The following is a 137,970-nucleotide window of genomic DNA, read 5'->3' on the forward strand; positions in this document are numbered from 1 at the left end:
TCTTTGTGTATACACCTATGCCACGGCATATGTGTGGAGGCCAGAGAACCGCTTTGAGAATCAGTCCTCTCCTTCCACTTTGTGGGTCCCTGGAATTGAACTCAGGCTTGGTGACGTGGGCATTTATCCACTGAGCTGCCTCCCCAGGCCCTCAGTCCATCTGTGTCTTTCCTAATGGTGGCATCTTTTTTCAGTGGGACAGTTGCTCTGCTGGATTGTCTCCAGAATAGATGGAAGCACCTAGAATCAGGAATGACAGGTTCCTCTCTGTGTATTGCAGCAGGAGGCATGTGACATCAGCCTGGTGGTGGTGGTGTTAACTTTCATCTCTTGAGATAATTTCCATTGAGTTTTTTTGCTTGTAAAGTCTGTTTTCCCTCTGGCGGGAGACAGCTTTGAGTGCATGTGGATAGTAAGTCTAGTTTCCTAACAGACTGATAACCAAAGACTTCAGCCTCCTTGGATGGCTCCTGATGCTTATAGAACCAGCTGGATTTTGAAAGGAGCACTGGGGAGAGAGGGACCTTGGAAAAGTTGGAATGAAGCAGGGAGACCAATAAGGAGGCTGCTGTGGTGTTCTAGGCAAGAGATAATGACACCTGACTGGTCCTGATGGAGTGGCCGATGCAGAGATGGAGAAAAGCGAGCAGTTTTGTTTGTATTTTGAAGATTTGGGTGGATTAAACTGAGTAATGAGGAAAAGAGAATTGTCAAGGATAACCTTGAAGTTCCTGGCCTAAACAAGCAGCAGACTGATGCTGCCCTTTACTGACGACAAGAGGAGCAGGCTGGAGCAACAAAACAGAAACGTCTTTGTCCGTGCCCTCAGCCCTTAGGAATTGCAGAGCGTGTTGTTAGCCGTCTTCCGGTGGAATGTTCCCTGAGTTGAAGGTTCTCATGACTTACTAATGACACTCCCCTCTCCACGAGAATGCCACCTGAAGCCCTGAGTGAGAATTTGGGAGACAGCGAACTGAGTCTTATCTTTGGATAACTGGGGTCATAGGAGAGCTCTGTTCCCAGCAGGTTCCATTCCCCCTGTAGCGGTAGCTACAGACTCTTCCTGGTTCTAAAGACTTGGCGTTCCATGCGTCCTTCCTTTGGCCCTGGTCACCGACGCAGGGTTTCTGACTTGAGGCTAATGTGCACTAGGAGTCCTCCCTGTCAGAAGCCATGCTTGCTGGTACCAAAGACTGTTCCAGTTTTTCCCCAAAGAAGCCAGCAGTCACTGACTCCCTGTGCACTGGTGCACAGTGCTGGGGAGGGGGGGAGCTTTGAACCTCTGCCTTCAAATTTCTTATACCCTGTTGTCTTGGTCTGGGTTCTTTGGTTTTCTTTTACAGACTAGACCTAAAGGATCCACTCTGGTCAAATCACAAACTGAAAACTTTTGCTAGATTTCATCTTAAAACACAAACAGAGTTCTTTGCAGAAGAACTAAAGGCAAAATAACGCTTTTCTGAAATCACTAAAAATGTTCAGAATTTCCTAAGTTAAACCCAATGGTTTAAAAATGGGATACATTTTTTTTTCTAAAGATAATTGACTTCTACTTTTACAGTATCCCAACAACAGCCGTGATTAAAATCAACACACAGAGTTCTGTGTGTTTGCTGCTGGGTAGCATAAGCCTCGACATTAATTAAACAGAAACAGTTTTGAGAGCCAAGCATTTCCTGGGGATCAATAACTATCTAGAAGGACCTGGTAATACAAGACGCAGCCAGACACTAGTCCTCAGGATGGACCTTGTTGCTGCTGTCATTTTTATGGGGAGGGAAGATATGTTGACTAATTATACATTTTTAGCACACAGTAAAGCCGGAGTTGGTAGAGGCAGCGTGTTCCCAGCAATGTCATGGTCAGGCACATTTCAGCTTACCATTTGCTTATGACCTGTCACCAGAGTTAAGCCTTTTGATCTCCACTCTTTAGGCAAAGACTGACCTTGATGGATGAATTGTCTCTGTATTTTATATTCATTCTGACATTCTTGGAATTTTATATTTAAACTGTTAGGCTAGGGCAATTCTCAAAATGTGGTCTGGAGTCACTGGCACTTTTCAGGGGTACATAAACCAAAATTATTTACAAGGCAACACTTCAGGCCATTTCAGCCTTCTTCCTCAGGACTAGACAGGGAATTCCAGATACGGCATCCCATGTGCTGTCGTGGCCGTTTACCGCTCACTTGTGTTCTGGAGTTGTTCTGTTTCAGTGTGCTGTTGCTAGAACTTCTGAGAGTCTATAATTAACTCAGAATTCCTCAATGATTTGCAGTACATAAAAATCCCAATACTTGGGCTGGAGAGATGGCTGCTCTTCCAGAGGACCTGGGTTCATTTCCCAGCACCCACATGACAGCTCACAACTGTCTGTAATTCCAATTCCAGGGGATCTGACAACCTCACAAAGACATACATGCAGGCAAAACACCAGTGCACATTAGAATAAAAATAAATTATAAAAAAAAAGAAAGAAATTCTACCACTCAAACACTAGATACTGCTGCTGTAGTATATGTAAATATGAAATTTGAAAGATGGGGCTGGAAAGATCCTTGTGTAAGTGCACATGCACACACATACACAAAGGGAGTTTCCTGCAGAGGGAAGCTACAACTGGAAGATGCACTCCCTCAGTGGTGTGGTGGTGGAGGGACTGGGCCTCACTTCCTGTCTTGCTGCTTACTCTGCAGTTCTGTGGTGGGCTTTCTAGCAGAATACCGCAGGTGTCTTAAAGCAGTCTGCTGGCACTGACTCGTTATGTCCTCCAGCTTGTGCCCTGGCTTTCCCTTCCCTGTCATCCTCATCCATGTGTTGATTCGCATCCAGACAAGTTGCGCATTGACTTGCTGAAACACACCTCTTTAAAAGCTCTTGTTTTATTTTCCCTGTGTTCTTTCCTCTGGATTTTAAATAGATCTGTGTTGTTGTGTTTTGATGGTGTGTTCTGTTCTGAGGGCTCCAGAAGCACCTGAGCCCCGGAACTATCACAAAGGGGGTAGTAGAGTGGACTGGGGCTGCCTATCTTTTTCATCTAGTGAAATATTTTATGGGGAAGAATAAAGCCTCCTGCTGGATGATGGTCTGTTGAGCAGCAAATGCCAAATGCTAGTTCTACAGAGCATTATCGGCTGCTACTGTGGCTCCTCCAGTTCCACATGTTAGAAGCTTCGATAAGTTGTCCGCTCCTGGCTTGGGCTTTTCACTTTTGAACATTCACTATACTTTCCCGTTTCCAAATTCTTCTCAAATTCCCTCAAATAATAGATAATAAATGCTGCTCCTCTCATAGTGTGGATCTCTGGTTTGTGGATCTCTGGTCTGTGAGTTGGATTCTTGGCATTGGAAGTGCCAACCTGTTACCTAAGCCATTGATTTTGGCCCAAGCAACTGAAGATCTTTGCTGTAAACTCCAATTTATAAGGTTAAATTCTCAATCTAAATTTGTAAGTTTAAAGAAAGCCCTTCATGTTTAAATTTCAAGTTAAATTGCCACCCCAGAAACTGAGATTTGTGGAGCAGTTGGAAGTTTGTGCTATTGGCGACTCCTTGCCCAACACTAGCTTGTTGGAGGGCCGTCTCTGGGCCGTCCGCTCGCTGTTGAAAACACTGAGTGTAGTCACGGTGTACAAGGTACCGTGGCGGGCTCACCTTCTCCCTTGTCTTTCTTACCTTTCCTCCCCGTCTCCTAGGGTGACATCCACGAGGATTTTTGCAGTGTTTGCAGGAAGAGTGGCCAGTTGCTGATGTGTGACACGTGTTCGCGTGTGTATCATCTGGATTGCTTAGACCCTCCTCTGAAAACAATTCCCAAGGGCATGTGGATCTGCCCCAGATGTCAGGACCAGGTACTGGGGGTGGGCCACATGGATGAGGGACCTAGGAAGAGAAAGACAATGCCTTGGAAATTCCTTTCTCTCCCATCCTGGGGAATAAGCTTTTCTCAGTCATTGTTCTATAGGCCCCATCCTCCTGGTTCATGGCACAGCATGCAGACACAGCATGCATGTGTCACTTCTTTCTATGAGGAATGACTCATTTTCCCTTTTGAAGCGCAGACCCTCAGTCCCTCATACTGGCACATGCCTATAATCCCAGCACTTGAAGAGCTGAGCCAAGAGCTTGACAAGTTCAAGGCCAGCCTGAGCTACATAGTGAGACTACCACAAAAAAGAAAAAAAAAAAAAGTTAAGATGCATAAAAGCTCCTTCTGGGCCGGATCTGGTTGTGCACACCTTAAATCCCAGCAATCAGGAAGCTAAGACTGGTGGATCGCTGAGTTTGAGGCCAGTCTGGTGTACATAATGAGTTCCAGTCAAGCCAGGGCTACGAAGGGAAATACTGTATCAAAAACACTAAAATAACATAAATCAATAAAGCCTGATTTGAGATCATTTTTTAAATTTTCCCCTTTTTTTTTTTTTTGTTCTGTAACACCAGGACCCAAACCCAGGGCCTTGTGAATGCTACTTAAGCTCTCTACTGTTGAGAGCTGCATCTTAAGTCCATAGTGCATTGAGAGGATCTCTCTGTAGCCCAGGCTGGCATCAAACTTGGGGGTCTCCTGACTTGGCTTCCTAAGTGCTGGCCTACAGCTGTGACCTCATCCCATCACCTGCCTCTGGTGTCGTCTGGGTGCCCTTCACCTGCTTTCCTGTCATGTGCCCTTCCTGACAGTTGCCTACACAGGGGCTAGAGTATAGATTTAGAACTGTATTTAACTTCCTTGGAGTTTTTGAGGGAGATAACAAAACTAAATTTGAAACAGGCAGCCTGTGTCTAATCATAGGCAAGATTGCCTGAGGTGACTACCATCATGCTAGGTGATGGCTAGTTCTGCACTGCTGCTTCTAGCTGTAGAAAGTGGTTGGAGTTAGACGGCCATTGTTTGCTTGATTGAATGGATGCTTTTATTTTTGCCTTCATTTTGAGACAGGATCACACTGTGTAACCCTGGCTGACCTGGAACTCTCTGTAGACCAGGCTGGCCTCAAACTCACAAAGATCCACCTGCATCTGCCTCCCCAAGTGCTGAGATTTAAGTTGTGCTCCACCATGCCCAGCTCATGTGGCATTTTTTATATTTTTATGTATTTGTTTTATGTGCATCTGTGTTTTAACTGCTTGTATATCTATGTACCTTGTAATATGCCTAGTGTTCTATGCCCTCAAAGCCTAAAAGAGAATATCAGATATCCTGGGACTGGAGTTATAGACAGTTGTGAGCTGCCATGTGGGTGCTGGGATTTGAACCCTGTACATCTGGAAGAATAGCTAGTGCTCTTAACCACTTAACCATATCTCCAGCCCCTCATGTGGCTTTTCTGAAGACACAGGGATGCTTCCAAGTCTCTACCTCTATCTGTAGTCTGATTTTGGGTGATGCGGCCACAAGCCTCCCTAGATCTTCAGCCACAGACACTGGTGTTTGCTGTGACCTTGGTTCTCAAGATAGAATTCTAAATTCTTTTCAGATGCTGAAGAAGGAAGAAGCAATTCCATGGCCTGGAACTTTAGCCATTGTTCATTCCTATATTGCCTACAAAGCAGGTAAGGTCCGCCTTTTCAGAAGAAAATTCCACTAGAAGGTGAGGTTGATTTTGTTTTCAAAGGAAAATGAGAATGTGTTATTGAATGGAGTTGAAAGTGTGTGGACCACCTTTTGAGATGGGAGCTGTGAAGGGTGGCACCTTACCCATGTAAAGCCTGGCCCAAGCCCCCAAGGCCAGCACACCGGAAGAAGAAAAGTCCAGGTGGTCAGGTGCTGTGTCCTGGCCGTGTCCTGGCCGTGTGGCTGAGGGGCACTTTAGAGCGGCTGTCTTTGGTGAACGTCCTGACCCAGGTAAGCCTTGCAAAGAATCAATCACTTAAAACTTCCTTTCTCCCCAGCAAAAGAAGAGGAGAAACAGAAGCTCCTTAAGTGGAGTTCAGACTTGAAACAGGAGCGAGAGCAGCTGGAGCAGAAGGTGAAGGAGCTCAGCAGTTCCATCAGTGTAAGCACCTTCCTTTCTCAGCGCTGGGCGCGGGGTGGGCTCCAGGCCTGGCGTGGACGGCCTGGCTGTGGGTGTGAGCGACCGGGGTAGCCGGAGTCTGCCTTGGGAGTCAGTGTGCGGTGATCAGGAGCCATGGCCATGGGACACGTAGATACCTTACCAAGCTCGGAGCGTCCTTGTGGCTGCTCTCTGGGAGGGTGTTCAGTCTCCGGGGCAGAGATTGAGTAGCACCACCCAGTGCCTGTGCAGTTTTGCGTGCTTGGGAAGAGCCTAGAGCCTCTCCTGACCCTGGGCAGACCCAGGCCCGTGAGTGACTCTTACAGAGACCTAATTTACTGGACTAAGAGAAGGACTACCAGCTGGTAACCGACCAAGAGGGCCTGGTTCACTGACTGGAGTCCTTTGCCTTGACCTCAGATCTCCTAAACATTACTGGTCCACCCAGGCCCTTACCTCTAAATTATGAGTGAGTAAGCGGTCCTCCACAGACCCTCCAGTCAAATTCCCTGCATCTCTCACTGGCTTTTTAATCCCTGTCACCATGCCCTAGCTTCAGGGCGGCTTTTTTGGTGCTAGTATCCGACAGAGTTGGCTTTCACCCTGTCCACTGGCTCCAGCCTTTGTGTCTTCCTTCTTTGCTGGTGTCTGCCCATGCCAGGTGGGACAGCACAGTTGTGGGGCGCACAGCAGTGCCCAGGGCTTGGTTTATGGGGCATTTTCCTCCGGGGCTCACCCTTGTGACTTGCTGCAGAAATGTATGGAGATGAAGAATACCATCTTGGCACGGCAGAAGGAGATGCGCAGCTCCCTGGACAAGGTGAAACAACTCATCCGCCTCATCCATGGCATCGACCTCTCTAAACCTGTAGACTCTGAGGCCACTGTGGGGGCCCTCTCCAACGGCCCAGACTGCACCCCCCCTACCAACGCCGCCTCCACACCCGCCCCCTCCCCGTCCTCTCAGAGCTGCACAGCGAACTGTAACCAGGCGGAAGAGACTAAATAACAGAGCCCTCGAGGAGACGCCACAGTCCCAGTGGCGAGGAGACTCTAGAGAAGCAAAGCCGGATTTCTTCTGGAAAGGACAGAATTCTTTTGGTTCTTTGGTTCCAGAGAGAGAGAAGATGCTTGTGCCAGTGGCACCCGAGTTTGCCAATTGATTCTTCTTATTCTGTGTGTACATGCAAAGATTGGACCATGTTACATGAAATAGTGCCAGCTGGAGGTTCTTTGCCAGCACCATGCCAAGTGAAATAATATATTTACTCTCTCTATTATACACCAGTGTGTGCCTGCAGCAGCCTCCACAGCCACGGTGGGTTTGTTTTGTTCTGTTGGGTGGGGAGCAGGGGCGGGCGGAGGGAGGAGAGCAGGTTTCAGATCCTTACTGGGAGCCGTTTGTTTAGGTAGAAAAGACAAGTCCAAAGAGTGTGTGGGCTTTCCTGTTCCTAAACTTTCACTACCATAAAACCAAAAAAAAAAAAAGAAAAAAAAGAAAAAAAGGAAATAGAGGTTTAACTAACCCAGTGCCCAGAGGAGGGCCGGGAAGGCTGGGGGGGAGCCAGGGTGGGAAAGTATATGACATAAGCAGTATTTAATGTTCCTGGAGGGGGCTAGTGCCGGGAGAGCCCAAGTCCCCTCCCCAGCTCCGCCCTCCAGGCCTCCAGCAGCCCTGCCTTCCCTCCGCTTGGGCAGTGCACAGCCCCAGGGGTCCCCAGGCTGGGAAGCAGGGAAGGGAAGGTGTGTGGTCCAGGAGGGAGAAAGGCGGATCAGAGGTTTTACTTGAAAACAGGCTCCATCCTTTTTCTATATTTATAAGAAGAGAAGGTTCTGAGCAGAGCAGCATGACCCAGGTGGGGCACGATCAGGCGTGTGTGAATGGAGACGACCCTTTTCTCTTCTTCAAGTTTATTTTTTGTTTCTGTTCTTGTTTAAACAACGTTTTATTTCATTCTTTACTTTACCTTTTTTGTTTTTGTTTTTTGTTTTGTTTTTTGTAACAAGAACTAAACTAAGGAATAGAAAAGCTGTTTTCAGGCTGACGGTCCTGTTAAGGGTAGTGAGACCTTGCATGGTAGACTAGGCGTTATAGTGTCAGTGAGGTCAGTGAGTCTTTGTGCGTCCTGTGTCATCGTTTGGGCACTATTTGTTTTTGTTTTGTTTTTGTTTTGTTTTTTGGTGTTTTTTTGTTTTGTTTTGTTTTTTTAATGCAAGGGCAAAAAAAATCTTTGTACCTGGGGAAAACAACAGCAACTTTCTTTTTTTAATTAAAAAGGAAAATAAAATAAAAGATATTGAGGTCTTCCTAGTGTTACTTAAATTAAGATCAAGGTAAGAAACATTGTAAAAAAAAAATTACAAAAGTGCTATTTGTTTCCTAAAAACGGTGATTTATATTAAAAAGGTGTCAGAACTGGAGAAAATGCCGTGTAGTTATACTTTTTTAGCACAGAACCTGCTGATCACGATGACATTTTGCTGTGTTTGTGCCTCTAGACTGGTGGGCCAATGTTCAGAATGGCAGGTCCTCCCACCTCCTCCCTCCTCAGACTGTGCTGTCTTTTTGGTACAGGGATCGCATCTCCTGTTTTAAGCCAAAATGGAGTGTGCGTGGTGGGGTCTCCCCACGGTCTCAGGCCTTGCTGGAGTGCAGGCTGGTGCCCACCTAAGACCTTCCTTTGGTGCTGCTCTCAGTCTCTCAGCCACCAGCGTTATGTACGCCTCAGGGGCACCTTGGGGGGAGTGACCAGTGAGGCGCCTCTGGGGGTGGGGTGGGGTGCAGGCTGGCTGCATCAGAACTAAGGAAGGAGATCCCTTGAGGGTCCCTATGTCTCTGAGAGCCCAGGTGACCTTCAAGTCCATCTTGCACTGAAGAGAGAGGTCTGACGCTCCAGCTGTCCTCTGCCTCCTGGCACCGGGGTCAGAATTCACTCCCATTCCACCCACCCACATGCTTCCTGGGTGTCCCTGGGCTAGAATCCACTATGCTTGCCTTGCTTGGCCTGTTGTGGCCTTTTCTTCTTGGAAAACTGGGCTTCTAAAAGGCTCTCTAGCCATCTCCCCTACAATACCATGGGGAAAGTCAACTATGAGATGCATGCTCCCACTGGAAACCTTTGGCCATTGCATGGCCTTGAGTGGAGGGACAGAGACCTAGGCTCTGCCGTCAGCTCCACAGCAGCATCTCTCTGGAGCCAACCAGGCCCCCAGGGCTAGGAATAGCAGGAAAGGCCCTTTTGCTTCTTCCTTGCCCAGTTAGGTCCAGGGAGAAAGAGCTGGAACCTGACAGTACCTCCAGCAGAGAAGGGTGCTTCTGAGAGTGAGCAAGGCCCGTCCACACCAGCCGTCCATTCCTCTCCCAAGCATTTGAGAAGAGGGCATGTAGTTTGGCCATACAGGCCTCTGACTTCGGGTTGACTGAGGGAGCAGAAAAGAGCCCTCTTTTCTTCTTCAGAGACCAAGGTGCTAAGTCTAGTTCGTGAGCTTTGGAGAAGCCCGGACTAGTCGGAGGAATCTTTGGCAGAGGATCAGAGAGACCCGCAGCAGGCCGATGCCCCGTCTTGGCTCCCTCAGCCTCCCAGCCCCCATTGGACTTGTCTGGGCCCATAGGCTGGGGCTTGGCACACCGTGCCTCCCTGTGATGGAAAGCGGTTGAGAAACCAATCACTACAGGCCTTTGCCCCAGAAGAGCTGCTTGCTGGTGACCATGCAGGAGCCGGGCCGCGTAGAGTCCCTTCTTCTGATGTTTGGAAACGAGCTGTTTGAGTCGACTGGAGCGGAGTAAAAAAATGTAGCCCTGCTCCAGGCCTTCAGCACAGAGCTCCTGGTCCCCTTAGCCCTGCGAGTACCTGTGCCCGCGTGGGGCACACAGGCCGCTCCTCCTGAGCTGCCCCCACCGCTCCGTCTTCCCTCCCCCGCTGCAGTCTGTTGCTCTTGCAGCCCCATGTGTGAGGCCCCCTGGCTCGGCAGTTGCTTTGGAGGGCCTTGGACTGGGAGTCCCCTGGGCCCCCAGATCAGGCTGGCAGATGCAGGCTGTAAAGGCAGGGAGGCCAGCACCATCCTCTCGTCTTTCTCACTTGAAGGGGCCTTTCTCTCTCTGAACCCACAGTCTTGCCTGCCTCTGCTGACTCCACCAGTTCTCATCTCCTCCTTCCTTATCTGCCTGCTGACGGCACCCTTCAGGGAGGACTCAGCTAGGGACAGTCCCTGGATGGCGCTACCTGTGTGGGGCCTGTCTCTGGAGCCAGTGACAGCCACCAGGCAGCCTCCAGAGGGCCCCTGTCTTGGTGATTGGTATGCTCTAGGGCCCCCTCTCCTGCTGCTGCTGCTGCTTCCTGTCTGAAGCCCAACAGGCAGTGCTAAGGGTCCATGTGTACCCAGCACTGACCCAGGGTTCCCAGCTGTCTGTCTGCATGTACAGCTGCCTCTCCACCACCTCATGATGCTTCCTCTTGGGGCTTCTGGAGCCTTCTTGACCCACCACCACCACCACCACCCCGGCTCACACTTCAAGTGGTCTCTTCCCATGAGGTCCTTCTTGGTTATGGACCTTACCTAACTAAAGGGCTGAACTCTTGAGGACACTCCTCCCAGGGGCAGGAGTAGGAGGGACCGGTGGCCCTTTTCTGGACACCGGCTTCTCCAGAGCCCATGGCTTCTGTTGAAGGCAGGCTACTTTGCTGTGTAAATGACTGTGGACCTTGTCCCGCCCCTCATCTGAGCACCCTTGGCAGAAAACGGGAGTCTCCTTTCTCATCCTGCCTTCCGTCTATGCTCCTGTCAGCTCCTCCCCAAGGAGATGGGTGACCCCCGGGAAGATTCCGCTGGCCCTCCCCAAGGAATGAAGAGTCCTGAGAGCCAGGGTGGCACTCTTTAGCAGTTCCACATGGCAGCCTTGGCCCCTGCACCCCTCTCCAGTGTCCTCGCTCTTAGCCCAGGGTGAGTGGCAGTCAGGTGGGTGGGCTGAGCAGACCAGAAGTCAGCGAGCTCCTAGGTAAGAGCCAGACCTGTGCTGTCTGTGTCCATGCCCTTTGTGATTTCAGTCTTGGTAGAATTTGTATTTGGAGTTTTGTGCTTCAAACTTTCTGTTTTGTTTGTTTGGTTTTTGTTTGGAGGGGGTGGGGGGGTTACAGAGCAGCCGATCAATTTGTATTTATTTATTTTAACATTTTACTAAATAAAGCCAAATAAAGCCTCTCAGCCTCTTGGTGTTGCGTTTGGGGCCAGGGTGGGAAAGTGTGGGTTAGATACTGCATCTCTGGTTTGTGGCCCTTGAGGGTTCAGACTGTCCTGGGACTCTAGCTGGAATCCACTCCCACTGCCCACTGATGCCCTCGGACCCTAAGAGTCCTGGGTTCCCCAGCCAGAGGACAAAAAGTGGTCTTTAAATCTTTGCTGTGGGGCGAGAGAAATGGCTGAGGACTTAAGACCTGGCTTTGGTTCCCAGCACTCACATGGTGACTCACAACTACCTGTAACTCCAGTTCCAGGGACCTAGAGCCCTCTTGCACATACGTACATATATACAGGCAAAACACTCACACATAAAATGAAAAATTTTTAATTTTTTTATTATGAAAAGGGATTGGGGGAACTAGCCCCAAACCAGCTGGGGCAAAGAAGGGCTGGACCCCAACAGGGAAACCAGCCAGGAACCCCGCAGATGCCCCACCCCAGCCCCTCTGACAAAAACCTTAAATAATTTAAATAGCAGTAAGGGTGGGCACCCACCAGGGTTCTCCAGTGTCTTCCGGGAGTGTGTGTGTGAGAGAGAGAGCCTTGGCCAGGGGCAGCTTGGCAAGCTCAGGCCCGGCTTTGGGACTGCTGCAGGGCAGTGAGGTATTTCAGGGCTGCAGCCCCATAGCGCCGTGATAAGTCCTGGTGGAACTCCTCCTTGAGGGTCTGGAGACAGTCCCGATAGGCGGGGCTGGAGCGGAAGCGGGAGATGTCCAGACTTGGAGCATGGGGCAAGTGGATGGAGAAGGCCTCGGGCAGCACCAGGAGTTCATATTCCTGTAAGAACGGGAACAGACGCCGGGCCAGGGCTGAACTAGGGAGGAGCAAGTGAGGGCTGAAGTGCAAGCTTGTGCCATGGCCCCCCAGGAAGGGGGCAGAGCACAGCCAGGGCAATAAGGTACCCTCCTCACCTGAGCATCCAGCTCTATGATGTGGGCCACCTTGTTCCAGCCAAAGCCCACAAAGCGAGGGTCGTATCGGGGACAGTCACGAGGCACCACCACGTAGGGCTCATAGTCAGCTGCCCACTGCACCTGGTATGGTGCCTGGGCCTCCCGCCAGTGGGCATAGGCTGTGGGCGCATGACCCTGTGGCCATTCATGGTACCTGCATAACAGATGGGGTGGGAACAGGGCTGAGGCTAGGAGTCTGTGAGCTCATGGGGGGGGGCGGGGAGGGGCAGCATGGGATCAGTGGGGCAGAACACGGTCTCTCTGACCTAAAGATGTGGAGAGAGCCTGCATCCAGCAAGGTCAACAGCTCTGCCTTGGAGTTGGGGAAGCTGAAGCGGTAGTGCAGGGTCTCAAAGGCAGGCACCACCAAAGCAGCCTTCCGCGGCCGACTGCCCAGCTCCAGCTGCTCAATAGAGGCCCTGGGGAGGGGCATGTGAGAAGGAGTACTCAGCCCATGGGGCACCCCCCTGCTGAGCCACAGCCGCCTCGGCCTTCCAGGTAGCCAGTGCGGCTATTTCAGATAGCCTTGCCACACAGAACTGCTGTTTGAAGTAAGGCATTGCTTCCCTGACTCAGTGGTGGCCCAAAGAAATCGCCTAAGACAAGCCCCGTTTTGCAGAAGCCATTGAGCCCCAGAAAGAAACGGACACAGCAACCTGGGGTTCCCAAGATACCCTGACCCCGACGGTGTATACCCCAAATGCTGCCCCTCTCCTGCCCTCCAGGCCCACCTGAGGTAGTCATAGAGGGAGTAGGCAGGTAAGAAGTCGATGTCACTGAGGAAGACGTAGGGCGTGAGAGCCTGGGCCAAGGCCACGTTGCGGAGCTGGTTGACTGGATAGAGGGGACCGTCCCGGTACACTATATGGTAGGCTACATCCTTCCTCGCAGAGAGCACTGGCGAAGTTTCCACGAAATGCAGGAACTGCTGAGCATCTGCATCTGTCAGGTACAAGGCCAGGCTCATGGGGCCTGACCAGTGCCTGCACAGGGCTTCCAGCATCTGCAGCCTGGGGTGAGGTGGGTGGTCAGCCCTGCTCGGGCCCCTTGAGCACAGAAGCCCAGGATGGCTAGAAATCCTCCCCAAAGTTAGCCGCTGCAGAGCCCCATCCCGTGACTAAGCACCTTACAATCACACAGCTGGTCTCTTTTCATCCTTACAACTACCCCCCAGGGTTGCATCCACATTTGATGGACCAGCAAACTAAAAGCCTGAAATGTTGAGGCTTATTCATGGCCCCCCAGCACCCCAGGGGCAGTTCTAGGCATCAAAAAGACTTCCAAAGCCCAAGCTTTTCCCATCATATCCAATGTCTCCAACTCCTGGGACTCTTCCAGGGACCAGCAGCTCCCTACCACACCATCAGGCTACCAGATAAAATAGTTCTCTCAAATCCCATCTCAGCCTATGCCATGCTACCGGGGGCTGCCCTCCACACCCTCACCGGTCCATAGAGAGCTGGGCCACCAAGGTGACATCGTGAGGCCGGGGAGGTGGCGGCTGGTGGGGCAGGAAGGTGATATGCACACGATGTACAGTGAGCTGCTGTTGCCGGAATTCAAAGCAGGGCTCTTCCTCATCCAGCTGTGCCAGGGCCTGTTGCAACTGAGCAGGGTCCAGGGAAAGAAAGAATGGGGCTGGCCCAGGACAACGGGCCCTCCAGCCAAGGCCCACCTGAGTCCAGAGCGGCAAAACCTCCCAAAGGCAAGGTAGTGTGGCCCCTCTTACCTGCTCAGCCCCAGGAGGGAGCTGGTTGGGGCAGCCAAAGAGCTCTCTCCGCAGCAGTTTCCCATCATACCCCAGGAAGGTCAAGTGCAGGTTTCGGAAGAATTCTGCATGCTTGTTCTTCACTCGGAGCTTCTTTGGGGAATTCCAGTGGATCACCTGGGCTCCGGGAGGTATCGGCAGGGATTTAGACCGGGGAGTGAGCAACAGTCCCCTGTCCTGCAGGCTCCACTCACCTTGAGGTCGGCTGCCTCCAAGTAGCAGCGCTCAGCCAGTGTGTGGTCCGACAGCTGCACATTCCAGACACAGGGCAGGGGATGCACCAGCTCGGGATGCTCCTTGATGACAGCATTGAAGACATCCTAGGCAGTGACAGACATCACATCTCAGCCCCCAGCCTGCCCCTCGGTTCTGCTCCCACAAAGAGTCCTCCAGACCTGGTCAGCCAGGGACGTGGCCGTCAGAGTAAGGAGCTCCCGTTTGGCCATCAAGGTCCACATCTGCTCCCAGCCAGTTTGCCGAAGTCTGTCCAGCCACAGCAGGATCACACCTGTCAACAGGGAGAGAGGTTGCCATGCCCACCAGGGACATCCAGATCCCGGATCTTTTGAAATGTTTGTTTTGTGGTACATTCAAGACAATCGCTCTACCACTGAATTGCACCTACAGCTCCTTTTCAAATTTGAGTTTGAGGGACTGTAGAGATGGACTCATATTTAAGAATACGTGAGGCCCTTGCAGAGGACCCAGCTTCACTGACCAGAACCCACGTGGTGACTCACAACCCTCGGAACTCCAACTTCAGAGGATCCAACACCTTCTCCTAGCCTCCGCTGGTACCAGACTGCATGCAGTGCACACACACACATGCAGAAAAAACTTTCATAGACATAAAACAAATTTCCAAAAACAACTATTATGTTGAAATAGGGTCTCACTAAGCTTCTCAGGCTGGCCTCACACTTGCAATCTTCCTGCCTCAGCCTCCCAAGAAACCGGGGTTACCAGCAGCAACAGGCAACGTCACACCAGGATGCAAGGTGTTAATTGGAGGTCAGTCAGGTGTCACCTAATGGTGTGTTGGTCAACAATATAAAGCACACACTATGGTGACACATAATTATATGAAATGAAAACAACAGACACCACCACACCAGGCTGCCAGGTGTTAACTGGTACAGGTGCTTTGGTCGACAATATAAAGCATACACCACGGATAGTACGTGATTATATGAGGTAAAAAGTCACCACCTGAGGCTGGGTATATGGCTCAATTGTAGTGCTTGTCTATCACGCATAAAGCCGTGGCTTATGCCTCAATATGGCATAAACCAAGTAGCACATATCTGTAATCCCAGCACCAGGGAACTAGAGGCAGGAGGATCAGAAGTTCAAGGTCATCCTCAGAGTGCAAAGCCAGACTGAGTCCTTGTCAAACCAACCAACCAACCTACAACCTAGTATTTTTCCCATGCCTCTTCCATTTTCAGCTACACAAATACTTGCCATTGTATTACAGTTGCCTGCCTGTCAGTGAACACTCAATTCAGTAACATGCCTGTTGCTCCCAGACCACACCACAGCCTAGAGAAGAGTGGGCTACTCCATCTGGGTGTGTGTAAACACAGCCTCTGCTGTTTGTACGGCAGTCAAACTGCCTAATGGCAAATCTCTCTGAACGTGCCCCAGTTGTTAATACGGAACTATATTTTCTGAGGTTCAGACATAATCACCCATAATTCCCTTGGGTAGAGGGGAAGAGAAGGGCCCTCCCCAGCTGTCCTCTCACAGTTGGTAATGGCAGGACTCTTCCCATGAAGTAGATGTGAAAACGGGGTCTTAAAGGAAATGATGAGATGGCCACAGCCATTTGGTCCAAACATGCAAAGTGGGAGAGTTCTCTCCATCCCCAGCCCCTTCCACAACGCTGCCAGAGTTTCTTGGGGGCTTCCTAGCATTCTGTGCCCATCCCACCACTGAGGCCCGGCTGCCCACCCCATCCTGCCTCCCTCACCACTGTGCCCACCTGTGTTAAATCCCCTGCCCAAGGCAGGCCAGGGCCTATGGTTCTTCCAGAGGTTGCCCAGGTACCAGTCGCTCTGGTTCTCCACGAGACCGACCACCTGCTTGTCTGGGAGGGGAGGGCAGGAGGGAGCTGCCTGGAGATGTGGGCTCCGGGCTAGCCCACAGCAGGAACCTGGGTAAGCCGGGGAAGGGGCAGGCCAGGGCAGAGTTGCAGGTGTCTCACCAGAAAAGTGAGCAAAGAGTGCCCATAGCTCCGCAATGTCAGAGGAGAAGGTGACATCGGTGTCCAGGACAATGACTCGAGCCAGGCTGAGAGGCAGGATGCTGGGAAGTACTAGCTTCATTAGCCCATAGAGGCCAGAGTAGTGCGTGTTGGGGATCCAGGAGATCAGGGGCTGGGGGGAGGGGAGAGGATGCCAAGTGGCACAGTGGAAAGCAGCCACGACCCCCCAAAAAGGTGAAAGATTTGGGCTCCAGGAGGTTTGGCAGGACACAGTCTCTCCCCTCCCACCACCCACTGCTGGGGGTAAGTAAGGAGAGGATGGGCCTAGCTAGGCAGGAGCGCATGGGGAGGTGGGGGGGAGGGGGAGACACCACACGGGACTCCTGCCTTGAGCTCTTCAGCGTCATAGAATCTGATCACCAGAGCCGGCACCATCCATGTCCGGAAGAGCGTCTCCAGGATGTTTCTGGCTACAGCATCCGTTACCAGGTGGAGGTGCAGCGGATTTTTCCTTTTGGGTGGAAAGAGCCTGGCATGGCTGTGCAGGAATAGAGAGGCCCTATCTCCTACAAGGAGCTCTTGCGGATGTTCCGATGTCCCCACCCCCCGCCCCCGCCCCCCTTCCTAAGAAGAGGACTTCAGTTTCCTCGGTACAGTTGAGGAAAGGAACCCAGACCAGTGGTGCGTGGCGGGCGGGTTCCTGATCCTCATCCAGGAGACCTGTCTGTACCTGTAGAATAGCACGGACTTCACGAGGGTGATGACCTCTCGGCTCGAGTTGTGTCCCGCACACACGATGGCCACATGCAACAGCTGGGGAGGGAAGAGCTAGTCAAGCAGCAGGTCCCCAACTTCTACTGGCCGGCCCAGCCAGCCTGACCGAGAACAGTGCAGCCCCCACCTCGCATCAGAGCTGGGGAAAGGGTTGCCTAGAGGCAACGCCTGAATTTCACAAGTGGAGAAACTGGGGAGTGAAGGGGGCGTGCGTTCTAAGCGTCCTCAGATGTCCCAGCCGGGTGGCCAGATGTCACGTACTGTGATTCTCCTAGATGCCTAGATGACTGAGCTGGGGTCAGGAACCCTGGGGGGTGGCAGCCGCCAGGGGCCACGCTCACCTACCTCGCACTTGGGTGGCAGTGGAGGATGCAGGCCGGAGGCAGAGCGGTTGCGGCTCCCGTACGGGTCTCCATCGAAGGTGGCAGCTGCCCGTAGTCCGTCTGAAAGGACACGTGGCATAAGCAGGCAGAGGGCACACTGGGTCCCCACCTCGCCTGCCCAGCTCACAGTGCTCACACTCAGGGTCTCGGCCGAACAGGAAGAAGCCAACCACCACCAGCAGCAGCAGCAGCAGCGTGGCGGCCCCCAGTGCCCGGGGACGCCCTCGGGGCAGCATGGCTGTCTGAGGGACTCAGGGCGGGGAGCGACCCCGGGCAGCGGACTCCATCACCGACCCTGCGGACCAAAGACCAGAGGAGGAGGAGCTCTGGGCCGCGGGGCCCGTCGGCTGCTCTACCTGCCGGGGCACAGCCGTCGGCCTCACCTGCTCCAGAGGCTTGGGGAAGGCCCTGTTCCTCCTGCGACTGCGGGGTAGCGGGGACTAGGGCAGAGCCACGAGCCAGCCCCGCCCCCAACCTGGGCTCAGGTTTCACCTTTTGCTTGTCTGGGCTGGAAGGGGCGGGGAGACCCCTGGCAGGGCCCCACCCTCACCCTGCACTGGACAGCTCCGAAACTCGCCCCGAACCTACAAGCCCCTTTAAGGGAGGGCTTAAGGCCGCGGGGACAGCTATCCAGGATGGCCTTGTGCCCGCTACCTGCACCCTCCTGGCTCTGGGACCCCATTCCTCCCCCTAAGGGGAGGGACCCGTGACCCGGAGCTCAGGATCAAAGGATTGGCCCTGGCACCGCGGGAGTCCAGGGGCGGGGGATGGGAAAGGAATGTCCGGTCCAAGGATTGGAGACACCTGCTCAGGTCGGGGGACAGGACGCTGGGCCTGCTAGGGACACCTGTAGCCTGCGCGTCCTCCCTGGCCCTTAGTCCAGGTAGCCCAGCCCGGCCCAGCAGCGACACGAGCACTGTGCCCTTTTGAAGGCCACCTCCTCTCCTGCACAAGAGCTGGCAGAGAGCCTCATTGCCGCCTGGGCAGGGCCGTGGATTCCCCCGCCCTTGTCTAGAGTGTATTGATTGTGCCGGGCTCCAAGGCCTGGATCCCTTCCTCCCTCTTCTCCCCTCCAGCCCTCAGCAGGCCTCAGGCACGTCTCGGATCCTGTAGGGGTGCGGGGAGCTCCCTGGGTTGTGCAGGAGACTGGCCATGGTCGGTTGAGCACGTACTGAGCGCCAGGCCCTGAGCGAAGTGTTCGCCAAGCCCCTGCTTAATTAATCCTCTCATCACCCCCGAGGACACAAGATGGGATTGTTCCCTGAAGAGTGAAAGGAACCTACGCCCTTCGGCCATTTGTTACTGCTCCCGCACAGACTCCCAGCTGTGACTAGGCCTTCCCTAAGGTCTTCCACCTCAGGACCTGGCCCTGCCCTTCCTTCCCCCGGAATGTAGGAATGTAGAACTCTCCACATCTCTTGCTATCTTCCCAGCTCAAGGGTAGCTGAGCTTGTTTGTTCTGTGGGTCGCCCCCAACACCCAATTCCAGGTGTTCAGTGTGTGTGGAAACTGGACCTGCCCTCCAAGGACTCCACTAGGCCTCACCAGGAGCTCAGGCTGGATCTTTAGCCCAAGGTCCAGCTGTATAAAATGAGGCAGACCCATAAACAACAGCCTGGGGCTGGCTCCTCCCCCTGGGTGATCAGAATGCCTTTCTCTAGGAGATGGGGATCAGCCTGTGAGCCTTTGGAGGTTGCTATGGAAACCAAAAGCTGCCCCTTGTGCATTTAGGAATTAAGTGAATCTAGTCCTCTAAGCTGAGACCCCATTTGAGCCAGCCCTGCCCAGGACTTTACTTTGTGATCTTGGACCTGTCCAGCACCCTCTCTGGGTCTCTGGTGTCCTCATCTGTGCCTGTCCAACTGGTCTTTCTTCCTCTGTGACTTGGGACAGACTGAAGGAGAGAGGATCCAGCCCAATTTATCCAGAGGCCTTTGCAGCCCGGCCCTGAGGCCAGGTCCAGGCAGGAATCCAGCAGGGAGGAGCCTCCTTCCCGTCTGCCCAGCCTGCACACACCTCTGCTCTTTGTCTCGGAGCCTAATCAGGCTCCTGATCTAGAGAGGAAGTTCAGGCAGCCCTGCTGCAGACAGCCTGGCTGGGTCCAGTGCCCTGTACTGGAGAGAAAAACCCTTCACTGTCTGGATGTGGAGGGGAGGTGGGATTCCACTCTGTCCTCCAGGCCTCTCCTTCCTCCCCAGAACAAAAGGCCATCTGGTGAAATCTTGCACACATGTACTTGTCCACATGTACACACAAGTACAAACACACACACCCTCACTCCAGCTGCAGAGAGAGGAACGGCCCAAAAGGCAGTCAAGTCATTGAGTTCCTGAGCCTAGATCTTAGCCAAGCCTGCCTCATCATGTCATGGCTCATGCTGGCTTAGAGAATACTCCCCAGGGCCCTTTGGTCAGGGCCTTGCTGTGCTATCTGGGATAAGCAGTTGGGCCTCATCTGTGGACAAGAGTTCCCACCAATCTGACGAGGTTGATGTATTAGTTACTTTGCTCGTGGCTGTGACAAAATGAATACCTCGGCGAAGCAAGCGTAAGGGGAAATTTATTTTGGTTCACAGTTTGAGGGTGTCATCCACCATGGTGGGGCAGCTGTGGTTTCGGAAGCCAGCAGTAGCCGGCCATGTTGTATCCTCAATCAGGAGACAGGGAAAGATGCTCGTTAATGCCCAGCTTGCTTTCTCTTTTATTCAGCTCAGGACTCTAACCCACGGAACAAGGAGACAAACATCTAGGCAGAGTCCTCTGGGCTGGAGGCACACCCATGGACCCACTCAGAGGTATGTTTCTACAGTGATTCCAAACCCACCAAGTGGACAATGGAGACTGAACCATCACAAATGCCAATAGGAGGAGGAGTGCATTGTGGCACTTGGGAAGGGTGAGGAATGACTTCCACGGTGCCCATACCATAGACTCTTCTGAGGTTCGAGCACCTCTCCCTGAATCTTTGTTTGCAGGAATGGCATGAGTGTGGCTGGCAACAATAGGATCATGGCTCCACATAGACAAGAAAGGGAAGGGAGTGAGAGTGTATTGTGGCTTCCTGGTGAGTGTGGTGTCGAAAATGCCCTGGCTCTGGCTCAGACTAAAGCAGAATTCCAATCATGCCTAGACACAGCAGGCATGACTTTAAAATAATAAAATAATTTAAATTTAATTTTTAAAACAAAGTCTTGCTCTAGCTGAGGCTAACCTGGAACTCACTATACGGGCAAGGCTGGCTTTGTACTTGCATCGATCCTCTTGACTCTGCCTGAATGCTGGAATTACTTACAGGGATGAGCCACCATGCCCAGCCTTTTATTTTAGGATTTATATATATATATATATATATATATATATATATATATATATATATATATGTTTGGCCTGCGTGTCTTTCTGCATACCCACATGTGGGCCGGCCTGGTGCCTGCAAGAGATCATAAGAAGGCATCTAATCCTCTTAAAACTGGAATTACAGATGGTTGTGAGCCACCATGCAGGTACTGGGAACCAAACCTCGCAAGAGCAACAAGTGCTTTTTCTATCCAGTACCATACCCAGCTTTTAAAAAGATTCTTTTTTTTTTTTTAAGATTTATTTATTTATTATGTATACAGAAGAGGGTGCCAGATCTCATTACAGATGGTTGTGAGCCACCACGTGGGTGCTGGGAATTGAACTCAGGACCTCTGGAGGAGCAGTCGGTGCTCTTAACCTCTGAGCCATATCTCCAGCCCTTAAAAAGATTCTTAAGTGAACATTTCTTAATCCCTGAGCCATCTCTCCAGCTCCTTTATGAACATTTTTATTAGTGTTTATGAATTGTACAAAACAATGCGCTTCGCCTGTCTTGATGGTAGTCGCATTTAATCCCAGCACTTAAGAAGCACAAGTAGGCAGCTCTGTGAATTTCAGGCCAGTCAAGGGTACATAGAGAGACCATCTCAAAACAAACAAACCAAAATAATGGGCTTCATGATGGCATTTTCGTACATGCATGTGATATACTGGATGGGCGTTATTGGGCATATCCTGTCCTTGTCTAAAGATAATATTTGGTAGGGTATAAAGCAAACGAGTTACAATTCAACGGATACCATAAATTCGCGGGCGGAGTCAGCAATGGCGCAGTTGCCACGCCCCCTCTTCCCACGGCCAATCAGCTGATTCCCCGGAACGGGTTTCCCCGCCCCCCCGCCCCCCACTTCTACAGCGCCTTGACTTTAGCAGTTTTGTTGCTCGGTTCAGAAGTGGATCTCTAGGAGTTACCCCAACTCTTGGGGCTCAGCTGAGAGCCAGGAGGTACATCCAAGGGCCAGAAAACGCTGACATTCGTTCCAAGTTCAAGGTCCAAGTCGGCCCCCCCAAATTTTGTAGATAGGGAAATCTGAGGTGCAGATAAGCGAAGTTTATGCGCAGGTTCATCCCCAAGTAGAGAGCAGAAGGCTAGGCCAGGGTATTCTCCGCCGAAGTAGTCATCAGGGTACGGGTTTTGGGGGTCCACATGCCCTGACGGAGCTGGAGCCGCAGCCACGGCACTAAGTCTGCTGGCTAGGTTTGCCTCAGTTTCCTCGGCACGGGCTTTTGTGGGGAACTGGAAACTGGCGGTTTGTGAGACCCATTTACGACAGTTTCCAGGTCCCGGCGCCTTAAACCCCAAGCCCTTTGCTGTCCCGCCCTCTCGCTCGAGCCTCTCGGCGATCTGCTGGGAAAGCCTGAGACTTCGTGTTCCCTTCTCTAGAATGAACTGCTCAGCCTGCTGCCGAGCTGCAACCGCGCAGGCGCCAAGACAGCCAACCAGGAAGGCTGCAGACCGCATGCCTGAGGCTCTGGGAGCTTCAGGGCGGAGAGTGAGGGAGCCAATGGCTGGGAGGAGGGAGGGTGGGAGCTCACGGTTGCTGGGAGGAGGTGCTAGAGATGGGGTGAAGGGACGATCTGGGCCTTCGCGCGGCTCGCTAGTCCGGGGCTGCGGAAGTTGAGCAACTGGGAGGCGGGCTTAGGGCCGGAAGCAGGAAGGAGGGCGCAGGACGCAGGGCGCCGCGCCAGCTGTGCTGTCGGCTGGTGGGACTGTCGGTGGCCGGAGCAGGATGGAGAAGCTGCGAGTCCTGGGCCTCCGCTACCAGGAGTACGTGACTCGTCACCCGGCCGCCACGGCCCAGCTGGAGACGGCAGTGCGGGGCCTCAGTTACCTGCTGGCAGGTGCCACGCTGACCTTTGACCCATTTCTTGGGGACCCTGACCCATGACTCCTGTGGCCCTTTCCTTGCGGACCCAGGGGAGTGGTCACTGTGTCTGAGTTCTGTCTAGGTTCCTGTGCCGTATAGAGAGTTAGGGGGCCCAAAGCCGCAGGGTGGAACAAACGCTCACCAACGCCTCCTGTACCTTCTTTCCCAGGTCGCTTCTCCGATTCCCACGAGCTGTCTGAGTTGGGTGAGCTGGGCTCTGGACTGGGGAGGGAGAAGGCTTCCAGAGGACCACCCTGGCTCCGGGGCCTGGGCTGCCCTTTAGATCGATGTGCCATAACTCAGTCAGACAAGTTCAGCTGCCCACTGTCCAGGACCCTCGGTGTTCCCAGGGTTGGGAGACCTGTGAGGGAAGACCTCGACTGGCCGTCCACTCCTGGTTTGGCTCAGGATTAAGCAACTTTTCTGCCCTTTCTAGTTGATCAGTCCTATGCGTATGAGGAGGACACTGTTGTAATGTCTAGCTGGGGGAATAAAAGGTCAGTGAGGCTGGGGAATGGTCCGTGGTGTTCGGACCAAATGCCGCAACCCCCATACTATGAGTGCCTCAGCTGTGTTTGCTTGTTAGCAGGGCAGTGATGGTCGTGAGAGGGTGAGGTAGATTTTGAAAAGGAGGGGACGGTCTGCAGAGAGAGCAAAGGTGACGTGGTGCAGCCACACATCTGGCTGTTTGGAGGACGACAGGCAGTTCCGAGTAGCTCAGTAACCAGTGCGGTCCAGCAGAGCAAGGGCTTAGCTTGTCACTGTCATCGGCTCAGTTATTGTTGGTTCAGATGCCATCCTCAGGAGAACAGGGCTCTCGGGAAGTGGGAGAAGAGGCATGTCGGTTTCCACACAGTCTGTGGGCAGCTGAGTAGGACTTGTGACAGGTGATCTGTAGAGCTCTGGGGTAAAGGTGAGCGGCGTGGAGGCCACCTCAGAGCCAGCCTCTGAAGACCACGCTCTGCTTCTCAGTGTACTCTGCCTCTAACCTGCTGGTGCTGCTCAACGATGGGATCCTCCGGAAGGAGCTTCGCAAAAAGCTGCCTGTGGTGAGAATTCTGCCGGGAGCCGAGGGTGGGGAGCTCAGGGACTTGGGAAGAAAGCAGTCATCACCAGCACACGCGTGGTGCATGCTGCGGTCTCCGAGTGTGAGACAGGCCCGTGTCCGTATGAGGCTCAGCCCACTGTTCATTGTCCTAGTCTCACTCACACGCAGTGAAGTGTCAGGGCGATGGGAAAGCCTGTCCCGAGCCAGCCAGCCTGTGAGCAGTGGAGGTGGTGTCTGCACTCAGGTGTGGGGCCTGGAAAGGGGGAAGTCCCCACCTGCAGAGAGCCTCTGTCTCTAGGACGGCACTTGGGGCTAGAGAGGCTCCCTGACCTCTGGGCTTCTTGCAGTCGCTGTCCCAGCAGAAGTTGCTGACGTGGCTGAGCGTGCTGGAGTGTGTGGAGGTGTTCATGGAGATGGGGGCTGCCAAGGTGTGGGGCGAAGCAGGCCGTTGGCTCGTCATCGCTCTCATCCAGCTGGCCAAGTAGGTTGGGTTGTGGAGGGCAGGACTCAGGTGGGGCGGCCCCGGCCAGCTTCGAGGGTGCTCAGCAGGGCAGCCTTACAACCTGCTCCCTCGCCACTCCCCCCTAACTGTGCCATACCCCCAACCCAGGGCCGTCCTGCGCATGTTCCTGCTGATCTGGTTCAAGGCTGGCATTCAGACCTCACCCCCCATTGTTCCGCTGGACAGGGAGGCCCAGGCACAGCCCTTGGGTAAGCTGCTTCTCTGCCTTGAAGTGGGATGGGACATGGGACTGCTCTGTGGATCTGGAGCACATTTCCCACCTGCTCAGCACCCATTATTCTCTAAGAAGGAAAAAGACAAGGTTTGGAGAAAATCAGAACTTCAACTTGGGGGGGGGGGCGTTATTTATTTTTTGTGATCCTAGCGATCAAACTCAGTGCCCTGTCACTGAGATACACTCCCACCCCTGAACTTGAACTTGTGGTGTCAGAGTCCTCCTTCTGTCCTGTGGGCTTCAGGAACAGTGTCTCTGGGCCTGGTTCTGTGTCATGAACCACAGCCTCAGGAGGCAGCTCAAGACTGCTTTGGCCCTCCGTCAGCCTTGTCTCCTCCCTTCCTTGAGTGGAGACAGTGATGTGCCTCCCACATCCGCATGTTGACAGCAAAGGATGGAGAGAACATGGCCTCATGGCCCCATAGCCCCAATAGTTGTGGTTGGGCTGGGCCTTCCCTTTCTTCCTCCAGTGTCTTGGAAGCCTAGGTTCTCCTTTAGCTGTGGCTATGGGTAATGATGGCCTTCTTCCTGGGCCAGGAGGGTTCCAGAATGCTTCCCTCTGTGGAAAGATTTCTTAGTGAACCACAGTCCCTGGGTGTGATTACCTTTGCTCAGCCGCTGCCTCGGGACAGGCTCTTGTGTTCTCCCAGGAGCTCCTCAAGCATTCCCTCACGCATGTTCTCTGCAGGCTCTGCTAGGAATGTGTCCCTCTTAAATTATGTCCTGTCTCTACCTGCTAGATGGTGAGCACAGCCCAGGCAGCCATGAGCCATCCTATGTGGGGAAACGGTCAAACAGAGTGGTTCGGACACTCCAGAACAGTAAGTGGAAGATGTAGCTGGACTGGGCACCTAGGTGCTGAGGTCAGTGTGAGCCTGAGGGACTGGCTTCTGTCCGCACCCACTTCGGCTTCCGGCTGACTTACCTATCCTTATGTTCTAGGCCCATCCCTGCACTCACGACACTGGGGAGCCCCCCAGGAGTGGGAAATTCGGCAGAAGCAGCAGCAGGAGGAACTGAGCACACCCCCAACCCCTCTGGGGCTGCAGGAGACCATCGCAGAGTCTTTGTATATCGCCCGGCCCCTGCTGCACCGTATCCTTAGCTGTGCTGGAGGCGGGTTGGGGAGGGGCGGAGCTGGACCCTGCACTGGAGACATCCTTGACACCTTGACCGTCAGTGCTCAGCCTGGGCTTCTGGGGTCAGCGGTCATGGACACCCTGGCTACTGTCTGGTGTGGTAGATATGACTAGGTGAGGGTCCGCAAGGGATTCCATTCCTTCCATGGGGCTTTCTGCTTGCTGTTTGGTTATCCCAGTCTATGGCTTTTCCCCTCTCAGTGACGTAGATCATCCTTGTTCCTATGTCCCTTCCCAACAGCCTGAGTCTCCTGAGTGACAGAAAGAGCCTGACCCGAAGGGAGCGGCTAGAGCTGAGGCGCCGTACAATCCTGCTGCTGTACTACCTGCTGCGCTCGCCATTCTATGACCGCTTCTCTGAGTAAGCACCACCCTCACATCGGTGGGGCCATCCATGGTGCATGGAGAGAGCTGGGGTCGGCTGAGTACTTGCTGGTTCTGGAGCTGTTCAGGAAGCAGCCACTAGAACCACCGACCCCCATCAGGCCAGTGTGAGTTTATAAGGGTAGATTAAGAGTTCTGCAAGGCCACAGTTGAGGCAGACCACCTGTCTCCAGCTCTTTTCACCACAGGGTATCCACTTTTCAGAGCAGATGCTGCACTTCAAAGGCCTGGCCCATCCCACACTGATCACCTATGAGGGATCAGAGCCTCTGCCTTAGCCAGAGGAATCTCTCAGAACAGCCTGCCAGGGTGCCTGTGACCTGTGGTGGAATATCTAACTGAGCAGGAGCTGGACTGGGAGATCTCTGGGCTCAATTCCTCTCCTATAAAGTGGGGATAGTGACGGCACCATCTGAGAGGGTGGTGTCGGGTCAGATAACTGAATGTGTCTGGCTGTGCTTCGTACATGCAGTGAGCATGTGATAAATGTTAGGTCTTTTTCTAACCTTGGTGCTGCTGGGGCAAAACCCAAGGCCTCAAACACGAACTACACCTCCATCCCATACGTGTTCTTTGCTTGTTCCCAACATCATGTGTCCCACCCCAAGTTCCCCTGTGGAAAGTCCCATGTCTTAGACAACAAGCGTCTCTTTGAGCCAGCAGGGACTCTTCTTAGCACCGTGACCCCTTCCTACTCTGAGCATTGGCTTCTGAGGTTTCTAAGTAGCTCAGCTCTCCTACCAGTGTACCTCCCTCCAGAAACCTCCAGGGCACAGGCCTTGCCACAAAGGGACCTTTAGGAAGCACTGTTGTTGAATGCCAATGGTGGGAAGGTCGAAAAGAGGGGAGTGTGTTGTGATGTGTACCAGCTGCCAAGTGGGCAGAGCTGTGAGCATTAGGTGCAGCTGTAGATAGGTACAGTGCCAGTGGTCGTCCTAGCCTGGTTTTCTGAAATGCCTGGTGCTCAGTCAGGCCTTTAGCTCCCTGTGTGCAGGGACCCGCCCCACCATGCTGTTCTCTTCCCGTTCAGAGCCAAGATCCTCTTCCTACTACAGCTCCTTGCAGACCATGTCCCTGGCGTTGGCCTAGTGGCAAGTAAGTGTGGGCGGACAGTGCGGCTGCGCAATGTCCCCGAGGCACAAATGGCCCGTCTCACTGTTTGTTCTGTCTCTTTTTGGTTTGATTATTGGGCAGTCAAGTGTGAACCCTAAATTGGTGTTGGGAGGTGACACTCCAGGGCCTAAGTTGACCCATGGAGGTGTGGAGGTGGCTGGAAGAGTACCTGGGTGTAGGATTATTAGGCCACATCAGGTGGCAAGCCCTCTCCTGACTGTGACCTGAATCACAGGAGGCAGTCTGATCTGGTAAGGCAAGGAGGGGCCTTGGGGCCTGTCTGGGTACCCCACCATAAAGGAAGACATGCTGCTCATGCTACTTGGCTCCCCTGAAGCCAGGGCTCCTTGTCTGTAAATCACATCTCCAGCATGGCGGCAGAGAGGCAGGAGACCCAGCAGATGGCGCAGGTCTGAGCTGCTGTGCTGGTGGCCGTGCCCGGGGGGGCCTGCGGCGGTGCCCCGGGGCCTGGGGCGGTGCCTGGGGCCGGTTTAGCCCTTAACTCCTCCTCCCTCTCATTGCAGGGCCGCTCATGGACTACCTGCCCTCCTGGCAGAAAATCTATTTCTACAGTTGGGGCTGACCGACGCGCAGGAGTGGGTGCAGAGCGGTCGTGTGATGTGCTCTATTGCTCTGGGTGGGCCTTGCCTCCGCCCTCCAGTCCCCCGGGGCCTCTTCTCTAATAAAAGTGACTCTGGTCGTGTCCCAGCATGTGGCTCTGTGTCCACCAGCCAGCGCCTGCCCTGGCAGTTCTGCCTCCTCAGTCCTGGTCACCACAGCTGCTCCTTCTCACACCTTCCTGGGATGCAGCCACAGCAGCTGCCTTGTCACTGGGCAGGAAGTCCCCATCAGGTCCGGGGGGCAGCTTCATCTTGGCACAGCAGACTGACTCAACTTTCTCCAGCATGGGCCACCATTGAATGAACTGCATGACTAGATCCTTCCTTCTCACTGGTCCCTGGTGAAGACGAGTGGATCTAGGCCATGGAGGACCGTGGTCCACTATGCCTGCTAGCCAGGGTCTGTCTCCCCTTCACCACAGGCTAAACAGCAAGCCCTGAACCCTAGAAGCTCTTCTCTATGGCAGAAGTCAGATCTGCCAGGGCTGGGACGGGATCGAGTGCGAACCTGGATCTGTGTGTGTGCACGCGCATGAGATTGCTGGAGCCATGCAGGCTATTGTGGGGAAGTGAGAAGAGGGCCTGAACTTCACTGTCTTTGTGTCCATCCTCCCGTCTCTCCCTCTGTCCTTCTCTTTCTGTCTTTTAGACAGACTCACTGGCCTCAAACCCATGGCAGTCCCAGTGTGGGACTCTAGGGTTAAGCTGTCACCCCTACCTTGTTCCTGTCCTTTTGCTGCATGGACTGTTCCCAGCAGTGGTGCCCCTCGACTTTGGAGGACACTGTTTGCACCTGTCTTCCAGGCCTCCCCCCCTCCAGTGTGCTCTCACAGCCCCAACTCAACCCGACATGCTTGCCGTGTGATTGTGAGCAGCACAACCCTGGGCTCTGAGCAGCAGTGGCGAGGGCAGCCTCAGTCTGTGGGCTCGGAACCCGTGACCCTCTGCTCAGACTCAGGCATCCTGTGTGCTTGTAGGATGTAGCAGTACATCTGTACTGTACACTGTAGCAGGCTTCAGCGCCATGCCACCTGTGGTCCCCGCCTTGCAGTCCCCGACTACCAGGTCATCTGTGTATGTACTGCAGTGGGGTCTTGAAGATGGAGGTGGTGTGGCAGAGGGGAGCGAGGCCTTCCAGCAGGCGGTTGTTAGTCTGGAGATGGGAGAGACTAACCGCCAAGCCGCACCCCTCACTGGGAGGTCAGGTTCCTGACAGGGAGGGCTGTGTGTCGAATGCAGCTGTGCAGGGGCTTGCTGGAGACAACACTGAAGTGCTGTGCTGTGTGGGCATAAGGAGTGGGTGGCACGAGGCCCAGGGGAAGGTCTGGTAGGGCACCATACACCTGGTGTTCTGCGCAGAGACGAGAGTGGGTGACACTCAGGCAACGGGGCAAGGGATGAATAACCGCAGCAGACCATGGGGGCTGTGGGCAGAGGGACAGGGTGGTATCCAGGAGTCCAGGGATGGGTGAGGCTTTGGAGTTGGCCAGCATATGGCACTCCAGGTCCCTAGAACTGAGGAAGGGAGGTTTCCCGGCAGGGACATAACACTAAAGCAGTGGTATGGGACAAGGGTCTTCTCCAGGCTGGCAGCAGTGGTGCACAGCTTGGATCCCAGCACTTGGGAGGCAGAGTTCAAGGCCAGCCTGGTCTACAGCGTGAGTCCCAGGACAGCCAAGGCTACACAGAGAAACCCTGTCTCCAAAGCCTTCAAGATGCGAAGGAAGGTAGTGCTGGAGCTGATGCTGAGCTCTGGAACTAATGTCCTTTGTGAGGTGGCCCTGAGAACGCCCGGGCACCAGGTTCTGTCCCGCTGGGGGAGGGGCAGGCAGAAGCCACAGCAGGGACTGTGTAGGAGATGGTTCTCGCCATGCTGGGGGCTCTCTATCCCAGGGCTGGGCTCAGCCTCTTCCTTTTTTACCTCATCCTGGCAGGTGCCCTCCTTCGACCGCAGCCCCAGAGGTAAGGCCAGAGCCTCAGGGCCCAGAAGACTCTGACAAGGCTGACCATTATCCTGGGAAGGGTTGGTTTATGAAGACTTCACCCTGGGCTGACCCGCAGAGGACAGTGGCTGTGGCCCTGGGCCAGGGCTCAGCACAGCAACATTTCCCACAGGTCTCTGCGATCTGTTCCTGAGGAATTTTCAGCCCCGCTGGAACTCTCAGCGCCGCTCTCGGGCCTCATGGATGGTAGGATTTCTCCCCTCCCCACCCTCCACAGCAGGTGCCCCAGAGGTCCCCGAGGGCCAAGTCCCGGGTCTCCTCCTCCCAGACTGCCTCTTCAGAGCTGGCTACAGCCCTGTTCCAAGTCAGCAGCTCTTCCCTCCACCCTTCTCTTCTTCTCTCTTTAGACTACGGGGTCAGACCCAAGCACCCGTGGCCACGAGGGCCCCGACCCCTTCTCTCTCAGGCCCAGCAGCGCAAGCGGGACGGGCCCAACATGGCTGACTACTACTATGACGTGAATCTGTGATGGGAACCCCGCATAAAGCTATTCTGGGCAGCAAATGCTTGGCTTGCTAGCCTGTGTGTGACAAGAAGGCCCAGCAGGGGTCCCAGTGAATACACCCACCGTGGTCCAGACAGGAAATGGCACTTTAATAGTAGTAGCCAGGTGACAAGACAGTGATGGGATCGGCTGGGACCGGCTGAGAGGCCGCCTATCCCTGCCAGGCAGGGCTTGCTGTAGCCTCTCCTTGCTAGCACACACACGCCTGCCAGGACCAGCATGCTGGCCAGGCTGGAGGTCGGAGCTGCCTGGGGGCCCTACGGACGTCAGCCGAGAACAAGGTCTTCACTGCCGTGTATTGCCATTTCCTCACTGGAAAGTCCTTGGGAGGTGGTCGGGCTCAGCCTGAGCGCAGGGCTCTAGGTGAGGTGGGGACAGGAAGGTGGGCACTTCCAGGTGGAATGGGCTTTGTCGAGGCAGGAGCCGAAAGCCAGAGAAGTCAGGGTCCTCGGCATGGAACAAGGCCCAGGAGAGGGCAGTGCCTCTGTTCCTAGGGGATCCCTCTGTGGTCAGAGGCCTGACCCCCCAGCCCCACCTTTCCCCAGTCCCCAGAGAGCCTGTACTGTCCTCCATAGATGAATCTAAACCCATATATTACAATAAACTGCATCTGCCTCTCCCCACACCCGCCCCACCCCAGCAGCCCGCACTCCCCCATTTTCTTGTGGCAGTACCACATCCTGTCCAGAGCCAGCTGTCCTACACTGGCCCGGGGCTGAGGGGCTGCAGAGGGTGGCGGCGCTGCTACTCCAGGTAGATATCTTCTGTAGGACAGGTGTACTCCACAAACTGCTTGTAGAACTGCTGAAATGCACGCCTGCAAAGTGGGGGACACTGGGTGACCAGGAGCCTCGAGCCAGGGTCTTCCGAAGCTCTTGGGGACGCTGGCACAGCTTAGCTCTGTTCTCTGGGCAGTTATTTCCCAAAGAGGAAAGGACTGGTTGAGAAAGGGCCCAGCAGCTAATTAGCAAGGAAGGGGCCCAGACCCTGGGCTCCTTAGTACCTCCCAACCTCTTCCAGGAGTGGGGCTTCCAGGACAAGGGTGGCACTAATACTGAGCATGAAGACGCTCCAGTCTTGTGACAGGGCATATTACCTGGGCAGACCCTTGCCCCCCGACACACACACACACTCACCCCACAGACTCTGCCAGGGCTTTGGTGGAGTCTTCAGACACAAAGACATGGCACGCAAACCGGTGGTCAGCGGGGTGCTTGGTGATGAACCCAAAGTACCTGTGGGAAGGAAGGCAGGCATCCATCTGTGAGACAAGGTTCGCGCCCATCCCCACCCACGATGGCCCAGGACGGCCACTGGGACTCGTGGCTGCCTCTCCCACTTACTTGTTGTTCTTTGGATGGTATCCACAGAAAGAGATGTTTTTTAGCTGGAAAAAGTGGCTACATTTATTTCCCTACAGGAGGCATGAGAGAAGACAGTCAGCCTGCAGGGGAGGCGGACAGGGGGGGATAGGGCAGGTCCACAGGGAGGGGAGAGGCCCGCGGCAGGCAAGAACTGAAGGGGAAGGAGACGACGCACATGGGGCAAGAAGGCTGGGGCTTGAAGGAAGTCACCTTGGCCTCCTGAGCATCATCGGCTTTGACACCTATCTTGACACCCCTGACGCTGATCTCAAGGACGCAGCTGGAGGGTGGGTTAAAGTGCACGGTGAGCCGGCGGGTGGTGGCGATCTGCAGGAGGGACAGAGCCATGTTGGAAGCTCTGTTTCTCCGTGGACCCCTCATGTCTCAGCACTGCCTCGAGACCCGATAGTGAGGGCTGGCTGAGCATAGGCACCCCCAGGAAAAGGCCAGGAGCCGGATTTGGGTACCTTTTGCATAGCGGCACAGAGGACATCATTGCCCTTGTGATAAGGAACCTGGACGGAGCCCAGGAACTTCACCCGGAACTGGTCAATCCAGTCGCTGTTTTTGGCAAGGGCTAGAAAGCAACCATACAATAAGCAAGAGAGCCATCAGCAGGGGGGCTCAGGGCCAAGCCAAGAAGGGACAGTGCAGCATGTGCAGTGACTCAGGCAGCAGAGGATGCCGCCGTCCTCACATGCCCTGATTGGCTGGGCCTCACTGACTAACGTGTAATGGAACCTCTGCTCTCCTCCCCGGCTGCCTAAGACCCGCGGGGCATGCTCGCTGGCAGCCAGGCCGGGGACACACACACACACACACACACCCCCACACACACACACACAAACTGGAGGCAAGTACTACCTGCCATGTGCTCAGGCTCCTTGGTGACCTCAATGGCATAGTAGGCAGGGAAGACGCCTCGGGCTCCAGTGCGCATGTTATAGGCCTCGTACCAATAGTCTTCTGCCTGCAGCTCCACCAGCAGAGGGTCGTCCACTTCCAGCTCAAGTTCGTCTTCGTGTCGAGGCACAAACCTGTCCCCAAAGGCACGTGAGGCGCTGATCGGCAGGGTTCTTTAGCCTAATGTGGGGTCCTGAGCCACTGACATTTACAAAATACCCGTGCGCCCCGTCACAGTGCTGTCTCCTAGGGGACACATGACACTCAGATATGCATCTGCTACCCAAGATTTCAGGGGCCAGGGAGGGAGGGAGCCTAGGCCTTGATAACGAAAAGGCCACGGAAAGTGAGCACCTTGCCTAGAGGCAAGATGGGGCACAGGTTCTGTGCAGGGCAGGTATCTCTCTGGCCCCTCACCAGGTTAAGTGCATAGTCCTAGCTTCCCTGTGACACCCCAGCATCAAGCTGAGTTCCTACAGGGGGATCCTGTCCCCCAGCAGCAGAGGGATGGCAGTGATGGGCTGGCAGAGGCAGGGAAGGGGGCAGCCCTCACCTGAATATAGCCCGATGGGATTGCTCCTGCTCCTCCCCATTGATGACGCAGGAGAAGAGCCCGAAGGACTCGGCACCTGTAGGAAGTCAAGAGGCTGGAGGAGGTGGCCTCAGCTTGGGCCAGGCAGAAAGCTCTGTCCTGCTCTCAGACGGACGACCAGCTCTCCCTGGCCAGGGTCCCCCCCCCACCATTCCCTCTCACTGACTCACTGGAGGAGCGAGAGCGGCCACTCATGAAGACGTTCAGAAACTTCTTAGAGAAGTGGACATCAGGCTCGTCCGGTGTGGAGTCCTCCGAGAGGCAGGTGGGAGGCCGGGGCTGAGGGGCCTCCTCATACTCCTCACCGATGGCTGACTCGTAGGGCGAGGAGGCAGAGGCACAGTTGTCATAGACAGTAGCAGAGTCGCTTTCGTCACTGTAGTCTCCGAAGCATGGCCGCAGGCTCACCAGCTCAAGCTGGGCATGCTCGTCCACCACCAGTGTGTACTTGACCGAGTCGTAGGACAGGGCGCTGGTGTCCGAGCTCAGGGAGGCCCGTGGAGGCGGCGGCGGCTCCCCCAGGCTTCCCCGCCACCCTCCACCGGGTGGCTCGGCGCGCTCCGGGGATGACAGGCAGTCGAAGCCCTCGTCCTCTTCACTGATGGAGGGGTGTGGCCGCCCTGCAGTTGCAGAGTAAACCGCAGGGTCCGGATCAGAGCTCACGGACATCCGGCTCTCGGTGGGCGGCAAGAAGGTGGAGGCGGGCTCTGCAGGGTCCGGAGGCCTCTGCACTGGGGTCAGGTAGATTTCCTCAGTTGCCTCGAGCCGCACATCTGCCTGATAGTGGATTCGGTCTCGATGGGAGTGGCCGCGGCCACCAGGTGCGGCGGCAGGAGGACCACTCGGAGGAGCCATCTGCGTGGCAGCGCTGCGGCGGCGAGGGCTGTCGGTGGAGGTGCCGCGATCCTTGGTGGGAACGGGACTGTTCTGGGGCGGCAGTTCGTCACTCAGGCAGATGTGGTCGTGTGGCGGTGTCTGCTCCCCTAGAGGATGGGCGAGTTGGTACTGAGAGCTGGGCCCCACTCCAGATGGCTGCCCCCTCCTCTTCCCAGTTGTCCTCAGCCCAGGTGGGCCAGGTGAAGACACTGGGTCTCCAACTCAAGGGAGAGAGGTCAGTCTCACTTACCTGTCTTCAGAGGGGAGGATGACCGAGACACGCGGTCCTGCCAACTGTGCTTTTTGCCTAAAGAATTATTATTCAGCGTGTCCTGTGCAGAGAACAAAAGGCTCTTATGAAGAAGCGGTCAGCAGTGCCCGGCACTGGGAGGCCCTGGTCCTGCCCCCATCAGGCCATCCCTAGGCTGTTCCCACCCCATCTGGCCCTGCCAAAGGCCTCTCTGCCAACCTCCGTCTAGCAGGCAGCCAGGGTGGGAAATTACCACCCTCCCCGCAGGCCTGCTGGCTTGGAGACAACCCTCAAGAGATGCAGTGGTGGTGCTGGCCAGCGTGGGTGCTGAGTAGAGGGTGCGGAGGGGGAAGCACAGATCCCAGGAGAGTCAGCCAGCAGCCCCAGGCACTGACGGGAGACATGTTCTGATGCTCAAACCCAGCCCTGGTGAAGGACGGGAAGACTGACCCAGAAAGCTGGGGTCTCGCAGAGTGGTGGGGGCACTCTGGTACAAGGAAGGGTCTCCCCAGAAGCTGGCCTGTGGGCCTGGATGAATCATTCGAATCATGACTCCATAACACTCACCCCCACTTCCCCCCACGTGACTAAGGAATGACAGATGTAGTGTCAGCAGCCCTCCTTCCTGGATCTCCCAGAATGCTCATGCATGCCACAGTCAGCCTCCGGAGACCCCTGAACAGAGCCCATGCCCAGGGCTCTCCACACACGACTTGGGCTCCCTTCTCCAGGGACCACGATAAGCAACACACACACACACACACACACACACACACACACACACACACACACACACACATTCATGAACTGAGCTGCCAGGAGCCATGCCGGAGGATCCTGGGAAAGGGACCAACCTCTTCCCTGCAGCCCCTCAGCTCTCCACCAGTAGCCCCACCGCCCCAGCTCCTCCCAGTACCTCTCCTGCCTAGGCCGACAAGACAATGGGTCAAGGCAGCCGCTTTGGCACCCAGCCACCTGCCAGGGGCCCTAGGCCCCAACTCAGCCAAACAATTCCTCTATGGCTGCTGTCTGGAATGTCCAGCTGCTGAGATGTCCAACTGGCTGCAGACCCTAAATTCCCATTCCACCTTCATCCCATTTCAGATGCTCTCTTCTCCAGGCTCTGCCGCTGCCTCAACCTTCACCAAAGCCCCCAACCCAAAGAGGACCCTGTCACAACTGTAGGAACCCAACTCCTTTGTTAGTCCCCTGCGACTCTCCCCACTGGGATCCCTGGCACCCCCTTCGACCCTTTCCAGAACCCATACCCAGCCTGCTGGGATCAGCCCTTCTCGGGACAGACGTCCCTGCCCCTAGACAAGTCCTTCCTCTGGCCCTACCTGCAGAGAACCTGCTCCTGCCCAGGCACCATGCCAGGGTGGTCGACCCCCACCAGCAGGCCCACGCCCCTACATCTTCCCTGTCCACCCAGGGCGCCGCCCCCTCAGCTCTGCCCCGAGCAGCTCACCTGAGACCGCGGCACCTGCGGGAAGAGGTTGAGCGTGGTAGGCCGCTTGGGCCGGTAGGTGTCTCCGCTGCCCGTGCCGGGGCCCTGGCCTTGGCTGCGAGGCGCAGGCTCCTGGCCGGACTCGGCTTTGGGAGGCCCCACTCCCGGCCGCTGGGCAGCGAGCTCGTCGTCCTCCTCCTCGTCGTCGTCCTCAGCTCCGGGAGTGTCGCCTGCCGCGTCGATCAGGTCCATCTGCAGCATCTCCGCCTGCAGCCGGCTCCCTGCGTTGCCGCTGCCACCCGCAGACAGCAGCCCGGCGCGCGGGGGCTGCGCGGCGCGGACGGAGGGGCGTCAGGGGAGGGGCCTCGTGAGCGGGGGCGGGGTCTCGCGGGAGGGGCGGGTCTGATGCCGCTGTGCCCCGCCTCCCTCCCCACCGGACGAGTCCATTCGGCAGCCGCGAAGGGAGGGAGACAGGGAGCCGAGCAGAGACCCAAGCCCTGGGCCACTCCCGTCCGCACCCCCACCCCCGCCACCCACCACGAGGCCGCGTCCCCGGGCCAGAAGGAACCGCCCACGCCTCTCCGCTCCCACGGTCCCCCACCCCCCGACTCCTTGCACCCTCCCGTTCCCTTGGCAACGGCCAGTGACCTCACTCTGGTGGTAAGCCGAGCCCAGAGTGAAATCACCACTGTTGCCACGGAGACCTAGGGGTCGCCCAGGAATTCTGGCCCCAATAGGGAAGGGTGAGACAGCTGGCGTTTGAAGGGGCCATTGAAGCAAACTGGGGAAAGTGCGTGTCGGCCAGGTGAGAAAGACTGCAGTGGGGACTGGAGGCCCCGACTGGACCCCAAGGGGGACTCTGAGGGGGGGCCCTTGCCAGTCAGCTCTAACCTGAACACTTCCCCCATCCAACCCTGCCTCTATAGTCCCTATTTGCTACTTCCGATGTTGGCACTAACTCCTGGCACCTTGGACAGATCCCCTGGCTGTATACTGCTGTCTTCCAGGTTCCCAGGGAGGAGAGGACATTGCAAAGTGTGCATGAAAGCCACTGAGACTTTGACTAGCTCCCACCGGGGGAGTGCTCTAGTTAGTAGGGCACTACCAGGGTAGGGGTGGAGGTGGTTCTGGCTAACGGCAAAAGACCCTCTTGAAAGCTTTGCATTTCAAGGAGACAGTAGTTTCAAACTCCAGAACAGGTATGGGACCTTCGAGAAGTCGTGACCCAGCTCTGGGACCGCTCCCCAAGCCCAGAGGAGAATGCCATTGCCTCCATCCTTTCTGGCCTGGCCAGAAGGGAGAGGATTGGGAATGGGAACTGGAAGGTCATCCTCAGGGCTTGCCTGTCTTTGCCTGGAAGTTTCTAAAAGTGCTAGGGATAGCAGGAGGTCTAAGACAAATACCCTTCCCTCGCTCACTCTACAGCTGTCTAAATGCCACATCTAGCTACTCAAGTACCTGGCTAGATAAAGTGCTTGACTCAGACACTTAGCCCAGAGCACCTGCCTTCCCCATCCTGCAAGCAAGTCTTTGGTTTGTGTTCAGACAACAGACCGGGGATTCCCATCTATCCGGGCACCCTGACACTCAGACATAAGGACAGGAGACAGCCTGTCACTATGGTAAAGCCAAGGGGCTCGGAGTAATACCAATACTGGAAGAACCCCTCAGCAGGCACCACTGAAAGCCTCAAAGGCTGGTAGTGTGGTCAGGGTGGTACAGCAGCAGCAGCCACAGGAGCGAGTCCAGCAGCAGCAGCAGCCACAGCAGCGAGTCCAGCAGCAGCCTGGCTCCCTTCTCCTGGCCCAAAGCACTGCAGATTCTACCAGACTCCACCCTGTACCGCTGCAGGCCCCCTGCCAAGAAGCTCCTGAGAGGCCCTTGCCTTCATTCTGGCCCTCACTGCCTCTGTCCTACATCTCAAGCCTTCCTGCTCTCTCTCTCTCTGTGAGCAACTGAAGGAGCTGCCTCCTGCCTTAGCACCGAGAAGACAAGACAATACAAAACATTAAATTAAGATTTTGCTTTGAGCACCCAAGATGTGCCAAACATTACACTAGGTGCTTCCTGCATTGTTCATTCACTTCCCAGGGGTGCCACACCTACTCAAAAGCTCCTTTGTAAATAGAGGGGTGCCCTCGCTTCTGTCCCCATCCCCCCACCCCATGCAGACTCTCCAGACCCAGCCCTTACCCGGAGAGACAATGTGTCTTTGCACTGCAGGCTGATTCCACACTCATCAGTGATCTCTGAAAGGTCTTCATCCTCAAACTCCTCCAGACTGATGTCGTGGGTGAGCCTGGCGGGGACAGAAACCAGCGTTACAACCTAGGGGGCCTAAGTCTCCACTAACCCTGCTGGTGTCTCCCACTTCTCGGGGGAAGCCTCTGGAAGGCAGGTGACAGCTCCCAGATGGAGGACTCAGTCTGTCTGTACCGGTGGCAGGGGAAGGATTTGGGGTTGGAGCCAAAAGGCATTCCACCTAGGGTGGCGGAGGAGGCAGCTCAAGGTTCCTCCAGCATCACCAGCTGGGAGTTCTCCATCCTGCTGCCAACCAGAAGGCGGTCCTAGAAGGCCCAACTGTCCAGAGCCTCAGTTCTGTTGGAGAAATGCCTCCAAAGCCAAGTGCCAAGGCTAGTTCAACCCCAAGAGGTACCCAGAGCAGGGAAACCTTTGCACTCTACAGTAACAAGACCCAAAGGGCTACCAGAAGGCACAGCAGGTACCCCTTTCTCTTACCCACAAAAATTACACGCCACTGAGCCAGGGTAACAGTGAGGGGGGCCTGGAATCTGCCTGCTCTGAGAAAAGCTATGGCTTCTTCTTACGTTCTTGGTCTCGTCTCTTCAACTACACAATCTCATCTGACCCTGAGCAAATGGGGTCAGGGAGGGCCCAGGCTCGGGCTTGAGACAGACCACAAAGAGACCTTGGGTCCCAGACACTCGCAGGCTTCCAGGAGCCCAGGCCAGCCTGTGTGCCCACCTGGGGATGCACTGCTGACAGCCACTGTGATGACGGCCTGTGCCCTGTACCTGCCCATCCCAACCCTGGCACTTTGTCTGGCTCGGGGTAAGTGGGACATCTGGGGAGCTGAAGAGAATGCCTGGGCCTTTTCCCAGAGACCAGGAGATTAGGCACAGAGCAGAGGTACACAAGCTCATCCAAGGTCACCCAGGAAAGGAAGGACGGGGTGCAGCTCCCAGGGAAGCCTAGAAGGCTCACACCTCTGTCTTCTAGCTCACTCAATCTGAACAGGGGCCCTGCGCTCCATGGAGCGCCTCCCGACTCACCCCTCCCCCACCCTGAGGTCAGCCCCCAGGACCCTACCAGCGCTCCCACTGATCCTCCAACCAGCTGTCATTGTCTGGGCTCGAATCCATCTTCAGTACCAGCTGCATGGAGAGCCCTGCCCGGCCAGGGGGCTGCGGGGCTCCAGGGCTGCCCTCTCATGCCCAGAAGGGTGGGGGGGCCAGAGCTCAAGGCAGGGCTGAGGCTCCTGGCCTCCACCAACTGGGCCTGCCTTTCTGCATCCTGCCGGCTGCAGAAGCCTGAGGAGCTCATTAAAAATAGATGGGGCCCGAGAGGAGGCCGCAGCTGCCGACCCAGGCCCCAGCCCCAACTCTTCCTGGCCCAACCCTCGGATGCGGGCAGCTTCCTCCCTAGGCGGCCCGACGCGCTGCGATGTCGCCGCCTCCCCCGCGGGATCAGGTTACTGCAATCAATGCTACTGGCTCCACCTGCCCTTCCAATGCCCCTGCTGGGGGCTGGAGTGACCCTCCCTCCTCCCAAGGCCAGGCTTGTAAGCTGACGGCAGAAATCTGCTATTTTTTTTCCCCCTCAAAGCCAGACCCTGATCTGCTTTAAAGGGCCAGCGCCACACACTCAGGGTGCCAAGTGGGAAGATGGAGGGGCTTCCAAGGTGCCCCAAAAATGGACACCCGAATTTACACAGTCACAGGCTCCGCCTCCACACCGCGTCGGCGAAAGCTTCTGCACGCCCGCCCAGGGCCCGGGGAGGTTGGGTCGGGGATTGGGGCTTCCGGGGAGAGAGCGATGAGGACCCTCTTGGAGCATGGTTGGGAGTCATTTGGGAGTGATTTTGACTGGGTCTGGAGGTCTCTAGTAGCAACTGTCCTGGAAGATTCTGACCCCAAGGGGGAACAGGTTTCCAGACATGGGGGTGTGGCCGCCAGCTGGCATGGAAGTGGCCAGGGGGCTGGTCCAGAGACCAGAGCATCCTCCGCAGTCCGGCCTTTTGGCCCTGTAGCTGACACTAAAGGCAGCCTACCTGTAAGGTGTGGCACTCAGGCAGCATGGCAGTCCCTGGGTCCCACTGGGCATCTTCTCTGGAGGTGTCCTCAGATGCCCCAGCTCTGCTGGTGCCCTCTGTACACACCTCCCTGCCAAACCCTGGTCCAGTTCCTGCATCCACCAGACAAGCGGGTGCCCCTGCCCGCTGGCCTCCGTCTCCCTATACCTGCACTACTCCTATGGCCACGAGGCAAAGTCTCAAGGGACACCACCATCCTCACTCAAAACCCTCCTGGGCTCTCTGCAAGGGGGCAGACTCTAGCTAGCCTTGTGTGCAATGACCTATTTGCGGAGCCTCGCTCCTCAAGAATGGGTACCGGGCCCCAACAGTCCCAACCTGGGACTTGCATGGTACACGTGGAAGGCCTTCAAACTGGGCATGCCTACCCCTCTGAATAGGGCAGGCGTCATCCTCTGGGTGGACCCATCAGAGATGCCCGACCCATCCTGGCTACAGAGTTGGATGGCATGCAGCCCCCTTATCATCCACATTTTTCCCTTCCCGGCTCCCATCTAGACTGGATGCTCCTGGAGGGCAGAGCCGGTGAGGACGTCAAACACACTCTCTGTGCTCAGCAGACACATGCCAGGTGCTGGCCACAGGAAAGCCTCGGTCTCTACCCTTCCGCTCAAACTCAGGGGTTTGGAGTCGGGCTGTGGGAGTCGGGCTGCAGGAGTCTATATGGCCAGAGGATGCGTCCCTGTGTATCCACGGCCCCTCAGCATGGCCTGATGAGCCCTTTCCTGAACCACGGTCTGAGTGGGACAAGCCAGATGAGGACAAAGTCAGGAAGAGCTATGGACTAGAGGTCAGGAGCCTTCCATTAATCCTTAGTTGCCTTCAGGGCAGGGAGGGTGTTCTTGCCTTCTCTCACTCCTAAATTCACCCAGGAAAGAAGGCCCGGGGATGACATGTTTCATCCATCTAGAAACCTTGGTATCAGTACCCTTGTCTGTCTTTGGGGTGATTCTCCTAAGCGGAATGAGACCAGCAGAATGACCCCGGGTCAGGCCTGGTAGTAGGAGTATTGAGAGCAAATCCTTCCCCTTCTTAAGATGCCACCAGCAGGGCCACCAACCTTGCTACATTTCTTTACTACCTTGGGATGGGGTTCTGGGCCATCTCACAGAGGAGGGTGCTCCAAGGCTCAGGCACAGGGGTAAGACGCGGTTTCCTTTCTGCCTGCCACCTCAGAATGAGTCGGAGTGTCTGAATTAGTGTCAGGAGGAGGCCACCACCAAAGAAGAGGGGGAAGGACTGGCCACGGGCTGTCCTCTGCTGTCCCTCACTCTTCTCTAGGCACTGAAGGTCTAGATCTCCCGGGCAGAGCCCAGAGACCCTTTGAGAAGGGGAGGGCATTGGCAGCAATGTGTTCAGGGACACCAACAGTAAGGAAGAAGAGGGGGAAGCTGGAGTCGGGGAGTCGGGGAGTCGGGGAGGCTCCTCCCGACCTTGCCTAAGGCACTTCTTGGAAATCTGAGCCCTGGCCTGGGAGGTGGCACAGGAGAATCACACAGCCCTGGCAGCTTGGCAGCTTCTTCCTCGGGGTTGGACCTTGGGCAGCCTCCCAGGGTAGCATGCTTCCTTGCCCGTGTTGTGCAGACAGACACACAGCACAGCCATGCTTGCTGGCCCTGTGTCCGAGTTTGGTCACTGGACCCCACACTGACTCGGGCATCTGTCTTCCTGCAGTACATACCCTCTTGCAGTGACAGCCCCCAGCAACACCTTGCTCAGCTTCTGGCCATGACCATGCCCCACACTCTCTACGGTGTCCTGGACTGGGCTCAGGCAAAGCTGCTCCGGGATTCTCATGGGCTTTCAGCTGCCCGGGGTACTCTTGGCCGTGTGTCCATCCCTGCAGCAGTTCCGGCTGGTCCTCGCCTCTTCATGTACTCCTTCAACCCAGGCACAGGCTGAGGTGGCTGTACCCAGGAAGTGAGGGCCGAGCACAGCGCTGAGCTTTCACTGAGTAAGGCCAGGTGTGGGCTGTCAGAAGCCACTCTTGAGCCTTGCCTTCCAGCTTCCTGTCTAAGTTACGGAGACTAGCTAAGGGCCCTTTGGCCCCAGCCACGGCGCCTCTAGGGGCTTCTTGTGATAGAACCCACCTGAGATCCAGGGGTCCGGCCTGCCCTGGCAGCCCTAAATCTTACAGCGCTGGCTCTCAGGAGATCCTGAGGGTACCCAGTGTCTAGCCTCCAGCCCCTTGGCTCCTCTGACTTTGAAGAACAGGACACTCCGCCTTTCTGGTGGCTCTTAGCCCCGCCTAGTGGCAGTTATGGAAGGACAGTAGTTTTCCTTTTGGGTTGTATGACCCAGGGTGGCCCCTCAAAGGGCAGCTGGCCAGTAATGTAAGGTGCCACGAGGTAAGGGTTAAGCAAAATACAGCATTCCCGGGTCTTTACATTTTTGCCATGCAAAGGTCTAGATCAGTTCCCTTTTTGGATCCAACTTCCTGTGTTCTCAACAGAGAGTCTAGGGCAGGCTATCCGGGCCTCTGGAAAAACAGCCTGGCTGAATCTAGAAGGCAGGGTAAGCCAGGTTCTCAGGGTACCCTCATCCCCCTGGCCAGTGGACTAGGCGGTCTAACTGCTTCTTGATCTAGAATAATCCCTTCCATTGGGGATTCATCACCACCACCAGCAACAGCAACATGTCAGCTCGAGAAATGAGTTCCTCCACGGGACAGCCCCCACTCAGGGTTAACCTGCTAAATTTGCCCAAAGAGTTCGGAGATATGTGGCAGGGATTCTGTGAACAGTGGCTGACTCATCTTGGAAGAAGCACCCCCAAATGTATGATCCCACATGCCGAAATCCCTTACATACAAAACTGTGCATGATGTTGTACTGGGTGGCACTGCTGACCCAATTTGTGGGACCCTTCAGGCACCAGGCTACAACTGGGTCGCTAGAGCCATGCAGGAGTCTGACCCAGAGTGGAATGGGAAGTGTGGGCACCGCATTCCACTGAACAGACTGTCTGTGCGTCTTCTGGAATGAACACCACAGAGTCTGTGTGTGAATATGGAGAATGACAACCCAAGAATAAGCAACAGGGCAGTCTGGGCCTGGAGACAGCTCCACCCACAGAGCGACAGCTCCACCCACAGAGCGACAGCTCCACCCACAGAGCGACAGCTCCACCCACAGAGCGACAGCTCCACCCACAGAGCGCCGGCCTCCGGCCTCCATGCAACGAGGCGGTGCTTGAGCCCCGCACTGCACGGACCTGTGACCCCAGCATTTGGGAGGCGGCAACAAGGGGGACTCCAGGTCCTCTTCAATTACATAGCAAGTTCCAGGCCAGTCTGGGTGACTTGAGACACGGTCTTTTTTAAAGGTGGGGGTTGGATGGAGGAGGCAGGCTGGATGGCCCAGGGCTTCCCTGGGAAGACACACACACAAGACCCATAGGGACCGGAGTTGTGGGAGGGGTGAAATCTGACGAGTTTGCCTTTGCTGTACCCGGCAAACCTCTGGTTCTGCTTCCCACAGCCTAGGCCCTGACTTCCGCTCCTAGTCTACCCACCGCCGGTTTCTTGAGAGTGAGGTCAGGAGCTAGCCTAAACTCACCCCATCCTAAGGAAAGCTATTCACACAGACACTAACTAAGCACCCGTTAGATGACGGAGTCCTTGGCTGCCTGGGGGTGGGGGGGACAGGACTGTGTAGCCCTTATTTGCATATCCGGTAACAGAACACAGCCAGTACCCAGGAGAGGTTCCCAGAGTTGCACATGAATGTGGGCAGAGCCAGGGGACAAAGATAACATTCTAGAAGACCCCTGAGTAGGGGCCAGGGATGGTGACACAGTTTATAGGAACCTTTAGTCCCCAAGGCAGAATTAGGCTGTACCATTTCCCAGGGATCCAGAGACCCAAATGAGGGCTCGGATGCTCCAAGGCTGGGGTAGAACACCTTCCCTGGCTACAGGTGGGCTGTGTGAGGCTGGCCAGCTCCTCTGCTCTACACCATAGGTTCACCAGGAGCCAGGCCAGAGGCAGCGACTGGCCTACCTCACCACACACGGCTGGTGGTCCCCAGCCTGGCTACCGGGCCACCTTGTCCTCCACCATCCCCTGGGCTCTTTCTGAGGTGACAGCTATCTTCTCTGAACACTGATACTTCAAGGACCATGGTTCTAGGACATGCCCTCCCCCAAGCTCCATACCCCAAACCAACTGCCCACTCAACTCCCTGGGTCAGCAAAGATCACCAATCTGAAATCTGGAAATTTTGCCAAGGTGACTAGACCATTGCCTGTCTGCCTCTCACCTCCCAAGGAACGCCGGGACCGGCTGATCACTGCTGTGTCCTCCTAATCCTCCGACTAGATCCCTCCCTTTCAGTGGGAGGATCTGGTCCGCCCCATCCCCTAACCATCTCCCATCCAGTCCCCATGCCGCCTTCTCATCTGCCTGCAGGATGGCAGGATGGCTGGTTAGACCACCAGTCTCCTGGCCTACCCATTTACTCTGTCCAGCAGCCAGAGCGAGAGCAGACTATCTGCCGGCCTGACCCCAGGCCAGCACCCCCTGCTTGCGGCGGAAGAGTCCAGCCTCCTAACACAGCCTCCTGCACAACTCTGTTCTCCACACTGGCAGACAGGTGTCACCCTGCAGGCTTGCCTGTTCTAGCCTGTCCTCCCCACTGGACTTTCCTCCTCTGTGAGGATTGCTTGACCTTCCCCTGTGGGCCCCGGACCTGTACGGCCACCACACTTGGCCTAGCTGGTCAGACACTGTCTTCCTCTACACTGTCACCTGCATGGGGGTCAGACCCATGTCAGGACCTCTGCACACTGCCCTTCCTGGTGAGCCCGGCAAAGGAAGACAGTGTACACAGCTCTGTAAAGAGGTAAATGGGACCCCTGCTCTGTGGTGGGCACCTCTCATGCCCAGGCAGTGCAGTAGGGTCAGTGGAAACCACAGATGGAGTCCGGGTCCTGGGCTCCATCCCAACCACGTCATTAACTTGCTGGGTGTTCTTGGGGGAAGTCACCGACCCTTTCATATTTCTACATAAGAGAGAGATTTGCTGGACTGTTTTTCTTTTCTCTATTTTGTTTTCTTCCGCAGTGGTAGAGTTGGAACTTAGGCCCTCCAGCACACCAGGCGGAATACTTAGCACTGCATCATACCCCAGCCCTGATGAGATGAAATCTGAGGTCTCCCTTATCCAGAACTCAGCCATACCCTTAAAGCAGGCTGTTCGTATTACTTCCCATGAATACCTCTTTGTTCTGTGGTCCTTCCATTTGGGATGTCTGCCCCCTGTTCCACCCCTTCATCCCACACATCCAGGACCAATGGATCCATTGTGTAATGCTCTAAATTCTCTCCCCTAGAGCTTCCTTTATGAAGAACATGGATCAGTTAAAAATATCTTTTTGCTATGCTGTAAGTAACTTAGTAACTTATACACATGCTAATCCAAAAATAAGAAGCCAAATGGTACCCAAACAGGTAAAGTAAAAAGCACAAAGTCCTCGCTCCACCCCACATCCAGACAAACCACTAGGGACCAGATGGAAGATTTCCATAATCAGAAAAACCACCCAGAACACACTCATTTAAATCAACTTCCAACAGACGCTCCCATCTTTCAAGTCCACACATGCTTATCCCTCCAAAGGTGCTCCTCAGTATCCCAGGGCTCTCTTATTTTAGTGGCAGAGTTGAAATAAGACTTTCTGGGTTCACGTCAGCTCCTCTACCTCTCCATGCCTTGGTTTCCACATCTGAAAGCAGGGGCAATACTAACCTGTTCCCATGGTTACAGGAGGACACACTCTTGTCCACAACAAGTTCTTAGCATGGTTTCCCTGAGGTCAGCATCACCACTACTCTGTTTGTTCTCTAGGGGAAATGTGCCCAGGACATCCATCCTCAATTCAATAATAAACCAGTAAGGCACTGTTGAGAACCTATTCTGGGCTGAGTTAGCTGCTGCTAACGGGGAGAGCAAAGTGTGAGTATGCGCCACTTACACATTCTAGAAGCTCACAGCAGCAATGGGACACACACACACACACACACACACACACACACACACACACACACCTGAGTTCTAGGACCATCCTGAGCAGGGCCTAAAGAAGACATTTTGAAGAACAAAGAAAGACCCAAAAGTGCCCACTCTTGGAGCACACAGCTAAAAGGAGCAGTTGAACCCACAACCGACCAAAGAGCCACAAGACAGCATACTTGCTCAGGGTTGAACTGAGCTGGACCAATGGCTGCTTAGGCCGGACCAGAGAAAAGGCAGGGGAGGCTGCTGAAGTAGGCAGCAGGCATGCAGGGCCCAAGACACTGCCCAGCATTATTCCCACGAGCTTGCTTTGTCTCACAGCCGGGGCACAGTGTCCTGGAGGGCCAGCCCACTCCTCAGCCTTTTGGTATACTGCTGCCCTCAATCTCCATAGCCCAGATTTGGTCATATGCTCCCTGGCTGGTATCCTTCATCTCAGCTTCTCAGACCTCTATACTAAATGATAACTTCCTGCCAGAATGGGGGTCGGTGGGTGAGCCTATCCTGGGCCAGAGGTAGGGCCTGTAGGGAGGGGAACTGAGCAGGCTCAGACCCGGTCTCGGGTTCCAGTCCTGACCCAGTCTCAGACTTTCCTATGGTCCCTAGGCTAGCCCCTCTGCCCTCTGTATTTTCCAATGTCTCTGCTCTACAAAAGGCAGACCAAGGTACACCTTCAGGGTGGTGGTGAAGGTTCGGTGAACTACCCTGGAGAAATGCTTTGACAGAAACAAGCCGGGCAGCTTCCTGCCGGGGTAGAAGGCTACTTGTTGAACAGTGACTTGATATGTACTGTCTCCTTCCCAGGCTGGAATCAATATTAATTAGCCCACTCAACAGATGAGGCCAAAGCAGACAAAAGCATGCTTGGATCAGGCAGCGAGGAAACAGTGGAGCTAGGATTCGAACCCATGGTCCTCACAGTTTATTTTCTTCCCCTGCAAAGTTCTGACCTGCTAGGGAGAATCTGAATTCTTAGCCTGGAGGCTGCAGCCCTCCAGCCTTCCCTCTGGATGCCTCCTTCTGGTTCTTTCCGCAGGGCTCAGGGCCCCCTTGGAGGATTCAGGGACCGATCATATCATTTGAGATCCCTGGGGGGGGGGGTGTCTCTGCCCACCTGAGGACCTGGGAGCCAGAGACCCCTTCAACAGATGAGTTGGCGCCAGAGCCCAGCTGGGGCCTGGCTGGGGCGAGGGCCCCAGGAGAGAGAGAGGCGCCTGCTCCTGAGATGGGGGAACAATGAGATAGGTCTCAGCTTCTTTCTCCTGGATTCTGGAGCAGTGACACCCTTCTCTTCCTCACCAACTCTCTCTGTGTGTCTCTGTCTCTCTCTCCTGTGTGTGTGTGTGTGTGTGTGTGTGTGTGTGTGTGTGTGTGTAAGAGAGGATGTTACCGGCACAACACATCACCCCTTATGTCTCTGAAATTCACCTGGTCTAATACCAGACTTGGGAGGTGGATAGAAGGAGAGCTCAGGTCAGGGTCCTGAGTATGTATCACAGGAGGGACCTCCAATGATATCCTTGGGTATTCACAGGCAAGTTCCCCTCCCACAAGCATATTGGGTTCCACTGGTTGAAAGCGATTCTTCTGTCTATACAACTGACCAGGTGGGAGCTGCCCAAATCCAGACCTTGCCCACGATAGCCTAGCAATCTGGTCAGGCGAGCTGGGGGAGGGGACCACCCTCCTTACAGCATCAAGGTTGTTACCTCAGAGAACTGGGGCCCGCGGGCCCCCAAGCCCTAGCTTGCTCCCACCTTGGGCCAGAAACCTTGGAACGCAGTGGGGTAAAAGTCTGGGCGGGTTGCTGCACCGAGAATTCCATCTAAACCCCAGACCCATTCTCAGCTCCAAGGTGGAGGGGGAAGTCGATCTCCTAGGTGTCTGCCCCAGATCCATGCCGAGCACCCCACCTCAGGACATGAAATGGTGGAGGGAGATGGGGGGGGAGGGGGGACACGCGGTGACCACCAACCTGGACCAACCTGGGTTGCAGGGTCTGGGGGCTCGGCCCGGAAGTCTCGCCGCCCTCTGGGTCCCCGGGGATCCCGAGGCTCCAGGCCAAGCCGAAGGGCGGGGCGCGCGCGGCCGCTATGCTCACCTGAAATTGGGAGGCGACGCGATGTGCAGTCCCAGGAATGGGGAGGCGGCCGGCGGGGACGCGGCGCCCCCGCCCAGGCCGCTCTCTCGCTCCGCCATTCCCGGGCGCAGCCCTGGCCATCCGGGCGGAGCGCGGCGCGGGAGGCAGCGGCGGCGGCGGCGGCGATGGAGGAGGAGGCGCGGCGAGGAGGCCGCCGCCGCCGCGGGGCTCGGACTCGGCTGGGGCGGGCGCGGCTCCGGACCGCGCGCCGCTTTGCCTGCGGCCCCCGCGAGAGCGCCCCGCGCGCGCCCCCGGGCAGGCTGGGGTCTCGTGGCCCCGCCCCCGCCCCCGCCCCGCCCCCCGGCGCTCTCCGAGGTGCTGACGCTTTGGTCCGGTGGCCCTGGGTCCACGCGGCCTCCCCCAACACCCCCCTCCCCCCGACTCTACAGGAACCCGCAACCAGAGAGTGGGGCCTAGATCCAGGGCATCGGGTTGCTAACGGCAGGGTCCTGCTCCCCAAGTCCGTCTTTGGCCCTCCACAGCAACGGGAGTGGGAAGGAAGGAGGGTTTCGGAAGATGGCAGAGAAAGAGAGAGGGTGGTGGAGGAGTCCAAAAGCAGTCAGCTTTGGAGCCAGGTGGCCTAAGACCACAGCTTGGGTCCACAAGTAAACAGGCAATGGGGGCTTGCACTGGTGACCTCACAGCTGTAAGGCTTGTCTTTCCCATCTGTAAAATGGGGTGTGATCCCTCCATGTCTGTGGTGAGGAAGAAACAGAATAGAAGTGCTTGCAGGGAACACCCACCTGAGCACTGGGATCTAGCCCTCATCTCTCCCAGAACTCTCTCTAAAGGGGCACCTCTGTCAAGACCTCCTTGAACCCCATTTGCCCATGATGACCTGAGCGCCGCTCTTGGCTTCTTAGCCCTGTGAAGTCTCTTTATGCCAGGACTCAGGTTGTCCTGGAAGTTACTATGTAACTTAGGCTGACTTGGAACTGGTGACAATCTTGAGTCTCCTGCTAAGCCTGAGGATTAGTGTGAACTCCCATGCCCAGTTCCCCAGCACTTGTCTTCCCACTGCATTCTTTGCAGGGCACCCCTTTCACACCCACACACTCCTGAACTGGCTTCTCCCACCCTAAGGCCCAGGACCTTCCTCTTGCCCCAGAGCAGGCTTCTTGGGGACCTGTTGGTTGTTTGAAGGCCCAGGACCTTCCTCTTGCCCCAGAGCAGGCTTCTTGGGGACCTGTTGGTTGTTTGAAGGCCCAGGACCTTCCTCTTGCCCCAGAGCAGGCTCCTTGGGGACCTGTTGGTTGTCTGAAGGCCCAGGACCTTCCTCTTGCCCCGGAGCAGGTTTCTTGGGGACCTGTTGGTTGTTTGAAGGCCCAGGACCTTCCTCTTGCCCCAGAGCAGGCTCCTTGGGGACCTGTTGGTTGTCTGAAGGCCCAGGACCTTCCTCTTGCCCCAGAGCTGGCTTCTTGGGGCCTGTTGGTTGTGTTCCCCACACTGACTCTGAGTTGAGCCGTGGTTTCTTCCTGGTCCTGTATTAGGCTTTCCCACACTGCATGGACTACCAAGGCCAGGGCCCAGCTTGGGTGGGTGAGAGTGCCTCCCCCCACGTTCTTCACTCCTCTGGCCACAGACCCCGCCCTTCACAGAGGTAGAGCAGGACAGACAAATGCTCTACAGCCTGCGGATTTCTGTTTGCAAATCTTGACTGCCAACTGGGAACGTTGCCTCCTTTTCTTTCCCAGCAAGAAGCTGCAGGCCCCTGCCTTGCAGAATTCAATCTCCCTGCTTCAGCCCTAAGAACATTCTAGAGCCCAGAGCCAGGGGCCTTGGCTGCCTCTCCCCTCCCTGCCATTGATGCTTCAATAGGCGTTTGGTCACTTTAACATTCTCTTTTGGCTCAGGCCTCTCACACTAGGCCCTGCCCTAACCATCTGCTCTTGTTACGGTGCCTCCCTTCTGCCCAGGAAAGCAGTCTTGCCTAGTTATCATGGCTAATGTGTGCTTGCTTCAGATAGGCAGCATCTCAGGAAGTCAGAAGCATGTATGTAGGACAGTCCCCTCTTCTAGAACCTTCTGCTCAAGAACAAAGGTATCTCAGCTTCTCCAGCCCAGCCAGAACTACATGAGAAGCCCAGAGAGGGAGGTTGGCCCTGGTCTTGGCAGGAAGTAGGCCAGTGGGGGCTGGAGGCAGAGCCAGGGATGAGGTGAGTCCTGGAGTCAAGCTCCTCCTGTCTGTAGAGCAGACTGTGATTTTCTCTGGCTTTGCCTGAGCCCCTCTCCCACCAGGAACACCCATGTGCACGGCACTCTGGCCAGATGGCCCAAGACAGAGCCAGCAACCAGGCCTCGGGGCTTGGCTGTGGCTTCCTTCACTGTGTCCAGAGGGCACACATGCATTCTTAGAACATCATAAAGAATGGATGCAGGGCCCCGGATCTCAGTAGGCTGCCTGGTGCCATTGTGAGGTGACATTCAGGAACCTGTCTGGTGCCCTGCATTGTTTCAGCTGACTAACTCTGACTCTGACCAAGTTCTAGGGTTGCTGCCAGCTTGCCACAGTAGTTTATACAGCCTCCTCTATCCAAGGGGAAATAAGAGACTCGGTTGCAAGGGAACCAACATGGCCTGGCTTAAAAGCTTCACCCAAGTTCAACCTCAGTAGCACCAGGTTCCAGACCCCCCACAAGATCAACTACACAACACAGCTTTACTCAGACAGGGTCAGACATTTATAAAACGGTAATATTCACAAACATACTGTGGGAGAAACACAACCTTCTCAGCAACAGGGAGCTCTGTAAAGTGCTTCTTGCCTGCGACCACCTCTTCTCCATGCTAGGTCCCGGGAGCAGGACATGGGGCACTGCTCCGTGACAGCCCTCAGAGCCACTCAGGCTAGGCAAAAGGACACACGAAGCCACCCCAGGGCTCCTGGCCAGTCCATCCTGTAGCTCTGGGGGTGGGTGGACTGCTTCATTCACTGGAAAGCTGTCTTGAAAATGGGCCAGCATGTCAAGGAGGTGGAGGGACAGGTGATCTTGCCAACTTGTATCTTGGGAAGAGAGCCATCATCAAATAAGCACAGAAGGGCATTGTCCCCACAGCTGAAGGTGTTGCAAAATAAATACTGGACCCAGACCTAGCCGTTGATCCTCTCAGACCAGCTCTCCAGGCTCTCTCTGCTTTCCCTCCAGCAAGATCGCCTGGCTCTTTCCTCTTGGCCTGTGGTTGGGGAGCAGAAGGTCAAACCCTAGGGTTCGGAACACACATCACCCATGCCGTTCCTTCACACGGTCACAGGAGGTTTCTAATCAGAAGGATGGACATAAACAGTTGGACTAAAGGCAGCTCTCTGATGAGAAAACCTGAGGCCATCTCAAAAAGAAGCCTGTCAGATGTGCTGGACAGCTGGAGGAGAGGGGAGCCTGGCCCCAGGGTTCTGGTCTGACACAGTGAAGGCCAGGGCCAAGGGTATTAATAACTCTGAGGCTAGGAAAGGTCACAGGGGAGGTAGAGAGGAAAAGGCCCAAAGGCCAGCTTAATGTTACATGTGAGAACAAAAATCCAAACAGGAACACACACACACACACACACACACACACACACACACACACACACACACACACCCTGCACTCACTCCACACACATACACTGTGGCTCAAGTGCAGGCCACAGGGGCGGAAGGAAGACTTGCTCAGTTACCCACAATCCTTTTCCTAACTTCTTTCTCCACATGACCCAACAGTGGGAAGGAGAGATAGCTCCCCTGGAAAGCAAGGTTTGGCTTCTCTAGACCAAACCTTCTACTGCCTCTCTGGGAAGGGGTGGTGTGCCAGGTGTGATCTCTATTTGACCTTTCACCAACTGCACCAGGCAGGACCCCACACCTCAGTCCCTCTGTCTGAGTCCCTTGAAGCCCAGTCCCAAAGAGCTGACATGGCAGTATGGGTGCTGATCAGTCCAGGGTGGATCCTGGAAGCCCGCAGAACGCAGACTGGCTAGCTCGCCTGCCTGGGTATCAGCAGTACTCGCTAGAGCATTGTGCCTGAAAGTATGGCCAGAGGACCAGGGGCCCTTATGCCATGGGACCTGGTTTCCTCCACCAGCTCTGATCCTGGCCTGTCTACAGCTCCTGGGAGGCTGAGGCTTGCCCCTAGCTGCTAGGGAGGGGACAGAAGACTGGAGTCTAGTCCTCACTTGGCTTCTAGAAGGTCTTACAAAGACAGATATGCTGTCTGAGGCTGGCATAGGCAGGACTGAGCATACAACACACCAGTCTGCAGTCTTAGACATCGAAGGAAGAGCCCACCAGTGGCATGGGATTTTAAAAGACTGGCCAAGCTGGTTAAGTCTGAATGGGAAGCATCTACTCCAGCCTGCTTAGGTTCTAGTGTCAAAAAGTAGGAATTGAGCCAGCAGGACTCTGGCTGCCTCTGGAACCCCACGCTTTAGGTGAGAGTGAAAACATGTGGCCCTCTCTTCAGTTGTCTGAAGAGAGGAGGGAGGAAGAGGAGTCTGGGGAAGCAGAGAGCAGAACTCCAGCTAGGGTCCTACCACCACGCTCTACTGGGACAAGGAAGGGGGCTCCCAGGGACAGATCTGGGCTGAAGGTCACTGCTGGGGCTTCTTGTCCTGTGTCTGGAGTTGAGGAAGCAGCCCTGGTGACAAGGATGATCCAGAGACTCCTCCAGCCCAGGCAACATTCAGGGTCACGAGAGTGTAAACAGATGCATGCACACGCAAATGGCACACCACGCCTTCCTCTGCACACACACACACACTCGTTCGCTGTCTGTTGGTGACTGGCTTCTCTGTAGGCCGTGGCAGCTCAGGCACCCGGGCTTTGTCACGGAGCGATGACTCTCCAGCTGAAAGAGAAAAACATGTGCAAAGTACTCAGGAGGCTGCTTAGTTGCCCAGGCACCAGCTCCTCTGGCTGCTTCTCTGGGGATCCCCAGACTGGGAGTGGGACAGCCCGGTGAACATGCTGCTTGGGCCATAGTCTCCAGGGCCAGGTGGTTGCTGGGCAACCATGGGGGTGGCTGAATGCTACTTCTCTGAACCCAGGACAACTGTTCCCTGCAGACCCCTCTACCCAGGGATGAGGGCAGTAGAGGACAGGGCTACATGGCCATCACTTGACTTCTTGAAGGACACTTGCTCACAAACGGCAAGATCACAGCATTGCTTCTGAGATGGAGAGTCGGGAACAGTAGCTGTGTGAGAAGTTGCCTGGTTCCAGTGATTGTGAAGACTAAGGCAATGGCTGGGTTTAGAACCAGCAGGGCAAACTTCCACACACCAATCACAGAACCCTGGCACAGGGCTACAATGGCAGGATGGGGTGGGGGAGAAGGAAGGGAATGGGGACACAAAATGAATCATTTCAAAGATTTAGAACATTCTGGATCTGGGGCAGAGAGAGAAATGGCCCTATCAGATACCAGAGGACAGGGTAATAAGCCCATCATAATTACTGGGCTGCCTGTAACAACAGGCTGATGGAGTGGTCACAGGGCAGGCATGCTCTTGTGTCCACAATGGTGTCCCCATTTACGTGGCTCGGGTGCTGACTCCCAGCACTAAGGCTGTGACTCTCTTTAGGTAAAAATGAGATGAGATGACTAGGGTGACATAAAATGAAAAGGAACTTTGACCCAGACAAAACACAAGGAAAAACCTTCGCAAGCACCAGAGACCATGACCTTGAGCTCCAGACTCCAGAGCAAGGATTTGCTTCTGGGGTGCTTTGCTATGGAGGCCCTCGCAGACCCTCACAGACCAAGACAACCTGTTACGCCTCCATTTTCACAAATGGGAAACTGAACTGACAGGAGTGTCCATACAAATAGCCAAGATAGGAATTCCCAGGCCCTCAGGACTCAGAAACTGTGAGCTTCAAAAAACTACTCATTTTATGTGTATGAATGTTTTGCCGGCATCTGTCTGTGCACCACATTGAGTACGTGGTGCCCCCAGAAGCCAGCCAGGTTCCCCTGGAGCTGGAGTTACAGTTTCGAGCCGCCATGTGGGTGCTGGGAATCGAACCCTGGGTTATCTACAAGAAGCCAGTGCTTCTCCAAGCATCTCACCTCCAGCCCCTGCTGTTTTGTTTTTAACCAGTAAGTGAACTTTGTATTATACCTCACCAAGACTTTTACAAGATGTAAAAAGGAAGAAATTCAACATAGTGGCATAGAGATTGATACCTACACAAGATAAAATGAAGGTATTAGAATGAGAAAATATTCTTAAAAGTCAGACACATTTGGAGACATGGATCCTAATTTAGCCTTCTAGCACATTCCATCCTATTTTGGGTATTTATCTTATGCAGCTGAGGCAGCCTTGGACTCCTGATCTTCTTGCTTCCACTTCCTAGGTGCTAGGACTAAGGTGTTCAGAGCTCAGGCAATCCTTCTAAGGCCGCACGCTCCACCTGAAGCCCCTGCACCTGGAGAGTGACACTGTCTAGATTACAGAAGCTGGGCAGCAGGCAGAGCAGAAGTGGATACAGGTGCGGGCAGTTCCCAGGACCTTGTCCTTTAACCGAGTGTAACTGCAGCCATGCACCTCCCCATGGAGAACGCTGCAGCAGGCAGCCATGCTCTTCTGTGAGGAGCACTGTTTTACGGAAACAATGAGTGCAGTTTCTGAGCAGAGCTAGCCTGCTGTTAAACCTCCTGAAACACCAACTCAAGCGCACCCCACTTTGTTCCTTCTGCCCTCGACTCTTGGGGGCTCATGGAATTATGGACATACCTTTTTAAATTTTAAATTCTCAAGAAACTAGACATCAAAGCACTGAACAGTCCAATTAAAAAATGGGCTAAAGAGCTAAACAGAGAATTCACAAAACAAGAACTACAAATGGCTGAAAGACATTTAAAGAAATGCTCAACATCCTTAATCATCAGAGAAATGCAAATCAAAACGACTCTGAGATACCACCTTACACCCTGTCAGAATGGCTAAGATCAAAAACACCAATGACAACCAATGTTGGAGAGGATGTGGAGCAAAGGGAACACTCCTCCACTGTTGGTGGGAATGTAAACTTGTACAACCACTGTGGAAATCAGTATGGCGGTTTCTCAGAAAATTAGGAATCGAACTACCTCAAGACCCAGCCATCCCACTCTTGGGCATATACCCAAAGAATGCTGATACATACCATAAAGATACATGCTCAGCTATGTTCATAGCAGCACTATTTGTAATAGCCAGAACCTGGAAACAACCTAGATGCCCATCAACGGAAGAATGGATGAAAAAAATGTGGTACACATACACAATGGAGTACTACTCAGCAGAGAAAAACAATGAAAGCATGAAATTTGCAGGCAAATGGATGGAACTAGAAAAAATCATCCTGAGTGAGGTAACCCAAACCCAGAAAGACAGTTATGGTATGTACTCACTCATTGGTGGATTCTAGATATAAAATGAACAATCAGACCACAACCCATAGAACCATAGAGGCTATATATATAGCATGGAGGTCCCTAGGACAACTGTGGCATATAATAAATTTCAGTTTTACTCAATTATTGAAAAAAAATAGCCATATGAATGGAAACACATGAACTATGAACCAAAGGCTGAGGGGCTCCCAGCTGGATCAGGCCCTCTGAATAGGTGAGACAGTTGATTGGCTTGATCAGTTTGGGAGGCATCTAGGCAGTGGGACCAAGTCCTGTGCTCATTCCATGAGTTGGCTGTTTGAAACCAGGAACTTATGCAGGGACACTTGGCTTAGTCTGGGAGGAAGGGACTGGACCTCCCTGGACTGAGTCTACCAAGTTGATGACAGTCCTCGGGGGAGGACTTGTCCTGGAGGAGGTGGGAATGGAGGGTGGGCTGGGGGAAAGGGGAGGGCGTGGGAGGGGGGAGAATAGGGGAACCCATGGCTGATATGTAGAACTGAATGGTATTGTAAAATAAAAAATATATATCAGAAAAAAAAAATTTTAAATTCATTTTAAATGATCCAGAATGGCATAGTATGTGATTTTTAAAAAATGTTTTGCCCCTTCCCTCTTCTTCTCTTCATAGACAGGACTTCATATAATCCAGGCTGCCCTTGAATTTGCTATATAACTAAGGCCCTTGGACTGCTGACCCTCCTTCCCTGGTCTTCTGGGTGCTGAGATTCCAGGCAGGCATCACCATGCCTAGCTTACCACGTGCTATTCTAACACATGTACACATTACATGGTCCTGAGATCAATTTAAACCTGGTTCCACCACCATTTATCACTTATGAAGAGCACTCAGCCTCCTCTCTTATGGCTCATTTCCATGTCAGGAGCTAAGAATCAGAGCTGAGATACACCTGAGCATTCTGCAGCCAGCAGCACAGGCCTGAGATGCAGAGCCAGGCTCTTTGGGAGGGCTGGCCTGTCTCCATCTCCACACTGGATAGGCTGTCAGGGACACACCTGCCACATACCAATTGCACAAGTGTCAGAGTAACAAGGAGGATTCTGGAAGTCACGTTCTAGGCAATGAAACCTCAGCATAACAAAGCACAGGCCAGGGAGGGAAGGGGCTCCTTGACCGTGACCCTTGTGCGTGGAGGGGCTTCTCTCACTAGATTGCTGTGCAGAGCTGGAAAGGAAAACGAGGCACACGTGCTGTCCCACAGTAAACTCACTGGATCAATGAGAGAAGCCGGTGCATAACTGGAGGCTGACGGAATCCTGTGTCAGCAGCTCTGGGGGTTAAGGGAACCAGCTGACAGGATTGCTATTGGGAAGCTCACTGTTTTATTTTTTCAGTTTAGTGAACATTGTAAAAACTAAATGTAGAACATTCGTTTGGCGTGGGTTTGAGGCAAGCATGGAAGCCACTGATCCTAGAGATGTTTTTCTGCACACTGATTTAAATCACAATGACTGCTCATGAGACAGCCAGCACCAGAGACAGCAGGTCACAATGCCATAGAGCAGAGCCAAGAGACTAAAAGTGGGGAATGCACTGGCCTGCAGCCCAAGTCATGTGACTAAAATGGACAGGAAGGGGCAGGAAGGGGCACGTGTTCCCATCCACACAACTCTGCCTGGGCCCACAGCCTCCTCTCTGTGGCCCACCAGTCAGGTGAGCAGAGTCCTTCGGAAGCTCATGCAAGACTACACTGTGCCCTCCCCGGCCTGGTGTGCTTCGCTCAGTTAAGACTTTTCAAACAAAGGCTTCGGTTTTCTCCCTGACATCCTGACATGTGTGTCCCAGCAGCAGGGCAGGTGACAGAGCGACAAAGCACTTCACAGCTGCGAGAGCTAATCTTGGGTGTCAACTGGATTGCATTTGGGATCAACCAAGAGCCTTGCTTCTGAGCAGGTCTGTGAGGACTAACTGAAGGCTAAGACCGTCCCCAGGGGCAGCATCTTCTAGCAGCAGCCCCGATAGAGAGGTCCAAGAGAGAGGCAGGGTTGCTTGTCTGTCTGCTCACACTCCTTGCTGCTAAGAGCATCTATCCTGCCACGCCCTTCTTCACTGACAATCAGAATCCTTCTTTGACCTTCCGGTTCATATTGAACCCCTGGCCTTCAGTACCAGCCTCGCAGACTGTGCAGCTTCCTGGGTTCTTAGCCTCTTCAGTGTGCAGATGGCCACTGTTGGACTACCTAGCCCATTGTGTAAGACAATCTAATACTTTCTTTTGTAAACATGAACATTCTGTAGGTTCTGTTCCTCTAGAGTGTCTAATACAACAGACGAGGGTCTTGAGGCCCAGATGCCCCAGCCTGCACACAGGAGGCACTTTTCTTTTGGGGTTTCCAAAAACATGGCGCTCCCACTGTCTGTCTTGGAAAGAAGTCTGCGCCTGCCACATCCTCTGACTTCCTGGCTCCTTTCCATCTTCAAGAGCTTTGCCTGGCTTAACTACCTAAATGAAGATGTGGAGCAACGCCATTAAAACAGCCCTGGAGATGCCAGTAGGTGACACATGGGCACCCAAACTGTAAGGCAAGAAAGGCACTCCTCTGCATGGCCGACGTGGCTTGGCATCAGCATCAGGCCTCTCAGGTGACTCTTGCCCGCCTGGTTCTCTGCAGGGCCCCTCCAGTGTTTAGTTCTCCTCCAGATGCAAGTTTGACCATCCTATTCCACAGGTGGCCTCTCTCCCAGAACTCCCTCAAGGGGCCCCTCTGCCTAGTATCATAGTCTTCCAGGAGCATCAGATCGCACAGACAAGAATCCCAATAATACCCATCCCAGCAGGGAGTACTATGCTCCAGGGCTTCTGAGCTAGGCCCAGGCTGTGAGGCCTGCACACTGTGTGACACTGCTGGTGTCTACCATGATCTATACTTCCTAGCTAACTGCGCCCCCCCCTCCACTGCCCCCGCCCCCAGGGGCCTGTCCTAGACACAGTCTAAGCCAGGGATCCTTAAAGCACAGCTTCTGAGTCAGCAGCCCCTCTGCGTCCCAGCCTTTCCTTTCTCTCTTCCTATGCGGCTGCATCTTTTCTTTTGAACACTTATGGCCTCTTATTAAAATACCCCAGCTTATGTTCATAGCAGCACTATTTGTAATAGCCAGAACCTGGAAACAACCTAGATGCCCGTCAACGGAAGAATGGATGAAAAAAATGTGGTACATATACACAATGGAGTACTACTCAGCAGAGAAAAACAATGAAAGCATGAAATTTGCAGGCAAATGGATGGAACTAGAAAAAAATCATCCTGAGTGAGGTAACCCAAACCCAGAAAGACAGTCATGGTATGTACTCACTCATAAGTGGATTCTAGATATAAAATAAAGAATAATCAGACCACAACCCATAGAACCATGGAAGCTATATATATAGCATGGAGGTCCCTAGGACGACTGTGGCTTATAATAAATTTCGGTTTTACTCAATTATTGAAAAAAAATAGCCAAATGAATAGAAACACATGAACTATGAACCAAAGGCTGAGGGGCCCCCAGCTGGATCAGGCCCTCTGAATAGGTGTGACAGTTGATTGGCTTGATCAGTTTGGGAGGCAACTAGGCAGTGGGACCGAGTCCTGTGCTCATTGCATGAGTTGGCTGTTTGAAACCTGGAGCTTATGCAGGGATGCTTGGCTCAGTCTGGGAGGAGGGGACCGGACCTGCCTGGACTGAGTATACCAGGTTGATCGCAGTCCTCGGGGGAGGTTTTGCCCTGGAGGAGGTGGGAATGGGGGGTAAGCTGGGGGTAAGGGGAGGGGATGGGAGGGGGAAGAACAGGGGAACCCGTGCCTGATATGTAGAACTGAATGGTATTGTAAAATAAAATAAAAGGAAAAAAAAATACCCCAGCTTACACCGTCTCCTCCTACTATTATCACCCAAAGTGGAAGTGGGGGATGCCAGTCCAGTGCACAACATAACCTGAGTCTAGGACCCGTCATGGGAATTGGGAACATGGATGTTAACTGAGTGAGTGGGCCCAGCCACTCCTGCCGTCCTGTCCCTCCCTGCCTTGAAGAGGCTGAGAGCTGAGTTGCAACAGCCATCTTTGGCTCACCAGACCAAAACCCACAAGCTTTACCTTTGAGGCCCCTGAGAGGTAAGAAAAACGGTCCTATCTGTTTTAGCCAAGCGGGAGGCTTGGTACCCCAGGCTGAGTGGTATCACATCATTATCTGATAGGCCCTGGACCAGAGGTGTTTTACAGTTCAGGGTTTTCCGGACTTAGGAATCTGCACAGACTTCACTGTTGAAGCTCAAACTGTTATGGATTCAGAGCATTCTGGATGCAGGAGCTCGGATGCAGGGATGCTCGACCTGCACCTGCACTCCCACACGCCCTTGACTGACACCTGCGCTTGATCTGGGGAACAACAACTGATCTTCAGGAAGGAAAACTGTCTTCCTAGAGATTAAGTAATTGGTACAAAATCAAGTGAACTTTGATTTTTCTGTTATTTAAAACACTCTTTACCCTGCCTGAATCCAATTCTTCTTCAGGTTCCCTGGTGTAAAGTTCATTTCACGTTCCTTGATCTCGCAGCCCATCACCAAACGGCTCTCTTTTCATAAGCTGAAGGTCTGTACCGTTATTTTCTGGGAACTGTAGCCTATTAGTCTCCCTTTCCTAAGTTGCTGTGGATGGATCCCACATTAATATGAATGCTTTATATGTCACTTTCCCCATACATCTGCATGCAACAAGCCCATGCTGTACCGTATGTCATAACTTGCTGTGCAGTCTTGACTCTCACACCTAATCTTTCTGTTTGTTAATGTTGCCTCCAAATCAGGGCATTACCCAAGCAAGTTCACTAGCCATAACAAGCTGTGCTTAGCACCACAGACAGCATGGCATCTATGGTGGCTGGCTCCTCCGGGACAAGGCAGCACAGCCCTGTCCTCCTCCTGCCAATATCTAGAGGGCAAAAGCATCCAGTGCCTGCCATCTCACTGAGCACACAAACTGAGACACTCCACACAGACAGCCCGTGAGGCCCTCAAGTGATCAGGACCAGAAAAGGAATCAAACAGCTCCGCAGTGAAAAGCACCCTCCAATCCACTGATGTAGATGTACAGAACAGCCTGACATAATGATTAATGGAGAACCGAGGCTACACTTCTCCAGTATTGGCATAAAAGCCTTCCCTGCCTTGGGGAAGGAGGAACAGGGAGAAGGCAGATCTGTCTATCTTTTTTTTCCTTTTGGAGTGGTTCAGGAACCTTCCAGAAAAGATGAGCACTGACAGGGATGTGCAAAGCTCATCTCTGTGAAAAAGAGGAGGGTCCCTGTAAGCAGAAGCAGAGGCCAGCTGGGCCCCCTGGTCCTCCCAGGGCTGAGCCCTTCCTTTCCTCATGCCCAGAGCTCAGTGTTGCCCTCATCTGGCCTGCCTAGAAAACACAGCTTCCCAGCTGCCACTCAACTTCACAACCGGGTCTCAGATTTGCCTCCCATTAGCAGACAGAAAAGGCAAGTGAAAAACAGAACAAAGCAGGCCAGGCGGTGGTGGAGCATGCCTTTAATCCTAGCACTCAGGCCAGGTGGATCTCTGTGAGTTCGAGGCCAGCCTGGGCTACCAAGTGAGTTCCAGGAAAGGCGCAAAGCTACACAGAGAAACCCTGTCTCGAAAAGCAAAAAAAAAAAAAAAAAAAAAAAAAAAAAAAAAAAAAAAAAAAGCTAAACCGTTTCCTTTTCCCCTAGTCAGGAAACAAAGGAGTTAAAGTTCTAAACTTCCTTCTTCCAAAATAAATCTTTCTTTCCTTAAAAAATAATAATTTTCCTTTACATTTTATAAGGTAAACTGGACATGTTGACTCACATCTGAAATCCTGCCACTCAGGAGGATAAGGCAGGAAGACTACTACAAGTTCAAGTCTAGCCTCAGCTACACAGTGAGGCTCTATCTCGAACAAATAAACAAGCTCCCCTAAAGGTTTAGAACAGTGGTTCTCAATCTGTGGCTCTCGACACGGGTATCAGACATCCTGCATATCAGATATTTACATTACAATTCATAATAGTACCAAATTACAGTTATGAAGTAGCAATGAAAATCTTGTTATGGTTTGGGAGTCACCACAACAGGAGGCATTGATTAGGGTTGCAGCATTAGGAAGGCTGAGAACCACCGCTTTAGAAGATAGAGAGCCAGAATGGTGGGATTTTGAGCTGAAATCCCACTCCTCTCGGACTTGAATCTGGTCTGCTGTTGACCCTCGGGTTGGCAGGGATCAGCTTTCTAAACCGTGTCACTCCCTCTGCCAGGACTCACTCTCAGGCATCCTTGCTCGATGGCTCTTGGGCAGGCATCTCCGTCACCCTAGCCCGCTTGCTCAGTTCTTCCCCGGGAGGCTCCTCGGCTGCTTCCAGCTTGCGTTTCGGGGAAGCTGGGCCACTGCACGGCGGTTTGGAGCCTGTGGAGAGCAGAGACAAGTACAGTTACGTACCACATGGTCTCACGCTGTACAATGACTGCTCTTTGGGGACAGGGAGCCCTGCCCTGGCCTCCTTTTCAGCAGTGACCTCACTTAGAGCTGTGTGAGGAGGGCCTGGCCTGGCCTGCTGGCAACAGGGCCAACTTCTGGTCTCAAGTCCCTGGCTCCAGACCAGAGACTGATGTGGCACATCTGCTGTCCTTGCTCGGAAGGTGAGGCATTCCCTTTGCAGCCCTGGGAAACCCCGGCAGTTCTGGCCACTCCACACTATGGAGCATCGCCAAGCTGACCGACCAGCACCCTCACTCTCCTGCTTCTCCCACCTAGACCCCTGGGCCACCTTATTCCTCGCCTCCCTCCTTACACTGCTCCTCACTGCTCTCTGTTTATGTGGCCAGTAGTGGAGTTTTAAAAGCTCAGTGGACCTTGTCCCATTGTGCCCTGAGTGGAATACAGGCTTCATCAGGCAGGGAGTCATTTTGGCCTCAGTCCTGAATGACTGAAGTGCTGGTGGCACTTCACAGAAGGCCAGGGTGGCCAGAGGCCATGTAACTACTCACTCATGTTGCTGATGCTCCCAGCCTGGCTAGAGCTGGGCTCTGCCACAGGGTGACTGAGGTCTTCCACACAGGAAGGGACAGATGCCAGAAGACCTGGGAGACAAAGACAAAGTCAGAAGAGGGCTGTAGGTCATGGGAAACAACGGGGCTAGGAGAGCAAGACCTCCTAGGAGGGCACAGCCTCCACCTTTCCCAGCACCCCTAGCTGCTCAGGGAGCCCGGTCTGGCTCAGCCTGCAGTGTTCTTCACGGCCTCAGGTTAAGTCCTCCCCAGAGTGAGTGAGATATCAGTGGGGTAGGGGCTCCTTACAGAGTCCCCGGTATCGTGACAGCTGCTGGTAGATCTGCTTCATGCGCTCAATGTTGAGCCGACTAGTCTCAGCATGGTTGACGATGGGCCGAGGGTAGTCCACGCCAATGATGCACTTGGCGGCCTTCTGAACCGACTCAGGGGCATTCCAGGGCTCATAGATGTAGCGAGAGGGGAACCCTTTCAATTTGGGCAGGTATCGCCTGAAACACACATCGGGTGATGTGTCAGCACACTGTGGCTCTTCTTCAAAGGAACCATAGTCCCAAAGGACGTCCCCGTGGTTCAGAGCCAGAAAGTGTGGTTAGCATCCTCACCGAATGTAGTCCCCACTTGGGTCTGTGCGGCGGCCGAAGCCCACAGGGCAGTAGCAGTGGAAGAACTGTTGGAAGAAAGCACTGCAGGACAGCCACATCCAGCTGCCCGCGTTCACGCTGAAATCCGCATCCAGGAGCAGCTCATCAAATACCTAGATAGGGGACAACCAGCCTTCTTGGAGACCTGACACTCTGGTTCTTTCTAAGACACTGTAATACCCCAAGGAGCCAAAGCCCTCCTGTTGAGGACACGGAGGATGTGGAAGGGGATCTCCTGGACCCAGGGATCCCACCCCAGCCCCCAGCCTAGAAGGGGGCTGACCTTGGCTAGGCCTGGTCACAGGGTACAGGCCAGCTTGCACTCACCCGGACCCCGCTCTCCCAGCTGACCCAGAGGTCCCCGCGGGTGAGGAAGCAGGCCACAGCATGCCTGGCCAGGTGGTGGATCCAGCCCTCCTGCCTCAGTTGGGTCATGATGGCGTCAATCCAAGGGAAGCCCGTCTTGCCCTCAGCCCACTTGGCCAGGGCTTCAGGGTTGCGGTCCCAGGGGATCTGGATGCAGATGGGGTTCCCCTCCATCCGGTCAAACCTGGGGTTGTTGGTGGCCGCTGTGTAGAAGAACTCTCGCCACAGGAGTTGTCCAAACAAGGAGAGGGGGGGTGTGCTGTTCCTCTTCACCTGAGGGGTGGGCAGAGCACACAAAGGTGAGCACCTGCCTGGTTCTTGGCACTGGGATGCTCAGGTCTCTTGTACAGAGTGAGTGTAGTAGCTCCCAAGTACAGGGGCTCCAAATCCCCGACCTGTGCAGAAGGACTAGACTCCAAGTTTCACAGTGTGCAACACGCAGGCCCCGCTCTGAGCACCAAGAACGGCTTCAGATGGCTAGCAGTGGTGGAATGCTGCTATGGGACTCGGCCATGGGAACCAAAGTCCTCAAGACCACTCAGGACTCGGTGACTCTACCTTCTAGAAAACTGAAGAGATTTTACGCATCATCAGCAATTAAAAGCTATAAAGTCTAAACACCTAATTTTTTTTATCACTGAACCTAGAGAAGTTAACTGGTGCCTACCTAGAGCCTTCACTTCCACTAACTAGTCCTCATGGTACTAGAACATACTCTGCATGCTACCAGAGGGAAAGCTAAACACCATCCCAGCTGCAAACCCTCTGGTGAACAATGGTGTCCTGCCTGCTCCACACACTGCTACAACCGTGGCACCAAGTGTGGGAGCAGCCGACCACTCTCTGATGGGATTTAGAGCACCCCATGAGAAGGAATCCACCCCTGACACTGCCCAGGTGGCCAAGAACCTTGGGGGATAGGCCATGGACCTTGGGAAAAACCAAAGGAACACAGCAATAAAATGACTTCTAGTGACATTCCACTATCTCCACAGATCAGTGTCTCACTCAGCCTTCATCAGAGGACCTTCCTCCTGCAGTAGATGGGAACAGACACAGAGGCCCACAGCTCGACAATGTGCAGAGAGTGAGAAACCTCAGAACACTCAGTCCTCAACGGGATGTCTCCATCAAATCTCTCACATCAGGGTTCAGGGAACTCTTTGGAAGAGGAGGTAAAAGACTGTAGGAGCCAGTGGGGATAGATACCAAGGAAACAAAGCCGTCTAGACACAGCAGGATTGAAGCCCATATGAACTCCTACTGTGGCAGCATGCACAAGGTCTGCACAAGTCTAAAGGGATGGGGCCTCAGCTCTGAGAGAGGAAGCGGACACAAGCCCCCACCCCTAACCTAGAAGCTGCCTCTAATTGAGAACCACTCACAAAGGAAAAATAGTTTTCTCCAATGGGGTCTCATTGGGTATACAAACCACAGGTAAGGGCAGGCCCATACCCAGCAGCAGATGAGTAGATGCCAACACAAAACAAACTCAATGGTGGTTTGTTTGTTTGTTTGTTTGTTTGTTTTTGTCTCATAATGCTTTGGCTGGGTGTTTGTTTGTTTTTAATTTAACCTAACAGGTCTTTTGATTATATATTATGATTTCCGGTTCCGTGTTTTTATGGGATTTCTGTGTCTATGAATGCATATGTCTCTGCATTAATGTGTGTTTCTTGGGCTTTTTCTTTGCCCCCGCCCCCAACCTTGTTCAATTGTTTTGTCCTGTTCAGGTTTGTTTTTATTTTATCTTATTTTTTCTTTTTCCTTTCCTTTTCTTTTCACTTCTTTTTTTTAGATGGCTGTTTGTGTTCTAATGAAAGAGAGAAAGAAAGAGTGTGGATTTGAGTGGGTGGGGAAGTGGGGAGGATCTAGAAGGAACTGGAGGAGAGGAAACTGTAATCAGAATATACCGTATGAAAAAAATTCTGTTTTCAATTGAAAAAAATTAAGAAGTACCAAGTCTGGATTTTGGTTAAATAATGTATAAGTAACAGTCAGAGACGTGAAAGGATCAGGTGGGACTAAGGGACTACACAGTGATTTCCCCCTCCCCTGATGACTTATCCACCAAACTGCCAAACCCCATTCCACGAAGCCATGCTGGCTGGGCAAAGTCACAGTAAAAAACAAAGGTACAGTATGGCCGAGGAGCCTCTCTGTGGAGTGCTCTCCCAGAGCCTCCCCCGGGCTGCCTGGCACAGTCCTGATGCAGCCTTTCAGGCCAGCCCTCCCTTCCTGAGTGACAGCAGCCACTCCTGGACTTCCTGTCAACTGTGCTCCTTGTTGCTGAGGGCTGCCTCTAGCCTTGCTCACTCCCCCTCCCCCCCTCACCCAGTCCCAGCCTACTCTATCAGCTGCTAGTGAACGCACCACCCCTAAGGGCCCTGGGCCAGCTTTCCTGTCCCCAGAACCACAGGGGAATCTGGGTTCGCATCAGTGACTGAGTCATGAGCAGCTGTCACCTCCGACTCAGAAGGGCCCTTTCTGGGATGCCCTTCCGTGGTGGGTGCCGTGCCTGGGGCGACAGCGCATGCTCCTGTGCCTCACCTTCTTATACAAGTCCCAGAGGCGGTAGTAGAAGAGGCGGCAGGAGAGGCATCCGAAGCGCAGGTAGGGGCTGAGGCCTGTGGGGCTGGCCAGCAAGGAATTGGCGTTCATCCGAGGTCTCTCATAGTTGGCCACCCAGGCCTGCAGAAGAGAGAGGGGACAGAGGAAAGGCCTGGGTGTTAGAGTGAGGGTTCTTCACCTAAGGTCAAAGAACAAACAGCAAAGGCCCGGAGCCAGGCTTTGAGCACTGATGCAGCATCCCACCCTCCAGCCTGGGATTCTGGGAAGGAGAGCCACCCGCATCCTTGCCGACTTCCAAGTTCAGTCTACAGGATGACTGAAGGACTTACTTAGCTCCTCAGCTACCTAGCTATTAAATAAGAACATTTACCGTCTCTGGGGATTAAATGATGTAGGAAAGAATGCTGAAAGCATGAAACAAACTCTGTAATTACAGAGAGGCGGGGAAAGGCATCTGCTTTACAGAAAACAATATTCCTAGCCCAGTCCCTGTCCTAGTCACCAGCCGCTGCTGCCGAGGCTGCCCCCGCTGAGTCTAGGACACCCAGGGGCTTTTCACCATTGTTAAAGAGTCAGGAAAATAGGAAACTTCTAACCCATTTCCGGAGACCAACAGAGCCATTCACTCCTGAGACCTCTTTCCAGTCTCACAGTACTGGTTGTTTTCCTCACCCACAGCCCCTAGCACACTGCTCTCCTTTCCAAGGAGGATTCTCACCAGCTCTTAACAATACTCGAGTATCTGCTATTATCTTCTACAGAGTAATCAGGCTCAAAGGGCTTCTGTCACTCTCCTGGGATTAGGGTCTGGTAAGAGAGCCTGGGAGTCTCTCTTTAGACTCCAGTCTCCATGCTCCTATCTCTGTGTTCCTGACACCTTTCCTTCCTGCCCACTCCCCATCGATACCTCCCCATCAGCTTTCAGATGTCCTTCCTTCCTATGGGAAGCAGACAGGTGCAGTTTAAAAACCTCATCCTTCCTCAGCCAGGTGGGAAAACACCCCCACTTTCAGGCACCCAGTGTCATTGACAAGCTTTCCCGCACCCTCTTCCTCTCTGAATGAGAATGAGGACATGGCTGCTCCAAGGCACAGTTGAGGAGAAGGATTTTACTGTAGATATGAGGCAAAGTTCAGTCAGAGGCATCTGGAAGGGTACAGACTGAACAGGATCATGAGAGGAGAGAGGAGAGGAGTGTGTAAGAGAGGAAAAGAGAGAGGAGGGAGGCCAACAGACCAAGAGAACGCATATCCAGAGTGGTTGGATTACACAGAAATCAGAAGCTGGGGGAAGGGAAGCCCAGCCGCTGAGCTGAAGAGGGTTGGGGCAGGGACAGGGTGAGAGTGCTGGGAGGAGCCACCGGGACTGAGTGAGACTTGTCCAGTGTGTCTTTGGGACCAGACACTCTCCCCCACCATTTCCATGCCAAGAATATGAAATAATGATCTCATTTCTCCTCTGAAAACCAAAACAAAGGACTTATGATAGCCATGGGCCTCCTGCACCAGGCCCTTCCTCCAGTCAACCTGTCTCCATTATCCCATCCCCATCTCCACTCTCCAGCCACCTCCTAAGCCTTGCTCTTTGACTTCATCGGTACCCACCAGCCTCCAGTCCCTCCCACACCACCGACTCCTCAGGCACCGCTGTCCGTGTATTCTGGGTGCTCTCAGCAGTACCACGTCTTGCTGCTCACACCCCACTGCTGTGGGATGTCTTTCTGCATGCTGTGAATATGTGTTGCTCTGATAAAGCTGTCTGGCCAATGGTGAGTCAGAATAAGGCTAGGCGGTACATCCAATGTTACAGGCCTGGGCTGTCTGCCTTTGCCCCCAGGCGCATCTCTGAGCAGGCACATGTCTACCGCTGCAGCCCAGCTGGTTCCACTGGCTGCCGTGTGCAGACTTGCTCTCTTCCTTAAGTCCACACGTGCACTGGAGTCTTTCCAGAGAAAGCAACTTTATCCACCTCACTCCTCAAGAACAGACCTAGCCACCATCCTTCCCCATGTCCTGGTACTGTTCACCCAGACTTCTCAGATGTGTCCTGTTCTTTCCATCCACTACTGCTAAGATCATATCGAGACTGGAATATGAAGATAACCTCCTCCAAGGCACTGTCCACACTGGGAATGGAGCGCCACCAGTACTGCTCAGAGGCCTGAGAAGGACACACAGCTCCGAGGCAGCTCACATTTCTCCGGCTTCTCCTTCCCATCCCTTAAACACCTGGCTGTCCCCAGCAGTGGCAGACGGGTCCTTGTCTGGTGCCTGTCTCCCCTGCACTTGCACTTGGCTGCTTACGTGTCTCTTAGCAGACACTGGATACTTCTGCCAGCACATCTCCTTACTCCCTGTCCCCGATCCTGCAGTTTCAACCCCCATAACATTTTCATTTATTTAGTGCGCGAATGTGTGTGTGTGTGTGCCTGTATACGTGTGTACATGTGTGCAGGTGTGGAGGCCAGAGGAGATGCTGGGTATCTTCCTCTACTGCTTTCTAACATATTTCCTTCAGACAGGCACACTCTCACTGAACTTGGAGCTCATTTTTGTGGGTTCTTTTTGGGGAAGGGCTAGACTGCTAGACAGCCCCAGCAATCTTCCCTGTAACTAGAGTTACAGGTGTGTGAGGTCATGATCATCTTTTTTTTCTTTTCTTTGTTCCTTGTTCTTTTTTTTTTTTTTTTGGCAGAAGCTTATTTTCCATCGACATTAAACTGAATGACTAGCTGTGCATATGGGTGCTGGGATCTGAACTCAGTCCTCCTGCTTGTGAAACAAACCCATGAGCCACCTCTCCAGCCCTCAATCTTTTTATTTTAAATGAAACGCAGACAAAGAGACCCACACAAATGTGTGGTTTTGTGAATTCTTCTAAAGCAAACATCACCAGCAAAGATCTGGAAACAGGACCTTGCTAGCCACCCAGGAGGCTGGGCTCCTCTCCCCTGCCTGTGACATCAGCTCCTGCTTTTATAATGATAACTTCCTACATTTTTTAGATGTTTAGATTTTTCTGCTTTTGCAAAGTGTTCTTAGAGCAGCTTCGTTCTTCCACAACCATTCTTGGATTTTTAAGTACCTGCTGTCCCCTCACCCAACTGTGCATTGCTCAGTCCTATAGCTTAGTTTCAGCCATTTAAAAAGTATTCACATCGAAGTTTCTTTTAAGCATATACTCTGCCACCTCTTCCTTTTCCTTTTGATGTTTCTGTGGAAGGACACAGGCGCTTGTGTGGATTCTGCTACCTGCACACTCATCGTACAGTTCGTCCTGTGTATTGCCTCTAAGTTGGCTGGTACCAGAGACTGGAATGAACTTGAGTGTGATCCTTTGTGAAGTCTACAGTACGGGGCACATGATGCTTGTCTGTCTCTCTTCTAATGGTGTCTGTGGTCAGTAATGCATGTGTCATCACTGAGGCTGCAAAATGGTGGCACTCTAATTCTACTATCCTTTTCTCATTTGATAATCAGAATACTGGAGCTCAGCATTTAAGAGCACTTGCTACTCTTTCAGAGGATCCAGAACCCACATGGCAGCTCAAAGCAGTCTGTAACTCCTGTTGCAGGGGATCTAATGCCCTCTTCTGGATTCCGTGGGTACCACGCACATACATGGTGCATAAACATACATGCTGTCAAAACAGACATATAGAATTAAATCAATCTTTTTGAAGAATCAGAATGTCCTCACAGAGAGCTCCAGAGGTAAAGAACACAGTCTACCCTCATTCGGTAAGAGTATCAAGGGCTTTAATGGAGCACCTGCCTTCTCTAAATCTCAGTTCTAGTGGGCAATGCAGATCTAATCCTACTTTCTGACTCTAGGAGTGGGCTCAGGATGTGAAAGTGGTCAGGAGAAACACTCCATCCCCGGCCAGAGTAACCTAGCCAGGGAAGGGCATGTAACCCAAGCCAAGCCAAGCCAATGAAAATACTTCTTTGGACTTTTACTGAAGCTTCTGAAAGAGAGGCAAGCCCCTTCCTCTGGTGAGCTAGACAGACAGAAAACAGGCCAAGCTGACTACCTTCTCCACTGCTAAGGGTAGCCAACCTAACAGCGGGCTCACACAGAGGACAGTGAGGCCAAGAGATGGAGGACATCTACTCAAACGTTCTCGGGACACCTGGATCTATCTATACCCAAAAGCTGCACCTTAGATTCCTCAGATTAGTTTGAAAAAACTTCTCTTTCAAAAGCCAGTTGCAAGTGAACCCCGATTGATAATTAATCCTGGTGCTCTTTGCTCTTGCAGCCCTCTGAACCCTGCTGCTCTCCTAACCCTTAGGCCATCCGTAACTATACAAAATGTTCTTCTGGAAGCTTCTCCATGTCTGTCCTGCTCATCAACCTTTCTGGCTCATAGAACATCCTGATATAAATGGCTGCTCCCTTCAGATATGAAAACTCAAAAAGTTTCATTTCTTCAACTCAACACCTCTGGCTGTCCCCAGTGAGTGGGGAGTGGGCTGGCATCCAGGGGTGTAAGGAAACAGGCTCCCGACTTGATGATTTAGGGGCAGTCCTCTACAAGATACTTTTACGGGAATAAAACAGAGACTCTATAGGCCACAGGTTAATAACTCTGACACTCCTGAGTCTTGTTCTTCCTGACATTCCCTTGGTCATCTCCACCCCTGCACCTGACCCCATTTCTGCCTCCAAACAGCCTAAGACTCTGGGCACAGTGCTTTGTTTTTCCCTTTCACTTGCTGCTAGGACGATGAGGGGTTTGAGCATGTCTGAAAACACTCTCCCACCATGCTACAACCCAGCCCTGGGCAAAGCTCTTGATGGACGTAGAAAGCTGGTCCCTCGTAGCTGCTGACTCAGACTGGAGGAACTTGGTTTTAGCCTTGGGGGCTGAGAGAAACAACAGGATGGGAATACTGAGTCTGCTGAGCTGAGGGAGGATGGGGCCATCAGCACAGCCTTCAGTGCTGGATGGGTACTCCTGAGGCTTGGAAAGCGTCCTTCCTAAGCAGGCTGCCATGGACCCTACCTCCATTGCTATCATCTGGCTGCTGGCAAAATGCCATGTCATTTGAGTGGGGACAGAAAAAGCTGTGCTTTTAAGGGCCAGACTCTAGAGGCTACAGCATCAGGGAACTAGGAGGCAAGGGTCCTCAGTCTGTGGAAGCTGCTCTGCTCCTCTGGTCACAGGCAGGTGAGGACTATGGACATTGTGGGACAGAACTTCTGGGGCCTCAGACTCCCTCCTTCTTCTTGCTGAGTCCTACCACATAGGTGGGCCATTTGCTATCTGGGTCTAAGCAAACAGGAAGTAAAGCTGTAGAGGAAACAAAGATGGGGAGGGCCATCTGACACCAAATGATTGACCTTATGGACTTGACCAACTGAATATTTCTATGATTTGGTTCTTTTGGGACACTCTGTAGCCCAGTCTGGCCTAGAACCTAAAGCAATCCTTCTGCCTCAGCCTTCTTCAATGCTGGGATTGCTGGCATTCACCGAGCCTGGTTAGATGCCCGTTCAGTAAGCGGAACCTGTCCACAGAAGAAAGTTAATGTGGTGCAGACGGTGTGAGCATATGGGACTATGCCTCCCTATGCTACTTACCAATGGTGTGGCCTCAGGCAGGTTACTCAACCTCTCTAAGCCTGGCTTTGTGATCTATCAGATGCCTGTGGAACTGCTGGACAGATGAAGGGAGACAATACAACTAGGCACTCAAGCCAGTGGCCAGCACGGGGACAGACTCTAACCAGGAGCTGCTGTTACTTCTGCCACCAGAAAGTTTCCAGTTTTCAACCACTTGGAGAAAAGAGGCTCCAGGGACAAGAATCTGATCCATACCCCTGCTGTGTGCCTGCAGTTCTGGGGTTCAGAAACAGGACCATACCTTCCGTTCCAAGTGCTTATCCAGGCGGGCCAGAGCTTCTGTCTCTCCTCCTTGCCAGACAGCTGGGCCAAGTCCCTCTGTGGGGAACCCTACAAAAGGAGCAGCAGGCGGTGAGAGAGAGAGCACTGCAGGTCAGGATTAACAATTGTAAAAATGGTAATTCCCACTATTTATACTGATCTGCTCTTTGAATGAAACCACAGACCTTGGACTTGGTGCTACTGGGACTGAGAAAACCCTTCAAGTGGAGAAGGCTAGCTTTATTCTGATGAGAAGATGGGCGGCATGGGGACAGAAGGAGGAAGGTGGACTTAGTTATCCTAGTGGAGAAGCCCAGTGACCAGGCCAGAGCCAGCCGGGGCCGCTCCTGTTGGAGAGAAGAGACCACACAAAGAGGCTCCACTAGAAACAGCAGCCTGGGAGGGCATAGGCAGAAACTCACTGGTCATGGGGGTAGGTGTGGGGGTAATAGCAACTGTTTCTGGGTTAGCTTTTTGTTTTTTTAAGGCAAGGTCTCATGTAGCCCAGGCTGGCCTGTTTCTCCTGCCTCTGTCTTCCAGGCTCTGAGATTATAGGCATGTGCCACTAGGCCAGTATTTTCTAACTTTGACAAAGACAGAAACCGAAAGCCACAGCCCACACAGGGAGCAGCAGCCTGTGTGATGTGGTGCAGAACGTACTCACCCAGCTCCTCTAGGGAAGGCACGCCATAGGTGTCATCATGGTTCTCCTGGATCTCAGCCCTGCAGTTCTCCATCTGCTGGCTGGTCACAGCGCCCACTGGCTTCTTGGGCAGCTCCATGCGGCTGATGATGGCCTGAAAGCGCTTGTAGGTAAGGGGTGGTTTCTGCCCATTCAGTTCGATGATTCTGGGGAGCCCAAAGCACATCTGAAGTCACTCCTGAGGCCCTTTATTTTGGGGTCCCTGACCACCCAAAATAGAGCACAGACTCAGAAGCTCTGAGGGTCACTCTCCTCATCAGCTCACGGTCCCACCCCTGAGTAGAAATGGGGGACAGGGGAGGCTGTATCTCCATTTTACCGAGAGGGAAAATGAAGCCCAGAGAGCTGGAACAGGTGCCTCAGGTAATGGAGCAAGGCAGGGCCAAAGCTGGGACTCAATTCCAGGTTCCCTGGTATCCACGTGGAGCAGCCTAGAGACAGAGACTGACCATATCTCTCTAATCAGACAGAAAATCCCCCATGGGCCTTCTGGGCATGTATGTGACCACACCAAGGTTCTCTCTACCCCACTTCCAGCATGTATGGTGAAGGCTGTGACATGCTCCTTGCTTGGAGTATCAGCCCTGTTTACTAGAGCAGAGATGTAGAGGTCAGCTAAGGCTCCCTAAATCAGAGGCCGTGGTAAACAGCAACAACATCAAGAGGTGTGAAGTATGCCAAGTATTTTTCACACACAGAAGAACAGGCATGGGGGCTGAAGAAGAGAATGCCACTGTTTTCACAAGCATAAACTTGGGAGGTTTGCAGCCAGATTCCTGGGCTCCTGCTGCCTGAGAAGAGGCTTATGCAAGGCCCGCCTGTCTGGGTGAGCTCACTTCCTAGCTGCTCTCCCTGCACTGCCCCGTTAGCCCAGATAGAGCTGGCTCCCGCCTCTGCAGCCCCGCCCTCCTCTGGCACGTGGCAGGGGAAGGGCTCCACACCGAGCCTCTCCTCCCAGGGCTCACGTGCACAGCTGTGTGAGCCGGCCTTCTGGCAGCCAGCCTTGGGTTGCAGGAGGAGGGCAGGGCAGGGAGCAGCGGGGCAACAGAAGGGTGACAGCTCCAGTGGGGAAGGGGGACAGATGCACAGAGGCTGGCCTCGGGGGAAGGGGACTCTGCCGTGGTTACCAGCACCCTGCAGGGGTCTCTAGAGTCCTCAGACAGCATCCGAATGCACGGCCTGGAAACCCAGCTAGGCAGGGCGGCCGGGACTCAGCCTAGGGCTGGGAACTAGGTCTGTGGGAACAGAGACCTGCCGGGAAGAGTGACAGGCGGGGTCTGTCAGGTCAGGAGATGGAGTCTGGGAGCTCAGCAAAGTGCGGAGCAGGACGCACAAAGAGCTAACAGCACATTTATGAAGACCCTGTGTGGAGACGGATCCTCCCTGCTTCCACAGCTTGGCTTAGATAACCAAGCCTTTGTTATCCAAACTGGGTAACCTCTTGGTGACTTCTTTAGCCCCCAATTCTGGCCCATTCTTGTCCAGTTTATAGAAAGCACCATACCTCACCAGCCAGGTGGCCCTCTTGCTGAACTGGTCCAAATTCCACTGGGGGGGGGGCAAATCACCACGCCTCACCACAGGCAACCTTACCAAGAGCCCCCATGTCTTACCTGTCCAGGTCATAGAGGGTGTGAGAGTTCTCAGTCACCACCTCGACACCAGCCTCTTTGGCCATCTTCATAATGGCCGCATCTCGTTCTTTCCCAAAGGGTTCAGAGTCATATTCAAAGGTCAAGCGGGTCACCCCCCATTCCTGTGGGGAGATAATCTGTTATGCTCAGGACTGTTTGAGAAGCCGGACCGGGGCACTCAGTTCTTCTCAGGTGAACAGGGCCTGCCGGTCCTGGCTATGTTACAATGGCTACAGAACAAACAAAGGGCACCAGACAATCATTCACTTGGAAAGCAAAGAACCTGAGGCTCAGAAAGTGTGAAGCAGGCAGTCAGGAGAGTCAGGCCAATAGCACTGCCGTGGTGGAGTCCATGGGAAGGCCCCGAGCATTCACTGTGGCCTTAAGGTGGGACAATGAAGCTATAAATACAATGTTCCCAGGGGAGCCCCTGGCCCACAGAGAGGCACTGACTCACAGTGGAAACGGGTGGGGGAGACACACACAGGATCACTAGCTCCGGCCTGCTCTGCAGCCTTTCCCAGGCCTCCTCAGAGTCTAACTTGTGGCCTAGTTTTCTTGGCAGACTTGTGCTATGTAAAGTGTCTTAATGGTTTCCACAGCAACACTCCCAAGGCCAGAAGCAAACAGAGCTAATGGCTCTCAGAGCTGGAGAAGGAGGAGCAATCCTGAGTCCAGAGGCTGGGGAAAACAAACTGGAGGGCTGCAGGCTGTGAAGAAGGGAATTCTTTTCTGAGCTTTCAGTCACTTCTGGTAGGAATAGCCTGGTCTCCTAGCAACACCAGGAGAAAGCTGCCCCAGTGAAAGCTATCCAGACAAGTCACAGAAAGCCCTACAGCATGTAACTAGCAAGACGCAAACAATCTAACCAGTCTGTGGTCACAGGCCTATAAAGCTCTGAACCACTGGCAGATAGCCTAGTTCAATCCTGCCTGGGGAGTGAGTTCTTCGCAGGGTGGCTCTCCAGCTGTCAAAGCACAAATGTACTAAACGTGTCCTTAGCCCTTCTTCTGATAAGTGCTTTGCATAGACGGCATCATTACGCAGTCCCAAAACTCCGTGACTCAGGAGCGTCTCACTAAACGACGGCCCATCCTTCGGGGGCTTCCTGTGTCCAATTTCCACACAGCGTTTGTCCCAGGCGATGAAGCTGCCCATGACCTGCCCGTTCTGCCCATCATCGTGTGAACTCAACAGAAATCATGTGTGCTGTACACCCATCTCTATGGTCTCGTCAGCCAGCGTGGGCCTGACAGCTAGTAGCAGCTCAGTCAATACGCAGGCAGTGACTCAGTGAGCAATGGGTCTATGCTTCGGAGCAACAGCCTGTTAGGCCTCCGAGCTGCTGGGAGAGGGAGGAGCAATGGGGAGGGAGGGATAAGAAAGACACGATGTTTCCTGTTACTGTTGTCTTGGTTTTGCTGTGGTGCTTGGGATGGAACCCAGGACCTCATGCACAGTAGGCAAGTGCCACAGCCTAACAAATGCATGTATATGGTACGGCAGGTAAACACACAGCTCTGTGTCAGGGAGCCTGAGACCACTTCCTGGCCAGGGAGCACGCTCTTTCCTCCCCTGTAAACCTGGGACAGCAGAACCTAGCCCCGGGGGCTGCTCTGGGGTGGGTGTTAGCATATGTTAACAGCTGGAACAGGAGTCACAGTCAGCCCTCAGAGAGTGTTAGTGTAGTGTCCAGTGACTCATAGATTTGTACAAAATTATGGGATGGGGAGACACACTATGAAGCTATTTTCTTTGACATCAGATTTTCCCCTCCTGGCACAGAGTTTGGAGTGCTACTGAGGATGAAGGAGAATGCTCTAGAATGCTCTATCTGTGAGAACTTTTGCCTCTGCTTGGGCCCTAAAACATGCATTTTAAAGGGGCTAAGAGGAAATAAATGGGCTTGCCTCCAATATGGCCCTCAAATGAAGCTTTTACTGATGGCTTACCACAGAGAAACAGGGATGCTCCCTCAAATGCCTGAGTGACTTTTTCCCTAATAAGCAGAGCAAGCTGAGGTGGGCAGTACCCTTGTTAGACTGGAAACCTCACCCTTAAAGTCTTGGCAGGAACGAGCCCTAATAAAACATACTAGCTTGAGCCAAGGAGACATAAGGAAGCCGGAGGCCGTGGGGTGGAAGGACTTAGCACACTGCATGTCTGGGCTGAGCTGGGATCTTCCCAACACAATGCTGGTTTTTTTTTTCCCTTTAAAAAAAAAAAAACAAACTCCAGTTTTCCCAGTTTGCCAGTTTCTACCCTGCTGGCAAACTGACCATCTGTCTCTGCGTCCAACCTCCCTAGCAGCCATTTTAGTGGCCAGACAGGCACCAGTATTTCCATTCTGCCAGCCAGAATAGCATTTCACTCTGGGGGGAAATGCCAGGCAGCAGAATCTCCCTCAGTCCTCCACACTCACCTTGAAGAGCCGTGGAAACACATCAGCTGGCTGTCCCCGGACTACAAACAGACGGGAGTTCAGCTTTCTTAAGCTGGTGTCCAGATCTTCCAGAGATTGCAATAGGAACCTGCAGAATCCACAAAGGCCTCATTAGTAACATGGGACATGGGGTGGGGTGGGGTGGGGAGTGGAGGTGGTGAGTGACAGGACACAGCACACACACATACTCACTCTCTCTCTCTCCTTCCTAAGAACCCAGCCACCGCTTATGCCAAAAAGTTGGTATGATACATATAGGGCTGGGGGCCTGGCCTGAGCTCAGTCCAGGGGTGATGGGGTTAACTTCCAGCTTACTAGATAGCTGTGTGATAGGAGGCAGAGACTTAACCTTTTTATCTGTTTTCTCATCCATGGCTTGGAATTAACAGTAGAGCCTGTAGACTTGCCAGTACTCATGGAATCACTAAGAAAATCCAATCAAATGCAAGGAAAACCTCAGGCACAGAGCTGGGCGTAGAGTCCACGTGATCAGTGTGGGCAGCTTGTATTACTGTTTCCGTGTGTCTGTTAAATACTAAGGCCACACCCACAAGCTGGGCGTCTCTGAGGCTCGGTGTGGGAGGCAGCTCACTTTCCAGGCCTCTCTGTGTCCCCAGTCCCTTGAGCCTCAAGCATGGTGCACTCGTTTTGTCTGTGTAGCTAAGGCTGGTCTTGAATTTGTCATCCTCCTGCCTCGGTCTCTCAAGTGTTGGGATTACAGGTATGAGACACCATGCATGGCTTGAGCTGCAGGCATTTCTGACACTTCAGCCCTCGCACATGGGCTTTGTTTGTCTGACTGCTTATTCTTCTGGCCTCTCCATCCCTCTGGCTACTGGGTTCTCACCAAGAGAGGCAGGGACTTAAAGGTGTTCTGGATAGATACTGCGGCATGATGGGTGTGGGATAAGGACACACATACTCATGAGCCTGTGCAAGAGAACTGGGTCACCAGGCAACAGGGAAAGGAAATGGACCTTTGCTGAGTCTGTCAGTGTGTGGTTTTAAATTAAATTAACATTTAACCAGGTAGCTATTGATGTGGTTCAAAACCCCAGTGATAAATGGGTACAGAGTGAAATGTTCTCTCTTGCCTCCCCAAAGCAACCAAGACTATCAGTTTGATCATGAATCTATTATGCTTTGTATTTTCCTAATTTGACCCCTCAACACATTTTGAAGGAAATGGAACTATTCCTATTTTGCAGACAAAGAAACAGACAAGAGAGGTTAGGGAACTTACCAAAACTGAGAGCTATTAAGTGACTGAGCTGGCATAGAGGCCCAGGCTAATCAGACTCTGAAAGCCGTGTTTTCTTCTCAGTGGCCCATTTCTAATCACTTCAGTCAAGTAGGCTCTCTGCTCCAGGGCTCCGAGTCTCCTGAGCCTGGAATTCCTCTCTGACAGACACAAGCCTCATCTAGGCTGTCCATTCACATGCCTATCGTCCTCCTCAGGACCTGAGCCTCAACAGGCCAGCTTCTACGTCATGGTCCCTCCAAAACCTGGGGTAGATCCCCAGCTACATTCCCTGACTACCGGAGGCTTACAGAAACTGCCAATCAGAACTAGGCCCCGCCTGCCTCTGACGTACACAAAATGTCACAGTTCCATGGCCAATGCTGCAGGCCCACATTCCAGCAGGAGCCTAGCCCACAGCATCACCATAGCTAAAGAGCACATAGGTTCAATCAAGGGTTGAGACTGGAGACTGAAAGCAGAGGCTGTTAGGACCACTCCTCAAGCTCCCCTGCTGTGAAATGCTCACTTAAAAACCTGGCACCTCTAGATGGTAAGGGATCCACAAGCCTGCTTGAGGTGGTCTCCCTTGGGCCTTGCTGCTCCCCACAGCATACATACAGAATAAAAATAAAAATAAGGAAGGCTCAAGGGAGCAGAGAGCCTTAGCCACCTGAAACAGGGGGCTTTGCGAGGCACAGTGCAGGGCACAATTCCACAACACCTCAGGAAGATGGAGGTTCTTCCATCCGAAGCCCCCAAGATGCCCCAGCCATACACTTTAGGGGTCTCTATCTTCACAGCTCACCACACCGCAGAGAACATCCATCTGCAGCTATTCAGGCTGCAATGCACAGGAAATATAGGTTCTAGAGTGCGTTGCAACCTGCTTTCTACACAGCTTTATTTTTAGGACTCATTATCTAAAGAAGAGCTTCCTGCAGCATCTCTGCAGCACAGATGAGTACCCTTGTCTTCCCTGACAGGAGGCAGAAGGCAAAGCCGGCAGCTAGCAACTAAACAATGGTGCAATTCCCAATGGCAACGGCTATATTTACTGAGCACTTCCGGAGCAAAGCTCTATCTTACTTACTTTGTATGCATTAACTCTCAGACAACCCCACGAGGTAGGTGCTATTATTGTGCCTATTTTACAGCTGAGGATACTGACATTCAAAGACAAGTAACTTCCCCCCAACACAATATACTTGGCAACTGGCAGAACTGGTGGCCTGGGGACCCTACAGTTCAGGGTTTGTTCTCAGCTACCAGGCTCTTAAGCCTCAGCAATGAACACACCCACGGCTCTGAGCAATGCACACTGAGGTGGGTGGTACTGGCTAGGCCTCAGCCCTTAGGGAGCACCAGAGCTCAATTCACACTAACACCTTTTCTGCAGATCTTTGCTCCCCAAAGTGTGGTGTGAGGCTTAGCAGCATTAGCTGTGCATGACCAGGAACTTGCTAGAACAGACACACTCTTGGGCTCCATCCTAGACCGCCATGAACTGAATTTGCCCTTCCATATGACTGTCTGGGAATGCACTTGTCCATGAAAACTGAAGAAGCTCCACCGTGGAATGCTCTTCACTTTGACCTTGATGTACAAAGTGCATTTTTGTTTCAAATTTGCTTCTACTGAGCCCCCACCCCCACCACATCACATTTTTGTTTCAGACTTTTTGGCCCTTAAGGAATACTTCATTATATCCACCATCCCTCCTCCCCAGGATGAACTTAGAACAGCATCCCAGAAGGCAACAGGAAGAAGACATAGGGAGGTCTCCGTATAGTCTCCAGCCTCCAGGCAGCCACGGACAGGGAAGCCAGTGCTATGGCATCACTTTTTGGATCTGCCTGGTGACAGCTCTGCAGAGCACAAAGGAACTGGAGCAAGCTGCTCCTGGACAGCACCAGGCAGGCCTAGGCTTTCTTAGCCAGGGAGAACCTGGGCCTTCCCTGGATGCTCCCTTCGAATCCTCCTCTGCACCTGCCCACTTCTCCTTACTTCAGGAGGGGGACTCCAAAGGAACACAGCTTGAGTGAGCACTGGAAGAGGTGGTACTGGGGGCTGACCCTCACCCTTGCTCCAAGTGGCGATCACGTGGCAGAGCACACAGCCCTGGAGGGAGCTAGTCAGAGCTCACCATTTTCAATAGATGTGCACCAGAATTACGTAAGTCCCATGGAGCCAGGGCAGACAGAACTGGAGAAAACCAAATTGGAATTTCCAAAAAATACAGAGAAAACTGTCATTCGAGAACTCCAGGAGGCTGCCCCTTCAGAACAGGCTAGTTACATACACATTGTACTCGGGGAGAACTCCTCGAGGGGTGGCATTGGCTGTGTTGAGAAACAGTTTTCTGTTAACACAGAGGAGAGGGGTGATAGTGAGTTCTCTTGGATACAGATGGTCCTTGACCAAATTCCTCTGCTTCAAGCAAGCTTATTTCACCATAACAATAATATTATGGGCTGGCGGACAGGTGATAGGATATTAATAGATAGAAATTCACTTCTAAAAATTAAGAGAGTTTAAACCCCACAAAAAGGATAATTTAACCCTACAGTCTGTGGCAGAGACTGCTTCCTAAGTCTCATTCAGATAGAAATATAGGGTTTTTTTTTTCTTTTTTCTTTTGGGAGTGCTTAATTTTAAAGAGCTTGGGGCTGGAGAGACGGCTCAGAGGTTAAGAGCACCGACTGCTCTTCCAGAGGTCCTGAGTTCAATTCCCAGCAACCACATGGTGGCTCACAACCATCTGTAATGAGATCTGGCGCCCTCTTCTGTATACATAATAAATAAATAAATCTTAAAAAAAATAAAATAAAGAGCTTGATTGAAGTTTTCACCCTCTTGGGCAAACGGAAACGTGCCCTTGGCTTACAGAACAGTGAAGCCCCTTGCTAGAATTGCAGTGTGAACAGCTCAAGGAACACAATGGCTCTCCCAGCAACTACAGCTCCCGTCTCCTTGCTGACCAAGTTCCCAGGCCACCCATTTCGACAGTCTAGATGTCCAGCTGCATTCAGCTCCGAGCACTTGGGATGAGGCAAGCTCTTTCTCACCAGATAACGTGAGTTCCCAGACGGTATCACTGGCTACTGAGAGAAATGGCTAAGAGAGAACATATTTCTATAATTCCCTCTGTTCTGGAAGCTCCTGAAAGAGATGCAGCACAGAGCCAGAGCCAAAACGATTTCAACGGAGTAGGAGGAGAACCCTGGGCAGCATCTAAGCTGTGACAGGGAGAGGAAGGGAAGTAAAAATGGATCGAGTCTGACCCATTTTAAAATCGAGAAGCCGCTCACAGCTGCCTTTTGTTTGGGTTCTTGCCTGTACCACCTCCTTTCTAGATGCAGCAAAGCTGGGGAGGGACGGACAGAGGAAAATGGCACCTGAGCAAGAAGAGCATTCCTGGGAGTCACAGAGCTAGCACTGACCCATAGGCTCCCTACCCTCACCAAGGCAAGCAATATGACAGTCTTCCATGGCAACAGAACATACGTGCACACACAGGTGCTGTTGGCATAGAGAAGGCACATACATGCATGTGTATTCCGGTTGCCTTTCTCTTTAGCTGACATGGTAGCTATTTTAATCTGATTCCATCTGCAGGAGGGAACCAGTGTAACAGAGATGACGGACTCTGATCTCCGCTTCTGCCAGATGGACCCCCCCACCCCTTCCAGAGAGACTTTTCAGAGCCGGTCTGAAGCAGTGGGGGCAGGGCCATTATGCTGCAGCCTCATTCTCTTAGTCTACTCCCCGAGTTCCAGAAGCAGCGCCGGAAGATTACACATGCTGTAGTTATGCAGAGGTGCAGCTGGAGTGGGAGGGGGCAACTCCTTGCCTCCAACCCTGGGCACCAAACAGCACCCAGCCCTGCTCTCCAGCCATCAGGAGCAAGGCCGATGACGGGGCTGCTGGAGTGTGTGTGCCTGCTGCCAGGGTCAGGAGCAGCTACCACATTCGATCTGTTTGGTGTTATTTCGCCTCATTCTCCTAAATGCCAAAGCTAATTAGACTTCCGGTCAATGCACTGAAGCAACACACTCCCCAGGTCGCCTGGCTCTCTGTGGTTCTTTAGTGCAGCACTTCTGACACTTGGCTGCAATGGCTTAAAAAAACAAAAACAAAAACAAAACAAAAAACAACCAACCCAGGCCAGGGCAACTGAATCATAAATCCGGGAGGGGAGCCCAGGAAGCTGTCAAAGATCCTTAAGAGATTCCAATATTAAAAACACATCTGCAGTGTGTCCCTCATCTAATTCTGTTCATGGCGTTCAGGCCTCCTCCACTGTGGTTGTGTACTTGCCTTTCTCTCCTCAAACGTAGGTTCTGGAAGCTGTGGGAGCACACCTGAGCTCACTGCCGTACTTAGCAGCGGCCCACCAGCTACAACTCACAAAATAACTCTCCATTAACATCTGCACGATTCCCACACGATTTGAGATTTCACTCAGGCATCTGAGCTGCCTTATTCCTTTCCTGCTTCATTCTCTTTAAGGTGCAACTACAAAAGGGTGACCCACAAAACCCCAAAAAACCAAGTAACTAGTATACTGGAGTTCAACCAACTTTGTGGTTCCTTTATCTCCACTACCACAAAGGAAGAGGCAGCCACAGGCAATGCTCCCCACAATCTCAGTGAAAGGAAAAAAAAAAAAAAACAACCCCTTCATGACAACATAACAAACAGTCAGATTCTATTGACTCTGTCTAGATTGGCACACTGCCAAAAAGAAGAGGAGGGCAAAGTCTAAGGCTTGGTTTAAGTCCACAGTAGATGGTCATTTGCCAGTGTTTGTCAAATTCAACCTTCTATCTACGGAAACTGGAGCAAGACAGAGTAATAGCGCAGCCTGAAAACAGCGTGGGCTGGCTCTCCACAGGACTATCTTTAGTTGTTCCCTCTGCGTAAATGGGACAGGAAGGGGCATTTAATAGACACGCTACTAGGAGCACTTGCAGACCCCTCTTGGAGAGGAAAGAATGGGGTGCTGAGAGCCACTGTCTCCTGGGAATTACCTTGCTCCTCTGTGCAGCAAGGCCATAAGCAAACATCGCTCATAACAATGCAAACAAATCAAGCCACTGCTAGGAGGCATTTAAAGAGTGATGGGTACATGATGTATCCAAACTTGTTTTTGAATACTGGCTACAGAGAAAATACATCAGCTACCTATTTATTAATTGGGTCACACAATGTGGGGAAGGACTCATCCTCCAGGGAGTTATCAGGGGCTCTTGACATTGTGGTTTTGTGGTTCCTTACCCTTATATCAGCTCCTAAAAGTCTCATCTATAATGGTCCCACTGTCCTCTAAAAATCATACCATGACAATAGGAGGAAGGGCTGACAGGTAATGCCATGCTCTTTGAATATTTTTTAGTAGAGTTGTAACTGCAGAAGGGGTCCTTTCAGATCAGTTAGGGGGCTACCTGGGAGATAGCTCAGCGGATAATGGCACCTGCCTCCTGGCCTGACAACCTGAGTTTGATCCCTGGAGTCAGCTGTATGGTCAATGAGAACCTGCAAGTTGTCCTCTTAACTCTATACACCGCCACGGCATGTCCTTTCCCAAAAAACTTAAAAAGTACATATAATAGTAATTTTAAGGGTTAAGAACTCCTCTGGAGGTCAAGACACAAAGTGGCACTACCCGAAGACGCCCTTGGGGTCTTTTTAATGCTGGCTAAGGCTAAGCCAGGGTCCCTAATCACCACCAGGGTGATTGTGTAAGGATGTTAGCCAGGATGGGAAATCGGGGTGGGAGACAGTCAAACAAATCCGAGGCTTAGGGAAGCCTGAGGGGGCTTGGTCAGAGAGGACCTTCTTCCCTCGAAGAATGCTTTCCCTCACCTCTCCACGCCACCCCATGGCACCTCTCTAAAAGCCCGAGACCAGAAAGTCCCCATTCTGTCAGGAACAGGCTGCAGGTCTTCGCGTTTCGGACGAGAGTGTCGTCAGCACCGAGGAGTCATGACCTCTGTCGTCCCCCGTCCCCCCGCCACCCCGCGCCCCCGCCCGACTGTCGTGGCGTTCAGAGGGGCCAGACCGCTCTGTCAGCGGTGGCCGCAGCCGGAGTCCGCTCGGGGCTCCCACCCCGCCGCGTATAGGGTTCCCCTCACCTCCATCGGTTGATGCCCACAGACGAGGAGGCCGCGAACCACGGATCCAGGATGTAGACGCAGCGCACACAGCGCGCTCCGCGCACGGCCGCCAGCAGCGCGGGGTTGTCGTGGAGCCGCAGCCCTTTGCGGAACCAGTGCACCGAGGACGCGCCGTCAGCGCCCATCGTCGTCGCGGGGACCGTCGCCGCCACCACTGCTGCCGCCGCCATCGCCGCCCCGACTGGGCCTCCAGCAGCGGCTCCGCCCCTGACCACACTGCAGGTCCGGCTCAGCGCCCGCCCGGCGGCCTATGACACCGCGGATCCCCCGACGTGGCCCCGCCCCCCGAGGCCGGGCGCGCCTCTGTGATTGGACGGGACACCCCCTCCGCTCTATTGGCCGGCAGCGCCGGCGCGGGCCCCGCCCCCTCACGTTCCCACCATGTGTGGTCCCCGCCCGGTAGCCGCTCGCCAGTGACGCAGGATGGCGCTGCCGCCCGCCCTGCGTGGGCTGAGTCTGGAGGGACCCCGGATCTCCTACGCGTTTCACGTTCCCCGCCTGCTTCTGGGAAGGACAGGGGTTGCGGTGACTCCCGCTGGTGGCTGATAGACCTGTCACCAGGCCCGTACTTGCGGTTCGTTGTACTGTTCACATGCCAAGCTGAGCGGTGATTGCCTTACACAAACTGCCCTATTTTCTATTCTCATCTCATCCCGGTTACGTTCATTCCACAAGCCCGGATGAAACAGATGCTTGTTAGTCTTATTCTGCCGATGAGGCAAGCTTAGGGCGCCCCAGTTTGAATGGCTTGCGCAATACCGTGAATCCAGTAAGATTCCGCTCTGAAATTTCCGATTTCAAAGCTTCTACTTTTAACTCACTTTCTCGCAGAGAATCTTGGCATTTGCATGCACCAAGGCATAAGGATGAAGAAGAAGCCCTTCTATGCGGCAGAAGTGAGTTTGGGAGAAAGGGCAGGGGCTGCAGAGGATGTGGGTTGAGGCAGTAATTGTGCCCTCAGATGAATTTATTTTCATTTACTTTCTGTTTAGTAGACACAGTGCCGTTATCGTCTACAACTCTGAACTGGATTCCGTGTGGGAATCTGAGATGTGGAGGGCATTATTTCCCTACCTCTTCTTTGGAAGCCCTATGATTCTTTGGAGATTCTAGCACAGTATTTGCAGATTGATCGAGTGCAGCAAATATTGCATCTGCCCTAAGATGGCCTGAGTGGGCAGGAGTGCTAGAGCGGAGGACTGTTTCCATTTGTCCTTGTGTTGGTCCCGTGCTCAGAACCCTTCCTCGACCTGGGAATGAGCAATGAAAGAATCTAGAATTTAGTCAGCAATGTAATGGTGCTAATTGGCACCACTCTCCAACCAGAGCGTCACTGTGATCCTCATTTCCAGAGCTTTGTACATGTTGTTCCCTCATAAAAATCACACGCCCCAGCCCACAGCCTTTGCATCTCCTGTTTTCCCTGTGGCAGCTGTCATTTTCCAGCTTCCCGGATCTAGCGTGCACAGCGCCTCATCTCAATTGGTGCTCTGTTTGATCACTGGCCTTAGCTCACACTAGTGGAATTTCTTAGCTATGGTATGTCTGCTCCATCACGCTATAAGCCCAGACATGCAGGGACCTTGGCTAAGTTACAGTCAGTGTCATTTCCCAGGTCTAGCTCAGTACTTGGCACTGAGGGATCACATGAATCAAAAGGAAGAGACTCAGACTGGCCAGTGCCTTCAAGTCTATCCCAGTGTCTACCTGGCCCTCACCTTTTTTAATCTCCTCTGCAAGTGTTTGCTGAGTGAATTGATGTCCCACATTAAATGTGTTTTTTATTATATTCAATGCCATGTTTAGCTGTGTGTCTGTGTATGAGTATGTGCCCATAAATGTAGGCACCCAATGGAGTCCAGAACAGAGTGTTTCCCAGGATTGGAGTTACAGGTTATTGCCAGCCTCCCAATGTGGATGCTGAGAACCATCCACAAGTTGGGTTCTCTGCAAGAAAAGTACACACTCCTAACCACTGAGCAACCTCTCTAGCCCCTCATTCCTTTTCTCTTGAGGCATTATACTCCTTTCTCTTCTGTCTCCTTGGGTCCCCACAACACTGAGAACCTGCCAGGAAGAAAATAGAGTAAGAAGGGGGTTCTTTCACAAATGGCCTTTCAGGGAGTAAATTCTTCTCTCTCTTTTTTTTTTTTTCTGTTAGACTCCCAGAACGCTGTGTCTGGAAACTGTGAGCTATCTGCAGTCAAGGACTGCCCTATCTTATTTATAGGGAGGCTGAACTCAAATTCCACTTGCTTTTCTTCTGTGTGACCCTGGACAAGCTCGTTGATTTCTCTGTTAGTTGTTATTATTTTATTTATGTGTATGTTTGTCAGTGGATGCCATGTGGATGTGGATGGCAGGAAGGCCAGAAGAGGGCATTGGATCCCTTGGAGCTGGAGCTATAGGGGGTTCTGAGCCACCTGATGCAGGTGCTGGGAACCAGACTCTATTCTTCAGTGTCTTAGTTACTTTTCTATTGCTGTGACAAGTCACCATAACCAAAGCAACTTATAAAGTATTTAATGTGGAGGTTCACAGTTCCAGAAGGTTAGAATCTATGACCATCATGATGAGGAGTATGGCTGCACACAGGCAGACATAGTGCTGGACAGTATCCTATGACCATCATGATGATGAGGATGGCTGCAGACAGGCAGACATAGTGCTGGACAGTAGCCTATGACCATCATGATGAGGAGGATGGCCCCAGGCAGGCAGACATAGTGCTGGACAGTAGCCTATGACCATCATGATGAGGAGGATGGCCCCAGGCAGGCAGGCATAGTGCTGGGCAGTAGCTGAGAGCTCACATCTGATCCACAAGCACGGGACACAGAAGGCTGACTGGGAATGGCTTCAGCTTCTGAAAGCTCAGAGCCTAACCCTAGTGACACACCTCCTCCAATAAGGCCACACCTCCTAATCCTTCCCAGACAGTTCTTCCAACTGTGGACCAAGCATTCAAATATTTGAGCCTACGGAGGGAATTCTCATTGAAACCACCACAAACAAGTAGTTCTTTTGGCCACTGAGCCACCCCTCCAGCCCCTGTCACTTCCTTAATAGATACAACAGGGTTGTAGTGGTTCCATGGGCACAGTGAGCAGCTGCTGTTATGCAGAACAGGCTTTGCATCCAATTTTGCCTTCCTTGCAATTTCCGTGCCTTTTCTTACACATACCACGTGTTCCATAAGTGACCAAGTGAACGAGACTTTTATTAATTAAAAACAAAATTCTAGCAACAATGAAAAACAAAGATAAGCCTAAACAACTCAGTGATTTCTTATGGACACTGCCTGTAAAATCTGAGCCAAGAGGGAGGGGCAGTGTGTTCTCAACAGCTAGCAGTGCCGTGGTTCCATCTTGCTATGTCATCGTCTTTGATGTGGCTTGCGTATTCAGGTTGATAAGGATGACTCATTCCACAGAATGGCTGCCTAGCGCTTGGGTGAATTACCTGGGCAACATTCAAGGGCCAGGAAGTCAGTATGAAGAAAGGGTACTGGAGGACGAAGTCCACTTTGGAATTTTGTGCTTTAAAATGAGTGTAGAGATACCAGGGAGAGGGCAAACAAGCCTGCACATGACTAAAGAAACGGAAATCTGAATTCTATTTCGGCCTCCTCAGAGCTCCTCGCCTTCCTGTTCACATGGGCAACAAACGCTGCTCCTGCTCCCACTAAAGGCAGAAGGGGAGGAGGAGCGAAGGGGAGACCTCGGTACTTCAAGGATGTGACTGGTCAGCTAGAAAGTGAATGTTGTCTGCCTTCCCCGAAGAGTTTTAAAACAGATCGGTTCTGTTTTGTTTGTTTCCTTTCGTCAAAGTCCTCTGTGGAGACGATATGTGACACATTTCTGTTTTGGACCTGCCCTTTGTATAAATATCTGATGATTGGTGGAAAGGTGACCACGCAGAGGGCGGGGCATGCATGGCGACTCTAAGGTGCTCACGCCATCTAGTGGTCAGATCGGAAAGTACGAGTCCATGGGGCTCCTGCCTAAGTGCAGCCGCCAATACGCCCAAACCTAGTGACAAAAATAATCGTCCTTTCAACTATCCAGTTTGAGAAGCCGCTGCGCTTTTTGAAAGCACGGAGCGCAACGCCAGACTCTCTTAGTTCGCTTTTCAGCTCCACCATTAACTAGTAAGTGGTGTATTTACTCGGACAAGCTTCTTAATTTCTCCATGCCCCGTTTTCTTCATTTGAAAAACAGAGATGTAGAGAATGACAGGTGCTGTGTAGCATGAGAGCAAGGTCAATGACAGATGGCTCAAAATTGAGAATCCCGAAGCAGAGCTATAAGAATTGGGGGACAAGGGCTGAAGAGCTTAGGGGCAGTTGGTGCTCATGCAGGGAGCTCGAGTGTAGTCTTCAAGAAATCACTACTTCATGGTGGTTCACAGAGGTCTGTAACTCCAGTTCCAGAGGACCTATGCCATCTCTGGAGTCTGTGGGCACCAGGCATGCAAATGGTGCACACACATACAGGCAGGCAAAACAATCATATAAAATAAAAAATTTGAACATTTTATTCATAACATTATGTCTTTGTTAAATGTGTGTGTGGGGGGGGTGGTTTTCCCTATAATGGTAACGGGTCAACCAGGTACCCTAATGTAAAAAAACAAAAGCCAGAAGAACCTTGATTGCATCAACACTCACACAAGCTCACTCTATGTCTAATGGGCAAACTGAAACAGCAAACTTCTTCACCTTTTGGTGTTGCAGATAATAATTTCTAGAACAAGACATGAAAAACATCCATTCAGCCAGGTGGCGGTGGTGGCGCATGCCTTTAATCCCAGCACTCAGGAGGCAGAGGCAGGTGGATTCTGTCAGTTTGAGGCCAACCTGGTCTACAAAGCGAGTTCCAGTACATCCAGAGCTATTACACAGAGAAACTCTGTCTCGGGAAAACCAAAACCGAAACCAAATCAACCAACCAAACAAAACAACAACAAAAACCCCACATCCATTCAGGGAAAGGCTGTTGAGTTGGAGTTTGGAATTGCATTAAATTTAAGAACATCTGCTTATCAAAAACAATAAGAAAGTGGGGAAACAAATTACAGAAAAGAGGAAGATGTGGTGACCCTAATAACCCCTAAGGAGCTCAAGTCTAGAGCTGGGAGCTGGAATCCTAGCACATGAAGGCCAAGGCAGAAGCACCCCAACTCCCAGGCTAGCATGGCTACATAGCAAGAATCTGTCTCAGAAAACAAATACTCAAAATGAATGAAAGAGCTGAAACCCAGAATACTGAAAGAATCTTACAAACAAAAAAGAGGCACCCAGGGAGTTGCTGTGAACTCCTCCTCCAGGGGCTTGACTATGCGCTTTCCACACACTCACTGCCACCCCAGGGCACGGATGCTCTGGCAGATGCTGGATGCATGGAAAGAGGCTCACCTCTATTCATTCATTGGGAAACATGAAGTAAAAACCACAAGGAGCTACTATTATAGGCACACCAGGATGGGCAAAGTTGGAAGACTGATAAAATCAAGTGCTGGGTGGGGGCAGCAAGGAACAGAAACACTGATACACCGCTGTTGGGAGTGTAAGTCAGCACACTTTCCAAAGCAGCCGTTATATTCTGAAAAACCAAACACCCTACAGTAAACAATATTGTAACAGTTCTCCAGACCTTAGCACAACCAACTCCATGATGGAAGTACCATCCAGGCCATAAAACTCTGCATGTAGACAGTCCCATCACCCAAAATGAGAACATAGGCCTAATTTATCAAAGTCCATAGTTCTGGGAAAGTCTCTAAATGTACCAACTTTGCTTTTTGGCGTCTGTAGCTCACTTCTGGCTAACTGTTCATTAACTGATATCAACCCTGGATATGGTATTTATTTTTAAAAGCTTACTCGGAGAAAGACTTGGGGCCACCTTGGGATCCCAAACACCCAGGGCAGTTGCCAGCTGGCTAGTGAAGAATTTCTATTGACTTAAATCTCTGTTCGAGCAGTCTTCTCTGGTGGATACCCCAAAACAGTATACAATATGGCCCGGTAAATTAACTTCTAGCATATACCAAACAAAAAATAAATGTGTGTGTGTCCCCAAAGACATGTATAGGCATCTTCACAGGAATGTTATCAGTGACAGTTCTAAATAAAAAGCAATGCAAGTGTCCGTAAGGAATGAATGGATAAATACATTTACCATACCCTATCAAAAGAATATTAAACAGAAGTAAAAATGAATAACCTATAGTTGTAAATGGAGACAGGGATGAGCCTCATAAACAAAAGAAGCCAGACAGAAAAGAATTCATTTATAAATGAACATATCCACTATGTGAAGTTCACAACCAGGAAAAGTAATGTTTGGTGTTAATAGCCAAAGAAGACATAACTCAAATGTCCATCATCCAATTGATGGATTAATAAAATATGGTATATATAGATATCCATATAAAGGAATAGGATTAATCTCTAAAAGGGAAGTTCTGACATGAACTACATCATGGATGAATCTTAAAAACATATTAAGTAGTCAGCCCCAAAATACCATATATGAGAATTCCACTTTACATAAAATGTTCAAAATGGGCAAATCTACAGAGGTAGGAAACGTGTTTTCTGGGGTCGGAAGGGTTGGAGAAGATGTATTCTCAGTTACTTAAAGGGCTGAGCCAGGACGATCCCAAGTTCAAGGTCTGCCTGAGCTATAGAGTGACCTCAAGGCCACTGGGGACAACCCAATGTCTCCAAACAAAACTCAAAAAGAGGGCTGAGGGCAAATCTGAAGAAGAAAGTATTCCATGATGGATGGTAATGATGACATCACACCTTTGTGAAAAAGCTAAAAACTGCTCAGGTGTGTACTGGGAGTGGGTGGGGCTTTTGGAGTGTAAACCATATCTAAACAATTCTGTTGACAGAAAAATTACAGAGCATTGCCACAGAAACGGAAAATAAACTTTAGCCCAGCATAGGACTTCCAAGAGAAAACTTTCCCTTCAAATTCTAAAGTCCATTTACATGGTTCCCATCAATTTTGCTTTTTTTTTTCTTTTAAAATTGGTTTTCCGTTGATGTATGAGGCTCTTTATTTACCTGAATTATGTGACTGGCTTTAGTAATTTTGTTTGTTTTTGAGACAGGGTCTCATTGTGCAGCCTGGCTGGCATGGAACTTGCTACGGAGACCAGGCTGATCCTTAGACTCACAGAGCCTGCCTGAGGTTGGATTGAAGGCAGGTGCTGCCACAACCAGCTAGTTTATGACAATAAATAAACAAGTCTGTTGTGTCAAGTCTGAAGAGATTTAAGTTTGCAAGTTAAAAAATAACAACAAGAACTCATATATGGCATTAGATACCTGGACAGCGGTGGCTACTTTGGTATGAGGGCATCTATGGAAATTTCTGGAATGGATGATGTTCATTCTGTGGTGTTCACTGGGACATATTTGATTTATATTTATATTTATGATTCATCCCTGTGGTTGTACATGTGGGGGCTTGAATGGGATACCCCTGTATTCTTGGGGTGATAAAGTTGGGGTAGAATTAGAAGGCATGGCCTTGATAGAAGATGTGTGTCACTGGGGGAAGGCTTTCAGGTCTCAAGAGTCATGCTCTGTGTCCTGTGTGCTCTGCCTTCTTCCCGCTATGGGTTTGAGATGTGAACCCTTAGCTCTCAGCTTTGAGTTCCAGTCTCCATGCCTGCCTGCTTGCTACCATGCTTCCTGCCATGATGGTGATGGACTCTATTGCTCTGGAACTATGAGCCCCAAATAAACCCTTCCTTGTGTGAGCTGCCTTGGTCATGATGTGCATCACAGCAACAGATGGGTAACAAGACAGCATGCATGTTAGACTTCCGTTTAGAAGCTTAAGAAAAAGCAGTGCTCAAGCTGGGATTGGTATGATGGGTTCAGAGTCCACTCATCTGCACCTGTCCTTTTTCTTTTCTTTTTTTTTTTTTTCCTTCTTTTTCAAGACAGGGTTTCTTTGTGGAGCCCTGACTGTCCTGGAACTTGCTCTGTAGGCCAGGCTGGCCTCAAACTCACAGAGATCCACCTGCCTCTACCTCTCAAATGCTAGGATTAAAGGCATGCGCCACCACTGCCTGGCTATACCTGTCCATTTAAATAGGTTTCTCTGCTAATGCATTTGGCCAGATCAAGCCAAACTGAAAAAGTGTAATAACAGGTTTATTTGAGCAAAGCAACTCCCAGACGAGTTCAGAGTGAGGTCAGAGAAGTCACACCCCCGAACTAAAGCAGGGAGACTTTATAAGTTGTAGGGGAGGGGTGATGACATGTCAGCCACAGCTGATTTGTGCCCAAGTGTGGTCAAAAGCTGAGCAGTGAGGCGGGGACTTGGGCAGCTGGCGGGGCAACAGGGGAGGAAGCTGCAGTAGTCGCCAAGAAGCAGAACTGGGCTTTTTGACTCCCTTCCTTTGTTCTGAGGCTCTTTGAGCTGGCTGGGTTTGGAGAGAGAGACAGGAATGGGGCTTTCATGATCATGCAGGGGGAGGGTGGAGGTTCCAACTGAATATCCCGACCTTTTTTTGGGTATATAGGCACTGGTTCAAATCTGGCTACTTCTTTTTGTTGTTATTGTTTTGTTTTCAAGACAGGGTTTCTCTGCAGCTTTTGGAGCCTATCCTGGAACTCGCTCTGTAGACCACGCTAGCCTCAAAACTCAGTTTCACCTGTGAGTGAGAGTTTCACTGTGGTGTTCACCCTGGTACTGCCTGTGATGCTCACTGTGGTGTTTACTGTGATACTGAGTATCACAGTATGTTCACAGTAGTGCTCACTCATGGTGCTCCCTCACGGTGCTCACAGTGGTGCTCACTCATAGTACTCACTGTTGTTCACTATGGTGTTCACAGTGGTGCTTACTTATGGTGCTCACCTGTGGAGCTCACAGTGATGATCACGAGTGGTGCTCACCCATGATGTGTCCTGTAACTTCACTATAACCTCAGTTCTGAACACACAGCGTCTGCCCTCTGCACCATGCATGCTGTCAGGTCCTACAACACCAGGGAACGCTGCCTGTAACACCTCAGCACACTATGAACTGGAGTGCTTTCAGCAGGCAGGTACAATTTCTGCTCTTCTAAAACCATCATGGTTAATTATAGAAAACAAAGACTTTTTAATACTTTCCTGTGAGTATTCCTCAGCATACTAGAATCACATTAGTGCCTTTTGGATTGTGTGTGTTAGAATGTTTGATTTTAAAACTGTTGTTTGAGTTGCTAGCTTGAGTTTCACTGAAAATCAAATTTGAGCAGTTGAGGTGGCTTCTTGGATAAAAAGATTCTGCTGTGAGGCCCGAGGACCTGAGTTATCTCCCGGGACCCACTTACAGAAGGAGAGGATCAATTTGTGTGGGGTGTACACACACCCACACAAATAAATAAACAAATAAGCAAATAGAATCTAATGTTAAAATAATCATATTGATTTTGGTTTAGATTAGAACAGAATTTCTGGCAAATGGCCCTAAACATACTCTGTACAGCATTGATGCTTACAGAATCAAAATATCAGTCAACTCTGAAGACACTGTACATCCTGCAGCGTCAAATACCCAGCCACGATCCAATTCTTTCTATAAAAATAAACAAGCACATCCTTCTCATTAGCATGCAAATTTGCTTTCATTGCTAATGAATGGTTAAAATTATATGCATATAAAAGAATTGTTTTGAAATAAATTTATTATTTATTATCAGTAATATCTGATATGCATATGTATTTTCAATATTTTATCTATAATTATTTTTTGTGTGTGTATACACGTGTGCACCTGAGTGCATGCTATGGTACATGTGTGGAGTTCTAACACACACAATCCAAAGGCACTAATGTGATTCTTGTATCCTGAGAAATACAGGAAAGTATTAAAAAGTCTTTGTTTCCTATAATTAACCATGATGGTTTTAGAAGAGCAGAAATTTTATCTGCCTGCTAAAAGCATACTTTTCATCTTTAAATGGGTTCTGGGGATTGAAATCAAGTCACCAGGTTTCTGTGGCAAGTACCTTTACTGCTGAGCTGCCCCGTTGGCGCTGTGTCCTTATTTTATATAACTAGATAGCCAGTGTTGTATAAAAATTTCTCACTGAACAGTGAATGAATCTTGAGTAGAAAAGTCTTAATAGCCTGCTGTAGGGTACCGAGTGTCCTGGGGATCTCCCTAGGAACCGAAGAGGACTGCTGTGCAGGCCACAGGAGTTGAGCTTGGCTGCTGGCAGTACCTGGGCTCCTGTAGACAGGGTTGTTTCACCCCAGCAGGAAGTGGCCAGGGTGCCTTTTCATCAGTCCATCCTAGGCGTTTGCCAGGCAGCCTCAGTCTCTGCTGACCCTGAACTAAGGACAAGGCCATGAGCAAGTGACCACCTTTCTGATCTTTGCCTCATCCAAGACGTACCCTTCCAGCCTAGGTGTGGCCATTGGATGTTGGAACAAGCCAGGGAAGGAGTGGGAGGCCGTGCTCAGAACCCTTGGGACTGAGCCATGAGTCACCTCCAGCTCTCGGGAGGGCTGCTCTCAGTTCCTACCCTGGGTGACAAGGAGCAAGCCCAGACAGTGGACCTTTCATTGACAAAGAGCTAATACAGTAAAGCAAAACCACGAACAAAGGACAGCCTGTAGCCTGTTCCTTCTAAACCAGAAATTTCGTGGGTTGTTGCCCATGAAAGAAGAGCAACTGTTGCTTAAGCTCAAGGAAGGAAAGGGGTGTGTGTGTGTGTGTGTGTGTTGGCTTTCCGACTCTGATTCTTGCTGGGTGACTTGTGGCAAGGCCCTTAACTTTTCCAGCTGCAGCTCCCATATCTATGAGACAGAGCTCATGGGGCTGGAGAGATGGTGGAGTGGTTGATCACATATCCTGCTCTCCCAGAGGACCCAAGTTCAATTCCTAGCACCTCCATTAGTTGTCTCACAACGGCCTGTAACTCCAGCTCCAGGGGTATCTGCACCCCTGGCCTCTGTGGGCACCCACACTCATGTGCACATACCCACACAGACACATATATATCATTTAAAATTAATAAAAATAAATAAAAAGAAAACAGAATTCATAACTTTACCTCCCTCCTAGGCTATTGCAAGGATTATGTTTGCTAAATTGTGTAGTTTACCCTGCCCTGAGTGTTGAGTGATGGGGTTAGAATTATTATGATAACTGGTTATTAGGATTATTATGTCACCTCAGGTGTGTGGTTTTCCTGACATTGCTATTATTTTATTAATTAATTTTATTTTTATGCCTTTATTACTTTATGTGTATGGTGTTTTGCCTGCATGTATGTCTGTAAACCATGGGTGTGCCTGGTTCCCAAGGAGACCAAAAGAAGGCACTGGACCCCCTGGACCTGGAGTTCCAGGTGTTGTGAGCCGCTGGCTTTGGGTCCTGGGAACTGAACTAGGTCTTTTGGAAGAGCAGCCATTACTCTTAACTGCTGAGCTATCTCTTCAGCCCTAACTAATTCATTTTTGAGAGAACACTTCTGTATGTAGCCCAGGCTGGACTTGAACTTGCAGAATCATCCTGCCTCAGCCTCCTAAGGGTTAGGATTACAGGTGTGCACGACCACACCCAGTTTTTTACATGATGTTGGTGGTTGAACTCAGGACTTTGTGCATGCCAGGCAAGCACTCTACCAACTGAGCTACGTTTCCAGCCCCTCCCCATTTTTTTTTGTGCATGAGTTATTTTACTGTTGTAAAATATGCACAGCACAAATTAACCATTTTAACCAGGTTGCATCATCCCACATAGAAACTCCATACCCATCAGACAGCAGGCTACCATTCCTTCCTCCCAATGCCTTAGTTACCTCTGCTCTGGTACCAGCTCCTGAAAACTAACCCCCAACCACATAAGTGTCCCTTGTGTCTGGTTTCTCCCACTTAGATATTTCCAAGTGTAGCCCCATGCTTTCAAAGGATGGAATAGCGGCAGATCTCACAGAGTACAGTTGGCGTCCCAGGAGATTATAATGAAGTTCCTGCCAGCCAGTGATGCTGTGATGTACATCACATAGAAACACAAAGCATATGGTTTAAGCAAAGCACCACGCCACAGTCACAAAAGTATAGTCTATGGCATGGGATAATGATGACGAAGGACAATGATGGGCTCTGTGTCTTCTGTACCATGCTTTGTCCTGTGGGTTTGGGGGCATACGCACCTGCCATACAGAAGGGGTCTTGGCCTCACACACCTGGTGCCTCAGGAGGCCTTGATGAGGGAGTAACTTCAGCTTTCTCTAAGTGAGGAGATTGCCTAATCAGGCCGTTCTTCTCCGGAGGAACTCCTATCGTGAAGTACTGCCTGAGTGTGGTCCGCTGTATCTGTGCAGGGTGTTTCGTTTCATAAGTCATCTGCTGACAGACACTGCTGTGTCCACTTCGGGATTTTGTGTGTAGTGCCACTGTGAATATGAGCACCCTTCTTTCCAGGCAGCTCTATTGAGACATAGCACCTATGTCAAAAAAGGCACCCACTTAAATGTATAAGTCAATGCTTTTATTACAGCCAGAGCTGTGCAGCCGCCTCCACCATCTAATTTTAGAGCATCTCCTCTCCCCTCCCACCTCAGAGGGAATGAGTGGCAGCCTGAGGCAGCCACCCATCTACTTCCTGTCTCTAGAGGTTTGCCAACCCTAGGCATTTCACATAAACATAATCATATACCATGTCCATGCGCTTTCATTGCTGTTATTTTTTTTTTTTGAGACAAGGTCTCATACAGCCTGAGTGGGCATGAAGCTTGCTGTGTAGATCAGGATGACCTTGAACTTCTGGTCATCTTGCCCCTACTTCCTGAGGCTGACAATTGCAGATGTGTTCCACATCATTTTATGCAATTCTGGGGATCAAACTCTGGGCTTCACACATGCTAGGCAAGCATTTTGCCAACTCAGCCACATACCCAGCCCCCACCATCTTTATTTAGCATCATATTCGAAGGCTGATATATTGCTCCTTGTTTATGCCATGGCCGACTGGCTCAAAGTGGGGGCAAGGATTTCCCCAGGCTCTCAGCAAACTCCGCCAGGCCAGAGTGCTGTTCATGGTTTGTGTGGTTGCATTCTTCATAAAAACTCTTTTTAAGAGCCTTCCACACACTGGCCACTTCACCAGTACTGGCTAGGTGATGAAACGCACTGGATGTGGTGACATACACTTGTAATCCCAGCAGTCAGGAGGTGGAGACAGGAGGGTCAGAAGTTCAAAGTCATGCCCAGCTACATAGGAAATTTGAGGCCAACCTTAGATCCTTGAGACCCTGTACAAGGCCACAGAGCTGGCAGGGGACAGAACTGAGATTTGATCCCAGGCAGTGTGGCCACAGAGGCGGAGCTGCACAGAGAAAGAGGCTTTCTCTGAGAGTGTGCTGCTGCCCAGTGTGCCCAGTGTGCCCAGTGCCTCCTTCTTAGTCTTTGCTTTGTTGGAGCAAACCTGCCTCCGGCTTCTGCCTTCCCTGCAGGTTCTGGACTCTCTTGCCCAGTCCTGAGCAAGTGTAGGAGAAAAGAAGCCGCCTCCCCTTCCCAGCTACCACAGGGAGCGCCCTCTGTCCGACCCCGTGGGCATTTGCCTCTCCCTGTGTGACCACCCAAGAATAGACTCCACTCACTTCTTCCAGCCTTTCTGCTACCTGTCAAGAAAACTCTTCTCCATTTTAAGGCCCTTGCAGCCTTCCTGTAGTGCCTCCCTCCCTCCCTTCCTCCCTCCCTCCTCTCCTTTTGTGGCTTTATTGAGTTATAATTGGCAAATAAAAATTTTATATGTTGAAGGCATATAATGTAATATTTTGATGTCTGAATATGGTATGAAATGATTGTTGTAATCAAACTAATTAACCTATTTATCGCCTTAGGTAGTAATCTTTTTATTAGTGGTATGGATATTTAAGATTTACTCTTAGCAAATTACAAGTATACAATGTCATGTTATTAATTTAGTCACTATTTCAGTCTTTCTAACCAAATTCCCTCGACCACTAAGCCTGTGTCTATTTTTATTGGACAGTTTGATCTGAGATCGGAAAGGACAGTATACTGGTACTAGTTAGATGAAGAAGGGAGAAACACCACAGATAGAGGGAGCAGCATGGGCAAAGGTCCTGAGGTAGGTGGGAACATCGAGGATGGATGGCAGAAGGCTAGAGTGCTGAATGAGATAAGTACCAGTCAGGCATCCAGCTTCCTCCCGTCCCTGTGCGCATCCATTTTCAGGTGCAGCTGCCTCTTTCACAGCAGCGAAATGACCAATCAAACCCTTCCTTTTGCAAAGGAGAGGGAAATCGTCAGGATGCTCTCCACCATGACGCCTCCCCTCAGCTCACTTTGACCTGGGCTGCATGCCTGCCACTGCCCAGACCAATAGGCAGGGATTACCGGTGTAATCCAGACCAACAACAATTCACCCCTGGGCTGGGGCAGAGCCTGGCTTCAGGGAGCTGTGATAGGTACTTTCTCAGCAGGAAGAGGGAATTGTGGGTAGGCTGCAGTGTTGCTACCAAATGACTGTGCCTCTCCTACCTATTAACATGATTATGAGACCCGAGGGATTTGGGGAGCAAATTGGTAGGCTAGAATTCACCACTTGACTCTCTCAGAAGAGATCGTGAAGCCCCACTGCCAGCCTTGCTCAGGATAACAGCCAGCCTTGCTGCTGGTCCCTCATTCACACTGCCATCATCACAGTAGCAACACCAACCTCAGAACTGGTCTCTCAGACTCCCTGTAAAGTAGCAAGAGGTCAGCAAGGAAGGCTGTGGAGCATCCCACCCTGCCCACAAAGTCCAGTGTTGCGGGATGTTTGAACAAGTTGTAAAGATGCGTCACTGGTCTACCTTGCCTGCCTAAAGCACCGGATTGGCTTAATAAAGGGCTGAATGGCCAACAGCTAGGCAGGAGAGGATAGGCGGCATTTCAGGGGAGAGAGAGGAACAGGAGGAATCTGAGGTGCATGGAGAGACACGAGGGAGTCAGACATACAGAATGGAGGTGAGGTTGAAAAAAAACAACCACATGGCAGAATGTAGATCAACAGAAGAGGGTTCATTTAAGTTATAGGAGCTAGTTGGGAACAAGCCTAAGCTAAAGGCCAAGCTTTCATAATTAATAATAAGTCTCTGTGTCATTGTTTGGGGGCCGGAGATGCCAAAGAAAGTCTGACAAGAAAGACTCGTTATAATCCAGAATTGTTTAGCGCTGCAGGAAAATGGCGGAAGCAGCCAGAGAGATCTTTCTGGAAGCTTGTCTGTGGAGGTGGAGAAAGAAGGGCATTTTAACTGAGCAAGGCCGTGGTGGCCTCTCACTTATAGACCCACGGCCACCTTTGCTCCGTGGGTCTTGTGTGATGCTCTACCTCTCACAGATGTGGCAAGCTTTCAAAGAATTTAAATGCCAAGACGCCTGCACACAGGGCCCTGGGCTGCAGCCAGCACGAATGTTTGCCACACAGCCCACACAGCATCTTACAATCTGAGTTTCCTTTAAAGCCCAGGAGACTGAATATAAAATTCCAGATTTCTTGCAAGGAAGTTCTAGCAATTTAGGCTTGCCACAGTTTGGAGACGGTTACCCCACAAGTCCCCAGTGGGAAGATTTGGACAAAGGGGTGACTTCTTTAAGAGGCGGGACCTAGTGGGAGGGACTGGTCATGATCAACATCGTGGTGGGACTAATGCTGGTCTCGGGAGTGGATTAGCTCCCACAAGAGTGGGCTGTTTTTACAGTCTGGCTGTTCTCAGAGTCTTGCTTCTTCCCTCACAGAGGGCCACTCTTTGGCACACACCCACGACATCAGGTAACACGGGACATACCAGGAGCACCCTGGACAGATGTCACGCTGTTTAAATCTTCCAACTATCAGAACAAGGAGCCTATGACCCTGTTATCTTTATATATTGTCCAGAATTAGGTGTTTTGATATAGCAACACAAGACGGACTAGACAAGCACATGCTCAAATGATAGAAGATGACAGGAGTTGGGTAGCTGGCCCTCCAGTCCAGTTCACTGTGGTCCCCACTCAGTCCACATGGATGTAACGGGTGGTCCATGCTGGTGTTCTCATTAGGACTTCATGCCTGTGCCTCCCACGATGGCAGCAGGAGGGAGGGAGCAGAGATGCCCTGGGGAGATGAGGGCAGCTCCCACAGGTCAGCTCTCTCCTAGCGGGCACGGAGCTGTCCCAGCAGCCCTCCCAGCCAAATCCCCAGGTCTGGGTAGCAGATGGGATAAGTCTGTACAAAGTCACACTGCTCTTCCTCTGGGAGCTAGGTCATGTATGCCACATGCGTTATCTCATCCTGTGTTACCAGGGAAATCGGGGTCTCTGCTTGGGGTTCTTAGTCTGGTTAATAAAATAATTTAAAGGTTGGAGCAATGGCTCGGTGGTTAAGAGCATTGTCTGTCCTTCCATAGGACCCAGGTTCAATTCCCAGCACTAGCATGGAAGTTCCTAACTCCAGTCCCAGGGAATGCAACACCCTCTTTGACTTCCACTGGCATCTGGCATGCACATGGTGCAAACATACATGCAAGCAAAACACCCATACATAAAATTATATATATATATATGCTATTTTTTATTTTTATATATTTTCTTTTAAAGAAAAGCTGGCAGACTTGCGAAGGTACTTGGCTATGGCCCTGTAAGAGACTGTGCCAGGAGGCAGGAATTCTGGGAAGGAAAGATATATTATTTAATTGAAGGGATAATTATTCCTCCTAGTTCTTCAGCATGGTGTAAGGTGGATCTGCTTCCTGAGGGTGGTCCTTGGAGACTGACCTGCCCAAAGGAATGTTAGGTCTTCGTCCAGGCTGGAGATTCCATTTTCTTGATCTGAAGAAAATGCTTTTACCTTAATGGTTCTTTTCTGCCACTGTGACCCTGTCACCCACTGCCCTCTGGAAGAGGGAATAGTGTCATCCTACTCTACAGATTAGACAAACAAGGTTCCGAGATGTCCAGACATTACAGTCACAGCCGAGACGTGGCCAGGAAACTGAGGCTTCGGCAGTGTGGTGATCAAGGAAACAGCTGGCAAGGCTGACATTCTGCTATGGTGCGGATCCTCAGCCACCCCAGAGGTCATCTGTAAGTCGTAGGCTTGGTTACCATGGAGACAGAACCCCCAGGCAGCAGTGCAGGGGTGCCTAATGAGAAGTCCTTAGTCATCAGGGTGAGCCCCCCTTTTCATGGGCTCTCTAGCTATGAGGTCAGTGATTGTGATTTTGCTTCATAATCCAGCCAAGATGCGCTGCCTCAACACAGGCCCACAGCAGGGCCATTAGTCATGGACTGAACTCAACAATGGTTAGAAAAACATGCCCTTTCTGGAGTCTTGCTCTATAGCCCGGTGTAGCCCGAATTCTAATTAGTCTTAATAGTAAAAACCCAGTGTCAGGTATCAGGGTGGAAGCTGGAAGATCAGAGAAGCAGAGCAGCCAGCCACTGGAAAGACATCTTACCTCTAGGAATCCTCAGACTGAAAGGGCCGAGCTCCTGTCTCCACCCTGCCTTATCACTTCCTCTCTCTGGCCAGCCATATCACTTCCTGTTTCTTCCTCTCAAGTACTGGGATTAAAGGTGTGTGCCTCCACTGCCCGGCCTCTAGTGGCTAGCTCACACTGTCATCTCCAGGCAGGCTTTATTTGTTAGAGCACAAACAAGTATCACCATAGCCCAGGCTATCCTCCAGTTTTCTCTCTTCCGGCCTCCTCCAGAGTGCAAGGATCATAGGCAGAGTATCCCGCCTGGCCAACCATTTCTCTTTACAAGTTGATGAACTCAGGTAGTGTGCGACACAGCGACAGAAAGCTGTCTAGACAGACTGCAACTTGGCCTCAGCTCACTTCAAAGAGTGACAAACAGTTTTGACCGCTGGTATTTTTTTAAGATTTGGAATTTGGGGGGCCTTTTACAGGGCTCTCCAGTCCCGTGTTTACCACTGTTATGCCCAGATCTTGGGGACCCCCAAAAGACCACATGGAGACTGAATCTTGCATGTAAAAGCAAAGAGCCTTTATTTTCAAGCTCCAGGGCTTGGTCTGTCTGTCCCCTGCATCGGTGGGAGCAGAGAGCCCTGAGCCCAAGCAGGGTCGAGTTTTTTGTTTTGTTTTTAAATCATAGCAGAGGTTGGGGTGAGGGGATTTCTAGGGTTCAGGATCCTGATTGGCTGATAATTGTCTAGGTATCTTTAAAACAAAAATAGGTATGTGCTAAACTCAGGGACATCTGGCCACCTTATCGAATGGTTGGAATGTTTGGGATGTTAGGTACTTCCCCCTCCCTGGGTGGTGTCTGCTTATAGCTTTTCCTGGATCTGGGTGCTGCCTGCCAGGAAGCCTGTCACAGAAGCTGTGTCTGGGCCCCTAGGCCTGTCATGGCAGCTGTGTGATCAAGCTGTTTTGGGGCCCCTCCACACCACCCAGATGACAATGCATGAGGATGATTTGGTTAGAGCTTGCTATGGCGAGGGAGTTGGCCACCATTGCTAATACAGTAACTGGTAGAGACTGGAAGGGAGGAGGCCTGCTGGGAAGAGAAGGCAGGCTTCAGGGCTGCGCCCTTGGACAGATGGCCCAGGGGGTGCCGGCAGCAGGCTAACTAGGGGTACGCAGGCTAGGAGGGGGTGGGTTCTGGCTTGGAAGTGTCTGTCCACGGAGGAGGTAGCGTGAGGGAGGAGACCGAGTCCTGACTGTCCTATTCCAACACTGCGGAGGTGGGTGGCTTTTGGTCCCAGTGGCTGTCAAGGCTGTGGGTCGGAATTCTATGGCCATTGATGATTTGGCCATTGTCTGTGTGTTCATGGAGAGTCTCAGTGTGCAGAGAGGGAGCCTGCTCTGTGCTGTGAGCTGTTTTATGCTCACCTCTCTGTACTGGGGAGCCCTCACTGGTGACAAGAGGGTGCTACCAGAATTTGTCTGGAACACGAATGTACATCGGTGTTTAGACCAGTGCCTGGCACACGATAAGCCCGCAACAGACTTTAATAATCAATCATTACCATTTGTGTGTGTGTGTTCACGTGTGTACACACGCATAGATGTGTGTACACATGGAGGCTAGGAGTCAACCTTAGGTGCCATCCAATAGTTTGTTTAGAGAGGTTCTCTCGCTAGGGCCTGGGTTCACCAATGAAGCTAGGCTGGCTGGCCATTGAGCCCCAGGGATTAGGCTGAGCTGGCTGGCCAAGGCTTCACCTGTCTCTGCCTCTCCAGCGCTGGGATTACAGGTATGTGCCCCCATGCCTGTTTTCCCCTGTGGGTTCCGGTGATGGACCTCAGGTCCTTGCTCAGGCATGGGCTAGCAGCTCCCGACAGGACCAGCTCCCCAGCTTCATAGTTTTTTTTGTTGCTCTTGTTCTGTGTAAGAGCAGTTGAAGAAAGGCCTTTACTGGGGGTAAAGAAACACCCACAGCAGCCACACCGGACTCTGTTACTTTCCTCTACACAAGCCTCTCTGCGCCTCAGTGTCCTCATCTGTAAAATGGGGTGGGGAGTCGGTGGCGGCTCCCACCCCACACAGTAGAAATGGCTGCGGAGAGTCGGTGGCGGCTCCCACCCCACACAGTAGAAATGGCTGCGGAGATGAATGACAGCTGGGCAGCTCCCGGTGCCATGTCCGCCCTCAGTAAAGCGCACAGCCAGCGGCAGCTGGTACCAATGGCAACTTCAGCTCTGGCCACCCACTTCCCAGAGTAGTAAGGTATATGGAGGATCCTTGTCCTAAGAGACTCCAGGCTCAGGAAGGCTGCCTGCTGTAGCTGGGTCCCTGCAGACTTGGCTTTTAGATTCCCACTGGGCCTTGTGTCCCTCACTCAGTCCACACACATCCTCTATGTCTTGCTATTTTTTTATTTTTATTATTAAATCACATACAACTCAGGGCGTCAGGCCCCACCAACTTCATTAGAACCTGGGAAACAGGAATCAAAGGCTGGACACAGTCTCCCCATCTTTTTATGACAGGAACAAAAACATCAGACATTACCCCAAGGAAACGAGGGTACAAAAGGCAAGAGAAGGGACCAGGAGAATGACGCCACCCTGAGGTCATGAGGGGGTGGGGCTGGGCTTATGGTCTGAGCGCCTCTGTCCCCGGATTCAGGTTAGAGTCTTTATGTTGAAGGCTTTGGAGGTGATCAGGTCATGGGGTAGAACTCTCATGAATGGGGCTAGTGCTCCTACCTAAGAGGCCCGGGGGAGCTTGTCTGTCTGTACTTTTCCCACATGAGTGTGTGGACAGAGTGTTTCTCTGATACGCTGGGTCTATGAGTGCCTTGATCTGAGCTTTGCTGTCCTCAGAACAGTTACAAACCAACTTCTGTTCTTAGCCACCCGGTCTAGGCTATTTTGTGATGGGAACCAGATGGGCTAATTCTGAGAATCAGTGGGCTCCTTTAGTCCCAGTCTCAGAGAACATAAAATGTCTCTTACTGTCATGAGCGACTCGGGGGTCCAAGCACATGGGAACAGAGGCTATGAGTGGACCCCACTACCTACCTGCAGATGGAGGTGTTGGGGGAGGCCGATGATGGAGAAGAGAGTACAGAAACGGATTACAGCTAGGTAGCTGGGCCAAGTGCTGGAGAAAGGGATGGTGGCCCCTCTGGGCCAAGAGAAGCCAGGCAGTAAAGCCGGGGTTAGGGGCTGAGGAGGGGTTCGTCACCCTACTTAACCTGTAAAAGGTGTGTGGCTGCCCCTGTTCTAAAGCTGCAATATGGAGTGCAGAGGTGAATGTTTTTTCATCAGCCATGCCTGGCTGCAGCGCCCATGAATGGGTCTGCCATACCCATCCACATAGAAGAGGGCAGAAGGGCCATTTCCTCCCTTGGCCAAGCTCCTACCTCCCTCCAAAAGCAGGCTGGGGTGTTCCTGATGTTAATAGCACCTGACTGCTCTACCTGCCCTGGGTCCCAGAGTCACCCAACTCCCTTCAACCAGCCATAGCGGAGTCATATCCCCTCTCCCTTGTGCGGAGGGCAAGACATTACTTTATCAATTCGGCCTCTGAAGGCTGCGGCTGGTCCCAACCCCAGAGGTGACATGGAGGTAGACAGGGCCCCCAGAGGAGGCCGGAAGGGGTGCCCACTCCCAGTAGAGTTTTCCCAAAACAGGCTGGGGCGGACAGGAGATTCGGCAGCTTTCTGACATTCCCAGGAAAGACCCCGGCTCCTCTTAGATTATATTCCAAGGAGGATGTAAACCATGTTGCTCAGGGCCGCACCAGCTGGCTCCATGGGAAGCCTCCGGTGCTGTGAAGGCCCTACCTGGGCTCAGCCCCCCGGGTCTCTGAAGGAGCTCACACCCCGACGGCACTCTTCTCGCCCTCTTTGGGGCTGGGGTCCTCCTGGGTCTTCTGCATCTCCCAGCCCCTGACCCAGGTGTAGGCGGAGGAGCCGCCCAGCACCATCAGGTTGCTGGTCCACCACAGGAAGCTCTTAGTCTCCTCATAGTAGAGCACAGCCAGTATCGTCTGCGCGCAGGCCTTGGCTGTGCCTGACACGTTGTGGGTCAGGGGGCTGGTGAACTTGATCTGCAACCCCGTCACGTAGCCGATGGCAAAGCCGAACAGGCCGCCCAGCGTCATCATGACCCAGAAGTGGGCACTGTCCAGGTGAGCAAAGTCAAGGAGGGCACGGAGCTCGCCCAGGAGTACCATCAGGGGCAAGAAGAGCACGCAGGCATTGACGTTGTTATAGAAGGTTAGGCGCCAGATACTGTTGTCCACCGCCGGCAGCACCTTCTTGGTATAGATGGCGTTGAGGGAAACGCAGAGGCTGGCCAGCACCCCGAAGACGGTGCCCACCAGGGATAGGGTGCCCTCAGCTCCCTCTTGGTCTATACCCAGCCAGAAGCCACCTGTAGCAGAGACAGAAGAGTGGCAAGGTGAAGAGGGATGAGAACCGGAGGGGGAGGGACGAGATTCTGATACCGCGGTGCAGACTGTTCTGGGGCCCTTATCACCAGCACATCCAGCGTTTAATCTCTCACACCAAACGAGGGCTGAGGGAGTAGAGGCCAGAATGGAAGCCTGGCCCTCCCCTGCCCCTCCCCCAGCCACAGTCTGGCAGAGGGGGAAGGTGTAAGGGCAGTGTGGCCCAGTGACCTCTCTAATTACAATTGTAGTCACTGTAATGCGGGCTAGGACATGGCCTGCAGGGGGACGTTCTACAGGAGGAGGGCCAGTTGGTGGCTAAAGTGACCCTGGGCAAGCGACAGGACTCTTGGCTTCGGCTCCCTCAGGGTGAGCATGAGGTCAGAGCTGCTCCTGGCCTATGTTGCTTGCACAGTCCCTTGGGGACTCCGTTCAAAGAGCCTGCATGGCTCCCCAGGCCACAGCACTGGGCTTCCCACGTCTGGCCAGCACTTCCTCTGTGACTCGATGGCCTCAAGCCACCTTCTCAGCTCCCCACTTCTCACTACAGAGCGCTGTGTGTCTGCAGCCAAAACGCTAGTCTTTCCAGGGATTCTATCATTCTTCAAGGCCAAAGCTGGCCCCTCAGGGGAATCCCTTCTAGACCCACCAAGTACCCAGGCCTCTTCCCAGTTTCCTGCTTCCTGCCCTTTAACACAATGCTCTTTGCCTGGTCCTGGCCGGTAGGTGCCTGCTCCTGCCTGGTATGTGCCTGCTCCTGGCCAGTAGGTGCCTGCCCATGGCCACACTCTGGTCTCTTTATTTAGATCCTGCATTCTCACAAGGCAGAGGCTTACTGCTTCCATAAGGATGAGCAACACAGAATAGCAGGATCAGCACAGGCATCAGAGAGATCTGGACTCTGACTGCTCTGTGATTTCGAAGCTGAGCTACCTGGGAGAAGTTACTTAACCCCTCTGAGTTCCAATTTCCTTCATCTATAAAAATTGGGGCCATGTTCTTGCTCCCATGTCAACCAATCTACTCTTTGTCTTGTAACTAAAATGATCTTCCTCCGTGGCTCCCCATTGTCCCCAGGAAAGACTACTCAGTCTACTGTGTGTGTCCAGTCTGTACTACTTGGGCAGCCTCATGTCAGCAAGGACTTCTCGGTAAGTCTGCTTGGATTGCTCCCCCTGCTCCCTACTCCCTCTAGAACCCCCACAGCCCTTATCAGAGATAGGCCCTCCCTCACAGACGGCAGGGAGGGGAGATGAAACAGACGGGGCCAGTTCTGGGGACAACGGGTTCCGCTTGTCCGTGCCACGCAGGCAGGCTGCCATGGCTCTCAGCCGCCTCACTATCAGCTTCTGGTTACTCTGGTTACTTCCTGCATGTAAATCCCCCACTAGGAGGCCCGTCCCCTCCAACCCTGGCAGGGCTGGTAAACTGAAGGAGGATGACAGGGTACCCTGTAGGACAAAGCAGGAGTAAGGAGCACCAGTTCTCTTAGGGATGCATGTGGGGGGGCAGGTGGGCGTCCCCCAGTGCTGATACCTGCCCTCTCTGGCCCAGACCCTTACTGCTGGATTCAGGAGCTGCTCAATCAGCGGAACATTTCTAGGGCAGATGTATGCTTCGGCCTGTCCCCACATCCAGAGCTCCCAGCCTGGGCCCTTGAGACACCAGAGAAGACTAAGTAGGCCAAACAAGACAGACTAACGAACCTGGGCGGGTACAAATGAAGGTCACATTTCCGCCTGAGGGAACAGATGCCCTGGTCTCTGTAACCCAGCAGTCACTTAATTCAACACCCGCCAGGCATGTTCCCTAACACGTGCTGTCCAAGCCAAGAGCCCCGAGCTACATATGACTACTGGGCACTGCAAAGATAGATGGTCACGGAATCAGGTTCTAGCTCCTGTAGCTGAGGAGCTAGGTGTTTAAAAGTTCGTCTGACTTTAATTTAAGCACGTCTGGCCTGTAGTTGTGTCCGACTGCTGACTTCCAGTGGGCCGGATCGAAGCAGACTGGCTTGAAACCCAGGCCCGGGAGTGTGGCCAATCTGGGATGGCATCCCAGACTATCTTAGTTGTGGGGCCCTGGCAAGTAGCCTAGCCTCTGTGAGTTTCCATTTCCTCAACTGTATGGAGAGGACCACAGGGATGCCACCACCCAGAGGGTAAAAGAGGATGCTACATGTGTAATGTCAGCACAACACTCACGTCTAGAAAGAGAGTTAGAGCCTCTTAAAGCATACATACAGGACCAATGGCTCAGTGGGTAAAGGTGCTTGTGCCAATCCCGATGATCTGAGTTCAATCCCCAGGGCCCATGTGGTGGCAGAACAGGACAGTTCTCAAGTTGTCCTCTGATCCCCACCCGCATACTGTGGCGTACCGCCCCCCTCAACACACACACCAAAAAAAAAAAAAAAAGTAAGAATAAATTTTAAAACATGTCTACCCACTATTTCAGATGTTACCTCAAGGTAGCAATGTCAGAGGGAGACAATGAGCTTATTAAAAGATGCTCTGTCCTCTTTAGAGAGAAACGGACAGACAATCAGGATCCTGGAGCTCTTGAGAAAAGAACAGTGGCATGGTGGCCAAAGTGTGATATGTTTAAATCCCAGCTATGTCAGTGATTAGCTGTGTGATGCTGGCGAAGTTACCGAGCCTCTCTGTGCCTTGGATTTCCCTCGGTAAAATGCAGACACCGTGTCCCTTGTAATGGGGATTAGTTGAGTTAACATGGATCAAATGCTTAGATCTGAGTGCCTGGCACATTTTAAGCACGCAAGCAGCGACAGTTGTCTCTGCTGTAGCAGTTGCTGTTAACATTGTTCTTTTCACCCTGGCTGGGTCCCTAACTTGTGAGTGACCATAAGGAAGTTATTTGTTCTCTACAGGACTCTTCCCACGACTGATGATGCAAGGGACCTGGGACAGATAAGGTAAAGGTACCTACAGTGTTTTCACCTTTATGGTAGGCTGCGCATCCTGCTCCCCACAGCTCCCGGGCCCCACTCACCAATGATGATGCCGCATGTGAGCAGGGCGTAGAAGGAAGTGGTCTGTTTGAGCAGCAGGTAGGACAGAAGCACGTTGAACACGGTGGTGAGCGAGCGCCCCACGTTGTAGAAGGCCACCCCCACGTACTTGAGGCAGAGGTTATTGAAGCTTATCATGCCGATGAAGACCACCGACAGTGGCAGCACACTGCGGGCGACCTTGAGGTCCAGGTGCAGAGCAGGGAAGTCAACGGTGCCAGGGCAGCAGGTGGCCAGGGTGCTGAGGCCTTTGCACAGCAGCGAGGTCACCAGGCACTGGTAGAAGGTGACGAAGATTGGGGTGTCCAGCTGCAGGGAGGGGCTGTCCAGCAGGTACTTGTTGAGGAATACCATGGAGATGGAGGTGACCCAGTAGAGGGAGACCACCAGTGCGATCTGCAGCGCCCGCAGCAGAAACGGCTTGCTCCTGCTGTCTGCATCGGCCTCCTCCGAGGCAACGGAGGCTCCAGTCAGCGCCATGCGCAGGATCCTGGACCGCTTCAGAGGGGCCCTGTTCATGGTGGCAGAAGAGCTGGGTCACCCCACGGCCGGAAGCATTCCCTGGGCTACAGGGTTCCAAGCTGCTGGGGTCTGTGGATGCAGGCTTCAGTTATCACATGGGGTGACCTAACGGTCCCCTCCTCCGTCTTGGATGAAGTTCTGCTTCCGGATTTGCCCAGATGCACCTCTCCACATCGCGCCCCCTCCCAGTGGAGGGGGTCATGAGACACAAGACCCAGGGAAAGGAGAAGGACGGGGCCTAGCTAAGGGTGTGGGCCTTGACAACCACGGCCGGCTGGACGACAGCGGGCTGGTGCCTAACAGGGACGAGTCGCGGGGAGAAAGGAAGGGAGAGGGGCAGAAGGGCGGGGTGGAGGAGGAAAGAACAGGGCGCGGACCTCGTGGGAAACGGAGCACCGAGAGGGAGGCGTGGGCTACGTGGAGGGCGGGCTGCAGGAGCGCCCGGAAGCGCTCGCCCCGAGCCTAAGGGAGGGCGGGCTGCAGGGAGGTCACGGAGGCTCCGGGGGGTGGCCCGAGGAACACTGACAGAGGGAGGATGGCAGGCCCAAGGCCTCGCCGAGGCTGCGAGCTGAGTGCGAGTTCCGGCTCAGCTAGGCAGGTCGCGGGCCGCGTCCCGGCGGGGCGGGCCCAGCGCGCGTTTCCTGACACGCCTCCCGGGTGCCTTAAAGGGCCCGCTCTCCGGGCCTTTCGCCCTTCCCGTGGCCGCCAGGACACCCTCGGCAGCCCGGAGCGCGCCAGCACGTCTGCACCTGTGGCCATGGTCCTGCCCGCTTCTTCTGGGAACCTCCGGAGGCCAGGGCAGGTTTTGCAGGTGCTGGAGCCTCTCCCATTTCCTGGAAGGGCTCTGTCATTCTCCCCGCCACCCGCACTGTCTGTTCCCCTGGCCTCTTCAAACCGACCAGACTTGGTCAGGTTGCATCTACACCATCTTCCCAGAAAAGAGAATACCATCCCTCCGCTTCTGGAGACCCCCACAACAGCCCTTTGCTCCCCTCCCCGTCCCCCGGAGCCCAGGCCATTCGGGAAGACCTTGTTGCAGTCCTCTCCTTTCTCCCTACCCTCATTTTCACCCCTTCCGAACCTAGTCAGGAGGACCGAGGTCCCAGAGACCCCAGCAGCACTGCCAGAGGCCGGAAGCCACATCACCTCCGCCTGATACAGTCATTTCTGGACTCCCAGACCAGAGCCTCTCGATGCAGCAACCCGTATCCGGGATCCCTTCTCCTTCCAGAACGTACCGTCTGTCCGTCCGCCGGACCTGGCTCCGGTGCCCCTAGTGCGCGCTCCGGACTGGTGCAGGGACCTGGCGCTCACCCCTGCGGTGCCCTCGGGTGTACCTGGCAGCACTGCCCTGGGCTGCACCTGCGATGCTGCCCAAGCCGCGCCCCCAGTACAACTTCCTGCTTGCTGTCCCCAGCGCGCGCGCCACGTCGGGCTCCTCCGGGGCCAGGTGGGGCGGTGACCCCGGGAGCCCGGCCAGAAGGCCCCTTTCCTCTATCTAAGAACAACCCTGTCTCCCACTTTCCGCCCCAACCCTCCTGGGATTCCTCCGTCCCGTTACCGTCGCTGGCGCGTCCCTTGACAAAGCTGCATTCCTGGCTCTGCGGGTCCAAGCTGATGCTTCCAGAAGGGCGTGGGTGGGGGAATCGCTGAATGCTGCCACTACCACCGGAGGAGGGTACCCCTCCCGGTCCCGCGTACCTGGCTTGAGTGGGCCACCACCTCCAGGTCTTTTACTCCCGAGCTGGGAGGACTGACTTGTCTGTGCTTTCTTCCTAGCACCAATGTTGGGTGGGCAAGTTTGTCCCAAGCCAAGCTGGCTTCCTTGTGGAACTAGCTAAAGCAGTGGGTTCCAGTCTTACTGCTTGTGTGGCTTGACCATAAAGATGTGGTGTTTAAAATATTTCAAATACTGTGATAAAGGGCCTGTAATCCCAGCTGAGGCAGGAAGATCAACAGTTCAAGGCCTGTCTGGGCTACAGAGAAAATTAAAGGGCAGCCTGGGCCACTTAGTGAGACCTTGTCTCAAAATAAAAAGTGGGTGTGGGTACACACAGAGGGACACTGATAAAAGGTTGTGGCTGTAGTTCAGTGTTAGAGTGCTTGCCTGGCATACACAAGGTCCTGGGTTCAATTCCCAGTACAGCGAGGGAAAGGGGTGGGGGATCAGCACTGCTTGTCAAAATATAAACTTGAAACACATTTAGCTATAGATGTGCTGGTCTTTATGGACAGCTCCTCTCTACGCTAGCGTAGAATGGTACAGGTGGCCTCTGTCCAGCCTGAAGAGACAAGTGCTACTTTAGGAAGAGGGAGGTTCCTGCAGTGTCTGAGAAGAAACTGTACGTGGGAGCAGAGGGGCAGCCCTGTGTGCCTCACCAGGGGCTGCATGTGACTTATTGTAACTAAGTAAGGGTATTAGGGGAAGTATTTGTGAGAACACTATCGGGTCCACAGAATTCTGCCCTTCAGGGGAGGCTTTTTTGTTTTGTTTTGTTTTTGTTTCAGGGGAGGCTCTTTAAGGTACAATTGTCAGGCCTGCAGCTGGGGAAGGGAACACTCACAGAAAACATTGCTCGGGACTCTTATGCTCAGGTCACAGGAAGTTGGACTACAGGCATAATTTGTTCATCTTACCAATCTCACTGGTACCGCTAAGTGTCAGCTGAAGAAACTTGCTAGGTTTATTAGTAGCTGCACCAGGCATTTAGCTCACAATCATAACTAAGGATTAACACGCCGGGTCTAGGGAGTGTCCTGGCATTGCTACTTCCTGTCTGAAGGATATGCCTGGGCTCCGATTGTCCCAATCCGTAGGGTACCTGCTATGGGACAACTTGGTAGCCCTACGGCTGGTCCACTGTCCAGTCTTTTCCTCTAGCTCCATCACCCATTGGTTTTATCTCCCACTGCAGCTGTGAGCTTCCTGGTAATAGTGTGTTGAGATAGCGGTGACTAACAGTGCTGTCGCAGGCCACCCTGTGGCCTCAGGGCCACACACAGTGACTCACATTGCCTCGCTTTCTAGAAGGTGAACTGAAGGATTGGGGTGTGGCTCAGCTGGTAGAGCACTTGCCTAGTATGTGTGAGGCCCTGGATTTGATCCTCAGCTCTGCATGAAACAGGACAGAGTGGTACACGCCACTAATCTGAGCATATGTCAAGCGGAGGCAGGAGAATCAGAAATGTAAGGTCATCCTCAGCTATATAGCAAGACCAGGCAAGCCTGGGCTACACAGACATTACAGAGAGAGAGAGAGAGAGAGAGAGAGAGAGAGAGAGAGAGAGAGAGAGAGAGAGAGAACTAACTAAATAAAAGAAACTGAGGTTCAGAGAGTAAAGTAACCTATGACCCGCCTAGGGTCATGAGAGCTTGTAAAAGACAGGGCTGGGATTTGAACCTGGGCAGCGACTTACTAGCTACACTGTTATTGATATTCTACCTTCCCTAATGTATAGCACTGTGCACCTCACAGCATCTCCTTCCTCCTTCCCTCTTCGCTCCCTCCCTCCCTTCCTCCTTCTCTCCCTCCCTCCCTCCTTCTCTCCTTCTCTCCCTCCCTCCCTCTCTCCCTCCTTCTCTCCCTCCCTCCCTCCCTCTTTCCCTCCCTCCCTCTCTTCCATCCTTCCTTCTGTGCTGGGGATTGAACTCTGGGCCTCATGCATGTTAGGCAGGTGCTCTACCACTATATCTACAGCATCCCCCCGCCCCCCCCATTTTTTTCCTTTTAAATTTTGATACAGGGTTTCCCTGTTACCTAAGCTGGCCTTGAACTCACTCTGTAGAATAGATGGCCTTGACCTTGTGACCCTTCTGCCTCTGCCTCCTAGTAGCTGGGCTTACACCTCTATCACCAGGCCCAGCCAAAGCATTTTCACATGTTGGAAAAGCTCTCAGAACATCAGAGCTTCACAGGACCTTAGGGACTGTCTTTGTCTCTAAGAAGAGAAGGCCATGGGTTCAGAAGGAGTGAACGTATCTGGAGCAATTCCTAAAAAGACTGAACTCAGCTTCCAGCTCTGCCAGCATCCGGGCCTTTGCTCCAAGAGCATGAGGCTGAGTTCCAGAAGTCTGTTCTTTGGCACTTACCATGGTGCCCTGCACACAGTAGGCCCACGGGAAGTGTCATTGAATGAGTAGGAGACTGACACTAAGGCTGTTCGACACATCATTGCAGTCTGACGCAGCTTTGGTGTCTCTTGCAGCCTGTAGCTTGCTTAGCACATCATAGGTGTGCAGGGCTGAGTAACATCTACCCCTGGATTCCTACCCACAGCCTCAGAATGAGAATAGAAACAGGCTTTCTACAACTATGGCTGACTGAATCATGAACACATGCCAGTTCAAAGCAGGCCCTAAATCTCATGACTGGTGTCTTCATAAGGTGGGCCAGGTTTGGAGGCACAAAGGTACAGAGGTACAGCTCATGCTGGAGGACACAGAATCCCATTCCACAGGGTCCCTGGTACCTAGCACAGGGTGCCGTAGGTGCCCAATGGAGGTCTGGTGGCTGACTGAGCAAGTGCAAGGTGGAGGTGCATGCTAGGAGCAGCTCTGGAACGGGAGCAGAAAAACGGGGTGAGCAGGGTTCGGCTTGCTGGCTTGAGAAAGGGCTTCACTATGTAACCCTGGTCTCTATGTAGACAAGGTTGACCTGGAATTCACAGTGACCCACCTGCCTCTACCTCTGTAGCACTGGGATGAGAGGTGTGTGCCAACATGCCGAGCTAACACCTCTTCTGTAAGAATTCTCTTACAAGAACTCAAGGCACCTCACAGAAATGACGTCCAGCTTATAGTGCTCTAAGGACCCACACCCCCACAAATCCACCACCTCCCTTCAGCACCACCCCAGGATCCAGGGGTAAATTCCAATGGACTCTGGGGACACAAGTCATATTCCAATCACAGCACCTGAGCTTCTGCCTTTGGAAGATCATATAGTTGAATATCTATGTCATTTGTGAGATATCTGAAACTGGGATTATGAAAGGGACATATCACAAACACACACAGATGCACACTCACATACACAACCTCAGATACAGAGATACACATACATATACACACACATACACACTTAAAAACACACACTTTTGATACAGGAGTTTTATATATATATATACTATCCCAGGCTTGCCCAGAACTCACGTAGTATAAGCTGTCTTCAAACTCAGTATAATCATTCTGTCTGGGCCCTTGAGCGCTAGGATTACTGGTCTACATCAGCACACCCAGCCTTGCTTATTTTTTTAATAGGTTTATTGTTTGTAACTTGTTGATTTTGTGTGCACATATGCAGGTGGGTGCCCCTGTGGAGCCAGAGGACAACTTAGGGGAGTTGGTGCTAGCCTTCCGGCATGTGGGTCTTCGGGACAGAATTTAGACAGCCAGGGTGGACGGCAGCTGTCTCTACTCACTGGGCTGTCTTGCCGCCAGCCCTAGTTGGTTTGTTTGTTTGTTTGGTTGTTTATTTGGTCTTTTGATAGAGTCTTACTATGTAGCCCAGATGGCCTCAAACTCACAAGGATTCTTCTGCCTCAGCCTCCCCAGTGCTGGGGTGACAGAATGCACTACCATGCCCAGTTAGGAGACATTATTCGAGCAATCTAATCACACCAGGAACACAAACTGGCCATTTGGAAGTATTCTTCATAGCTGACCATTTGTTTTTTAAACATAGAAAAGTGTAGAAATCTTCTTTTGTGCTTCGTATGAGGCAATTATCCCCATCGGCTGGTGGACACACTAATGTTTATTATGTTGGGTAAAAATGGCTCAATAATTAATGATAATTGAAAGCTGTTATTTTCCGTGTGAAAATAATTGTTACCTTTCAACTATTTAAATAAATGAGAAAATGGATAGACAGTTCATGTGAATATTAAAAGCATGTGTTAGCTAGATAACTTTATTTCACTCTTTCAGAAGCAACAAATGTTTATATAAATTTAAATAAGATGACTAGGCAGGATAATTGAGATTCAATTACTTTTTATATTTCCTGTCTTGGCGGAATTATTTGGCAGAATAGTATTTTAACTTTAAACAAAAGAATTTAATTCCATTTAGATTGTTAATCACTCAAAAAAGTGTCTATTTGAGAATTATTCATATTTTGTGGTATCAACTAAAAGAAAAAAATGTCTGCTTTGCCACACAAAATTTTTACAAGGAAGAAAAATTATTATTAAAATAGAATAGGGTCCATGGGAAATTAAATTCCAGTCAGCCATGATAAAGAATGTAAGAAAAAAAAAATCCTAGTTTTCTCTCTGCTGGCGTGAGAAAATACGCTGATAAAAAGCAACTTTGAGGAGAGGGTTTATATTAGCTCATGATTCCAGGTTCTGCCATCATTGTAAGGAAATTGAGGCAGGAACTTGAAATAGCTGTTCATAGCCACCATCCAGGACAGAGAGAAATGCATGCGTGTATGCTCAGTATCAGCTAGCTTTCTCTGCTGTGTGCAGCCCAGGACCCCAAACCAGGGAATGGCACCACCATCCAGGCTACTTTATCACAGCAAGAGGCAAGGGAACTTCAACCCAGCGATTCAGTCTGTGATGTCAGTCCTACCGTGATGGCTGGAGACCTCAGCTGCTTCACTATCTCGCTTTCGGTGACGGACAGAGCAACAGAATGGGAATTGCTGGGGACACAGAAGATGCTAACACCGTCCACTAACTAAATGTGTCTGACCGATGTGGAAAACTTCACCCGGCAACTCAAAATAGACATTTTTTTCATGTGTGCAGGGAACCTCACGAAGGAGTATGTGTTAGGCCACAGGAGTATATTTTCCAGCCAAAAATAGAATGAAACTACAAACTAACAACAGAAAGAAAGCTGGGAAACTCACAGGTACTTGGAGATTAAGCAAAGGGACAAAGAAGAACGATATGTGAATGTAGAATATTTGAGGTAACTTAAAGGAAATGGTGACATGTCAAAACATACAGGGTGTAAGAAAAGCTGTACTTCGAGGGACACTCACAGCCACAAATGCGAAAGAAACCATAGCCCTGTCTCCAAAACCTGCCTGGGAACTCCTCAAGAGCAGGGTGGAACGTCTGCTGGGCTCTGGTGCTGGTGCTGGGGCCGCTGGCATCAGAGAGGTGTGTGAGACCGTGAAGGAACAAGGGAAGGCATGAAGAAGAAGAAGAAGAAGAAGAAGAAGAAGAAGAAGAAGAAGAAGAAGAAGAAGAAGAAGAAGAAGAAGAAGAAGAAGAAGACCAGAGATGGGGGAAGAGCAAGGATTGCTTCCCCTCCTCCTCCTCTTCTTTTTAAGTTATTTTTTTAAAGATCAACACTCTCTCTCTGTAGACCAGGCTGACCTCGAACTCACAGAGATCTACCTGCCTCTGCCTCCTGAGTGCTGGGATTAAGGGCGTGCACCACCACCAGCCAGCTTTTTTTTTTTTTTTTTTTACCTGCATGGACATCTGCACACCAGAAAAAGGGATCAAATCCCATGATAGACAGTTGGGAGCCACCATGTAAGTGCTGGAAATTGAACTCAGGCTTGCTCTTCTTATAGCAACCCATTCTCATGGAAATTAAGCAGAGTCCCATGAGAACATTAAAAATCTATTCTAAGGACAGTGTCTTTAAGGACCTAACCACTTCCACTAGGCCCAGTGTGTTCAACATCTTACAACATCCTCTACAGCATCTAGAATGGAGCAATCTATGCAAACAGAAGGTACACAAGCTTTTGCCTCGGAACTAAGCTGGGAGAAATGAGAAATGACCTAAGAGACAGAGATGAAGGTCTTTTACTGGGTGAAGAAATATTCTGAAGTGGCTGATGTCTGCAGATGTCTGCAAATATACTAAAAGCCATCGACTTGAATATTCTAAATGGGCAGATAGTATAGGAAGGCTTTTTGTTGGGATGACGAAAACATTCTAAAGCCATTGTGGTGATGTGCTTAGAGTCCTGAGTACACTAAAAATTACCAAACAGTGGACTTTGAGTGGGTAGGCTATATGGTGTGTGATTTATATCTTAATAATGCTGCTTTAAAAAGTCATGGGAATTTATAAGTGAGTTAAGCAAGGCTGCAGAATATAAGATCAATACAAAAATCAATTGTATTTTTATAAGTAGAAATAAACAAGTGAAAATTGAGGTTTTTAAAATGTAGTACTTGAAATAGCAAACAGCATGAAAAGCAACAAAATACCATAAAAAAAAACCCACCCTGAAATGTTCTGGATAACTCTATCAAAATATGTGCATGATCTACTGCTGAACTTTATCTCTTTCAGTGAGACAAGGACCCAAATAAATACAAGATGTTCATGGATAAAATGATTGCAAATAATGAAGATTCCAGTCTCCTCAGTTTAATGAACAGATGACTATAACTGATCTCTCTCAATTCTGGTAGTTTTGTGTTACATCTCTTAAGGCTTTGTTGTTAGGTACATCTATGTTTATACTTGGTCTTCATCTTTACACAGACAGTCACGTGGGGAGAGGGATTCGGATTTAAGCATGTGAATCGGTGGTGAGAGGTACAATCCAATTATATTCCATTCTTGGATAGGACATTCCACACTTCATCTATCCACTCATCTTGTAAAGGGCATCTTAATTGCGTCCAGTTTGGAGCAACTGAGAATAAAGCTATTGTAAACGTTTCTGTAGGAGCTATTTTTCCTTCAGTGGTTGTGTTTTCAAGTCATTCAGATATAAATACTGAGGGATATGATTGCTGGCTTGTATGGTAAGACTGTGTTTCTCAGTTTTCCAAAACGACTTTCTATTTTGCTTGCTCACTCACATGAATAAGAGTTCCTGCTGCAGCTGGCAGTGGTGACACATGCCTTTAATCCTAGCACTGGGGAGGCAGAGGCAGGCAGAACTCTGTGAGTTCAAAGCCAGCCTGGTCTACAGAGTGAGTTTCAGGACAGCCAGGACTGCACAGAGAAACCCTGTCTTGAACCTCACCACCAAACAAACAAAAAACAAAAAACAAACAAACAAAAAAAAAAAAAAGAAAAGAAAGAAAAAGTTCCCGTTGCTTGGTGTTGTCAGGCTTTTAGACTGATCCATTCTAACATGTCCTGGTATCTTAGTTACTTTTAAACTGATATGACAAAACACCATGACCAAGGCAACTTATAAAGAGTAGCATTTAATTCGGGGCTCACAGTTCCAGAAGGTTAGAGTTCATGACCATGGCAAGGACCATGGCAGCAGGTAGGCATGGTGCTGGTGCAGTGGCTGAGAGCGCATATCTGATCAACAAGCACAAGGCAGAGAGAGGGAGAGAGGGAGGCAGAGAAGGAGAGAGAGGGAGAGAGAGAGAGAGAGAGAGAGAGAGAGAGAGAGAGAGAGAGAGAGAGAGAGAGAGAGAGAGAGACTAAGAAATGGCATGGGCCCACCCCCACCCCTCCTTCCCAGACAGTTTCACCAACTGTGGTCCAAGCACTCAATATATGAGTATATTCAAACAGCCACATCTGGACTCTCTTGTTGCTGTTCAACCCTGCACCCCTTTAGTGATGCTGAGTGCTGACATCAGGCTGTTCCTTGCCCAGAGAGACTCCATCCAACTCCATTTTCAGGATAAGGATGGCTGTGCACCTGGGTGGGTATATCAAGGGCACAACTGGCTTGGCACCACCTTGTGGCACAGACCCATGAACAGTTTATCCCTTAAAGTAGAAGGGGATGATATGAACCTATCAAGTACATCAGAGCTAGTGGGCATATTAAGATCATATCAGAAAAATGAAGCCCAAGAACTCATGAGACACCCCAGTCTAAGGCAAGGCTATAGTTCCTCCATCTGCACCCTGTAATGAGGTGAACACCTGCCGCTGCAGTGGTGACAGCCCCCGAGACCTGTCATCTGACCACCTAGTGTATTGTTCCAGATAGAAAACACTGAGACAAGCCGGGCGGTGGTGGCCGCGCATGCCTTTGATCCCAGCACTCGGGAGGCAGAGGCAGGCGGATCTTTGTGAGTTTGAGGCCAGCCTGGTCTACAGAGCGAGATCTAGGAGAGGTGCAAAGCTACACAGAGAAACCCTGTCTTGAAAAACCAAAAGGAAAGAAAGAAAGAAAGAAAGAGAGAGAGAGAGAGAGGGAGGGAGGGAGGGAGGGAGGGAGGGAGGGAGGGGGGAGGGAGGGAGGGAAGGAAGGGAGGGAGGAAAGAAAGAAGGAAGGAAGGAAGGAAGGAAGGAAGGAAGGAAGGAAGGAAGGAAGGAAAGAAGGAAAGAAAGGGAGTGGAGAAATGGCTCAGTGGTTAAGGTTGATTCCTGCTTTTCAGAGGACCAGAGTTTAGTTTCCAGGGCCCAAGTTGGACCGCTTACCTGTAACTGCAGCTCAGGAGAATCAAGATCCTTGGGCATCCGCACTCATGTGCACACACCCCTACACAGATACACACACATACACATACTTAAAAATTAAGTACACTTTTTTTTTTTTTTTAAGTTGGTTGAGGAGACGGCTCAGTTGGCAAAGTAGTTATCCTGCAAGGGTAAGGGCTCGAGTTTGACCCCCAGAACCCATGGAGAAGAGCTGTGCATGGCTGTGCTTGGCTGTGCGTGGCTGTGCATGCTTGTAATCCCAGACTTGGGGACACACAGACAGAACAATGCCTGGTTCTCACTGGTCGGCCCACCCAGCCTGACTGTTCAAAGCTAGTGACGATCCTGTTTCTAAAACACAAGGCAGATGGCTCCTGAGGAAGCCATGATATTGATCTTTGCCCTCCCAGATGCCTGCACACATATACATGCTAGAGTGTTCTTAAGAGCACACACAGACACATGCACGTGTGTGCGCACACACTTGGGAGCACACACACACACACACACACACACACACACACACTGTTCAAACAGAATTTCAGCCTCCTCTTCTTTACCTGTCACTGTCGTCTGTGAACCATCAAAGCAGCCTTCAAAGTGCGTTACTTTAGATTCTATTTCTACCTCCCACCTTCCCGTCAGACTTTGGACTTCTAATTTAGAAATAGTTTCCCGGCAATTATGCATTTATCAGGCAAAGCTGTTCCAAGCTTCTCTACATTCCACAGGCATCAGCAGAAAGGAATCTGACTGGAAATCCATGTTTACAGCCATCGGTCCACGGCTTGATAAGGTCGGTGCGCCCTGGGGAGAGTTCCCCATTTCCCTTGCATTTTGAAAGCAATTTTGTCTGCTTTCTCGGCTGTTTCACTTTAAAAATTCATTTTCAGTCATCCATGCCCACTCTACCTATTTAGCTATGTTTTCACAAACTCCACTGATATTTATTTCCACTCTCTTAGAGGGAAGAGAAAATTGACAGTTCCCGGCCTTGCCCAACAAACAAAGCAGGCAGGAGAGACAGGAAAGGGATTAGGTCATTCAATCAAAACAGCAAAAACCCCAGAGTCAGAGAGAAGACCATACAAATAAAAAAAAAAAATTACAGCACAAAGGCACACAGAATGAGCTCATGAAGTCCCCAGATTCTGTCATCACGTCTCTATGTGACCCTAGAAAGTTCAGGTTCACGGGGTGGTGGTTGCTCACGCCTCTAATCCCAGCACTTGGGAGGCAGAGCCAGGCGGATCTCTTGTGAGTTTGAGGCCCAGCCTGGTCTACAGAGCAAGATCCAGGACAGGGGCTGAAGAGATGGTTCAGAGGTTAAGAGCACTGACTGTTCTTCCAGAGGTCCTGAGTTCAATTCCCAGCAACCACATGGTGGCTCACAACCATCTATAGTGAGATCTGGTGCCCTCTTCTAGCCTGCAGGTGTATATGCAGACAGAACACTGTATACATAATTAAAGAAAAAAAAAAGATCCAGGACAGGCACCAAAACTACACAGAGAAAAAAAATACCTCTTTTGTTGTTTTTGAGACAGGTGTTAGGTAGTCCAGGCTAGGTTCAATACAGGTGTTAAGTAGTCCAGGCTAGGTTCAGACAGGTGTTAGGTAGTCCAGGTTAGGTTCAATACCTCTTTTGTTGTTTTTGAGACAGGTGTTAGGTAGTCCAGGCTAGTCCCCAAATCACTGTGTAGCTGAGGAAAGCCTTGAATTTTAGCCTCCACCTCCCGAGCTTTGAGATTCTGAGACTACAGGTGTGTATCAGCCTTCTGGGCAAATTAAACTGCTTTAACCCACATTTTCAGTCCTAAAGGATGGGGGCTGAGAACAGAAACACCTGTTTCATTTGTTATCACAGTGGTTCAATGAGATTGTGAGTACAGAATCCTGGAGTCCAATAACACAGTGTATTAAGTGCTTAAGAAATATGTTAGATGCTATATCTGTTAGTGTTCAGTTTTAAAATGTTATTATAATTAATTATGTTACTACCTTAGTCTCACCTACACGGTGTATAATTATTACACAGAACAAACAAATTAGTAACTTTAAAAAATATTTACTGTTACGTGTATGTGTGGTGTGTTTGTGCACACATGTGCCCACAGAGGCCAGAAGAGGCTATCAGATCCCCTGGAACTAGAACTAGAGACAGTTGTGAGCTGTGTGGGTGCTGGGATTTGAACTTGAGTCCTCAAGTAGAACAGCAACTGCTCTTAACTGGGGAGCCATCCTTCCAGGCTCTGGGATATTTTTGCTTTGTTTTTGTTAGATCTTTTTTTTTATCTTTCCCCCCAGTCTGTGTTGAGGAAATGGTGGCTGGCTGGTGGCTGGGGGGTGATTTTGTTAAGGTGATGTTGTATGAAATAGAATGAGCAGTTGCTGGGCTGAGGAGGTCCAGAACTTAACTTCTAGGAGACTTTAAATCTGTTTGTTGGGTAAAGAATCTTGCTTGATAGGCCTCAGCTCATGATCCTCTGCCTCGGCCTCCTGACTGCTGGGATTATAGGCCTATGCCACCATACCCGGCTCATTTTTAGATTTTGATGTCTGGGCTCTGATTTTATCCATTTGGCCAGTGAGTAAATATTCCAGTTCTTCAGTGTCTCGTGAGTAAGTCTAGGGTTGTGCTCGCTGCCCCGTGGAAGGGAATGCCAGTGCAGGCAGGGGATGGCCTATGTAGCTTCAGGGCTCATGTGTGCACATGGTGGAAGGGGAGGCCCAGAGGCTGTACGTGACCCAGGGGACAACTGGGCGTAGTCCGGCTGGCACATGCCATCCACTCCTTGACTGAGCAATTGTCCCCAGCACCCGTGGCCACAGCAGGCGGTCCCTGGGGTCCTTCAGAGGTGGTTGGTTCCCCAGAGCAACGGTTACTTGATTTGGACTGGCACAAGGGCATCACCTCAATGGAGGTGTTCGGGAGACTCTGGGAAGCCTCTAACATTGTCTTAGCTTTCATAGGGTTTCCCTCCCAGGGCTTCCTGGAGGAGGTTTCGCCTGTGGTCTGAATATGGGATGAGTGTTTCCAAGATCTTGAACTCTTATATAGGGAACTGAAAGTCTCACAGACTGCAGCGCGCAGCAGGGAAACTATTCACAGGGAAGTCACGGTACAGATGAGGAAGAGGCCAACGGTCAGGACTGACTGCGTGAGTGAGGGCACTCGGGGCCACAGGAAGTGTCTGGAGTTTTCCTTCACGGATGCAAGAGAGGGCGGAGTTTGGCTAGTAGGGCTGTGGTTTCTGTGGTCTGAGTGGTTCTCTGTTCTGGTTATCAGGGATGGATTAAGAGGGCCTTTCCTTACTGCTCATGTCCCTTCCCACAATGCATCTGAATTTAAGCCTGTGTCAATTGTTCATAGACATAGCCTATAAATAGGGAATTCTCCTTAAGGTCACCTGGGGACACAGCTTTCCTTTGGGGGCATGCGCCCTGTCTCAGTTACTGTTCTTCGCTGTGAGGAGACACCACGAACAAGGCAGCTCTTAAAATAGAGCATTAAACGTGGAGGCTTGCTTACTGTTTTAGAGGATGGTCCATGAATATCCCAGTGGAGAGCACAGTGGCAGGCAGGCAGGCATGGCATTGGAGCGGTAGCAAGAGCTCACACACGATCCCCCAGTAGCAGGCAGACAGGGGGCGAGGCAGCCTGGTGTGGGTTTTTGAAACCCCAAAGCCCACCCCAGTGACACACCTCTTCCAACAAGGCCACATCGTCTAACTCTTCTCAAACAGCTCCACCCACTGGCAACCAATAAATAATTCAAATATATGAGCCTGTGGGCCATCCTCATTCACACCACCACATACCCAAACCAGAACCCTGCCAACAGAACAGAATCCCGGGGGGGCACCAGAACCCTACCAACGGGACAGAATCCCGGGGGGGGGGGTCACCAGAACCCTGCCAATGGGACAGAATCCCAGGGAGGGGCACCAGAACCCTGCCAACGGGACAGAATCGGGGGGGGGGCACCAGAACCCTGTCAATGGGACAGAATCCAGGGGGGCGGGGGGTCACCAGAACCCTGTCAATGGGACAGAATCCCGGGGAGGCACCAGAACCCTGTCAACGGGACAGAATCCGGCGGGGGGGAACCAGAACCCTGCCAACGGGACAGAATCCCGGGGGGGGGGGACGGGACACCAGAACCCTGTCAATGGGACAGAATCCGGCGGGGGGGGGGTCACCAGAACCCTGTCAACGGGACAGAATCCAGGGAGGGGGCACCAGAACCCTGTCAACGGGACAGAATCCCGGGGGGGGCACCAGAACCCTGTCAACGGGACAGAATCCCGGGGGGGGGTTTACCAGAACCCTGTCAATGGGACAGAATCCCGGGGGGGGTCACCAGAACCCTGTCAACGGGACAGAATCCTGGGGACAGAATCCCGGGGGGGGGTCACCAGAACCCTGCCAACGGGACAGAATCCTGGGGGGGGGGACACCAGAACCCTGTCAACGGGACAGAATCCCGGGGGGGGGCACCAGAACCCTGCCAACGGGACAGAATCGGGGGGGGGGAGGCACCAGAACCCTGTCAACGGGACAGAATCGGGGGTGGGGGAGGCACCAGAACCCTGCCAACGGGACAGAATCGGGGGGGGGGAGGCACCAGAACCCTGTCAACGGGACAGAATCCCGGGGGGGGGCACCAGAACCCTGTCAACGGGACAGAATCCCGGGGGGGGCACCAGAACCCTGTCAACGGGACAGAATCCGGGGGACAGAATCCGGGGGGGCACCAGAACCCTGTCAACGGGACAGAATCCCGGGGGGGCACCAGAACCCTGCCAACGGGACAGAATCCCGGGGGGGCACCAGAACCCTGTCAACGGGACAGAATCCCGGGGGGGCACCAGAACCCTGCCAACGGGACAGAATCCGGGGGACAGAATCCGGGGGGGGGGCACCAGAACCCTGCCAACGGGACAGAATCGGGGGGGGGGAGGCACCAGAACCCTGCCAACGGGACAGAATCGGGGGGGGGGTCACCAGAACCCTGCCAACGGGACAGAATCCGGGGGACAGAATCCGGGGGGGGGCACCAGAACCCTGCCAACGGGACAGAATCCGGGGGACAGAATCCAGGGGGGCACCAGAACCCTGCCAACGGGACAGAATCGGGGGGGGGGTCACCAGAACCCTGCCAACGGGACAGAATCCCAGGGGGGGGGCACCAGAACCCGACAGATGTGAGGTTGGAGAGAGAAAAGGGTGGGGAGAGTCACAGCTGTAGCTGGGCAGGACCTGAGCGGCAGAAGGTAAATAGAGGGGTTCATAACGGCGGAACAGGCACAGAAGTCCTGCCATCTGAGGCAGTGTAAGTTGGGACAGCAGGAGAACCCAAGGCATCCCATTTTTCAGAGGGGAAAGCTGAGGTCTAGAGAACAGGGCTTGTCCACAGTGTAATTTGGGGACTGACTTAAAGCTCTGGGGTAGCTGGGGTCTAGAAGGGAAGTAAGGCTCCTCTCCTCCAGGCAGCAAGTCCTAGCTCTGGCCATGGCCTTTGCCCTAGCTGATGCTTTTGGCTAACAAGAGACCAGATAAGTGTGGCCTTCGATGTCCCGCAACCAAGCGCACCTGTTCCTCTGGCACTGTACTGGGAGCAGGGCAGCAGGGAGAAGCAGGGCGGCAGGGAGAAGCAGGGCGGCAGGGAGAAGCAGGGCGGCAGGGAGAAGCAGGGCGGCAGGGAGAAGCAGGGCGGCAGGGAGAAGCAGGGCGGCAGGGAGAAGCAGGGCGGCAGGGAGAAGCAGGGCGGCAGGGAGAAGCAGGCAGCAGGGAGAAGCAGGCAGCAGGGAGAAGCAGGGCGGCAGGGAGAAGCAGGGCGGCAGGGAGAAGCAGGGCGGAAGGGAGAAGCAGGGCGGCAGGGAGAAGCAGGCAGCAGGGAGAAGCAGGGCGGCAGGGAGAAGCAGGGCGGCAGGGAGAAGCAGGGCGGCAGGGCAGCAGGGAGAAGCCGGGCAGCAGGGAGAAGCAGGGCGGCAGGGAGAAGCAGGGCGGCAGGGAGAAGCAGGGCGGCAGGGAGAAGCAGGGCGGCAGGGCAGCAGGGAGAAGCAGGCAGCAGGGAGAAGCAGGGCAGCAGGGAGAAGCAGGGCGGCAGGGAGAAGCAGGGCGGCAGGGAGAAGCAGGGCGGCAGGGAGAAGCAGGCAGCAGGGAGAAGCAGGCAGCAGGGAGAAGCAGGGCAGCAGGGAGAAGCAGGGCGGCAGGGAGAAGCAGGGCGGCAGGGAGAAGCAGGCAGCAGGGAGAAGCAGGGCAACCAGTTGGAGAACCAGCTGGTTCAGAGCTCTGCCTCGCTGCCCCTTCCCTCTCTTTCCTAAGCTGGAAGGAGCTTTCTGGAAGCAATACTTGGCCAGTATTTGGCCAGGGAAAAGCGAAAGGACAAGCCACAGGGGCTGGGCTGATAAGCCCTTCTTGGCAATGTGGGAATGTAGATAACCTTACACATACTTCCAACGCAGACAGTCCCCCATCCTATGCATGGCCTCTTTCTACCCTCCACCACCCAGCATGTATCTAACGCCCCTCTGGCTCCACACCGGGCTGGTGGACCCCCTTCTTCAGCTTGCAGCAGCAGCAGCAGCAGCAGCAGCAGCAGCAGCGCTTGTCCTGGCAGAGCTAGGCCAGCCAAATTACATGCAGGGGACTTCACTAGCTGCTGGCACCCACACGGCCTGGCATCGGCTGGAATTTGCCAGGTTCCTCTTTTGTTGTTGAGCATGCTTTTATATCCCACCTTCTCGGGGTGGTGGTGCTAAGGGCACAACCAGAGAGACCTTCCTGAGAATCGAGGCTACCCTAAGTAGCTTTGGCAAGGTGTAAGTTGCTTGTGTGAAGTTGATCACAATGCAACCCCCCCCCTCCGTTAAAACAAACAAAACCACCGAAAACATCCTCCCAACCGTTGCCCAAGTTCCTAGAGTTGGAGGCACTAAGTGGGTTATTAGTTGGGGACTGCAAACCGGCCACAGACACAGTGGCCGAGGGTGTCATTAAACCCGGGCAGCTGCCTTCTTCAGCGCATGCGCTCTTGTTTACGCATGTTGCAGTTTGTAAATTCTGCGGGCGAATCCGACCACCAGCTTGCCTCTGTCCACAGTCACAGTCACAGCCACTGTTACCTGTTTCGTAACGATGTCATCCGAATGCTCTATCAGTGGTGGTGCTGAAGCAGGAGCCCGAAAAATCAATAACTCTGGGAAGGAAGCAAGATGCTACCAGACGCTGGAACCGCGCTGCTAATTTCCAGCAGAGCCTCAGTGAAATATTAGTGACAATGTCAGGAAAAGAAAAAGTAGCCTCAGAGCAGAAACATACCACGCCAGGAGCGGATTTATGCCGGGTGGTTTTCCACTTGCAAGCGTGCATTTTGCAAGATGCAGCTGCCCTGTGCTCAGGCAGGGTGGAGGATGAAGGCTTTCAAGGTACCTTAGGGCAGGCAATTAAAAATGTTTTATTTCTGTGCATGCCATGTGTGTGCGAGTGTTTGTAGAAGCCAGAAGGGGGCGTCTGATCCCTTGGAGTTGGAGCAGGCCATTGTGGGTGAGCAGCCCAATATAGATGCTGAGAACCAAATTTGGGTCTTTTGCAAGAACAGCAAGCGCTCATAACCACCAGACTATCTCTCCAATTTCAGGCCAGACAATTTTGCCTTTTGTGGGGCTGGGTCTTAGCGGTTTCATCAAGAAAATAAGAGTCGGACTGGCTTGTCCCCGTCAGGGAACTTTGTAGAGACAGATACCATATCACAATCCGGTGTCTTCTGACATTAAGCTTAGTTTTTTCAGGGGCTGGTCATTCAAACCCAGGTAGGATGATTATTTGGAGACAAGGTCCTTCCTTCTCCACCACGTCCCACAGAGATGTGTCCTAGGGACAGCCTGGTAGTGGATCGGCTAGAGGAGGTGGAAAGGTTACCCTTGGGCACTAGAGAAAGCAGCTGTCATGGTCCCAGTGCCACTGGAGGGCAGCACCAGCACAGAGCTAAGGCCGTGTGCAGAGCCCGGAGAGCTTGCCTGGGCCTTGGGTCCCACCGGACATCATGCTTGAGGCCATCCATACAAGCATAAGGAGGACACTCAAGTCTTGCTTTGGTTAAGAGCCCATCCTCCGGAAGGAGACTAAACAACACTCCAAACAAATTTTGAAACAATGTGGCAGTTTCAAAGCTGCAAGAAGTATTAGCAGAGGGTCAGGGAGGCTTGTTGGATGTGCATGGGTGGTGGGTGTGTGTGTGTGTATGTGTGCGCTGGTGCGTGTGTGCGTGTGCGTGTGTGTGTGCGTGTGTGTGTGCGTGTGTGTGTGTGTGTGTGTGTGTAGTGCTGCTGAGATGAGACCTGGATTGGGAGAGCAGCCAGTGATCTGAATAGATACAGATGTGGGGGCAGAAGTGGGTTTGCAGAGGAACTGGGGAGGTCTGACATGAGGAGACAGGGAACAGAGAAGCCACGTAACTCACTCATGGTCACAGAGTCAGTGACTTAGGGACCATGTCTGATGAACCTGAGAACTCATGTTTCGTAACCTCAGCTTCTTTTATCTCTCCCCTCTCTAAACAGGATGGTGACTACAGGTTCGGCCCAGCTCTCCATTTCAGGCCATAATATCCTGTAAGAAATAGGGCTGGGATCGCGGGGTAGGAGTTAGAACACGCCCTCCTCCCAAGTTTTCTCGCTTTTGAAAGGGCAGGGAGTCTTCACAAGCAAGTCTTGGCTCTCTGTTCTGAACGGACTAGGACCTCGAGACTTCTAGAGCAGGAGCGCAGTCTAGTGGACAGTTGTGGAGTCACAGCTATAAAGGATGCTGTGGGGCTGAGCCTGGAGGCCAGAAGATTGGTTTGAAGGTGTCACGGGTGATCATGTATGCGTATGAGTGTGTGCTTTGTTTGTGCGTGCATCTGATCATGTATGTGTATGAGTGTGTGCTTTGTTTGTGTGTGCATCTGATCATGTATGTTGGTCTCTATGAGTGGCTATCTCTGTATATATCTGTGTGTACGTCTGCTTTGGAGTGCATGTTGCTGTCGGTGACTTTCCCTGAAGCCTACTCTCCCTAGTTTGTAGGCATGTGCTCATACATGTTGCTGTGGGACTGTGCCTGCGACAGTGTGTGAGTGAAGCGCACATGTCCAGGTAGGTGTGTGCTTCAGCAACTGGGATGGCGAGATGATAAGCGAGACCCCCGGTCGCCAAGGCTCGCCCATTCCTCTGGAAGCCGGCTTCCTTTGCCCCTCACCTCCACCCAGCTCCCTTTCCTGGGGTCCCCACTGCACCACTTCACCAGAGGTATAGGTCAAAGTTCATATAAAAGTCGAAGATCACATTCAGAAATGGATCCTTCTTTCTCCACATCCAGATAACTGCAAATTTCTCCCTCCCGAGTGGGTGAACACCCACTGCCCTTTGTACAATGGTCTCCCAAGGACAGAGACCTGGAATTGTGGCCCCCCGAGGGTGCAATATGAACACAGGCACAGTGTCACTAGGACATGGCATTGTCCACAGCAAGCTCCAAAGTCACCTCCACACTGTCCTCTCGTCTAGCTCACAGGCTGGGCATGACTTACTCTCCTGTTTTATGGCTGGAGACACAGAGGCTCAGAAAGGAGCCCCTGGAGACAGTGAGGCAACACACAAGCCATTTCCCTAACAACCTGCAGGTAGGGAGGCTTTGTTTCTCTTTAAAAGGCGATGATATCAGCCCTTAGCAGCACTGACTGCTGCCCAGCACAGTGTAGCCAAGATGCGATTTCCTTTTTAATTCTTCTGCGTGACTTTACCTTACTTTTGTACCTGCTCTGCAGGCTACAGGCTGCTCAGGGCTTTCTGCAGATACTGGATCAGCTGTCCCCTCCCCTTGGAGCTCCAGAGTCCTCTCCTAAAAACATTCTTTTTAGAGCCCCGGGGGAGATCAGCTGCTATTTGTCTCCCAGATGTGGGATGGTGGAGTCATGTTCCCTGGGGGGATCCAAAGATGCTGGATGGTGCCAGCATTAATTTTGCAATCACCTCGCTGTGGTGCACCTAATTGCCTGATAACCATAATTGAGTCTTGAGGATCACATCAATGGTATTACAGGGAGCATTTTAGGGCGGTTAATGGGAAGTGCAGTGATACTTGCTTCTGACTCCAGGCTGGTCCAGGCTGAGCTCTTTCCTAGAGGCAGGGAGTTGGGGAGCATAGGGTGAACAAGGGGTAATAGTTAGGATGTAGCCGAGTAAGTCTGCATGGCAGGTGGGATTTTGCAAATGCAAAAGTAGCGTTCGAGGGCTGAGGGACTCAGATGCTGTAGTTGGTCTTTAGGCACCCAGTCCTTGTAGAAATGACTCCCAGGCTCTGCCCGGCCCATCAAAGTGGAAACTGTGCTTGTCATAAAACTCCCAGGAGATGGGTATGTGCTTTGAAAGCCACTGAGCACTGGTCTAAGCAGTTCACCAATTCACTGACTGACTGACTGACTACCTACAAAGGCCTTGTAGCCTTGATGATGGTTATAGTGCCCATGAGCCTCCCTACCCTCTCCCACCCAGGACACAGTGGGGAGGGTAGTCACCTCGAGTCAGGTGAGGGACTCAGTTCAAGGAGGTTCTCTGGAGGAAGATAAAGCTATCTGTTGATAGTCCCTTTCCTCCCTGCCATTCTTGCTGTGGGAGAGTAGCCTTCCTCTCTGATCCACCATGGGTTCAGCTACCTGTCTTGCTTCTGTCTATGGAAGCTGTCCAGCAGTGACAAGTCACCGGTTCCAAGTCAGGCCTGAAGGAAGCGTGTGGTGTGTTTGCCCCTGACTGCCACTTTGAGGAAGATTTGCCCAGTTGGCTATGACAGCTTCCTCTGGAGGTTCCAGGATGGAGAGTTCACCGAACCCAGCTGAAGTCTGGAGTCCAGCATAACCCCATGACCCACATATTTATGAGTATGAAAAAAAGATTGTATTAAGCGACTGAGCTTTCTGGAAATGCTTGTTACACAGCATTGCCGTGACAGATGCTGACTGTGTTCTTCACGTGGAAGCGGCTAAGCTGAATTCAGACTTTCAGATGTTGTCTTTGGATGGGAGAGCAAAGCCTGCCTAAGAGTGAAAGCATCATAGAAACAGAGCTGAGATATGGTGATGACCCTAAGCCTGCTGATGGCCTTTGTTTCTGTGTGTCCAGTTTTACCTGAGTCAGTCAGGGCTCTTCCAGTCTCAGGGAGCAGAAAGCAGAAACTCCCCCGACTCAAACCTGAAAACTCAAAAAAGGCCCAGAAGTGATGAGAGGTTCAGGTGCGGCTTGATCTAGGAGATCAATGACTTTCCTCCAGGTCTAAAACTACTTTGAAAATTAAAAAAAAAAAAAATATCAGCAGATCCTATGAAAAAAACCAACAGGTCCTATAACATTTGTTTTGTGTTTTTAAAGAAGGGATTATTACAATCTGTTGGGCGCTGGCATTTGACTATCTTTCCCTCTGCAGTGAATACAGACATCAGGGGTTCCAGCCTGAGTACCACATAAGGGAGTGAGTGGAGGACTCTCGATGACCCAGTTTGTCAGTTGGAACTCTTGTCTCACAGAGCCAAGTGTCCCCCCTCTCATGTGGCCTTTACAGCTCCCCCGCTCCCCACTCAGTACCAGATACCTCACTCTGCCCTGTCCTCTCCACTGTGACCATATCACGGCCATGACACAGCACTTCTCAGCAGCTATGTGTTCCCCGCGCTCTTTGTTATTATTTATCTGCTTTTATTTTGTCTGTCTGTCTGTGTGTGTGGTGTACCTGTGGGGGTGTGTGTCTGTGTATGCGTGGAGGTAAAGCTAGGTGCTCTGCTCTGCAATCCCCACCTTTTTATTCCCTTGAGACACAGTCTCACTGAGCATGGAGCTGGACTGGCAACAAGCCCCCGGTCTTAGTTAGGGTTTCTATTGCTGTGAAGAGACACCATGACCATGACAACTCTTATAAGGAAAACATTTCACTGGGGATAGCTTACACTTTCAGAGGTTTGGTCCATTATTGTCATGGTAGGACATGGCGGCATGCAGGCAGACGTGGTGCTGGAGAAGGAGCTGAGAGTTCCACATCTTGATCTGCAGGAAGCAGGAGACTGAGTACTGGCTGTAACTTGAGCCTGTATGAGACCTCAGAGCCCACCCTCAAAGTGACACACTTCCTCCAACAAAGCCACACCCACTCCAACAAGGCCACACCTCCTAATAGTGCCACTCCCTATGGGCCAAGCATTCAAACACACGACTCTATGGGGGCCAAACCTATATAAACCACCACACCCCCCCAATCCTCCTGCCTCTGCCTTCTCATAGCACTGGAAACAGGTGTACAGCCACACTTAGCTTTTTTTTTTTTTTTTTTTTTTTGGTTTTTTTTTGAGACAGGGTTTCTCTGTGTAGCTTTGCGCCTTTCCTGGAACTCGCTTTGGAGACCAGGCTGGCCTCGAACTCACAGAGATCCGCCTGCCTCTGCCTCCCGAGTGCTGGGATTAAAGGCGTGCGCCACCACCGCCCGGCTCTTTTTTTTTTTTTTTTGAGAGAGGGTTTCCTCATATAGCCCTGACTGGTCTGGAATTCACTGTATAGACCAGACTGGCAAAAACCCACAAATCTGTCTATAATGCTGGGATCAAAGGCATGTACCACCATACCTATCTTTTGGGAGGCTATTTTATTTATTAATTTCTTTTTAGACCAGGTCTTACATATCACAAGCTGACCTTGACTCTTTACGTAGTTGAGAATAACCTTGAACTCCGCCTGGCTCCTTCACAAGGTGCTGGGATTACGGGTGTACACCACTGTACCAGCTTATGTGGCACTGAGGCTGGAACCCATGGCTCTGTGCAAGCCGGGTGAGCAATCCCCATTTAGCCAATCCCCAGAGCCATGGGAGGGTGCTTGAGACTGTGAGCCTCAGAATAGAAAGTCTGAGGCGAGAGATACAAGCATTTGATTTCTCCTCCAACAACCCAGGCAACAGCTGAGGTTATAATACACCAACATCCACACACTCCTCCCACTTACCTGCCGCAGCTCAGACTGGAGAGCAAATCCCCCGGGCAGCGGAGAACAGACCCCCGGGCCTCGGAGAGCAGACCCCTGGGCCTCGGAGAGCACACCCCCGGCAGCAGAGAGCAGACCCCCCCGCCCCCCGGGGTGGGGGCAGCAGGCGTACTTCTGCCACTCTCCAGCTGCTTAGCTCTTAGCTCTTACCTTCTGGTGTCTTTATTTTCTTTCTTGCCTCGTCTTCTCTAGCATGGATACACCCCACTGGGTAAGACACTGGAGAACGGTCTATTTTTAATATAATCCACATACAGTTGACAGCATAGAACTTAGTATATTTCAAGCTTGCACAGCCATCTCCATATTTGGTTCCAGAGTGTTTTTATTACAAGAACCCCCACCCTCCCAGCAGGGATTCCCTCTTGTCTCCTTCTCTGGCCAGTGGTAAGGGGCTCCAAGCACCCATTCTGCAAAAATGTCACTGCACTCATGACTGGTGAGTGGCTTATTCCTTGTATGCACCTTTTTAAAAAAATCAAGGTTCATCTATATGGTAACACAAATCACTTCACCTCATTCCTTTTTAAAAGCCACATAATAATCCAGTGGGGACCGTGGCACACAGTTTCTCCATGCGCCCCCTGATGGACATTTGGGTTAGTCACCCTTCATGTACCACTTCATTGTGTGGACACATCTTTATTTCTCATAGAGTTTGCATAATTCTGGCTCCTAGAGGTCCTCTAAGTTTAACTTCTGAAGGGACTGATACATGAATTTCAAAAGTACTGAAAGTATAGATTTCTGCGGCAGGAGAGATGGCTTAGTGATTAAGAGCACTGGGTGTTCTTTGAGAGGACCTGGGTTCAGTTCCCAGCATCCACATGGAGTCTCACAACCATCTCTAACTCCAGTCTCAGTGGATCTGATGCCCTCTTCTGGCTTCTGTGGGTACTACATGCACATGCTCAGACATATGTAGGGAAAACGTCCATACTCATAAAAGTAATACAGATTTCTAATCTCTGTCTGCTAAGATTTTGTCCCCATGGAGCTGGAGTGTAGTAAAGGAAACATTATTTTTTTTTGAGACTTTATAGCCTTTCCTGGTCTCCAACTTGCTAGATAGCCCAGGATGGCTATAAACTCTCCACCCTCCGGTTTCTGCCTCCTCATATTATAGGTGTGGGATTATTGGTGTGCTTGAGCATGCCTGTTGGGAAACTGCACTGTGTGTGTTCATGTGGGTGTCTGCATATGCTCATGTGGATGTTGAGGTCGGTGTCTTCCTCAGTCGTTGTACCTCTTCTTTTGGGGCAGGTTCTCTCATGGAACCTGGAGTCACTCTCTCGGCTCCTCTAGGTTAACTGGCCAATGAACTCCAGGGCCATCTGACCACCCACCATGGCCTTGCAGACAAGCCGTCACGGCTGGCTGCTGGAGATCTGAATCAGGTCCTCACGCCTGCCTGTACTGCAAGCGTTTTACTGGCTGACCCGTCTCTGCAGCCCTGGAAACTGGAAAGAGCATCAGGGAACAGGGAACAAGGTTACGAGCAGGGTCGGGACACAGAAGCGGGAGCCAGGTCTCTGCTTGCTGTCTGGGAACCAGCTTCCATTCCCACGTTCCCAAAGTCTGACAATACACGCCTGTGCCAGCCCTGGCACCGCCAGACATGGAAACATGGTCAGTCCTGGGGCTTGGGAGCTCACACTCCAGTGAGCTTCTGTGAGCTGATGGGGTTGGATTGTTAGAGGCTGTGACTGTGGCCAGGGGGCAGTGACACTCTGTTTGTCTGAATGTTTGTCCTTTTTCGTAAATGCTGAGCCAACTTGTACAAATAGGGAGATTCTGTGCAATAATTTGGCTTCTGGAATCCTTGAAAGAGCAGCAGATCTGGTGGCCCTGGCCATATGTCACTGCATACCCAAGACAGGTTTGTTTGAGCTGGGACTGAACTTGCTCAGTGCGTTCCAGTACTTTCCACCCTTTAGACTATTCTGCTGTGTGGACCCAGGACAGTGTGATCCTTTGCTCCACTGGGTCTGAGGCCATACCTGTGCTGGTCATGAGACGCTGGGTTCCCCATATCTGCATCTAACCTTCTGTCACCCCTGACCCTCTCATCCACACACTCTCTTTGTCCCCTTCCCTGGCCTGGGTGATTCTTGCTGAGGGTAATGGTGGGGATGGGAAGTCAGTTTGGACTCTGGAGAGATGCAGACCTGGCTCCAGTGTCAAATTCTGGCATTTTCTGGTTATGGACTTAGAGGAGTCAGGTGACCCCTTTGAAATAGAGGCCACATATCACCTACCCCTGGGATGTCCCGTCACATGGGGGAAGCATCTATTACAGGAGTAGACACACACACACACACACACACACACATATATACACACACACACACATATATACACACACATACACACACTATACACACACACATATATACACACACATATACACACTATACACACACACACACACACACACACACACACACACACACACACACACATATATATTTCCCGAGACAGGATTTCTCTGTATATCTCTAAATGTCCTGGAACTCACTCTATAGACCAGGCTGGTCTCGAACTCAGAGATCTGCCTGCCTCTGCTTCCTGGGGGCTGTGATTAAAGGTGTGTGCCACTACCATCTGGCCAACAGGCACACTCTTGGCCTGCCATCGCCCAGGGTCCAGGAGTCCAGGATGACATTCAGCTGGCAAACCTAAGACTAAGTTAGTTCTCCATGTGTACCACACCGGGAGACATAGCCCATGGCCAGGAACCCGTGGCCGTGACCAGATGGTGAGCACTCTCTGAGCTGCATTTACACCCACCCCTCATGTGTCTCTGAGCCCGATATTGGCAGCCGAGACCTTGCCTCTTCTAGGAGAGGCTGGATTGGGACAGGATAGCCAGCAGCCTGAAGAGGATGGGTTTCTAGGTTCAGGATCAGGAACTACAGACCCCAAGAGTCTCATCCGTGATATATCTAAAATGGGAAATGCATCTCTGTGAGCCCCATTCAATCTCTCCCCTGGGCTAGAAAAAAAGGTGCCTTGTCCTACTTCCTTTCAGTCACCCCGTTGGGTGTGGCACACAGTAGGTACTCAAGAAATTAATTTTTAAAGTCTTCCTCCCTGCAATGAGCCGACAAGGCCAGGGCCAGGAGGCTTCAAAGGCACACAAGGGACGGAGAGATAAGCAGCTATGGCTAGAGCTTTAACTTAAAATCGACTCCCAGGTCTTTAGGTGTTTATGCAAATTACATGCAAATCACAGCTTTATTAGCAGTCCTCCTCAGGAAGTCTGACTGGATGCAGCCCTGGGGGATGATCTGGGTGGAGGTCACTGCCAGCCAGGGACGACAGGTACCTGGGATGCTGAGGGGTGGGAAGAGAGGGCTGGGTAGGGCAGGAGGGTGGAGAGGAGAGGGGGTGCAGGGAAGGGGGCTTCAGGGAGCCTGTAGGAGCAGCCTGCCACCAGGGGCCAGTGCTGTCTGCCTCCACCACCAGGCTGCAGAGCTGGCCACGCCTTAGTTGTTCCTGCAGCTTGGACGGCATGGGGCCAGCTTGGGCTACCCCCTTTGTATCAGTCCTGCGCTAGTTCCCTGGGGTAACTCCTGAGCCTCAGTTTTGCCCTGTAAAATGGGTTTCATTATAGTCCCTCCTGGAAGGACTGTGTTTGATGAGGCATGCCAAGGGCCCAGGCTTGGAGGGTCAGTCCTCTCTGGTGGCCCCACACCTTCCTTCCCTGTCCAGCTTAGAGCCTGGAGAACCCTGTTTTTTTCTGCTTCCCTGTGTGGTGGTAGCCACCTGCCTGTGCCTAGCTGCTGCTGAGGCACTGGGAGCCAGTGCTTCTGGGGCCTGGCTGCTTCCCAGGAGGTTCTTCTTTATCCTCCCTAGTGGCTAGAGATGGTGCTGGTGGTGTTTCTTCATTTAGTCCAAGAAATGGAGACTTACCTTAGGCCACACAACCATCTAGAGCCTAAACTGGAGGCAGAGACCAAGGCCCAGGCAACTGGAATGGGGTTCCCATTACCTTCCTGCAGATCATACAACTTGTGCCCCCCAATTTGATCATCGTGGGGAGTCTCTGGGTCCCCTTCTCTGGGCACGTGGAAGTATCATCCTTGTGGAACATAGCGTGTCTATGGTGCTGACTGGTGTCCTTGGGCCCACAGATCTGTCCCTCTGGCGATACTTGGGGCGGCGGCGGCGGCGGGGGGGGGGGGGGGGGGGGGGTTTACAGGAAGCACTTCCTGCTAGGGGTATAGGGCTTCCTGTCTCTGGCCTGTACCTCTCCCCCTTTTCTCCCCCCTCCTCAGGTCTCTATGTCTCCACTGCTTTCCTGTCCCTTCCCCTTTCCCAGCCTCAGGGCTGCAGTGTTTGGGGGAGATTATGCAGTGTTGACATTGGAATATGAATTAGGCGAGAGAAGCAGCCAAATATTGGAATTAGGGGAAGCGGGAGGCAGGCAGGGATCCAAGAGTGGCTGGGACATCTGTGTGGCGGCTGCTCCAGATGCCTGGCCCCGCCGCCCACCTGGAGGCCTCTGGTCTCTGAGCCACAGCAGGCTTCTGCCACAGCCAAGCTTTGGCTTGGCAATGAGGCTGCTGCTGCTCTGAGTCCTGCAAAAGCTCACCAGCTCACTGCACGCCAGGCCTGGGAGCAGGCAGTTGCTTCTGCCGTGATCTGAGAGAGGGCAGATGTATCCTTTGCTGAACGGTCCGGTCCGAGGACCCACTTAAAGGGCTGCCTCCTTTTCTCTTCTTTTTAGTCCTTCCTCTTCCTTTCACCCTGTCCCTTCCCCTCTCCTTCCCCTGCCCTCTTCCCTCTCCTTCCTTTCCCTCTGCCACGCTAGAGATGAACCCAGGGTTTTGTGCATGCCAGGTAAGCATTTTATCACCCGGCTAAATCCCTAGCCTTAGCTCTCCGTTCCTATGAGTCAGATCAGTTCTTGCCAAGGTGTGTTCCATGGAACCCACTTTCTGCAGACTGCTCACAAGCTTTCTGGAGAGGGGGAGGTGCCAAGTGTGCACGTTTGGGAAGAGCAGCAAACAGCAGCATCGCGGGACTTCTCAGCTC

The 137,970-nt window shown here is 52.1% G+C and overlaps 7 protein-coding genes across 68 annotated transcripts in view; 3 read left to right on the plus strand and 4 right to left on the minus strand.

Moving 5' to 3' along the window:
• Phf21a (PHD finger protein 21A) overlaps window positions 1-8,297 on the plus strand; it is a 182,265-nt gene extending 173,968 nt beyond the window's left edge. For 44 of the 50 annotated variants that reach the window (XM_076570059.1, XM_076570070.1, XM_076570082.1 and 41 more), the window contains 4 exons: window positions 3,698-3,853; window positions 5,480-5,555; window positions 5,895-5,998; window positions 6,750-7,277. In XM_076570059.1, the coding sequence (XP_076426174.1) occupies window positions 3,698-3,853; window positions 5,480-5,555; window positions 5,895-5,998; window positions 6,750-7,004 (591 nt within the window). In that variant the 3' untranslated portion in view covers window positions 7,005-7,277. Of the gene's footprint in view, window positions 1-3,697; window positions 3,854-5,479; window positions 5,556-5,894; window positions 5,999-6,749 lie in introns of all 50 variants that reach the window. The other 6 variants (XM_076570078.1, XM_076570076.1, XM_076570074.1 and 3 more) reach the window with 1 other exon arrangement.
• Window positions 8,298-11,542: 3,245 nt separating this feature from the next.
• Window positions 11,543-17,973, minus strand: Large2 (LARGE xylosyl- and glucuronyltransferase 2). Of its 6 annotated transcripts, XM_076570089.1 has the most exons (15): window positions 17,701-17,825; window positions 17,454-17,612; window positions 17,280-17,377; window positions 16,891-16,973; window positions 16,548-16,671; window positions 16,161-16,332; window positions 15,939-16,043; window positions 14,350-14,462; window positions 14,149-14,274; window positions 13,916-14,071; window positions 13,632-13,792; window positions 12,918-13,196; window positions 12,453-12,605; window positions 12,145-12,340; window positions 11,543-12,010 (listed from the first exon to the last, which is right to left on the minus strand). In XM_076570089.1, exons 2-15 carry the CDS (start codon window positions 17,551-17,553, stop codon window positions 11,801-11,803), a joined length of 2,076 nt encoding a protein of 691 aa, XP_076426204.1. In that variant the 5' UTR covers window positions 17,554-17,612; window positions 17,701-17,825; the 3' UTR covers window positions 11,543-11,800. The 6 variants fall into 6 exon arrangements, with proteins under 6 accessions (XP_076426204.1, XP_006995213.3, XP_076426202.1 ...); XM_006995151.4 differs by having other exon boundaries at window positions 17,454-17,973; XM_076570087.1 differs by having other exon boundaries at window positions 15,939-16,332; window positions 16,548-16,698.
• A 3,554-nt stretch (window positions 17,974-21,527) lies between these two features.
• On the plus strand, window positions 21,528-27,673 carry Pex16 (peroxisomal biogenesis factor 16). 3 transcript variants are annotated; one of them, XM_076570091.1, is made up of 11 exons: window positions 21,528-21,621; window positions 22,714-22,749; window positions 23,517-23,593; window positions 23,940-24,073; window positions 24,203-24,303; window positions 25,070-25,150; window positions 25,272-25,424; window positions 25,510-25,582; window positions 25,710-25,829; window positions 26,883-26,947; window positions 27,490-27,673. In XM_076570091.1, exons 4-11 carry the CDS (start codon window positions 24,000-24,002, stop codon window positions 27,546-27,548), a joined length of 726 nt encoding a protein of 241 aa, XP_076426206.1. In that variant the 5' UTR covers window positions 21,528-21,621; window positions 22,714-22,749; window positions 23,517-23,593; window positions 23,940-23,999; the 3' UTR covers window positions 27,549-27,673. The 3 variants fall into 3 exon arrangements, with proteins under 3 accessions (XP_076426206.1, XP_006995215.1, XP_076426207.1); XM_006995153.3 differs by lacking the exon at window positions 21,528-21,621 and adding an exon at window positions 22,311-22,518; XM_076570092.1 differs by lacking the exon at window positions 21,528-21,621 and adding an exon at window positions 22,317-22,444.
• A 1,666-nt stretch (window positions 27,674-29,339) lies between these two features.
• On the plus strand, window positions 29,340-30,092 carry Frey1 (Frey regulator of sperm-oocyte fusion 1). The gene is made up of 3 exons (XM_006995154.4): window positions 29,340-29,547; window positions 29,701-29,774; window positions 29,936-30,092. Exons 1-3 carry the CDS (start codon window positions 29,444-29,446, stop codon window positions 30,055-30,057), a joined length of 300 nt encoding a protein of 99 aa, XP_006995216.1. The 5' UTR covers window positions 29,340-29,443; the 3' UTR covers window positions 30,058-30,092.
• Window positions 30,093-30,161: 69 nt separating this feature from the next.
• Window positions 30,162-48,192, minus strand: Mapk8ip1 (mitogen-activated protein kinase 8 interacting protein 1). 2 transcript variants are annotated; one of them, XM_006995158.4, is made up of 12 exons: window positions 47,974-48,192; window positions 37,719-37,824; window positions 35,547-35,852; window positions 34,079-34,160; window positions 33,123-33,935; window positions 32,914-32,989; window positions 32,322-32,494; window positions 31,925-32,034; window positions 31,668-31,784; window positions 31,437-31,507; window positions 31,230-31,328; window positions 30,162-30,910 (listed from the first exon to the last, which is right to left on the minus strand). In XM_006995158.4, exons 1-12 carry the CDS (start codon window positions 48,069-48,071, stop codon window positions 30,838-30,840), a joined length of 2,124 nt encoding a protein of 707 aa, XP_006995220.2. In that variant the 5' UTR covers window positions 48,072-48,192; the 3' UTR covers window positions 30,162-30,837. The 2 variants fall into 2 exon arrangements, with proteins under 2 accessions (XP_006995220.2, XP_015844168.2); XM_015988682.3 differs by lacking the exon at window positions 47,974-48,192 and adding an exon at window positions 38,856-39,491.
• Window positions 48,193-50,670: 2,478 nt separating this feature from the next.
• Cry2 (cryptochrome circadian regulator 2) lies at window positions 50,671-84,381 on the minus strand. Of its 4 annotated transcripts, XM_076570093.1 has the most exons (13): window positions 84,052-84,276; window positions 76,654-76,762; window positions 74,211-74,353; window positions 72,917-73,028; window positions 72,559-72,743; window positions 71,875-71,963; window positions 65,985-66,125; window positions 63,396-63,707; window positions 63,030-63,181; window positions 62,713-62,915; window positions 62,404-62,496; window positions 61,681-61,822; window positions 50,671-52,832 (listed from the first exon to the last, which is right to left on the minus strand). In XM_076570093.1, exons 3-12 carry the CDS (start codon window positions 74,221-74,223, stop codon window positions 61,683-61,685), a joined length of 1,440 nt encoding a protein of 479 aa, XP_076426208.1. In that variant the 5' UTR covers window positions 74,224-74,353; window positions 76,654-76,762; window positions 84,052-84,276; the 3' UTR covers window positions 50,671-52,832; window positions 61,681-61,682. The 4 variants fall into 4 exon arrangements, with proteins under 4 accessions (XP_076426208.1, XP_006995217.2, XP_042131684.2 ...); XM_006995155.4 differs by lacking the exon at window positions 72,917-73,028 and having other exon boundaries at window positions 84,052-84,381; XM_042275750.2 differs by lacking the exons at window positions 72,917-73,028; window positions 84,052-84,276 and adding an exon at window positions 77,918-77,967.
• A 19,560-nt stretch (window positions 84,382-103,941) lies between these two features.
• Window positions 103,942-111,075, minus strand: Slc35c1 (solute carrier family 35 member C1). 2 transcript variants are annotated; one of them, XM_006995157.4, is made up of 3 exons: window positions 110,774-111,075; window positions 108,995-109,524; window positions 103,942-105,966 (listed from the first exon to the last, which is right to left on the minus strand). In XM_006995157.4, the coding sequence occupies exons 2-3, from the start codon at window positions 109,491-109,493 to the stop codon at window positions 105,407-105,409; spliced, it is 1,059 nt and encodes a 352-aa protein (XP_006995219.3). In that variant the 5' UTR covers window positions 109,494-109,524; window positions 110,774-111,075; the 3' UTR covers window positions 103,942-105,406. The 2 variants fall into 2 exon arrangements, with proteins under 2 accessions (XP_006995219.3, XP_006995218.3); XM_006995156.4 differs by lacking the exon at window positions 110,774-111,075 and adding an exon at window positions 110,617-110,766.
• Between the last annotated feature and the right edge of the window lie 26,895 nt (window positions 111,076-137,970).

The sequence above is a fragment of the Peromyscus maniculatus genome, chromosome 4 (assembly GCF_049852395.1).
Source record: "Peromyscus maniculatus bairdii isolate BWxNUB_F1_BW_parent chromosome 4, HU_Pman_BW_mat_3.1, whole genome shotgun sequence".
NCBI lineage: Eukaryota > Metazoa > Chordata > Mammalia > Rodentia > Cricetidae > Peromyscus > Peromyscus maniculatus.

Coding starts and splice junctions, on each gene's coding strand:
- Large2 (XM_076570087.1), bottom strand. CDS start 17,553: ATGCTGCCCCGAGGGCGTCCCCGGGCACTGGGGGCCGCCACGCTGCTG. Junction 16,699..16,890: donor AAGTCCGTGCTATTCTACAG/GTACAGACAGGT, acceptor ATTCCTGCACAG/CCATGCCAGGCTCTTTCCAC. Junction 12,606..12,917: donor TCCCTCTATGACTACCTCAG/GTGGGCCTGGAG, acceptor GCCCCTCCCCAG/GGCCTCTATTGAGCAGCTGG.
- Pex16 (XM_006995153.3), top strand. CDS start 22,407: ATGGAGAAGCTGCGAGTCCTGGGCCTCCGCTACCAGGAGTACGTGACT. Junction 23,594..23,939: donor TTCGCAAAAAGCTGCCTGTG/GTGAGAATTCTG, acceptor GGCTTCTTGCAG/TCGCTGTCCCAGCAGAAGTT. Junction 26,948..27,489: donor TGGCGTTGGCCTAGTGGCAA/GTAAGTGTGGGC, acceptor CTCTCATTGCAG/GGCCGCTCATGGACTACCTG.
- Frey1 (XM_006995154.4), top strand. CDS start 29,444: ATGGTTCTCGCCATGCTGGGGGCTCTCTATCCCAGGGCTGGGCTCAGC. Junction 29,548..29,700: donor CTTCGACCGCAGCCCCAGAG/GTAAGGCCAGAG, acceptor CATTTCCCACAG/GTCTCTGCGATCTGTTCCTG. Junction 29,775..29,935: donor GCTCTCGGGCCTCATGGATG/GTAGGATTTCTC, acceptor TTCTCTCTTTAG/ACTACGGGGTCAGACCCAAG.
- Mapk8ip1 (XM_006995158.4), bottom strand. CDS start 48,071: ATGGCGGAGCGAGAGAGCGGCCTGGGCGGGGGCGCCGCGTCCCCGCCG. Junction 37,825..47,973: donor GCGTCGCCTCCCAATTTCAG/GTGAGCATAGCG, acceptor TGTCCCCGCCAG/GCTCACCCACGACATCAGTC. Junction 33,936..34,078: donor ATCCTCCCCTCTGAAGACAG/GTAAGTGAGACT, acceptor CCCATCCTCTAG/GGGAGCAGACACCGCCACAC.
- Cry2 (XM_006995155.4), bottom strand. CDS start 84,263: ATGGCGGCGGCAGCAGTGGTGGCGGCGACGGTCCCCGCGACGACGATG. Junction 74,354..76,653: donor TGTTTCCACGGCTCTTCAAG/GTGAGTGTGGAG, acceptor ATCTCCCCACAG/GAATGGGGGGTGACCCGCTT. Junction 62,497..62,712: donor GTCACGATACCGGGGACTCT/GTAAGGAGCCCC, acceptor TTTGTCTCCCAG/GTCTTCTGGCATCTGTCCCT.
- Slc35c1 (XM_006995156.4), bottom strand. CDS start 110,678: ATGTGGCTTCCGGCCTCTGGCAGTGCTGCTGGGGTCTCTGGGACCTCG. Junction 109,525..110,616: donor ACCTCGGTCCTCCTGACTAG/GTTCGGAAGGGG, acceptor CACCATGAACAG/GGCCCCTCTGAAGCGGTCCA. Junction 105,967..108,994: donor CACATGCGGCATCATCATTG/GTGAGTGGGGCC, acceptor TCTCTGCTACAG/GTGGCTTCTGGCTGGGTATA.